Here is a 144,179-nt window from a genome sequence, read left to right as displayed (position 1 = left end):
TGTGGCAAAGATACCCCATTTTTTAGGGTTCGGAACCTGTGGCAAAGAGACCCCATTTTTCAGGCTTGGAACCCTGTAGCAAAGAGACCCCATTTTTCAGGCTTCGGACCCTGTAGCAAAGAGACCCCATTTTTTAGGCTTCGGACCCTGTGGCAAAGAGACAACCCATTTTTCAGGCTTGGGACCCTGTGGCAAAGAGACAACCCATTTTTCAGGCTTGGAACCCTGTGGCAAAGAGACCCCATTTTTCAGGCTTCGGACCCTGTAGCAAAGAGACACTATTTTTTAGGGTTCGGACCCTGTGGCGTAGACAACCCATTTTTCAGGCTTCAGACCCTGTAGCGAAGAGACCCCATTTTTCAGGGTTCGGACCCTGTGGCGTAGAGACCACATTTTTCAGGGTTCGGAACCTGTGGCGAAGATACCCAATTTTTCAGGCTTGGGACCCTGTGGCAAAGAGACCTAATTTTTCAGGGTTCGGAACCTGTGGCAAAGATACCCAATTTTTCAGGGTTCGGAACCTGTGGCAAAGAGACAACCCATTTTTCAGGCTTGGAACCCTGTAGCAAAGAGACCCCATTTTTCAGGCTTCGGACCCTGTAGCAAAGAGACCCCATTTTTTAGGGTTCGGACCCTGTGGTGTAGACAACCCATTTTTCAGGCTTGGGATCCTGTGCCAAAGAGACCCCATTTTTCAGGCTTGGGATCCTGTGCCAAAGAAACCCCATTTTTCAGGCTTGGGATCCTGTGCCAAAGAAACCCCATATGTCAGGCTTGGGATCCTGTGCCAAAGAAACCCCTTTTTTACCCGTGGCTGTTATTGCATGGCTATCGGGCATGGCCTCCAGGCGATGAGGTTACCGGTTCTTTGAGAACTGGTAGTGGCACAGCCACCATGGACCAACGCAATATTAATTTTATGTTGTAAGTTAGAAAATGTATCTTTTAGCCTTTAACAAGGTAAGCTTACAGCACTACTTCAGGCTTGGGATCCTGTAGCAAAGAAACCCCATTTTTTAGGCTTTGGAACCTGTGGCGAAGATACCCCATTTTTCAGGCTTTGTACCCTGTGACAAAGAGACTCCATTTTTCAGGCTTCAGACCCTGTAGCGAAGAGACCCCATTTTTCAGGGTTCGGACCCTGTGGCGTAGAGACCACATTTTTCAGGGTTCGGAACCTGTGGCGAAGATACCCCATTTTTCAGGCTTGGGACCCTGTGGCAAAGAGACCTAATTTTTCAGGGTTCGGAACCTGTGGCAAAGATACCCCATTTTTTAGGCTTCGGACCCTGTGGCAAAGAGACAACCCATTTTTCAGGCTTGGGACCCTGTGGCAAAGAGACAACCCATTTTTCAGGCTTGGAAGCCTGTAGCAAAGAGACCCCATTTTTCAGGCTTCGGACCCTGTAGCGAAGAGACACTATTTTTTAGGGTTCGGACCCTGTGGCGTAGACAACCCATTTTTCAGGCTTGGGATCCTGTGCCAAAGAGACCCTATTTTTCAGGCTTGGGATCCTGTGCCAAAGAAACCCCATTTTTCAGGCTTGGGATCCTGTGCCAAAGAAACCCCATATGTCAGGCTTGGGATCCTGTGCCAAAGAAACCCTTTTTTTACCCGTGGCTGTTATTGCATGGCTATCGGGCGTGGCCTCCAGGCGATGAGGTTACCGGTTCTTTGAGAACTGGTAGTGGCACAGCCACCATGGACCAACGCAATATTAATTTTATGTTGTAAGTTAGAAAATGTATCTTTTAGCCTTTAACAAGGTAAGCTTACAGCACTACTTCAGGCTTGGGATCCTGTAGCAAAGAAACCCCATTTTTTAGGCTTCGGAACCTGTGGCGAAGATACCCCATTTTTCAGGCTTGGGACCCTGTGACAAAGAGACCCCATTTTCAGGCTTCAGACCCTGTAGCGAAGAGACCCCATTTTTCAGGATTCGGACCCTGTGGCGTAGAGACCACATTTTTCAGGGTTCGGAACCTGTGGCGAAGATACCCCATTTTTCAGGCTTGGGACCCTGTGGCAAAGAGACCTAATTTTTCAGGGTTCGGAACCTGTGGCAAAGATACCCCATTTTTCAGGCTTCGGACCCTATGGCAAAGAGACAACCCATTTTTCAGGCTTGGGACCCTGTGGCAAAGAGACCCCAATTTTCGTACTTCGGACCCTGTAGCGAAGAGACCCCATTTTTCAGGGTTCGGACCCTATGGCGTAGACAACCCATTTTTCAGGCTTGGGATCCTGTGCCAAAGAGACCCCATTTTTCAGGCTTCGGACCCTGTAGCGAAGAGACCCCATTTTTTAGGGTTCGGACCCTGTGGCGTAGACAACCCATTTTTCAGGCTTGGGATCCTGTGCCAAAGAGACCCCATTTTTCAGGCTTGGGATCCTGTGCCAAAGAAACCCCATTTATCAGGCTTGGGATCCTGTGCCAAAGAAACCCCATATGTCAGGCTTGGGATCCTGTGCCAAAGAAACCCCTTTTTTACCCGTGGCTGTTATTGCATGGCTATCGGGCGTGGCCTCCAGGCGATGAGGTTACCGGTTCTTTGAGAACTGGTAGTGGCACAGCCACCATGGACCAACGCAATATTAATTTTATGTTGTAAGTTAGAAAATGTATCTTTTAGCCTTTAACAAGGTAAGCTTACAGCACTACTTCAGGCTTGGGATCCTGTAGCAAAGAAACCCCATTTTTTAGGCTTCGGAACCTGTGGCGAAGATACCCCATTTTTCAGGCTTGGGACCCTGTGACAAAGAGACCCCATTTTTCAGGCTTCAGACCCTGTAGCGAAGAGACCCCATTTTTCAGGATTCGGACCCTGTGGCGTAGAGACCACATTTTTCAAGGTTCGGAACCTGTGGAGAAGATACCCCATTTTTCAGGCTTGGGACCTTGTGGCAAAGAGACCTAATTTTTCAGGGTTCGGAATCTGTGGCAAAGATACCCCATTTTTTAGGCTTCGGACCCTGTGGCAAAGAGACAACCCATTTTTCAGGCTTGGGACCCTGTGGCAAAGAGACAACCCATTTTTCAGGCTTGGAACCCTGTGGCAAAGAGACTCCATTTTTCAGGCTTCGGACCCTGTAGCGAAGAGACCCCATTTTTTAGGGTTCGGACCCTGTGGCGTAGACAACCCATTTTTCAGGCTTGGGATCCTGTGCCAAAGAGACCCTATTTTTCAGGCTTGGGATCCTGTTCCAAAGAAACCCCATTTTTCAGGCTTGGGATCCTGTGCCAAAGAAACCCCATATGTCAGGCTTGGGATCCTGTGCCAAAGAAACCCTTTTTTTACCCGTGGCTGTTATTGCATGGCTATCGGGCGTGGCCTCCAGGCGATGAGGTTACCGGTTCTTTGAGAACTGGTAGCGGCACAGCCACCATGGACCAACGCAATATTAATTTTATGTTGTAAGTTTGAAAATTTATCTTTTAGCCTTTAACAAGGTAAGCTTACAGCACTACTTCAGGCTTGGGATCCTGTAGCAAAGAAACCCCATTTTTTAGGCTTCGGAACCTGTGGCGAAGATACCCCATTTTTCAGGCTTGGGACCCTGTGACAAAGAGACCCCATTTTTCAGGCTTCAGACCCTGTAGCGAAGAGACCCCATTTTTCAGGATTCGGACCCTGTGGCGTAGAGACCACATTTTTCAGGGTTCGGAACCTGTGGCGAAGATACCCCATTTTTCAGGCTTGGGACCCTGTGGCAAAGAGACCTAATTTTTCAGGGTTCGGAACCTGTGGCAAAGATACCCCATTTTTCAGGCTTCGGACCCTGTGGCAAAGAGACAACCCATTTTTCAGGCTTGGGACCCTGTGGCAAAGAGACCCCAATATTCGTACTTCGGACCCTGTAGCGAAGAGACCCCATTTTTCAGGGTTCGGACCCTATGGCGTAGACAACCCATTTTTCAGGCTTGGGATCCTGTGCCAAAGAGACCCCATTTTTCAGGCTTCGGACCCTGTAGCGAAGAGACCCCATTTTTTAGGGTTCGGACCCTGTGGCGTAGACAACCCATTTTTCAGGCTTGGGATCCTGTGCCAAAGAGACCCCATTTTTCAGGCTTCAGACCCTGTAGCGAAGAGACCCCATTTTTCAGGGTTCGGACCCTGTGGCGTAGAGACCACATTTTTCAGGGTTCGGAACCTGTGGCGAAGATACCCAATTTTTCAGGCTTGGGACCCTGTGGCAAAGAGACCTAATTTTTCAGGGTTCGGAACCTGTGGCAAAGATACCCAATTTTTCAGGCTTCGGACCCTGTAGCGAAGAGACCCCATTTTTTAGGGTTCGGACCCTGTGGCGTAGACAACCCATTTTTCAGGCTTGGGATCCTGTGCCAAAGAGACCCCATTTTTCAGGCTTGGGATCCTGTGCCAAAGAAACCCCATTTTTCAGGCTTGGGATCCTGTGCCAAAGAAACCCCATATGTCAGGCTTGGGATCCTGTGCCAAAGAAACCCCTTTTTACCCGTGGCTGTTATTGCATGGCTATTGGGCGTGGCCTCCAGGCGATGAGGTTACCGGTTCTTTGAGAACTGGTAGTGGCACAGCCACCATGGACCAACGCAATATTAATTTTATGTTGTAAGTTAGAAAATGTATCTTTTAGCCTTTAACAAGGTAAGCTTACAGCACTACATCAGGCTTGGGATCCTGTAGCAATGAAACCCCATTTTTCAGGCTTCGGAACCTGTGGCGAAGATACCCCATTTTTCAGGCTTCGGAACCTGTGGCAAAGAGACCCCCATTTTTCAGGCTTGGGACCCTGTGGCAAAGAGACCTAATTTTTCAGGGTTCGGAACCTGTGGCAAAGATACCCCATTTTTTAGGCTTCGGACCCTGTGGCAAAGAGACAACCCATTTTTCAGGCTTGGGACCCTGTGGCAAAGAGACAACCCATTTTTCAGGCTTGGAACCCTGTGGCAAAGAGACCCCATTTTTCAGGCTTCGGACCCTGTAGCAAAGAGACACTATTTTTTAGGGTTCGGACCCTGTGGCGTAGACAACCCATTTTTCAGGCTTCAGACCCTGTAGCGAAGAGACCCCATTTTTCAGGGTTCGGACCCTGTGGCGTAGAGACCACATTTTTCAGGGTTCGGAACCTGTGGCGAAGATACCCAATTTTTCAGGCTTGGGACCCTGTGGCAAAGAGACCTAATTTTTCAGGGTTCGGAACCTGTGGCAAAGATACCCAATTTTTCAGGGTTCGGAACCTGTGGCAAAGAGACAACCCATTTTTCAGGCTTGGAACCCTGTAGCAAAGAGACCCCATTTTTCAGGCTTCGGACCCTGTAGCAAAGAGACCCCATTTTTTAGGGTTCGGACCCTGTGGTGTAGACAACCCATTTTTCAGGCTTGGGATCCTGTGCCAAAGAGACCCCATTTTTCAGGCTTGGGATCCTGTGCCAAAGAAACCCAATTTTTCAGGCTTGGGATCCTGTGCCAAAGAAACCCCATATGTCAGGCTTGGGATCCTGTGCCAAAGAAACCCCTTTTTTACCCGTGGCTGTTATTGCATGGCTATCGGGCATGGCCTCCAGGCGATGAGGTTACCGGTTCTTTGAGAACTGGTAGTGGCACAGCCACCATGGACCAACGCAATATTAATTTTATGTTGTAAGTTAGAAAATGTATCTTTTAGCCTTTAACAAGGTAAGCTTACAGCACTACTTCAGGCTTGGGATCCTGTAGCAAAGAAACCCCATTTTTTAGGCTTTGGAACCTGTGGCGAAGATACCCCATTTTTCAGGCTTTGTACCCTGTGACAAAGAGACTCCATTTTTCAGGCTTCAGACCCTGTAGCGAAGAGACCCCATTTTTCAGGGTTCGGACCCTGTGGCGTAGAGACCACATTTTTCAGGGTTCGGAACCTGTGGCGAAGATACCCCATTTTTCAGGCTTGGGACCCTGTGGCAAAGAGACCTAATTTTTCAGGGTTCGGAACCTGTGGCAAAGATACCCCATTTTTCAGGCTTCGGACCCTGTGGCAAAGAGACAACCCATTTTTCAGGCTTGGGACCCTGTGGCAAAGAGACAACCCATTTTTCAGGCTTGGAAGCCTGTAGCAAAGAGACCCCATTTTTCAGGCTTCGGACCCTGTAGCGAAGAGACACTATTTTTTAGGGTTCGGACCCTGTGGCGTAGACAACCCATTTTTCAGGCTTGGGATCCTGTGCCAAAGAGACCCTATTTTTCAGGCTTGGGATCCTGTGCCAAAGAAACCCCATTTTTCAGGCTTGGGATCCTGTGCCAAAGAAACCCCATATGTCAGGCTTGGGATCCTGTGCCAAAGAAACCCTTTTTTTACCCGTGGCTGTTATTGCATGGCTATCGGGCGTGGCCTCCAGGCGATGAGGTTACCGGTTCTTTGAGAACTGGTAGTGGCACAGCCACCATGGACCAACGCAATATTAATTTTATGTTGTAAGTTAGAAAATGTATCTTTTAGCCTTTAACAAGGTAAGCTTACAGCACTACTTCAGGCTTGGGATCCTGTAGCAAAGAAACCCCATTTTTTAGGCTTCGGAACCTGTGGCGAAGATACCCCATTTTTCAGGCTTGGGACCCTGTGACAAAGAGACCCCATTTTCAGGCTTCAGACCCTGTAGCGAAGAGACCCCATTTTTCAGGATTCGGACCCTGTGGCGTAGAGACCACATTTTTCAGGGTTCGGAACCTGTGGCGAAGATACCCCATTTTTCAGGCTTGGGACCCTGTGGCAAAGAGACCTAATTTTTCAGGGTTCGGAACCTGTGGCAAAGATACCCCATTTTTCAGGCTTCGGACCCTGTGGCAAAGAGACAACCCATTTTTCAGGCTTGGGACCCTGTGGCAAAGAGACCCCAATTTTCGTACTTCGGACCCTGTAGCGAAGAGACCCCATTTTTCAGGGTTCGGACCCTATGGCGTAGACAACCCATTTTTCAGGCTTGGGATCCTGTGCCAAAGAGACCCCATTTTTCAGGCTTCGGACCCTGTAGCGAAGAGACCCCATTTTTTAGGGTTCGGACCCTGTGGCGTAGACAACCCATTTTTCAGGCTTGGGATCCTGTGCCAAAGAGACCCCATTTTTCAGGCTTGGGATCCTGTGCCAAAGAAACCCCATTTATCAGGCTTGGGATCCTGTGCCAAAGAAACCCCATATGTCAGGCTTGGGATCCTGTGCCAAAGAAACCCCTTTTTTACCCGTGGCTGTTATTGCATGGCTATCGGGCGTGGCCTCCAGGCGATGAGGTTACCGGTTCTTTGAGAACTGGTAGTGGCACAGCCACCATGGACCAACGCAATATTAATTTTATGTTGTAAGTTAGAAAATGTATCTTTTAGCCTTTAACAAGGTAAGCTTACAGCACTACTTCAGGCTTGGGATCCTGTAGCAAAGAAACCCCATTTTTTAGGCTTCGGAACCTGTGGCGAAGATACCCCATTTTTCAGGCTTGGGACCCTGTGACAAAGAGACCCCATTTTTCAGGCTTCAGACCCTGTAGCGAAGAGACCCCATTTTTCAGGATTCGGACCCTGTGGCGTAGAGACCACATTTTTCAAGGTTCGGAACCTGTGGAGAAGATACCCCATTTTTCAGGCTTGGGACCCTGTGGCAAAGAGACCTAATTTTTCAGGGTTCGGAATCTGTGGCAAAGATACCCCATTTTTTAGGCTTCGGACCCTGTGGCAAAGAGACAACCCATTTTTCAGGCTTGGGACCCTGTGGCAAAGAGACAACCCATTTTTCAGGCTTGGAACCCTGTGGCAAAGAGACTCCATTTTTCAGGCTTCGGACCCTGTAGCGAAGAGACCCCATTTTTTAGGGTTCGGACCCTGTGGCGTAGACAACCCATTTTTCAGGCTTGGGATCCTGTGCCAAAGAGACCCTATTTTTCAGGCTTGGGATCCTGTTCCAAAGAAACCCCATTTTTCAGGCTTGGGATCCTGTGCCAAAGAAACCCCATATGTCAGGCTTGGGATCCTGTGCCAAAGAAACCCTTTTTTTACCCGTGGCTGTTATTGCATGGCTATCGGGCGTGGCCTCCAGGCGATGAGGTTACCGGTTCTTTGAGAACTGGTAGCGGCACAGCCACCATGGACCAACGCAATATTAATTTTATGTTGTAAGTTTGAAAATTTATCTTTTAGCCTTTAACAAGGTAAGCTTACAGCACTACTTCAGGCTTGGGATCCTGTAGCAAAGAAACCCCATTTTTTAGGCTTCGGAACCTGTGGCGAAGATACCCCATTTTTCAGGCTTGGGACCCTGTGACAAAGAGACCCCATTTTTCAGGCTTCAGACCCTGTAGCGAAGAGACCCCATTTTTCAGGATTCGGACCCTGTGGCGTAGAGACCACATTTTTCAGGGTTCGGAACCTGTGGCGAAGATACCCCATTTTTCAGGCTTGGGACCCTGTGGCAAAGAGACCTAATTTTTCAGGGTTCGGAACCTGTGGCAAAGATACCCCATTTTTCAGGCTTCGGACCCTGTGGCAAAGAGACAACCCATTTTTCAGGCTTGGGACCCTGTGGCAAAGAGACCCCAATATTCGTACTTCGGACCCTGTAGCGAAGAGACCCCATTTTTCAGGGTTCGGACCCTATGGCGTAGACAACCCATTTTTCAGGCTTGGGATCCTGTGCCAAAGAGACCCCATTTTTCAGGCTTCGGACCCTGTAGCGAAGAGACCCCATTTTTTAGGGTTCGGACCCTGTGGCGTAGACAACCCATTTTTCAGGCTTGGGATCCTGTGCCAAAGAGACCCCATTTTTCAGGCTTCAGACCCTGTAGCGAAGAGACCCCATTTTTCAGGGTTCGGACCCTGTGGCGTAGAGACCACATTTTTCAGGGTTCGGAACCTGTGGCGAAGATACCCAATTTTTCAGGCTTGGGACCCTGTGGCAAAGAGACCTAATTTTTCAGGGTTCGGAACCTGTGGCAAAGATACCCAATTTTTCAGGGTTCGGAACCTGTGGCAAAGAGACAACCCATTTTTCAGGCTTGGAACCCTGTAGCAAAGAGACCCCATTTTTCAGGCTTCGGACCCTGTAGCAAAGAGACCCCATTTTTTAGGGTTCGGACCCTGTGGTGTAGACAACCCATTTTTCAGGCTTGGGATCCTGTGCCAAAGAGACCCCATTTTTCAGGCTTGGGATCCTGTGCCAAAGAAACCCCATTTTTCAGGCTTGGGATCCTGTGCCAAAGAAACCCCATATGTCAGGCTTGGGATCCTGTGCCAAAGAAACCCCTTTTTTACCCGTGGCTGTTATTGCATGGCTATCGGGCATGGCCTCCAGGCGATGAGGTTACCGGTTCTTTGAGAACTGGTAGTGGCACAGCCACCATGGACCAACGCAATATTAATTTTATGTTGTAAGTTAGAAAATGTATCTTTTAGCCTTTAACAAGGTAAGCTTACAGCACTACTTCAGGCTTGGGATCCTGTAGCAAAGAAACCCCATTTTTTAGGCTTTGGAACCTGTGGCGAAGATACCCCATTTTTCAGACTTGGGACCCTGTGACAAAGAGACTCCATTTTTCAGGCTTCAGACCCTGTAGCGAAGAGACCCCATTTTTCAGGGTTCGGACCCTGTGGCGTAGAGACCTCATTTTTCAGGGTTCGGAACCTGTGGCGAAGATACCCCATTTTTCAGGCTTGGGACCCTGTGGCAAAGAGACCTAATTTTTCAGGGTTCGGAACCTGTGGCAAAGATACCCCATTTTTCAGGCTTCGGACCCTGTGGCAAAGAGACAACCCATTTTTCAGGCTTGGGACCCTGTGGCAAAGAGACAACCCATTTTTCAGGCTTGGAACCCTGTAGCAAAGAGACCCCATTTTTCAGGCTTCGGACCCTGTAGCGAAGAGACACTATTTTTTAGGGTTCGGACCCTGTGGCGTAGACAACCCATTTTTCAGGCTTGGGATCCTGTGCCAAAGAGACCCTATTTTTCAGGCTTGGGATCCTGTGCCAAAGAAACCCCATTTTTCAGGCTTGGGACCCTGTGGCAAAGAGACCTAATTTTTCAGGGTTCGGAACCTGTGGCAAAGATACCCCATTTTTCAGGCTTCGGACCCTGTGGCAAAGAGACAACCCATTTTTCAGGCTTGGGACCCTGTGGCAAAGAGACAACCCATTTTTCAGGCTTGGAACCCTTTGGCAAAGAGACCCCATTTTTCAGGCTTCGGACCCTGTAGCGAAGAGACACTATTTTTTAGGGTTCGGACCCTGTGGCGTAGACAACCCATTTTTCAGGCTTGGGATCCTGTGCCAAAGAGACCCTATTTTTCAGGCTTGGGATCCTGTGCCAAAGAAACCCCATTTTTCAGGCTTGGGATCCTGTGCCAAAGAAACCCCATATGTCAGGCTTGGGATCCTGTGCCAAAGAAACCCTTTTTTTTACCCGTGGCTGTTATTGCATGGCTATCGGGCGTGGCCTCCAGGCGATGAGGTTACCGGTTCTTTGAGAACTGGTAGTGGCACAGACACCATGGACCAACGCAATATTAATTTTATGTTGTAAGTTAGAAAATGTATCTTTTAGCCTTTAACAAGGTAAGCTTACAGCACTACTTCAGGCTTGGGATCCTGTAGCAAAGAAACCCCATTTTTTAGGCCTCAGAACCTGTGGCGAAGATACCCCATTTTTCAGGCTTGGGACCCTGTGACAAAGAGACCCCATTTTTTAGGCTTCAGACCCTGTAGCGAAGAGACCCCATTTTTCAGGATTCGGACCCTGTGGCGTAGAGACCACATTTTTCAGGGTTCGGAACCTGTGGCGAAGATACCCCATTTTTCAGGCTTGGGACCCTGTGGCAAAGAGACCTAATTTTTCAGGGTTCGGAACCTGTGGCAAAGATACCCCATTTTTCAGGCTACTGACCCTGTGGCAAAGAGACAACCCATTTTTCAGGCTTGGGACCCTGTGGCAAAGAGACCCCAATTTTCAGGCTTCGGACCCTGTAGCGAAGAGAACCCATTTTTCAGGGTTCGGACCCTATGGCGTAGACAACCCAGTTTTCAGGCTTGGGATCCTGTGCCAAAGAGACCCCATTTTTCAGGCTTCGGACCCTGTAGCGAAGAGACCCCATTTTTTAGGGTTCGGACGCTGTGGCGTAGACAACCCATTTTTCAGGCTTGGGATCCTGTGCCAAAGAGACCCCATTTTTCAGGCTTGGGATCCTGTAGCAAAGAAACCCCATTTTTTAGGCTTCGGAACCTGTGGCGAAGATACCCCATTTTTCAGGCTTGGGACCCTGTGACAAAGAGACCCCATTTTTCAGGCTTCAGACCCTGTAGCGAAGAGATCCCATTTTTCAGGATTCGGACCCTGTGGCGTAGAGACCACATTTTTCAGGGTTCGGAACCTGTGGCGAAGATACCCCATTTTTCATGCTTGGGACCCTGTGGCAAAGAGACCTAATTTTTCAGTGTTCGGAACCTGTGGCAAAGATACCCCATTTTTCAGGCTTCGGACCCTGTGGCAAAGAGACAACCCATTTTTCAGGCTTGGGACCCTGTGGCAAAGAGACAACCCATTTTTCAGGCTTGGAACCCTGTGGCAAAGAGACCCCATTTTTCAGGCTTCGGACCCTGTAGCGAAGAGACCCCATTTTTTAGGGTTCGGACCCTGTGGCGTAGACAACCCATTTTTCAGGCTTGGGATCCTGTGCCAAAGAGACCCCATTTTTCAGGCTTGGGATCCTGTGCCAAAGAAACCCCATTTTTCAGGCTTGGGATCCTGTGCCAAAGAAACCCCATATGTCAGGCTTGGGATCCTGTGCCAAAGAAACCCCTTTTTTACCCGTGGCTGTTATTGCATAGCTATCGGGCCTGGCCTCCAGACGATGAGGTTACCGGTTCTTTGAGAACTGGTAGTGGCACAGCCACCATGGACCAACACAATATTAATTTTATGTTGTAAGTTAGAAAATGTATCTTTTAGCCTTTAACAAGGTAAGCTTACAGCACTACTTCAGGCTTGGGATCCTGTAGCAAAGAAACCCCATTTTTTAGGCTTTGGAACCTGTGGCGAAGATACCCCATTTTTCAGGCTTGGGACCCTGTGACAAAGAGACTCCATTTTTCAGGCTTCAGACCCTGTAGCGAAGAGACCCCATTTTTCAGGGTTCGGACTCTGTGGCGTAGAGACCACATTTTTCAGGGATCGGAACCTGTGGCGAAGATACCCCATTTTTCAGGCTTGGGACCCTGTGGCAAAGAGACCTAATTTTTCAGGGTTCGGAACCTGTGGCAAAGATACCCCATTTTTCAGGCTTCGGACCCTGTGGCAAAGAGACAACCCATTTTTCAGGCTTGGGACCCTGTGGCAAAGAGACAACCCATTTTTCAGGCTTGGAACCCTTTGGCAAAGAGACCCCATTTTTCAGGCTTTGGACCCTGTAGCGAAGAGACACTATTTTTTAGGGTTCGGACCCTGTGGCGTAGACAACCCATTTTTCAGGCTTGGGATCCTGTGCCAAAGAGACCCTATTTTTCAGGCTTGGGATCCTGTGCCAAAGAAACCCCATTTTTCAGGCTTTAGATCCTGTGCCAAAGAAACCCCATATGTCAGGCTTGGGATCCTGTGCCAAAGAAACCCTTTTTTTACCCGTGGCTGTTATTGCATGGCTATCGGGCGTGGCCTCCAGGCGATGAGGTTACCGGTTCTTTGAGAACTGGTAGTGGCACAGCCACCATGGACCAACGCAATATTAATTTTATGTTGTAAGTTAGAAAATGTATCTTTTATCCTTTAACAAGGTAAGCTTACAGCACTACTTCAGGCTTGGGATCCTGTAGCAAAGAAACCCCATTTTTTAGGCTTCGGAATCTGTGGCGAAGATACCCCATTTTTCAGGCTTGGGACCCTGTGACAAAAGAGACCCCATTTTTTAGGCTTCAGACCCTGTAGCGAAGAGACCCCATTTTTCAGGATTCGGACCCTGTGGCGTAGAGACCACATTTTTCAGAGTTCGGAACCTGTGGCGAAGAAACCCCATTTTTCAGGCTTGGGACCCTGTGGCAAAGAGACCTAATTTTTCAGGGTTCGGAACCTGTGGCAAAGATACCCCATTTTTCAGGCTACTGACCCTGTGGCAAAGAGACAACCCATTTTTCAGGCTTGGGACCCTGTGGCAAAGAGACCCCAATTTTCAGGCTTCGGACCCTGTAGCGAAGAGAACCCATTTTTCAGGGTTCGGACCCTATGGCGTAGACAACCCAGTTTTCAGGCTTGGGATCCTGTGCCAAAGAGACCCCATTTTTCAGGCTTGGGACCCTGTGACAAAGAGACCCCATTTTTCAGGCTTCAGACCCTGTAGCGAAGAGATCCCATTTTTCAGGATTCGGACCCTGTGGCGTAGAGACCACATTTTTCAGGGTTCGGAACCTGTGGCGAAGATACCCCATTTTTCATGCTTGGGACCCTGTGGCAAAGAGACCTAATTTTTCAGTGTTCGGAACCTGTGGCAAAGATACCCCATTTTTCAGGCTTCGGACCCTGTGGCAAAGAGACAACCCATTTTTCAGGCTTGGGACCCTGTGGCAAAGAGACAACCCATTTTTCAGGCTTGGAACCCTGTGGCAAAGAGACCCCATTTTTCAGGCTTCGGACCCTGTAGCGAAGAGACCCCATTTTTTAGGGTTCGGACCCTGTGGCGTAGACAACCCATTTTTCAGGCTTGGGATCCTGTGCCAAAGAGACCCCATTTTTCAGGCTTGGGATCCTGTGCCAAAGAAACCCCATTTTTCAGGCTTGGGATCCTGTGCCAAAGAAACCCCATATGTCAGGCTTGGGATCCTGTGCCAAAGAAACCCCTTTTTTACCCGTGGCTGTTATTGCATAGCTATCGGGCCTGGCCTCCAGACGATGAGGTTACCGGTTCTTTGAGAACTGGTAGTGGCACAGCCACCATGGACCAACACAATATTAATTTTATGTTGTAAGTTAGAAAATGTATCTTTTAGCCTTTAACAAGGTAAGCTTACAGCACTACTTCAGGCTTGGGATCCTGTAGCAAAGAAACCCCATTTTTTAGGCTTTGGAACCTGTGGCGAAGATACCCCATTTTTCAGGCTTGGGACCCTGTGACAAAGAGACTCCATTTTTCAGGCTTCAGACCCTGTAGCGAAGAGACCCCATTTTTCAGGGTTCGGACTCTGTGGCGTAGAGACCACATTTTTCAGGGATCGGAACCTGTGGCGAAGATACCCCATTTTTCAGGCTTGGGACCCTGTGGCAAAGAGACCTAATTTTTCAGGGTTCGGAACCTGTGGCAAAGATACCCCATTTTTCAGGCTTCGGACCCTGTGGCAAAGAGACAACCCATTTTTCAGGCTTGGGACCCTGTGGCAAAGAGACAACCCATTTTTCAGGCTTGGAACCCTTTGGCAAAGAGACCCCATTTTTCAGGCTTTGGACTCTGTAGCGAAGAGACACTATTTTTTAGGGTTCGGACCCTGTGGCGTAGACAACCCATTTTTCAGGCTTGGGATCCTGTGCCAAAGAGACCCTATTTTTCAGGCTTGGGATCCTGTGCCAAAGAAACCCCATTTTTCAGGCTTTAGATCCTGTGCCAAAGAAACCCCATATGTCAGGCTTGGGATCCTGTGCCAAAGAAACCCTTTTTTTACCCGTGGCTGTTATTGCATGGCTATCGGGCGTGGCCTCCAGGCGATGAGGTTACCGGTTCTTTGAGAACTGGTAGTGGCACAGCCACCATGGACCAACGCAATATTAATTTTATGTTGTAAGTTAGAAAATGTATCTTTTATCCTTTAACAAGGTAAGCTTACAGCACTACTTCAGGCTTGGGATCCTGTAGCAAAGAAACCCCATTTTTTAGGCTTCGGAATCTGTGGCGAAGATACCCCATTTTTCAGGCTTGGGACCCTGTGACAAAAGAGACCCCATTTTTTAGGCTTCAGACCCTGTAGCGAAGAGACCCCATTTTTCAGGATTCGGACCCTGTGGCGTAGAGACCACATTTTTCAGAGTTCGGAACCTGTGGCGAAGAAACCCCATTTTTCAGGCTTGGGACCCTGTGGCAAAGAGACCTAATTTTTCAGGGTTCGGAACCTGTGGCAAAGATACCCCATTTTTCAGGCTACGGACCCTGTGGCAAAGAGACAACCCATTTTTCAGGCTTGGGACCCTGTGGCAAAGAGACCCCAATTTTCAGGCTTCGGACCCTGTAGCGAAGAGAACACATTTTCAGGGTTCGGACCCTATGGCGTAGACAACCCATTTTTCAGGCTTGGGATCCTGTGCCAAAGAGACCCCATTTTTAAGGCTTCGGACCCTGTAGCGAAGAGACCCCATTTTTTAGGGTTCGGACCCTGTGGCGTAGACTACCCATTTTTCAGGCTTGGGATCCTGTGCCAAAGAGACCCCATTTTTCAGGCTTGGGATCCTGTGCCAAAGAAACCCCATTTTTCAGGCTTGGGATCCTGTGCCAAAGAAACCCCATATGTCAGGCTTGGGATCCTGTGCCAAAGAAACCCCTTTTTTACCCGTGGCTGTTATTGCATGGCTATCGGGCGTGGCCTCCAGGCGATGAGGTTACCGGTTCTTTGAGAACTGGTAGTGGCACAACCACCATGGACCAACGCAATATTAATTTTATGTTGTAAGTTAGAAAATGTATCTTTTAGCCTTTAACAAGGTAAGCTTACAGCACTACTTCAGGCTTGGGATCCTGTAGCAAAGAAACCCCATTTTTTAGGCTTCGGAACCTGTGGCGAAGATACCCCATTTTTCAGGCTTGGGACCCTGTGACAAAGAGACCCCATTTTTCAGGCTTCAGACCCTGTAGCGAAGAGACCCCATTTTTCAGGATTCGGACCCTGTGGCGTAGAGACCACATTTTTCAGGGTTCGGAACCTGTGGCGAAGATACCCCATTTTTCAGGCTTGGGACCCTGTGGCAAAGAGACCTAATTTTTCAGGGTTCGGAACCTGTGGCAAAGATACCCCATTTTTCAGGCTTCGGACCCTGTGGCAAAGAGACAACCCATTTTTCAGGCTTGGGACCCTGTGGCAAAGAGACAACCCATTTTTCAGGCTTGGAACCCTGTGGCAAAGAGACCCCATTTTTCAGGCTTCGGACCCTGTAGCGAAGAGACCCCATTTTTTAGGGTTCGGACCCTGTGGCGTAGACAACCCATTTTTCAGGCTTGGGATCCTGTGCCAAAGAGACCCAATTTTTCAGGCTTGGGATCCTGTGCCAAAGAAACCCCATTTTTCAGGCTTGGGATCCTGTGCCAAAGAAACCCCATATGTCAGGCTTGGGATCCTGTGCCAAAGAAACCCTTTTTTTACCCATGGCTGTTATTGCATGGCTATCGGGCGTGGCCTCCAGGCGATGAGGTTACCGGTTCTTTGAGAACTGGTAGTGGCACAGCCACCATGGACCAATGCAATATTAATTTTATGTTGTAAGTTAGAAAATGTATCTTTTAGCCTTTAACAAGGTAAGCTTACAGCACTACTTCAGGCTTGGGATCCTGTAGCAAAGAAACCCCATTTTTTAGGCTTCGGAATCTGTGGCGAAGATACCCCATTTTTCAGGCTTGGGACCCTGTGACAAAGAGACCCCATTTTTCAGGCTTCAGACCCTGTAGCGAAGAGACCCCATTTTTCAGGATTCGGACCCTGTGGCGTAGAGACCACATTTTTCAGGGTTCGGAACCTGTGGCGAAGATACCCCATTTTTCAGGCTTGGGACCCTGTGGCAAAGAGACCTAATTTTTCAGGGTTCGGAACCTGTGGCAAAGATACCCCATTTTTCAGGCTTCAGACCCTGTGGCAAAGAGACAACCCATTTTTCAGGCTTGGGACCCTGTGGCAAAGAGACAACCCATTTTTCAGGCTTGGAACCCTGTGGCAAAGAGACCCCATTTTTCAGGCTTCGGACCCTGTAGCGAAGAGACCCCATTTTTTAGGGTTCGGACCCTGTGGCGTAGACAACCCATTTTTCAGGCTTGGGATCCTGTGCCAAAGAGACCCAATTTTTCAGGCTTGGGATCCTGTGCCAAAGAATCCCCATTTTTCAGGCTTGGGATCCTGTGCCAAAGAAACCCCATATGTCAGGCTTGGGATCCTGTGCCAAAGAAACACCTTTTTTACCCGTGGCTGTTATTGCATGGCTATCGGGCGTGGCCTCCAGGCGATGAGGTTACCGGTTCTTTGAGAACTGGTAGTGGCACAGCCACCATGGACCAACGCAATATTAATTTTATGTTGTAAGTTAGAAAATGTATCTTTTAGCCTTTAACAAGGTAAGCTTACAGCACTACTTCAGGCTTGGGATCCTGTAGCAAAGAAACCCCATTTTTTAGGCTTCGGAACCTGTGGCGAAGATACCCCATTTTTCAGGCTTGGGACCCTGTGACAAAGAGACCCCATTTTCAGGCTTCAGACCCTGTAGCGAAGAGACCCCATTTTTCAGGATTCGGACCCTGTGGCGTAGAGACCACATTTTTCAGGGTTCGGAACCTGTGGCGAAGATACCCCATTTTTCAGGCTTGGGACCCTGTGGCAAAGAGACCTAATTTTTCAGGGTTCGGAACCTGTGGCAAAGATACCCCATTTTTCAGGCTTCGGACCCTGTGGCAAAGAGACAACCCATTTTTCAGGCTTGGGACCCTGTGGCAAAGAGACCCCAATTTTCGTACTTCGGACCCTGTAGCGAAGAGACCCCATATTTCAGGGTTCGGACCCTATGGCGTAGACAACCCATTTTTCAGGCTTGGGATCCTGTGCCAAAGAGACCCCATTTTTCAGGCTTCGGACCCTGTAGCGAAGAGACCCCATTTTTTAGGGTTCGGACCCTGTGGCGTAGACAACCCATTTTTCAGGCTTGGGATCCTGTGCCAAAGAGACCCCATTTTTCAGGCTTGGGATCCTGTGCCAAAGAAACCCCATTTTTCAGGCTTGGGATCCTGTGCCAAAGGAACCCCATATGTCAGGCTTGGGATCCTGTGCCAAAGAAACCCCTTTTTTACCCGTGGCTGTTATTGCATGGCTATCGGGCGTGGCCTCCAGGCGATGAGGTTACCGGTTCTTTGAGAACTAGTAGTGGCACAGCCACCATGGACCAACGCAATATTAATTTTATGTTGTAAGTTAGAAAATGTATCTTTTAGCCTTTAACAAGGTAAGCTTACAGCACTACTTCAGGCTTGGGATCCTGTAGCAATGAAACCCCATTTTTCAGGCTTCGGAACCTGTGGCGAAGATACCCCATTTTTCAGGCTTCGGAACCTGTGGCAAAGAGACCCCCATTTTTCAGGCTTGGGACCCTGTGGCAAAGAGACCTAATTTTTCAGGGTTCGGAACCTGTGGCAAAGATACCCCATTTTTTAGGCTTTGGACCCTGTGGCAAAGAGACAACCCATTTTTCAGGCTTGGGACCCTGTGGCAAAGAGACAACCCATTTTTCAGGCTTGGAACCCTGTGGCAAAGAGACCCCATTTTTCAGGCTTCGGACCCTGTAGCGAAGAGACACTATTTTTTAGGGTACGGACCCTGTGGCGTAGACAACCCATTTTTCAGGCTTCAGACCCTTTAGCGAAGAGACCCCATTTTTCAGGGTTCGGACCCTGTGGCGTAGAGACCACATTTTTCAGGGTTCGGAACCTGTGGCGAAGATACCCAATTTTTCAGGCTTGGGACCCTGTGGCAAAGAGACCTAATTTTTCAGGGTTCGGAACCTGTGGCAAAGATACCCAATTTTTCAGGGTTCGGAACCTGTGGCAAAGAGACAACCCATTTTTCAGGCTTGGAACCCTGTAGCAAAGAGACCCCATTTTTCAGGCTTCGGACCCTGTAGCAAAGAGACCCCATTTTTTAGGGTTCGGACCCTGTGGTGTAGACAACCCATTTTTCAGGCTTGGGATCCTGTGCCAAAGAGACCCCATTTTTCAGGCTTGGGATCCTGTGCCAAAGAAACCCCATTTTTCAGGCTTGGGATCCTGTGCCAAAGAAACCCCATATGTCAGGCTTGGGATCCTGTGCCAAAGAAACCCCTTTTTTACCCGTGGCTGTTATTGCATGGCTATCGGGCATGGCCTCCAGGCGATGAGGTTACCGGTTCTTTGAGAACTGGTAGTGGCACAGCCACCATGGACCAACGCAATATTAATTTTATGTTGTAAGTTAGAAAATGTATCTTTTAGCCTTTAACAAGGTAAGCTTACAGCACTACTTCAGGCTTGGGATCCTGTAGCAAAGAAACCCCATTTTTTAGGCTTTGGAACCTGTGGCGAAGATACCCCATTTTTCAGGCTTGGGACCCTGTGACAAAGAGACTCCATTTTTCAGGCTTCAGACCCTGTAGCGAAGAGACCCCATTTTTCAGGGTTCGGACCCTGTGGCGTAGAGACCACATTTTTCAGGGTTCGGAACCTGTGGCGAAGATACCCCATTTTTCAGGCTTGGGACCCTGTGGCAAAGAGACCTAATTTTTCAGGGTTCGGAACCTGTGGCAAAGATACCCCATTTTTCAGGCTTCGGACCCTGTGGCAAAGAGACAACCCATTTTTCAGGCTTGGGACCCTGTGGCAAAGAGACAACCCATTTTTCAGGCTTGGAACCCTGTAGCAAAGAGACCCCATTTTTCAGGCTTCGGACCCTGTAGCGAAGAGACACTATTTTTTAGGGTTCGGACCCTGTGGCGTAGACAACCCATTTTTCAGGCTTAGGATCCTGTGCCAAAGAGACCCTATTTTTCAGGCTTGGGATCCTGTGCCAAAGAAACCCAATTTTTCAGGCTTGGGATCCTGTGCCAAAGAAACCCCATATGTCAGGCTTGGGATCCTGTGCCAAAGAAACCCTTTTTTTACCCGTGGCTGTTATTGCATGGCTATCGGGCGTGGCCTCCAGGCGATGAGGTTACCGGTTCTTTGAGAACTGGTAGTGGCACAGCCACCATGGACCAACGCAATATTAATTTTATGTTGTAAGTTAGAAAATGTATCTTTTAGCCTTTAACAAGGTAAGCTTACAGCACTACTTCAGGCTTGGGATCCTGTAGCAAAGAAACCCCATTTTTTAGGCTTCGGAACCTGTGGCGAAGATACCCCATTTTTCAGGCTTGGGACCCTGTGACAAAGAGACCCCATTTTCAGGCTTCAGACCCTGTAGCGAAGAGACCCCATTTTTCAGGATTCGGACCCTGTGGCGTAGAGACCACATTTTTCAGGGTTCGGAACCTGTGGCGAAGATACCCCATTTTTAAGGCTTGGGACCCTGTGGCAAAGAGACCTAATTTTTCAGGGTTCGGAACCTGTGGCAAAGATACCCCATTTTTCAGGCTTCGGACCCTGTGGCAAAGAGACAACCCATTTTTCAGGCTTGGGACCCTGTGGCAAAGAGACCCCAATTTTCGTACTTCGGACCCTGTAGCGAAGAGACCCCATTTTTCAGGGTTCGGACCCTATGGCGTAGACAACCCATTTTTCAGGCTTTGGATCCTGTGCCAAAGAGACCCCATTTTTCAGGCTTCGGACCCTGTAGCGAAGAGACCCCATTTTTTAGGGTTCGGACCCTGTGGCGTAGACAACCCATTTTTCAGGCTTGGGATCCTGTGCCAAAGAGACCCCATTTTTCAGGCTTGGGATCCTGTGCCAAAGAAACCCCATTTTTCAGGCTTGGGATCCTGTGCCAAAGAAACCCCATATGTCAGGCTTGGGATCCTGTGCCAAAGAAACCCCTTTTTTACCCGTGGCTGTTATTGCATGGCTATCGGGCATGGCCTCCAGGCGATGAGGTTACCGGTTCTTTGAGAACTGGTAGTGGCACAGCCACCATGGACCAACGCAATATTAATTTTATGTTGTAAGTTAGAAAATGTATCTTTTAGCCTTTAACAAGGTAAGCTTACAGCACTACTTCAGGCTTGGGATCCTGTAGCAAAGAAACCCCATTTTTTAGGCTTCGGAACCTGTGGCGAAGATACCCCATTTTTCAGGCTTGGGACCCTGTGACAAAGAGACCCCATTTTTCAGGCTTCAGACCCTGTAGCGAAGAGACCCCATTTTTCAGGATTCATACCCTGTGGCGTAGAGACCACATTTTTCAAGGTTCGGAACCTGTGGCGAAGATACCCCATTTTTCAGGCTTGGGACCCTGTGGCAAAGAGACCTAATTTTTCAGGGTTCGGAACCTGTGGCAAAGATACCCCATTTTTCAGGCTTCGGACCCTGTGGCAAAGAGACAACCCATTTTTCAGGCTTGGGACCCTGTGGCAAAGAGACAACCCATTTTTCAGGCTTGGAACCCTGTGGCAAAGAGACCCCATTTTTCAGGCTTCGGACCCTGTAGCGAAGAGACCCCATTTTTTAGGGTTCGGACCCTGTGGCGTAGACAACCCATTTTTCAGGCTTGGGATCCTGTGCCAAAGAGACCCCATTTTTCAGGCTTTGGATCCTGTGCCAAAGAAACCCAATTTTTCAGGCTTGGGATCCTGTGCCAAAGAAACCCCATATGTCAGGCTTGGGATCCTGTGCCAAAGAAACCCCTTTTTTACCCGTGGCTGTTATTGCATGGCTATCGGGCATGGCCTCCAGGCGATGAGGTTACCGGTTCTTTGAGAACTGGTAGTGGCACAGCCACCATGGACCAACACAATATTAATTTTATGTTGTAAGTTAGAAAATGTATCTTTTAGCCTTTAACAAGGTAAGCTTACAGCACTACTTCAGGCTTGGGATCCTGTAGCAAAGAAACCCCATTTTTTAGGCTTTGGAACCTGTGGCGAAGATACCCCATTTTTCAGGCTTGGGACCCTGTGACAAAGAGACTCCATTTTTCAGGCTTCAGACCCTGTAGCGAAGAGACCTCATTTTTCAGGGTTCGGACCCTGTGGCGTAGAGACCACATTTTTCAGGGTTCGGAACCTGTGGCGAAGATACCCCATTTTTCAGGCTTGGGACCCTGTGGCAAAGAGACCTAATTTTTCAGGGTTCGGAACCTGTGGCAAAGATACCCCATTTTTCAGGCTTCGGACCCTGTGGCAAAGAGACAACCCATTTTTCAGGCTTGGGACCCTGTGGCAAAGAGACAACCCATTTTTCAGGCTTGGAACCCTTTGGCAAAGAGACCCCATTTTTCAGGCTTCGGACCCTGTAGCGAAGAGACACTATTTTTTAGGGTTCGGACCCTGTGGCGTAGACAACCCATTTTTCAGGCTTGGGATCCTGTGCCAAAGAGACCCTATTTTTCAGGCTTGGGATCCTGTGCCAAAGAAACCCCATTTTTCAGGCTTGGGATCCTGTGCCAAAGAAACCCCATATGTCAGGCTTGGGATCCTGTGCCAAAGAAACCCTTTTTTTACCCGTGGCTGTTATTGCATGGCTATCGGGCGTGGCCTCCAGGCGATGAGGTTACCGGTTCTCTGAGAACTGGTAGTGGCACAGCCACCATGGACCAACGCAATATTAATTTTATGTTGTAAGTTAGAAAATGTATCTTTTAGCCTTTAACAAGGTAAGCTTACAGCACTACTTCAGGCTTGGGATCCTGTAGCAAAGAAACCCCATTTTTTAGGCTTCAGAACCTGTGGCGAAGATACCCCATTTTTCAGGCTTGGGACCCTGTGACAAAGAGACCCCATTTTTTAGGCTTCAGACCCTGTAGCGAAGAGACCCCATTTTTCAGGATTCGGACCCTGTGGCGTAGAGACCACATTTTTCAGGGTTCGGAACCTGTGGCGAAGATACCCCATTTTTCAGGCTTGGGACCCTGTGGCAAAGAGACCTAATTTTTCAGGGTTCGGAACCTGTGGCAAAGATAAACCATTTTCAGGCTACTGACCCTGTGGCAAAGAGACAACCCATTTTTCAGGCTTGGGACCCTGTGGCAAAGAGACCCCAATTTTCAGGCTTCGGACCCTGTAGCGAAGAGAACCCATTTTTCAGGGTTCGGACCCTATGGCGTAGACAACCCATTTTTCAGGCTTGGGATCCTGTGCCAAAGAGACCCCATTTTTCAGGCTTCGGACCCTGTAGCGAAGAGACCCCATTTTTTAGGGTTCGGACGCTGTGGCGTAGACAACACATTTTTCAGGCTTGGGATCCTGTGCCAAAGAGACCCCATTTTTCAGGCTTGGGATCCTGTAGCAAAGAAACCCCATTTTTTAGGCTTCGGAACCTGTGGCGAAGATACCCCATTTTTCAGGCTTGGGACCCTGTGACAAAGAGACCCCATTTTTCAGGCTTCAGACCCTGTAGAGAAGAGATCCCATTTTTCAGGATTCGGACCCTGTGGCGTAGAGACCACATTTTTCAGGGTTCGGAACCTGTGGCAAAGATACCCCATTTTTTAGGCTTTGGACCCTGTGGCAAAGAGACAACCCATTTTTCAGGCTTGGGACCCTGTGGCAAAGAGACAACCCATTTTTCAGGCTTGGAACCCTGTGGCAAAGAGACCCCATTTTTCAGGCTTCGGACCCTGTAGCGAAGAGACACTATTTTTTAGGGTACGGACCCTGTGGCGTAGACAACCCATTTTTCAGGCTTCAGACCCTTTAGCGAAGAGACCCCATTTTTCAGGGTTCGGACCCTGTGGCGTAGAGACCACATTTTTCAGGGTTCGGAACCTGTGGCGAAGATACCCAATTTTTCAGGCTTGGGACCCTGTGGCAAAGAGACCTAATTTTTCAGGGTTCGGAACCTGTGGCAAAGATACCCAATTTTTCAGGGTTCGGAACCTGTGGCAAAGAGACAACCCATTTTTCAGGCTTGGAACCCTGTAGCAAAGAGACCCCATTTTTCAGGCTTCGGACCCTGTAGCAAAGAGACCCCATTTTTTAGGGTTCGGACCCTGTGGTGTAGACAACCCATTTTTCAGGCTTGGGATCCTGTGCCAAAGAGACCCCATTTTTCAGGCTTGGGATCCTGTGCCAAAGAAACCCCATTTTTCAGGCTTGGGATCCTGTGCCAAAGAAACCCCATATGTCAGGCTTGGGATCCTGTGCCAAAGAAACCCCTTTTTTACCCGTGGCTGTTATTGCATGGCTATCGGGCATGGCCTCCAGGCGATGAGGTTACCGGTTCTTTGAGAACTGGTAGTGGCACAGCCACCATGGACCAACGCAATATTAATTTTATGTTGTAAGTTAGAAAATGTATCTTTTAGCCTTTAACAAGGTAAGCTTACAGCACTACTTCAGGCTTGGGATCCTGTAGCAAAGAAACCCCATTTTTTAGGCTTTGGAACCTGTGGCGAAGATACCCCATTTTTCAGGCTTGGGACCCTGTGACAAAGAGACTCCATTTTTCAGGCTTCAGACCCTGTAGCGAAGAGACCCCATTTTTCAGGGTTCGGACCCTGTGGCGTAGAGACCACATTTTTCAGGGTTCGGAACCTGTGGCGAAGATACCCCATTTTTCAGGCTTGGGACCCTGTGGCAAAGAGACCTAATTTTTCAGGGTTCGGAACCTGTGGCAAAGATACCCCATTTTTCAGGCTTCGGACCCTGTGGCAAAGAGACAACCCATTTTTCAGGCTTGGGACCCTGTGGCAAAGAGACAACCCATTTTTCAGGCTTGGAACCCTGTAGCAAAGAGACCCCATTTTTCAGGCTTCGGACCCTGTAGCGAAGAGACACTATTTTTTAGGGTTCGGACCCTGTGGCGTAGACAACCCATTTTTCAGGCTTAGGATCCTGTGCCAAAGAGACCCTATTTTTCAGGCTTGGGATCCTGTGCCAAAGAAACCCAATTTTTCAGGCTTGGGATCCTGTGCCAAAGAAACCCCATATGTCAGGCTTGGGATCCTGTGCCAAAGAAACCCTTTTTTTACCCGTGGCTGTTATTGCATGGCTATCGGGCGTGGCCTCCAGGCGATGAGGTTACCGGTTCTTTGAGAACTGGTAGTGGCACAGCCACCATGGACCAACGCAATATTAATTTTATGTTGTAAGTTAGAAAATGTATCTTTTAGCCTTTAACAAGGTAAGCTTACAGCACTACTTCAGGCTTGGGATCCTGTAGCAAAGAAACCCCATTTTTTAGGCTTCGGAACCTGTGGCGAAGATACCCCATTTTTCAGGCTTGGGACCCTGTGACAAAGAGACCCCATTTTCAGGCTTCAGACCCTGTAGCGAAGAGACCCCATTTTTCAGGATTCGGACCCTGTGGCGTAGAGACCACATTTTTCAGGGTTCGGAACCTGTGGCGAAGATACCCCATTTTTAAGGCTTGGGACCCTGTGGCAAAGAGACCTAATTTTTCAGGGTTCGGAACCTGTGGCAAAGATACCCCATTTTTCAGGCTTCGGACCCTGTGGCAAAGAGACAACCCATTTTTCAGGCTTGGGACCCTGTGGCAAAGAGACCCCAATTTTCGTACTTCGGACCCTGTAGCGAAGAGACCCCATTTTTCAGGGTTCGGACCCTATGGCGTAGACAACCCATTTTTCAGGCTTTGGATCCTGTGCCAAAGAGACCCCATTTTTCAGGCTTCGGACCCTGTAGCGAAGAGACCCCATTTTTTAGGGTTCGGACCCTGTGGCGTAGACAACCCATTTTTCAGGCTTGGGATACTGTGCCAAAGAGACCCCATTTTTCAGGCTTGGGATCCTGTGCCAAAGAAACCCCATTTTTCAGGCTTGGGATCCTGTGCCAAAGAAACCCCATATGTCAGGCTTGGGATCCTGTGCCAAAGAAACCCCTTTTTTACCCGTGGCTGTTATTGCATGGCTATCGGGCGTGGCCTCCAGGCGATGAGGTTACCGGTTCTTTGAGAACTGGTAGTGGCACAGCCACCATGGACCAACGCAATATTAATTTTATGTTGTAAGTTAGAAAATGTATCTTTTAGCCTTTAACAAGGTAAGCTTACAGCACTACTTCAGGCTTGGGATCCTGTAGCAAAGAAACCCCATTTTTTAGGCTTCGGAACCTGTGGCGAAGATACCCCATTTTTCAGGCTTGGGACCCTGTGACAAAGAGACCCCATTTTTCAGGCTTCAGACCCTGTAGCGAAGAGACCCCATTTTTCAGGATTCATACCCTGTGGCGTAGAGACCACATTTTTCAAGGTTCGGAACCTGTGGCGAAGATACCCCATTTTTCAGGCTTGGGACCCTGTGGCAAAGAGACCTAATTTTTCAGGGTTCGGAACCTGTGGCAAAGATACCCCATTTTTCAGGCTTCGGACCCTGTGGCAAAGAGACAACCCATTTTTCAGGCTTGGGACCCTGTGGCAAAGAGACAACCCATTTTTCAGGCTTGGAACCCTGTGGCAAAGAGACCCCATTTTTCAGGCTTCGGACCCTGTAGCGAAGAGACCCCATTTTTTAGGGTTCGGACCCTGTGGCGTAGACAACCCATTTTTCAGGCTTGGGATCCTGTGCCAAAGAGACCCCATTTTTCAGGCTTTGGATCCTGTGCCAAAGAAACCCAATTTTTCAGGCTTGGGATCCTGTGCCAAAGAAACCCCATATGTCAGGCTTGGGATCCTGTGCCAAAGAAACCCCTTTTTTACCCGTGGCTGTTATTGCATGGCTATCGGGCATGGCCTCCAGGCGATGAGGTTACCGGTTCTTTGAGAACTGGTAGTGGCACAGCCACCATGGACCAACACAATATTAATTTTATGTTGTAAGTTAGAAAATGTATCTTTTAGCCTTTAACAAGGTAAGCTTACAGCACTACTTCAGGCTTGGGATCCTGTAGCAAAGAAACCCCATTTTTTAGGCTTTGGAACCTGTGGCGAAGATACCCCATTTTTCAGGCTTGGGACCCTGTGACAAAGAGACTCCATTTTTCAGGCTTCAGACCCTGTAGCGAAGAGACCTCATTTTTCAGGGTTCGGACCCTGTGGCGTAGAGACCACATTTTTCAGGGTTCGGAACCTGTGGCGAAGATACCCCATTTTTCAGGCTTGGGACCCTGTGGCAAAGAGACCTAATTTTTCAGGGTTCGGAACCTGTGGCAAAGATACCCCATTTTTCAGGCTTCGGACCCTGTGGCAAAGAGACAACCCATTTTTCAGGCTTGGGACCCTGTGGCAAAGAGACAACCCATTTTTCAGGCTTGGAACCCTTTGGCAAAGAGACCCCATTTTTCAGGCTTCGGACCCTGTAGCGAAGAGACACTATTTTTTAGGGTTCGGACCCTGTGGCGTAGACAACCCATTTTTCAGGCTTGGGATCCTGTGCCAAAGAGACCCTATTTTTCAGGCTTGGGATCCTGTGCCAAAGAAACCCCATTTTTCAGGCTTGGGACCCTGTGCCAAAGAAACCCCATATGTCAGGCTTGGGATCCTGTGCCAAAGAAACCCTTTTTTTACCCGTGGCTGTTATTGCATGGCTATCGGGCGTGGCCTCCAGGCGATGAGGTTACCGGTTCTCTGAGAACTGGTAGTGGCACAGCCACCATGGACCAACGCAATATTAATTTTATGTTGTAAGTTAGAAAATGTATCTTTTAGCCTTTAACAAGGTAAGCTTACAGCACTACTTCAGGCTTGGGATCCTGTAGCAAAGAAACCCCATTTTTTAGGCTTCAGAACCTGTGGCGAAGATACCCCATTTTTCAGGCTTGGGACCCTGTGACAAAGAGACCCCATTTTTTAGGCTTCAGACCCTGTAGCGAAGAGACCCCATTTTTCAGGATTCGGACCCTGTGGCGTAGAGACCACATTTTTCAGGGTTCGGAACCTGTGGCGAAGATACCCCATTTTTCAGGCTTGGGACCCTGTGGCAAAGAGACCTAATTTTTCAGGGTTCGGAACCTGTGGCAAAGATAAACCATTTTCAGGCTACTGACCCTGTGGCAAAGAGACAACCCATTTTTCAGGCTTGGGACCCTGTGGCAAAGAGACCCCAATTTTCAGGCTTCGGACCCTGTAGCGAAGAGAACCCATTTTTCAGGGTTCGGACCCTATGGCGTAGACAACCCATTTTTCAGGCTTGGGATCCTGTGCCAAAGAGACCCCATTTTTCAGGCTTCGGACCCTGTAGCGAAGAGACCCCATTTTTTAGGGTTCGGACGCTGTGGCGTAGACAACACATTTTTCAGGCTTGGGATCCTGTGCCAAAGAGACCCCATTTTTCAGGCTTGGGATCCTGTAGCAAAGAAACCCCATTTTTTAGGCTTCGGAACCTGTGGCGAAGATACCCCATTTTTCAGGCTTGGGACCCTGTGACAAAGAGACCCCATTTTTCAGGCTTCAGACCCTGTAGAGAAGAGATCCCATTTTTCAGGATTCGGACCCTGTGGCGTAGAGACCACATTTTTCAGGGTTCGGAACCTGTGGCGAAGATACCCCATTTCTCATGCTTGGGACCCTGTGGCAAAGAGACCTAATTTTTCAGGGTTCGGAACCTGTGGCAAAGATACCCCATTTTTCAGGCTTCGGACCCTGTGGCAAAGAGACAACCCATTTTTCAGGCTTGGGACCCTGTGGCAAAGAGACAACCCATTTTTCAGGCTTGGAACCCTGTAGCAAAGAGACCCCATTTTTCAGGCTTCGGACCCTGTAGCGAAGAGACCCCATTTTTTAGGGTTCGGACCCTGTGGCGTAGACAACCCATTTTTCAGGCTTGGGATCCTGTGCCAAAGAGACCCCATTTTTCAGGCTTGGGATCCTGTGCCAAAGAACCCCCATTTTTCAGGCTTGGGATCCTGTGCCAAAGAAACCCCATATGTCAGGCTTGGGATCCTGTGCCAAAGAAACCCCTTTTTTACCCGTGGCTGTTATTGCATGGCTATCGGGCCTGGCCTCCAGACGATGAGGTTACCGGTTCTTTGAGAACTGGTAGTGGCACAGCCACCATGGACCAACACAATATTAATTTTATGTTGTAAGTTAGAAAATGTATCTTTTAGCCTTTAACAAGGTAAGCTTACAGCACTACTTCAGGCTTGGGATCCTGTAGCAAAGAAACCCCATTTTTTAGGCTTTGGAACCTGTGGCGAAGATACCCCATTTTTCAGGCTTGGGACCCTGTGACAAAGAGACTCCATTTTTCAGGCTTCAGACCCTGTAGCGAAGAGACCCCATTTTTCAGGGTTCGGACTCTGTGGCGTAGAGACCACATTTTTCAGGGATCGGAACCTGTGGCGAAGATACCCCATTTTTCAGGCTTGGGACCCTGTGGCAAAGAGACCTAATTTTTCAGGGTTCGGAACCTGTGGCAAAGATTCCCCATTTTTCAGGCTTCGGACCCTGTGGCAAAGAGACAACCCATTTTTCAGGCTTGGGACCCTGTGGCAAAGAGACAACCCATTTTTCAGGCTTGGAACCCTGTGGCAAAGAGACCCCATTTTTCAGGCTTCGGACCCTGTAGCGAAGAGACCCCATTTTTTAGGGTTCGGACCCTGTGGCGTAGACAACCCATTTTTCAGGCTTGGGATCCTGTGCCAAAGAGACCCCATTTTTCAGGCTTGGGATCCTGTGCCAAAGAAACCCCATTTTTCAGGCTTGGGATCCTGTGCCAAAGAAACCCCATATGTCAGGCTTGGGATCCTGTGCCAAAGAAACCCCTTTTTTACCCGTGGCTGTTATTGCATGGCTATCGGGCCTGGCCTCCAGACGATGAGGTTACCGGTTCTTTGAGAACTGGTAGTGGCACAGCCACCATGGACCAACACAATATTAATTTTATGTTGTAAGTTAGAAAATGTATCTTTTAACCTTTAACAAGGTAAGCTTACAGCACTACTTCAGGCTTGGGATCCTGTAGCAAAGAAACCCCATTTTTTAGGCTTTGGAACCTGTGGCGAAGATACCCCATTTTTCAGGCTTCAGACCCTGTAGCGAAGAGACCCCATTTTTCAGGGTTCGGACCCTGTGGCGTAGAGACCACATTTTTCAGGGATCGGAACCTGTGGCGAAGATACCCCATGTTTCAGGCTTGGGACTCTGTGGCAAAGAGACCTAATTTTTCAGGGTTCGGAACCTGTGGCAAAGATACCCCATTTTTCAGGCTTCGGACCCTGTGGCAAAGAGACAACCCATTTTTCAGGCTTGGGACCCTGTGGCAAAGAGACAACCCATTTTTCAGGCTTGGAACCCTTTGGCAAAGAGACACCATTTTTCAGGCTTTGGACCCTGTAGCGAAGAGACACTATTTTTTAGGGTTCGGACCCTGTGGCGTAGACAACCCATTTTTCAGGCTTGGGATCCTGTGCCAAAGAGACCCTATTTTTCAGGCTTGGGATCCTGTGCCAAAGAAACCCCATTTTTCAGGCTTTAGATCCTGTGCCAAAGAAACCCCATATGTCAGGCTTGGGATCCTGTGCCAAAGAAACCCTTTTTTTACCCGTGGCTGTTATTGCATGGTTATCGGGCGTGGCCTCCAGGCGATGAGGTTACCGGTTCTTTGAGAACTGGTAGTGGCACAGCCACCATGGACCAACGCAATATTAATTTTATGTTGTAAGTTAGAAAATGTATCTTTTAGCCTTTAACAAGGTAAGCTTACAGCACTACTTCAGGCTTGGGATCCTGTAGCAAAGAAACCCCATTTTTTAGGCTTCGGAACCTGTGGCGAAGATACCCCATTTTTCAGGCTTGGGACCCTGTGACAAAGAGACCCCATTTTTTAGGCTTCAGACCCTGTAGCGAAGAGACCCCATTTTTCAGGATTCGGACCCTGTGGCGTAGAGACCACATTTTTCAGAGTTCGGAACCTGTGGCGAAGATACCCCATTTTTCAGGCTTGGGACCCTGTGGCAAAGAGACCTAATTTTTCAGGGTTCGGAACCTGTGGCAAAGATACCCCATTTTTCAGGCTACGGACCCTGTGGCAAAGAGACAACCCATTTTTCAGGCTTGGGACCCTGTGGCAAAGAGACCCCAATTTTCAGGCTTCGGACCCTGTAGCGAAGAGAACACATTTTCAGGGTTCGGACCCTATGGCGTAGACAACCCATTTTTCAGGCTTGGAATCCTGTGCCAAAGAGACCCCATTTTTAAGGCTTCGGACCCTGTAGCGAAGAGACCCCATTTTTTAGGGTTCGGACCCTGTGGCGTAGACAACCCATTTTTCAGGCTTGGGATCCTGTGCCAAAGAGACCCCATTTTTCAGGCTTGGGATCCTGTGCCAAAGAAACCCCATTTTTCAGGCTTGGGATCCTGTGCCAAAGAAACCCCATATGTCAGGCTTGGGATCCTGTGCCAAAGAAACCCCTTTTTTACCTGTGGCTGTTATTGCATGGCTATCGGGCGTGGCCTCCAGGCGATGAGGTTACCGGTTCTTTGAGAACTGGTAGTGGCACAACCACCATGGACCAACGCAATATTAATTTTATGTTGTAAGTTAGAAAATGTATCTTTTAGCCTTTAACAAGGTAAGCTTACAGCACTACTTCAGGCTTGGGATCCTGTAGCAAAGAAACACCATTTTTTAGGCTTTGGAACCTGTGGCGAAGATACCCCATTTTTCAGGCTTGGGAACCTGTGACAAAGAGACTCCATTTTTCAGGCTTCAGACCCTGTAGCGAAGAGACCCCATTTTTTAGGGTTTGGACCCTGTGGCGTAGAGACCACATTTTTCAGGGTTCGGAACCTGTGGCGAAGATACCCCATTTTTCAGGCTTGGGACGCTGTGGCAAAGAGACCTAATTTTTCAGGGTTCGGAACCTGTGGCAAAGATACCCCATTTTTCAGGCTTCGGACCCTGTGGCAAAGAGATAACCCATTTTTCAGGCTTGGGACCCTGTGGCAAAGAGACAACCCATTTTTCAGGCTTGGAACCCTGTGGCAAAGAGATCCCATTTTTCAGGCTTCGGACCCTGTAGCGAAGAGACCCCATTTTTTAGGGTTCGGACCCTGTGGCGTAGACAACCCATTTTTCAGGCTTGGTATCCTGTGCCAAAGAGACCCAATTTTTCAGGCTTGGGATCCTCTGCCAAAGAAACCCCATTTTTCAGGCTTGGGATCCTGTGCCAAAGAAACCCCATATGTCAGGCTTGGGATCCTGTGCCAAAGAAACCCTTTTTTTACCCATGGCTGTTATTGCATGGCTATCGGGCGTGGCCTCCAGGCGATGAGGTTACCGGTTCTTTGAGAACTGGTAGTGGCACAGCCACCATGGACCAACGCAATATTAATTTTATGTTGTAAGTTAGAAAATGTATCTTTTAGCCTTTAACAAGGTAAGCTTACAGCACTACTTCAGGCTTGGGATCCTGTAGCAAAGAAACCCCATTTTTTAGGCTTCGGAACCTGTGGCGAAGATACCCCATTTTTCAGGCTTGGGACCCTGTGACAAAGAGACCCCATTTTTCAGGCTTCAGACCCTGTAGCGAAGAGACCCCATTTTTCAGGATTCGGACCCTGTGGCGTAGAGACCACATTTTTCAGGGTTCGGAACCTGTGGCGAAGATACCCCATTTTTCAGGCTTGGGACCCTGTGGCAAAGAGACCTAATTTTTCAGGGTTCGGAACCTGTGGCAAAGATACCCCATTTTTCAGGCTTCGGACTCTGTGGCAAAGAGACAACCCATTTTTCAGGCTTGGGACCCTGTGGCAAAGAGACAACCCATTTTTCAGGCTTGGAACCCTGTGGCAAAGAGACCCCATTTTTCAGGCTTCGGACCCTGTAGCGAAGAGACCCCATTTTTTAGGGTTCGGTCCCTGTGGCGTAGACAACCCATTTTTCAGGCTTGGGATCCTGTGTCAAAGAGACCCCATTTTTCAGGCTTGGGATCCTGTGCCAAAGAAACCCCATTTTTTCAGGCTTGGGATCCTGTGCCAAAGAAACCCCATATGTCAGGCTTGGGATCCTGTGCCAAAGAAACCCCTTTTTTACCCGTGGCTGTTATTGCATGGCTATCGGGCGTGGCCTCCAGGCGATGAGGTTACCGGTTCTTTGAGAACTGGTAGTGGCACAGCCACCATGGACCAACGCAATATTAATTTTATGTTGTAAGTTAGAAAATGTATCTTTTAGCCTTTAACAAGGTAAGCTTACAGCACTACTTCAGGCTTGGGATCCTGTAGCAAAGAAACCCCATTTTTTAGGCTTCGGAACCTGTGGCGAAGATACCCCATTTTTCAGGCTTGGGACCCTGTGACAAAGAGACCCCATTTTTCAGGCTTCAGACCCTGTAGCGAAGAGACCCCATTTTTCAGGATTCGGACCCTGTGGCGTAGAGACCACATTTTTCAGGGTTCGGAACCTGTGGCGAAGATACCCAATTTTTCAGGCTTGGGACCCTGTGGCAAAGAGACCTAATTTTTCAGGGTTCGGAACCTGTGGCAAAGATACCCCATTTTTCAGGCTTCAGACCCTGTGGCAAAGAGACCCCATTTTTCAGGCTTCAGACCCTGTAGCGAAGAGACCCCATTTTTCAGGATTCGGACCCTGTGGCGTAGAGACCACATTTTTCAGGGTTCGGAACCTGTGGCGAAGATACCCCATTTTTCAGGCTTGGGACCCTGTGGCAAAGAGACCTAATTTTTCAGGGTTCGGAACCTGTGGCAAAGATACCCCATTTTTCAGGCTTCGGACCCTGTGGCAAAGAGACAACCCATTTTTCAGGCTTGGGACCCTGTGGCAAAGAGACAACCCATTTTTCAGGCTTGGAACCCTGTGGCAAAGAGACCCCATTTTTCAGGCTTCGGACCCTGTAGCGAAGAGACCCCATTTTTTAGGGTTCGGACCCTGTGGCGTAGACAACCCATTTTTCAGGCTTGGGATCCTGTGCCAAAGAGACCCCATTATTCAGGCTTGGGATCCTGTGCCAAAGAAACCCCATTTTTCAGGCTTGGGATCCTGTGCCAAAGAAACCCCATATGTCAGGCTTGGGATCCTGTGCCAAAGAAACCCCTTTTTTTACCCGTGGCTGTTATTGCATGGCTATCGGGTATGGCCTTCAGGCGATGAGGTTACCGGTTCTTTGAGAACTGGTAGTGGCACAGCCACCATGGACCAACACAATATTAATTTTATGTTGTAAGTTAGAAAATGTATCTTTTAGCCTTTAACAAGGTAAGCTTACAGCACTACTTCAGGCTTGGGATCCTGTAGCAAAGAAACCCCATTTTTTAGGCTTTGGAACCTGTGGCGAAGATACCCCATTTTTCAGGCTTGGGACCCTGTGACAAAGAGACTCCATTTTTCAGGCTTCAGACCCTGTAGCGAAGAGACCCCATTTTTTAGGGTTCGGACCCTGTGGCGTAGAGACCACATTTTTCAGGGTTCGGAACCTGTGGCGAAGATACCCCATTTTTCAGGCTTGGGACCCTGTGGCAAAGAGACCTAATTTTTCATGGTTCGGAACCTGTGGCAAAGATACCCCATTTTTCAGGCTTCGGTCCCTGTGGCAAAGAGATAACCCATTTTTCAGGCTTGGGACCCTGTGGCAAAGAGACAACCCATTTTTCAGGCTTGGAACCCTGTGGCAAAGAGACCCCATTTTTCAGGCTTCGGACCCTGTAGCGAAGAGACCCCATTTTTTAGGGTTCGGACCCTGTGGCGTAGACAACCCATTTTTCAGGCTTGGTATCCTGTGCCAAAGAGACCCAATTTTTCAGGCTTGGGATCCTGTGCCAAAGAAACCCCATTTTTCAGGCTTGGGATCCTGTGCCAAAGAAACCCCATATGTCAGGCTTGGGATCCTGTGCCAAAGAAACCCTTTTTTTACCCATGGCTGTTATTGCATGGCTATCGGGCGTGGCCTCCAGGCGATGAGGTTACCGGTTCTTTGAGAACTGGTAGTGGCACAGCCACCATGGACCAACGCAATATTAATTTTATGTTGTAAGTTAGAAAATGTATCTTTTAGCCTTTAACAAGGTAAGCTTACAGCACTACTTCAGGCTTGGGATCCTGTAGCAAAGAAACCCCATTTTTTAGGCTTCGGAACCTGTGGCGAAGATACCCCATTTTTCAGGCTTGGGACCCTGTGACAAAGAGACCCCATTTTTCAGGCTTCAGACCCTGTAGCGAAGAGACCCCATTTTTCAGGATTCGGACCCTGTGGCGTAGAGACCACATTTTTCAGGGTTCGGAACCTGTGGCGAAGATACCCCATTTTTCAGGCTTGGGACCCTGTGGCAAAGAGACCTAATTTTTCAGGGTTCGGAACCTGTGGCAAAGATACCCCATTTTTCAGGCTTCGGACTCTGTGGCAAAGAGACAACCCATTTTTCAGGCTTGGGACCCTGTGGCAAAGAGACAACCCATTTTTCAGGCTTGGAACCCTGTGGCAAAGAGACTCCATTTTTCAGGCTTCGGACCCTGTAGCGAAGAGACCCCATTTTTTAGGGTTCGGTCCCTGTGGCGTAGACAACCCATTTTTCAGGCTTGGGATCCTGTGTCAAAGAGACCCCATTTTTCAGGCTTGGGATCCTGTGCCAAAGAAACCCCATTTTTTCAGGCTTGGGATCCTGTGCCAAAGAAACCCCATATGTCAGGCTTGGGATCCTGTGCCAAAGAAACACCTTTTTTACCCGTGGCTGTTATTGCATGGCTATCGGGCGTGGCCTCCAGGCGATGAGGTTACCGGTTCTTTGAGAACTGGTAGTGGCACAGCCACCATGGACCAATGCAATATTAATTTTATGTTGTAAGTTAGAAAATTTATCTTTTAGCCTTTAACAAGGTAAGCTTACAGCACTACTTCAGGCTTGGGATCCTGTAGCAAAGAAACCCCATTTTTTAGGCTTCGGAACCTGTGGCGAAGATACCCCATTTTTCAGGCTTGGGACCCTGTGACAAAGAGACCCCATTTTTCAGGCTTCAGACCCTGTAGCGAAGAGACCCCATTTTTCAGGATTCGGACCCTGTGGCGTAGAGACCACATTTTTCAGGGTTCGGAACCTGTGGCGAAGATACCCCATTTTTCAGGCTTGGGACCCTGTGGCAAAGAGACCTAATTTTTCAGGGTTCGGAACCTGTGGCAAAGATACCCCATTTTTCAGGCTTCAGACCCTGTGGCAAAGAGACAACCCATTTTTCAGGCTTGGGACCCTGTGGCAAAGAGACAACCCATTTTTCAGGCTTGGAACCCTGTGGCAAAGAGACCCCATTTTTCAGGCTTTGGACCCTGTAGCGAAGAGACCCCATTTTTTAGGGTTCGGACCCTGTGGCGTAGACAACCCATTTTTCAGGCTTGGGATCCTGTGCCAAAGAGATCCAATTTTTCAGGCCTGGGATCCTGTGCCAAAGAAACCCCATTTTTCAGGCTTGGGATCCTGTGCCAAAGAAACCCCATATGTCAGGCTTGGGATCCTGTGCCAAAGAAACCCCTTTTTTACCCGTGGCTGTTATTGCATGGCTATCGGGCGTGGCCTCCAGGCGATGAGGTTACCGGTTCTTTGAGAACTGGTAGTGGCACAGCCACCATGGACCAACGCAATATTAATTTTATGTTGTAAGTTAGAAAATGTATCTTTTAGCCTTTAACAAGGTAAGCTTACAGCACTACTTCAGGCTTGGGATCCTGTAGCAAAGAAACCCCATTTTTTAGGCTTCGGAACCTGTGGCGAAGATACCCCATTTTTCAGGCTTGGGACCCTGTGACAAAGAGACCCCATTTTTCAGGCTTCAGACCCTGTAGCGAAGAGACCCCATTTTTCAGGATTCGGACCCTGTGGCGTAGAGACCACATTTTTCAGGGTTCGGAACCTGTGGCGAAGATACCCCATTTTTCAGGCTTGGGACCCTGTGGCAAAGAGACCTAATTTTTCAGGGTTCGGAACCTGTGGCAAAGATACCCCATTTTTCAGGCTTCAGACCCTGTGGCAAAGAGACAACCCATTTTTCAGGCTTGGGACCCTGTGGCAAAGAGACAACCCATTTTTCAGGCTTGGAACCCTGTGGCAAAGAGACCCCATTTTTCAGGCTTTGGACCCTGTAGCGAAGAGACCCCATTTTTTAGGGTTCGGACCCTGTGGCGTAGACAACCCATTTTTCAGGCTTGGGATCCTGTGCCAAAGAGATCCAATTTTTCAGGCCTGGGATCCTGTGCCAAAGAAACCCCATTTTTCAGGCTTGGGATCCTGTGCCAAAGAAACCCCATATGTCAGGCTTGGGATCCTGTGCCAAAGAAACCCCTTTTTTACCCGTGGCTGTTATTGCATGGCTATCGGGCGTGGCCTCCAGGCGATGAGGTTACCGGTTCTTTGAGAACTGGTAGTGGCACAGCCACCATGGACCAACGCAATATTAATTTTATGTTGTAAGTTAGAAAATGTATCTTTTAGCCTTTAACAAGGTAAGCTTACAGCACTACTTCAGGCTTGGGATCCTGTAGCAAAGAAACACCATTTTTTAGGCTTCGGAACCTGTGGCAAAGATACCCCATTTTTCAGGCTTCGGACCCTGTGGCAAAGAGACAACCCATTTTTCAGGCTTGGGACCCTGTGGCAAAGAGACAACCCATTTTTCAGGCTTGGAACCCTGTGGCAAAGAGACCCCATTTTTCAGGCTTCGGACCCTGTAGCGAAGAGACCCCATTTTTTAGGGTTCGGACCCTGTGGCGTAGACAACCCATTTTTCAGGCTTGGGATCCTGTGCCAAAGAGACCCCATTATTCAGGCTTGGGATCCTGTGCCAAAGAAACCCCATTTTTCAGGCTTGGGATCCTGTGCCAAAGAAACCCCATATGTCAGGCTTGGGATCCTGTGCCAAAGAAACCCCTTTTTTTACCCGTGGCTGTTATTGCATGGCTATCGGGTATGGCCTTCAGGCGATGAGGTTACCGGTTCTTTGAGAACTGGTAGTGGCACAGCCACCATGGACCAACACAATATTAATTTTATGTTGTAAGTTAGAAAATGTATCTTTTAGCCTTTAACAAGGTAAGCTTACAGCACTACTTCAGGCTTGGGATCCTGTAGCAAAGAAACCCCATTTTTTAGGCTTTGGAACCTGTGGCGAAGATACCCCATTTTTCAGGCTTGGGACCCTGTGACAAAGAGACTCCATTTTTCAGGCTTCAGACCCTGTAGCGAAGAGACCCCATTTTTTAGGGTTCGGACCCTGTGGCGTAGAGACCACATTTTTCAGGGTTCGGAACCTGTGGCGAAGATACCCCATTTTTCAGGCTTGGGACCCTGTGGCAAAGAGACCTAATTTTTCATGGTTCGGAACCTGTGGCAAAGATACCCCATTTTTCAGGCTTCGGTCCCTGTGGCAAAGAGATAACCCATTTTTCAGGCTTGGGACCCTGTGGCAAAGAGACAACCCATTTTTCAGGCTTGGAACCCTGTGGCAAAGAGACCCCATTTTTCAGGCTTCGGACCCTGTAGCGAAGAGACCCCATTTTTTAGGGTTCGGACCCTGTGGCGTAGACAACCCATTTTTCAGGCTTGGGATCCTGTGCCAAAGAGACCCAATTTTTCAGGCTTGGGATCCTGTGCCAAAGAAACCCCATTTTTCAGGCTTGGGATCCTGTGCCAAAGAAACCCCATATGTCAGGCTTGGGATCCTGTGCCAAAGAAACCCTTTTTTTACCCATGGCTGTTATTGCATGGCTATCGGGCGTGGCCTCCAGGCGATGAGGTTACCGGTTCTTTGAGAACTGGTAGTGGCACAGCCACCATGGACCAACGCAATATTAATTTTATGTTGTAAGTTAGAAAATGTATCTTTTAGCCTTTAACAAGGTAAGCTTACAGCACTACTTCAGGCTTGGGATCCTGTAGCAAAGAAACCCCATTTTTTAGGCTTCGGAACCTGTGGCGAAGATACCCCATTTTTCAGGCTTGGGACCCTGTGACAAAGAGACCCCATTTTTCAGGCTTCAGACCCTGTAGCGAAGAGACCCCATTTTTCAGGACTCGGACCCTGTGGCGTAGAGACCACATTTTTCAGGGTTCGGAACCTGTGGCGAAGATACCCCATTTTTCAGGCTTGGGACCCTGTGGCAAAGAGACCTAATTTTTCAGGGTTCGGAACCTGTGGCAAAGATACCCCATTTTTCAGGCTTCGGACTCTGTGGCAAAGAGACAACCCATTTTTCAGGCTTGGGACCCTGTGGCAAAGAGACAACCCATTTTTCAGGCTTGGAACCCTGTGGCAAAGAGACTCCATTTTTCAGGCTTCGGACCCTGTAGCGAAGAGACCCCATTTTTTAGGGTTCGGTCCCTGTGGCGTAGACAACCCATTTTTCAGGCTTGGGATCCTGTGTCAAAGAGACCCCATTTTTCAGGCTTGGGATCCTGTGCCAAAGAAACCCCATTTTTTCAGGCTTGGGATCCTGTGCCAAAGAAACCCCATATGTCAGGCTTGGGATCCTGTGCCAAAGAAACCCCTTTTTTACCCGTGGCTGTTATTGCATGGCTATCGGGCGTGGCCTCCAGGCGATGAGGTTACCGGTTCTTTGAGAACTGGTAGTGGCACAGCCACCATGGGCCAATGCAATATTAATTTTATGTTGTAAGTTAGAAAATGTATCTTTTAGCCTTTAACAAGGTAAGCTTACAGCACTACTTCAGGCTTGGGATCCTGTAGCAAAGAAACCCCATTTTTTAGGCTTCGGAACCTGTGGCGAAGATACCCCATTTTTCAGGCTTGGGACCCTGTGACAAAGAGACCCCATTTTTCAGGCTTCAGACCCTGTAGCGAAGAGACCCCATTTTTCAGGATTCGGACCCTGTGGCGTAGAGACCACATTTTTCAGGGTTCGGAACCTGTGGCGAAGATACCCCATTTTTCAGGCTTGGGACCCTGTGGCAAAGAGACCTAATTTTTCAGGGTTCGGAACCTGTGGCAAAGATACCCCATTTTTCAGGCTTCAGACCCTGTGGCAAAGAGACAACCCATTTTTCAGGCTTGGGACCCTGTGGCAAAGAGACAACCCATTTTTCAGGCTTGGAACCCTGTGGCAAAGAGACCCCATTTTTCAGGCTTTGGACCCTGTAGCGAAGAGACCCCATTTTTTAGGGTTCGGACCCTGTGGCGTAGACAACCCATTTTTCAGGCTTGGGATCCTGTGCCAAAGAGATCCAATTTTTCAGGCCTGGGATCCTGTGCCAAAGAAACCCCATTTTTCAGGCTTGGGATCCTGTGCCAAAGAAACCCCATATGTCAGGCTTGGGATCCTGTGCCAAAGAAACCCCTTTTTTACCCGTGGCTGTTATTGCATGGCTATCGGGCGTGGCCTCCAGGCGATGAGGTTACCGGTTCTTTGAGAACTGGTAGTGGCACAGCCACCATGGACCAACGCAATATTAATTTTATGTTGTAAGTTAGAAAATGTATCTTTTAGCCTTTAACAAGGTAAGCTTACAGCACTACTTCAGGCTTGGGATCCTGTAGCAAAGAAACACCATTTTTTAGGCTTCGGAACCTGTGGCAAAGATACCCCATTTTTCAGGCTTCGGACCCTGTGGCAAAGAGACAACCCATTTTTCAGGCTTGGGACCCTGTGGCAAAGAGACAACCCATTTTTCAGGCTTGGAACCCTGTGGCAAAGAGACCCCATTTTTCAGGCTTCGGACCCTGTAGCGAAGAGACCCCATTTTTTAGGGTTCGGACCCTGTGGCGTAGACAACCCATTTTTCAGGCTTGGGATCCTGTGCCAAAGAGACCCCATTATTCAGGCTTGGGATCCTGTGCCAAAGAAACCCCATTTTTCAGGCTTGGGATCCTGTGCCAAAGAAACCCCATATGTCAGGCTTGGGATCCTGTGCCAAAGAAACCCCTTTTTTTACCCGTGGCTGTTATTGCATGGCTATCGGGTATGGCCTTCAGGCGATGAGGTTACCGGTTCTTTGAGAACTGGTAGTGGCACAGCCACCATGGACCAACACAATATTAATTTTATGTTGTAAGTTAGAAAATGTATCTTTTAGCCTTTAACAAGGTAAGCTTACAGCACTACTTCAGGCTTGGGATCCTGTAGCAAAGAAACCCCATTTTTTAGGCTTTGGAACCTGTGGCGAAGATACCCCATTTTTCAGGCTTGGGACCCTGTGACAAAGAGACTCCATTTTTCAGGCTTCAGACCCTGTAGCGAAGAGACCCCATTTTTTAGGGTTCGGACCCTGTGGCGTAGAGACCACATTTTTCAGGGTTCGGAACCTGTGGCGAAGATACCCCATTTTTCAGGCTTGGGACCCTGTGGCAAAGAGACCTAATTTTTCAGGGTTCGGAACCTGTGGCAAAGATACCCCATTTTTCAGGCTTCAGACCCTGTGGCAAAGAGACAACCCATTTTTCAGGCTTGGGACCCTGTGGCAAAGAGACAACCCATTTTTCAGGCTTGGAACCCTGTGGCAAAGAGACCCCATTTTTCAGGCTTCGGACCCTGTAGCGAAGAGACCCCATTTTTTAGGGTTCGGACCCTGTGGCGTAGACAACCCATTTTTCAGGCTTGGGATCCTGTGCCAAAGAGACCCAATTTTTCAGGCTTGGGATCCTGTGCCAAAGAAACCCCATTTTTCAGGCTTGGGATCCTGTGCCAAAGAAACCCCATATGTCAGGCTTGGGATCCTGTGCCAAAGAAACCCCTTTTTTACCCGTGGCTGTTATTGCATGGCTATCGGGCGTGGCCTCCAGGCGATGAGGTTACCGGTTCTTTGAGAACTGGTAGTGGCACAGCCACCATGGACCAACGCAATATTAATTTTATGTTGTAAGTTAGAAAATGTATCTTTTAGCCTTTAACAAGGTAAGCTTACAGCACTACTTCAGGCTTGGGATCCTGTAGCAAAGAAACACCATTTTTTAGGCTTCGGAACCTGTGGCGAAGATACCCCATTTTTCAGGCTTGGGACCCTGTGACAAAGAGACCCCATTTTTCAGGCTTCAGACCCTGTAGCGAAGAGACCCCATTTTTTAGGATTCGGACCCTGTGGCGTAGAGACCACATTTTTCAGGGTTCGGAACCTGTGGCGAAGATACCCCATTTTTCAGGCTTGGGACCCTGTGGCAAAGAGACCTAATTTTTCAGGGTTCGGAACCTGTGGCAAAGATACCCCATTTTTCATTCTTCGGACCCTGTGGCAAAGAGACAACCCATTTTTAGGCTTGGGACCCTGTGGCAAAGAGACAACCCATTTTTCAGGCTTGGAACCCTGTGGCAAAGAGACCCCATTTTTCAGGCTTCGGACCCTGTAGCGAAGAGACCCCATTTTTTAGGGTTCGGACCCTGTGGTGTAGACAACCCATTTTTCAGGCTTGGGATCCTGTGCCAAAGAGACCCCATTTTTCAGGCTTGGGATCCTGTGCCAAAGAAACCCCATTTTTCAGGCTTGGGATCCTGTGCCAAAGAAACCCCATATGTCAGGCTTGGGATCCTGTGCCAAAGAAACCCCTTTTTTACCCGTGGCTGTTATTGCATGGCTATCGGGCGTGGCCTCCAGGCGATGAGGTTACCGGTTCTTTGAGAACTGGTAGTGGCACAGCCACCATGGACCAACGCAATATTAATTTTATGTTGTAAGTTAGAAAATGTATCTTTTAGCCTTTAACAAGGTAAGCTTACAGCACTACTTCAGGCTTGGGATCCTGTAGCAAAGCAACCCAATTTTTTAGGCTTCGAAACCTGTGGCGAAGATACCCCATTTTTCAGGCTTGGGACCCTGTGACAAAGAGACCCCATTTTTCAGGCTTCAGACCCTGTAGCGAAGAGACCCCATTTTTCAGGATTCGGACCCTGTGGCGTAGAGACCACATTTTTCAGGGTTCGGAACCTGTGGCGAAGATACCCCATTTTTCAGGCTTGGGACCCTGTGGCAAAGAGACCTAATTTTTCAGGGTTCGGAACCTGTGGCAAAGATACCCCATTTTTCAGGCTTTGGACCCTGTGGCAAAGAGACAACCCATTTTTCAGGCTTGGGACCCTGTGGCAAAGAGACAACCCATTTTTCAGGCTTGGAACCCTGTGGCAAAGAGACCCCATTTTTCAGGCTTCGGACCCTGTAGCGAAGAGACCCCATTTTTTAGGGTTCGGACCCTGTGGCGTAGACAACCCATTTTTCAGGCTTGGGATCTTGTGCCAAAGAGACCCCATTTTTCAGGCTTGGGATCCTGTGCCAAAGAAACCCCATTTTTCAGGCTTGGGATCCTGTGCCAAAGAAACCCCTTTTTTTACCCGTGGCTGTTATTGCATGGCTATCGGGTATGGCCTTCAGGCGATGAGGTTACCGGTTCTTTGAGAACTGGTAGTGGCACAGCCACCATGGACCAACACAATATTAATTTTATGTTGTAAGTTAGAAAATGTATCTTTTAGCCTTTAACAAGGTAAGCTTACAGCACTACTTCAGGCTTGGGATCCTGTAGCAAAGAAACCCCATTTTTTAGGCTTTGGAACCTGTGGCGAAGATACCCCATTTTTCAGGCTTGGGACCCTGTGGCAAAGAGACCTAATTTTTCAGGGTTCGGAACCTGTGGCAAAGATACCCCATTTTTCAGGCTTCGGACCCTGTGGCAAAGAGATAACCCATTTTTCAGGCTTGGGACCCTGTGGCACAGAGACAACCCATTTTTCAGGCTTGGAACCCTGTGGCAAAGAGACCCCATTTTTCAGGCTTCGGACCCTGTAGCGAAGAGACCCCATTTTTTAGGGTTCGGACCCTGTGGCGTAGACAACCCATTTTTCAGGCTTGGGATCCTGTGCCAAAGAGACCCAATTTTTCAGGCTTGGGATCCTGTGCCAAAGAAACCCCATTTTTCAGGCTTGGGATCCTGTGCCAAAGAAACCCCATATGTCAGGCTTGGGATCCTGTGCCAAAGAAACCCTTTTTTTACCCATGGCTGTTATTGCATGGCTATCGGGCGTGGCCTCCAGGCGATGAGGTTACCGGTTCTTTGAGAACTGGTAGTGGCACAGCCACCATGGACCAACGCAATATTAATTTTATGTTGTAAGTTAGAAAATGTATCTTTTAGCCTTTAACAAGGTAAGCTTACAGCACTACTTCAGGCTTGGGATCCTGTAGCAAAGAAACCCCATTTTTTAGGCTTCGGAACCTGTGGCGAAGAAACCCCATTTTTCAGGCTTGGGACCCTGTGACAAAGAGACCCCATTTTTCAGGCTTCAGACCCTGTAGCGAAGAGACCCCATTTTTCAGGATTCGGACCCTGTGGCGTAGAGACCACATTTTTCAGGGTTCGGAACCTGTGGCGAAGATACCCCATTTTTCAGGCTTGGGACCCTGTGGCAAAGAGACCTAATTTTTCAGGGTTCGGAACCTGTGGCAAAGATACCCCATTTTTCAGGCTTCAGACCCTGTGGCAAAGAGAAAACCCATTTTTCAGGCTTGGGACCCTGTGGCAAAGAGACAACCCATTTTTCAGGCTTGGAACCCTGTGGCAAAGAGACCCCATTTTTCAGGCTTCGGACCCTGTAGCGAAGAGACCCCATTTTTTAGGGTTCGGACCCTGTGGCGTAGACAACCCATTTTTCAGGCTTGGGATCCTGTGCCAAAGAGACCCAATTTTTCAGGCTTGGGATCCTGTGCCAAAGAAACCCCATTTTTCAGGCTTGGGATCCTGTGCCAAAGAAACCCCATATGTCAGGCTTGGGATCCTGTGCCAAAGAAACCCCTTTTTTACCCGTGGCTGTTATTGCATGGCTATCGGGCGTGGCCTCCAGGCGATGAGGTTACCGGTTCTTTGAGAACTGGTAGTGGCACAGCCACCATGGACCAACGCAATATTAATTTTATGTTGTAAGTTAGAAAATGTATCTTTTAGCCTTTAACAAGGTAAGCTTACAGCACTACTTCAGGCTTGGGATCCTGTAGCAAAGAAACACCATTTTTTAGGCTTCGGAACCTGTGGCGAAGATACCCCATTTTTCAGGCTTGGGACCCTGTGACAAAGAGACCCCATTTTTCAGGCTTCAGACCCTGTAGCGAAGAGACCCCATTTTTCAGGATTCGGACCCTGTGGCGTAGAGACCACATTTTTCAGGGTTCGGAACCTGTGGCGAAGATACCCCATTTTTCAGGCTTGGGACCCTGTGGCAAAGAGACCTAATTTTTCAGGGTTCGGAACCTGTGGCAAAGATACCCCATTTTTCATTCTTCGGACCCTGTGGCAAAGAGACAACCCATTTTTCAGGCTTGGGACCCTGTGGCAAAGAGACAACCCATTTTTCAGGCTTGGAACCCTGTGGCAAAGAGACCCCATTTTTCAGGCTTCGGACCCTGTAGCGAAGAGTCCCCATTTTTTAGGGTTCGGACCCTGTGGTGTAGACAACCCATTTTTCAGGCTTGGGATCCTGTGCCAAAGAAACCCCATTTTTCAGGCTTGGGATCCTGTGCCAAAGAAACCCCATATGTCAGGCTTGGGATCCTGTGCCAAAGAAACCCCTTTTTTACCCGTGGCTGTTATTGCATGGCTATCGGGCGTGGCCTCCAGGCGATGAGGTTACCGGTTCTTTGAGAACTGGTAGTGGCACAGCCACCATGGACCAACGCAATATTAATTTTATGTTGTAAGTTAGAAAATGTATCTTTTAGCCTTTAACAAGGTAAGCTTACAGCACTACTTCAGGCTTGGGATCCTGTAGCAAAGAAACCCCATTTTTTAGGCTTCGGAACCTGTGGCGAAGATACCCCATTTTTCAGGCTTGGGACCCTGTGACAAAGAGACCCCATTTTTCAGGCTTCAGACCCTGTAGCGAAGAGACCCCATTTTTCAGGATTCGGACCCTGTGGCGTAGAGACCACATTTTTCAGGGTTCGGAACCTGTGGCGAAGATACCCCATTTTTCAGGCTTGGGACCCTGTGGCAAAGAGACCTAATTTTTCAGGGTTCGGAACCTGTGGCAAAGATACCCCATTTTTCAGGCTTTGGACCCTGTGGCAAAGAGACAACCCATTTTTCAGGCTTGGGACCCTGTGGCAAAGAGACAACCCATTTTTCAGGCTTGGAACCCTGTGGCAAAGAGACCCCATTTTTCAGGCTTCGGACCCTGTAGCGAAGAGACCCCATTTTTTAGGGTTCGGACCCTGTGGCGTAGACAACCCATTTTTCAGGCTTGGGATCCTGTGCCAAAGAGACCCAATTTTTCAGGCTTGGGATCCTGTGCCAAAGAAACCCCATTTTTCAGGCTTGGGATCCTGTGCCAAAGAAACCCCATATGTCAGGCTTGGGATCCTGTGCCAAAGAAACCCCTTTTTTACCCGTGGCTGTTATTGCATGGCTATCGGGCGTGGCCTCCAGGCGATGAGGTTACCGGTTCTTTGAGAACTGGTAGTGGCACAGCCACCATGGACCAACGCAATATTAATTTTATGTTGTAAGTTAGAAAATGTATCTTTTAGCCTTTAACAAGGTAAGCTTACAGCACTACTTCAGGCTTGGGATCCTGTAGCAAAGAAACACCATTTTTTAGGCTTCGGAACCTGTGGCGAAGATACCCCATTTTTCAGGCTTGGGACCCTGTGACAAAGAGACCCCATTTTTCAGGCTTCAGACCCTGTAGCGAAGAGACCCCATTTTTCAGGATTCGGACCCTGTGGCGTAGAGACCACATTTTTCAGGGTTCGGAACCTGTGGCGAAGATACCCCATTTTTCAGGCTTGGGACCCTGTGGCAAAGAGACCTAATTTTTCAGGGTTCGGAACCTGTGGCAAAGATACCCCATTTTTCATTCTTCGGACCCTGTGGCAAAGAGACAACCCATTTTTCAGGCTTGGGACCCTGTGGCAAAGAGACAACCCATTTTTCAGGCTTGGAACCCTGTGGCAAAGAGACCCCATTTTTCAGGCTTCGGACCCTGTAGCGAAGAGTCCCCATTTTTTAGGGTTCGGACCCTGTGGTGTAGACAACCCATTTTTCAGGCTTGGGATCCTGTGCCAAAGAAACCCCATTTTTCAGGCTTGGGATCCTGTGCCAAAGAAACCCCATATGTCAGGCTTGGGATCCTGTGCCAAAGAAACCCCTTTTTTACCCGTGGCTGTTATTGCATGGCTATCGGGCGTGGCCTCCAGGCGATGAGGTTACCGGTTCTTTGAGAACTGGTAGTGGCACAGCCACCATGGACCAACGCAATATTAATTTTATGTTGTAAGTTAGAAAATGTATCTTTTAGCCTTTAACAAGGTAAGCTTACAGCACTACTTCAGGCTTGGGATCCTGTAGCAAAGAAACCCCATTTTTTAGGCTTCGGAACCTGTGGCGAAGATACCCCATTTTTCAGGCTTGGGACCCTGTGACAAAGAGACCCCATTTTTCAGGCTTCAGACCCTGTAGCGAAGAGACCCCATTTTTCAGGATTCGGACCCTGTGGCGTAGAGACCACATTTTTCAGGGTTCGGAACCTGTGGCGAAGATACCCCATTTTTCAGGCTTGGGACCCTGTGGCAAAGAGACCTAATTTTTCAGGGTTCGGAACCTGTGGCAAAGATACCCCATTTTTCAGGCTTTGGACCCTGTGGCAAAGAGACAACCCATTTTTCAGGCTTGGGACCCTGTGGCAAAGAGACAACCCATTTTTCAGGCTTGGAACCCTGTGGCAAAGAGACCCCATTTTTCAGGCTTCGGACCCTGTAGCGAAGAGACCCCATTTTTTAGGGTTCGGACCCTGTGGCGTAGACAACCCATTTTTCAGGCTTGGGATCCTGTGCCAAAGAGACCCAATTTTTCAGGCTTGGGATCCTGTGCCAAAGAAACCCCATTTTTCAGGCTTGGGATCCTGTGCCAAAGAAACCCCATATGTCAGGCTTGGGATCCTGTGCCAAAGAAACCCCTTTTTTACCCGTGGCTGTTATTGCATGGCTATCGGGCGTGGCCTCCAGGCGATGAGGTTACCGGTTCTTTGAGAACTGGTAGTGGCACAGCCACCATGGACCAACGCAATATTAATTTTATGTTGTAAGTTAGAAAATGTATCTTTTAGCCTTTAACAAGGTAAGCTTACAGCACTACTTCAGGCTTGGGATCCTGTAGCAAAGCAACCCAATTTTTTAGGCTTCGAAACCTGTGGCGAAGATACCCCATTTTTCAGGCTTGGGACCCTGTGACAAAGAGACCCCATTTTTCAGGCTTCAGACCCTGTAGCGAAGAGACCCCATTTTTCAGGATTCGGACCCTGTGGCGTAGAGACCACATTTTTCAGGGTTCGGAACCTGTGGCGAAGATACCCCATTTTTCAGGCTTGGGACCCTGTGGCAAAGAGACCTAATTTTTCAGGGTTCGGAACCTGTGGCAAAGATACCCCATTTTTCAGGCTTTGGACCCTGTGGCAAAGAGACAACCCATTTTTCAGGCTTGGGACCCTGTGGCAAAGAGACAACCCATTTTTCAGGCTTGGAACCCTGTGGCAAAGAGACCCCATTTTTCAGGCTTCGGACCCTGTAGCAAAGAGACCCCATTTTTTAGGGTTCGGACCCTGTGGCGTAGACAACCCATTTTTCAGGCTTGGGATCTTGTGCCAAAGAGACCCCATTTTTCAGGCTTGGGATCCTGTGCCAAAGAAACCCCATTTTTCAGGCTTGGGATCCTGTGCCAAAGAAACCCCTTTTTTTACCCGTGGCTGTTATTGCATGGCTATCGGGTATGGCCTTCAGGCGATGAGGTTACCGGTTCTTTGAGAACTGGTAGTGGCACAGCCACCATGGACCAACACAATATTAATTTTATGTTGTAAGTTAGAAAATGTATCTTTTAGCCTTTAACAAGGTAAGCTTACAGCACTACTTCAGGCTTGGGATCCTGTAGCAAAGAAACCCCATTTTTTAGGCTTTGGAACCTGTGGCGAAGATACCCCATTTTTCAGGCTTGGGACCCTGTGGCAAAGAGACCTAATTTTTCAGGGTTCGGAACCTGTGGCAAAGATACCCCATTTTTCAGGCTTCGGACCCTGTGGCAAAGAGATAACCCATTTTTCAGGCTTGGGACCCTGTGGCACAGAGACAACCCATTTTTCAGGCTTGGAACCCTGTGGCAAAGAGACCCCATTTTTCAGGCTTCGGACCCTGTAGCGAAGAGACCCCATTTTTTAGGGTTCGGACCCTGTGGCGTAGACAACCCATTTTTCAGGCTTGGGATCCTGTGCCAAAGAGACCCAATTTTTCAGGCTTGGGATCCTGTGCCAAAGAAACCCCATTTTTCAGGCTTGGGATCCTGTGCCAAAGAAACCCCATATGTCAGGCTTGGGATCCTGTGCCAAAGAAACCCTTTTTTTACCCATGGCTGTTATTGCATGGCTATCGGGCGTGGCCTCCAGGCGATGAGGTTACCGGTTCTTTGAGAACTGGTAGTGGCACAGCCACCATGGACCAACGCAATATTAATTTTATGTTGTAAGTTAGAAAATGTATCTTTTAGCCTTTAACAAGGTAAGCTTACAGCACTACTTCAGGCTTGGGATCCTGTAGCAAAGAAACCCCATTTTTTAGGCTTCGGAACCTGTGGCGAAGATACCCCATTTTTCAGGCTTGGGACCCTGTGACAAAGAGACCCCATTTTTCAGGCTTCAGACCCTGTAGCGAAGAGACCCCATTTTTCAGGATTCGGACCCTGTGGCGTAGAGACCACATTTTTCAGGGTTCGGAACCTGTGGCGAAGATACCCCATTTTTCAGGCTTGGGACCCTGTGGCAAAGAGACCTAATTTTTCAGGGTTCGGAACCTGTGGCAAAGATACCCCATTTTTCAGGCTTCGGACTCTGTGGCAAAGAGACAACCCATTTTTCAGGCTTGGGACCCTGTGGCAAAGAGACAACCCATTTTTCAGGCTTGGAACCCTGTGGCAAAGAGACCCCATTTTTCAGGCTTCGGACCCTGTAGCGAAGAGACCCCATTTTTTAGGGTTCGGTCCCTGTGGCGTAGACAACCCATTTTTCAGGCTTGGGATCCTGTGTCAAAGAGACCCCATTTTTCAGGCTTGGGATCCTGTGCCAAAGAAACCCCATTTTTTCAGGCTTGGGATCCTGTGCCAAAGAAACCCCATATGTCAGGCTTGGGATCCTGTGCCAAAGAAACCCCTTTTTTACCCGTGGCTGTTATTGCATGGCTATCGGGCGTGGCCTCCAGGCGATGAGGTTACCGGTTCTTTGAGAACTGGTAGTGGCACAGCCACCATGGACCAACGCAATATTAATTTTATGTTGTAAGTTAGAAAATGTATCTTTTAGCCTTTAACAAGGTAAGCTTACAGCACTACTTCAGGCTTGGGATCCTGTAGCAAAGAAACCCCATTTTTTAGGCTTCGGAACCTGTGGCGAAGAAACCCCATTTTTCAGGCTTGGGACCCTGTGACAAAGAGACCCCATTTTTCAGGCTTCAGACCCTGTAGCGAAGAGACCCCATTTTTCAGGATTCGGACCCTGTGGCGTAGAGACCACATTTTTCAGGGTTCGGAACCTGTGGCGAAGATACCCCATTTTTCAGGCTTGGGACCCTGTGGCAAAGAGACCTAATTTTTCAGGGTTCGGAACCTGTGGCAAAGATACCCCATTTTTCAGGCTTCAGACCCTGTGGCAAAGAGAAAACCCATTTTTCAGGCTTGTGACCCTGTGGCAAAGAGACAACCCATTTTTCAGGCTTGGAACCCTGTGGCAAAGAGACCCCATTTTTCAGGCTTCGGACCCTGTAGCGAAGAGACCCCATTTTTTAGGGTTCGGACCCTGTGGCGTAGACAACCCATTTTTCAGGCTTGGGATCCTGTGCCAAAGAGACCCAATTTTTCAGGCTTGGGATCCTGTGCCAAAGAAACCCCATTTTTCAGGCTTGGGATCCTGTGCCAAAGAAACCCCATATGTCAGGCTTGGGATCCTGTGCCAAAGAAACCCCTTTTTTACCCGTGGCTGTTATTGCATGGCTATCGGGCGTGGCCTCCAGGCGATGAGGTTACCGGTTCTTTGAGAACTGGTAGTGGCACAGCCACCATGGACCAACGCAATATTAATTTTATGTTGTAAGTTAGAAAATGTATCTTTTAGCCTTTAACAAGGTAAGCTTACAGCACTACTTCAGGCTTGGGATCCTGTAGCAAAGAAACACCATTTTTTAGGCTTCGGAACCTGTGGCGAAGATACCCCATTTTTCAGGCTTGGGACCCTGTGACAAAGAGACCCCATTTTTCAGGCTTCAGACCCTGTAGCGAAGAGACCCCATTTTTCAGGATTCGGACCCTGTGGCGTAGAGACCACATTTTTCAGGGTTCGGAACCTGTGGCGAAGATACCCCATTTTTCAGGCTTGGGACCCTGTGGCAAAGAGACCTAATTTTTCAGGGTTCGGAACCTGTGGCAAAGATACCCCATTTTTCATTCTTCGGACCCTGTGGCAAAGAGACAACCCATTTTTCAGGCTTGGGACCCTGTGGCAAAGAGACAACCCATTTTTCAGGCTTGGAACCCTGTGGCAAAGAGACCCCATTTTTCAGGCTTCGGACCCTGTAGCGAAGAGACCCCATTTTTTAGGGTTCGGACCCTGTGGTGTAGACAACCCATTTTTCAGGCTTGGGATCCTGTGCCAAAGAGACCCCATTTTTCAGGCTTGGGATCCTGTGCCAAAGAAACCCCATTTTTCAGGCTTGGGATCCTGTGCCAAAGAAACCCCATATGTCAGGCTTGGGATCCTGTGCCAAAGAAACCCCTTTTTTACCCGTGGCTGTTATTGCATGGCTATCGGGCGTGGCCTCCAGGCGATGAGGTTACCGGTTCTTTGAGAACTGGTAGTGGCACAGCCACCATGGACCAACGCAATATTAATTTTATGTTGTAAGTTAGAAAATGTATCTTTTAGCCTTTAACAAGGTAAGCTTACAGCACTACTTCAGGCTTGGGATCCTGTAGCAAAGAAACCCCATTTTTTAGGCTTCGGAACCTGTGGCGAAGATACCCCATTTTTCAGGCTTGGGACCCTGTGACAAAGAGACCCCATTTTTCAGGCTTCAGACCCTGTAGCGAAGAGACCCCATTTTTCAGGATTCGGACCCTGTGGCGTAGAGACCACATTTTTCAGGGTTCGGAACCTGTGGCGAAGATACCCCATTTTTCAGGCTTGGGACCCTGTAACAAAGAGACCTAATTTTTCAGGGTTCGGAACCTGTGGCAAAGATACCCCATTTTTCAGGCTTTGGACCCTGTGGCAAAGAGACAACCCATTTTTCAGGCTTGGGACCCTGTGGCAAAGAGACAACCCATTTTTCAGGCTTGGAACCCTGTGGCAAAGAGACCCCATTTTTCAGGCTTCGGACCCTGTAGCGAAGAGACCCCATTTTTTAGGGTTCGGACCCTGTGGTGTAGACAACCCATTTTTCAGGCTTGGGATCCTGTGCCAAAGAGACCCAATTTTTCAGGCTTGGGATCCTGTGCCAAAGAAACCCCATTTTTCAGGCTTGGGATCCTGTGCCAAAGAAACCCCATATGTCAGGCTTGGGATCCTGTGCCAAAGAAACCCCTTTTTTACCCGTGGCTGTTATTGCATGGCTATCGGGCGTGGCCTCCAGGCGATGAGGTTACCGGTTCTTTGAGAACTGGTAGTGGCACAGCCACCATGGACCAACGCAATATTAATTTTATGTTGTAAGTTAGAAAATGTATCTTTTAGCCTTTAACAAGGTAAGCTTACAGCACTACTTCAGGCTTTGGATCCTGTAGCAAAGAAACCCCATTTTTTAGGCTTCGGAACCTGTGGCGAAGATACCCCATTTTTCAGGCTTGGCACCCTGTGACAAAGAGACCCCATTTTTCAGGCTTCAGACCCTGTAGCGAAGAGACCCCATTTTTCAGGATTCGGACCCTGTGGCGTAGAGACCACATTTTTCAGGGTTCGGAACCTGTGGCGAAGATACCCCATTTTTCAGTCTTGGGACCCTGTGGCAAAGAGACCTAATTTTTCAGGGTTCGGAACCTGTGGCAAAGATACCCCATTTTTCAGGCTTCGGACCCTGTGGCAAAGAGACAACCCATTTTTCAGGCTTGGGACCCTGTGGCAAAGAGACAACCCATTTTTCAGGCTTGGAACCCTGTGGCAAAGAGACCCCATTTTTCAGGCTTCGGACCCTGTAGCGAAGAGAACCCATTTTTTAGGGTTCGGACCCTGTGGCGTAGACAACCCATTTTTCAGGCTTGGGATCCTGTGCCAAAGAGACCCAATTTTTCAGGCTTGGGATCCTGTGCCAAAGAAACCCCATTTTTCAGGCTTGGGATCCTGTGCCAAAGAAACCCCATATGTCAGGCTTGGGATCCTGTGCCAAAGAAACCCCTTTTTTACCCGTGGCTGTTATTGCATGGCTATCGGGCGTGGCCTCCAGGCGATGAGGTTACCGGTTCTTTGAGAACTGGTAGTGGCACAGCCACCATGGACCAACGCAATATTAATTTTATGTTGTAAGTTAGAAAATGTATCTTTTAGCCTTTAACAAGCTAAGCTTACAGCACTACTTCAGGCTTGGGATCCTGTAGCAAAGAAACCCCATTTTTTAGGCTTCGGAACCTGTGGCGAAGATACCCCATTTTTCAGACTTGGGACCCTGTGACAAAGAGACCCCATTTTCAGGCTTCAGACCCTGTAGCGAAGAGACCCCATTTTTCAGGATTCGGACCCTGTGGCGTAGAGACCACATTTTCAGGGTTCGGAACCTGTGGCGAAGATACCCCATTTTTCAGGCTTGGGACCCTGTGGCAAAGAGACCTAATTTTTCAGGGTTCGGAACCTGTGGCAAAGATACCCCATTTTTCATTCTTCGGACCCTGTGGCAAAGAGACAACCCATTTTTCAGGCTTGGGACCCTGTGGCAAAGAGACAACCCATTTTTCAGGCTTGGAACCCTGTGGCAAAGAGACCCCATTTTTCAGGCTTCGGACCCTGTAGCAAAGAGACCCCATTTTTTAGGGTTCGGACCCTGTGGTGTAGACAACCCATTTTTCAGGCTTGGGATCCTGTGCCAAAGAGACCCCATTTTTCAGGCTTGGGATCCTGTGCCAAAGAAACCCGATTTTTCAGGCTTGGGATCCTGTGCCAAAGAAACCCCATATGTCAGGCTTGGGATCCTGTGCCAAAGAAACCCCTTTTTTACCCGTGGCTGTTATTGCATGGCTATCGGGCGTGGCCTCCAGCCGATGAGGTTACCGGTTCTTTGAGAACTGGTAGTGGCACAGCCACCATGGACCAACGCAATATTAATTTTATGTTGTAAGTTAGAAAATGTATCTTTTAGCCTTTAACAAGCTAAGCTTACAGCACTACTTCAGGCTTGGGATCCTGTAGCAAAGAAACCCCATTTTTTAGGCTTCGGAACCTGTGGCGAAGATACCCCATTTTTCAGACTTGGGACCCTGTGACAAAGAGACCCCATTTTCAGGCTTCAGACCCTGTAGCGAAGAGACCCCATTTTTCAGGATTCGGACCCTGTGGCGTAGAGACCACATTTTCAGGGTTCGGAACCTGTGGCGAAGATACCCCATTTTTCAGGCTTGGGACCCTGTGGCAAAGAGACCTAATTTTTCAGGGTTCGGAACCTGTGGCAAAGATACCCCATTTTTCATTCTTCGGACCCTGTGGCAAAGAGACAACCCATTTTTCAGGCTTGGGACCCTGTGGCAAAGAGACAACCCATTTTTCAGGCTTGGAACCCTGTGGCAAAGAGACCCCATTTTTCAGGCTTCGGACCCTGTAGCGAAGAGACCCCATTTTTTAGGGTTCGGACCCTGTGGTGTAGACAACCCATTTTTCAGGCTTGGGATCTTGTGCCAAAGAGACCCCATTTTTCAGGCTTGGGATCCTGTGCCAAAGAAACCCCATTTTTCAGGCTTGGGATCCTGTGCCAAAGAAACCCCTTTTTTTACCCGTGGCTGTTATTGCATGGCTATCGGGTATGGCCTTCAGGCGATGAGGTTACCGGTTCTTTGAGAACTGGTAGTGGCACAGCCACCATGGACCAACACAATATTAATTTTATGTTGTAAGTTAGAAAATGTATCTTTTAGCCTTTAACAAGGTAAGCTTACAGCACTACTTCAGGCTTGGGATCCTGTAGCAAAGAAACCCCATTTTTTAGGCTTTGGAACCTGTGGCGAAGATACCCCATTTTTCAGGCTTGGGACCCTGTGGCAAAGAGACCTAATTTTTCAGGGTTCGGAACCTGTGGCAAAGATACCCCATTTTTCAGGCTTCGGACCCTGTGGCAAATAGATAACCCATTTTTCAGGCTTGGGACCCTGTGGCACAGAGACAACCCATTTTTCAGGCTTGGAACCCTGTGGCAAAGAGACCCCATTTTTCAGGCTTCGGACCCTGTAGCGAAGAGACACCATTTTTTAGGGTTCGGACCCTGTGGCGTAGACAACCCATTTTTCAGGCTTGGGATCCTGTGCCAAAGAGACCCAATTTTTCAGGCTTGGGATCCTGTGCCAAAGAAACCCCATTTTTCAGGCTTGGGATCCTGTGCCAAAGAAACCCCATATGTCAGGCTTGGGATCCTGTGCCAAAGAAACCCTTTTTTTACCCATGGCTGTTATTGCATGGCTATCGGGCGTGGCCTCCAGGCGATGAGGTTACCGGTTCTTTGAGAACTGGTAGTGGCACAGCCACCATGGACCAACGCAATATTAATTTTATGTTGTAAGTTAGAAAATGTATCTTTTAGCCTTTAACAAGGTAAGCTTACAGCACTACTTCAGGCTTGGGATCCTGTAGCAAAGAAACCCCATTTTTTAGGCTTCGGAACCTGTGGCGAAGATACCCCATTTTTCAGGCTTGGGACCCTGTGACAAAGAGACCCCATTTTTCAGGCTTCAGACCCTGTAGCGAAGAGACCCCATTTTTCAGGATTCGGACCCTGTGGCGTAGAGACCACATTTTTCAGGGTTCGGAACCTGTGGCGAAGATACCCCATTTTTCAGGCTTGGGACCCTGTGGCAAAGAGACCTAATTTTTCAGGGTTCGGAACCTGTGGCAAAGATACCCCATTTTTCAGGCTTCGGACTCTGTGGCAAAGAGACAACCCATTTTTCAGGCTTGGGACCCTGTGGCAAAGAGACAACCCATTTTTCAGGCTTGGAACCCTGTGGCAAAGAGACCCCATTTTTCAGGCTTCGGACCCTGTAGCGAAGAGACCCCATTTTTTAGGGTTCGGTCCCTGTGGCGTAGACAACCCATTTTTCAGGCTTGGGATCCTGTGTCAAAGAGACCCCATTTTTCAGGCTTGGGATCCTGTGCCAAAGAAACCCCATTTTTTTCAGGCTTGGGATCCTGTGCCAAAGAAACCCCATATGTCAGGCTTGGGATCCTGTGCCAAAGAAACCCCTTTTTTACCCGTGGCTGTTATTGCATGGCTATCGGGCGTGGCCTCCAGGCGATGAGGTTACCGGTTCTTTGAGAACTGGTAGTGGCACAGCCACCATGGACCAACGCAATATTAATTTTATGTTGTAAGTTAGAAAATGTATCTTTTAGCCTTTAACAAGGTAAGCTTACAGCACTACTTCAGGCTTGGGATCCTGTAGCAAAGAAACCCCATTTTTTAGGCTTCGGAACCTGTGGCGAAGAAACCCCATTTTTCAGGCTTGGGACCCTGTGACAAAGAGACCCCATTTTTCAGGCTTCAGACCCTGTAGCGAAGAGACCCCATTTTTCAGGATTCGGACCCTGTGGCGTAGAGACCACATTTTTCAGGGTTCGGAACCTGTGGCGAAGATACCCCATTTTTCAGGCCTGGGACCCTGTGGCAAAGAGACCTAATTTTTCAGGGTTCGGAACCTGTGGCAAAGATACCCCATTTTTCAGGCTTCAGACCCTGTGGCAAAGAGAAAACCCATTTTTCAGGCTTGGGACCCTGTGGCAAAGAGACAACCCATTTTTCAGGCTTGGAACCCTGTGGCAAAGAGACCCCATTTTTCAGGCTTCGGACCCTGTAGCGAAGAGACCCCATTTTTTAGGGTTCGGACCCTGTGGCGTAGACAACCCATTTTTCAGGCTTGGGATCCTGTGCCAAAGAGACCCAATTTTTCAGGCTTGGGATCCTGTGCCAAAGAAACCCCATTTTTCAGGCTTGGGATCCTGTGCCAAAGAAACCCCATATGTCAGGCTTGGGATCCTGTGCCAAATAAACCCCTTTTTTACCCGTGGCTGTTATTGCATGGCTATCGGGCGTGGCCTCCAGGCGATGAGGTTACCGGTTCTTTGAGAACTGGTAGTGGCACAGCCACCATGGACCAACGCAATATTAATTTTATGTTGTAAGTTAGAAAATGTATCTTTTAGCCTTTAACAAGGTAAGCTTACAGCACTACTTCAGGCTTGGGATCCTGTAGCAAAGAAACCCCATTTTTTAGGCTTCGGAACCTGTGGCGAAGATACCCCATTTTTCAGGCTTGGGACCCTGTGACAAAGAGACCCCATTTTTCAGGCTTCAGACCCTGTAGCGAAGAGACCCCATTTTTCAGGATTCGGACCCTGTGGCGTAGAGACCACATTTTTCAGGGTTCGGAACCTGTGGCGAAGATACCCCATTTTTCAGGCTTGGGACCCTGTGGCAAAGAGACCTAATTTTTCAGGGTTCGGAACCTGTGGCAAAGATACCCCATTTTTCAGGCTTTGGACCCTGTGGCAAAGAGACAACCCATTTTTCAGGCTTGGGACCCTGTGGCAAAGAGACAACCCATTTTTCAGGCTTGGAACCCTGTGGCAAAGAGACCCCATTTTTCAGGCTTCGGACCCTGTAGCGAAGAGACCCCATTTTTTAGGGTTCGGACCCTGTGGCGTAGACAACCCATTTTTCAGGCTTGGGATCCTGTGCCAAAGAGACCCAATTTTTCAGGCTTGGGATCCTGTGCCAAAGAAACCCCATTTTTCAGGCTTGGGATCCTGTGCCAAAGAAACCCCATATGTCAGGCTTGGGATCCTGTGCCAAAGAAACCCCTTTTTTACCCGTGGCTGTTATTGCATGGCTATCGGGCGTGGCCTCCAGGCGATGAGGTTACCGGTTCTTTGAGAACTGGTAGTGGCACAGCCACCATGGACCAACGCAATATTAATTTTATGTTGTAAGTTAGAAAATGTATCTTTTAGCCTTTAACAAGGTAAGCTTACAGCACTACTTCAGGCTTTGGATCCTGTAGCAAAGAAACCCCATTTTTTAGGCTTCGGAACCTGTGGCGAAGATACCCCATTTTTCAGGCTTGGGACCCTGTGACAAAGAGACCCCATTTTTCAGGCTTCAGACCCTGTAGCGAAGAGACCCCATTTTTCAGGATTCGGACCCTGTGGCGTAGAGACCACATTTTTCAGGGTTCGGAACCTGTGGCGAAGATACCCCATTTTTCAGTCTTGGGACCCTGTGGCAAAGAGACCTAATTTTTCAGGGTTCGGAACCTGTGGCAAAGATACCCCATTTTTCAGGCTTCGGACCCTGTGGCAAAGAGACAACCCATTTTTCAGGCTTGGGACCCTGTGGCAAAGAGACAACCCATTTTTCAGGCTTGGAACCCTGTGGCAAAGAGACCCCATTTTTCAGGCTTCGGACCCTGTAGCGAAGAGAACCCATTTTTTAGGGTTCGGACCCTGTGGCGTAGACAACCCATTTTTCAGGCTTGGGATCCTGTGCCAAAGAGACCCAATTTTTCAGGCTTGGGATCCTGTGCCAAAGAAACCCCATTTTTCAGGCTTGGGATCCTGTGCCAAAGAAACCCCATATGTCAGGCTTGGGATCCTGTGCCAAAGAAACCCCTTTTTTACCCGTGGCTGTTATTGCATGGCTATCGGGCGTGGCCTCCAGGCGATGAGGTTACCGGTTCTTTGAGAACTGGTAGTGGCACAGCCACCATGGACCAACGCAATATTAATTTTATGTTGTAAGTTAGAAAATGTATCTTTTAGCCTTTAACAAGCTAAGCTTACAGCACTACTTCAGGCTTGGGATCCTGTAGCAAAGAAACCCCATTTTTTAGGCTTCAGAACCTGTGGCGAAGATACCCCATTTTTCAGACTTGGGACCCTGTGACAAAGAGACCCCATTTTCAGGCTTCAGACCCTGTAGCGAAGAGACCCCATTTTTCAGGATTCGGACCCTGTGGCGTAGAGACCACATTTTCAGGGTTCGGAACCTGTGGCGAAGATACCCCATTTTTCAGGCTTGGGACCCTGTGGCAAAGAGACCTAATTTTTCAGGACCCTGTGGCAAAGAGACAACCCATTTTTCAGGCTTGGAACCCTGTGGCAAAGAGACCCCATTTTTCAGGCTTCGGACCCTGTAGCGAAGAGACCCCATTTTTTAGGGTTCGGACCCTGTGGTGTAGACAACCCATTTTTCAGGCTTGGGATCCTGTGCCAAAGAGACCCCATTTTTCAGGCTTGGGATCCTGTGCCAAAGAAACCCGATTTTTCAGGCTTGGGATCCTGTGCCAAAGAAACCCCATATGTCAGGCTTGGGATCCTGTGCCAAAGAAACCCCTTTTTTACCCGTGGCTGTTATTGCATGGCTATCGGGCGTGGCCTCCAGCCGATGAGGTTACCGGTTCTTTGAGAACTGGTAGTGGCACAGCCACCATGGACCAACGCAATATTAATTTTATGTTGTAAGTTAGAAAATGTATCTTTTAGCCTTTAACAAGCTAAGCTTACAGCACTACTTCAGGCTTGGGATCCTGTAGCAAAGAAACCCCATTTTTTAGGCTTCGGAACCTGTGGCGAAGATACCCCATTTTTCAGACTTGGGACCCTGTGACAAAGAGACCCCATTTTCAGGCTTCAGACCCTGTAGCGAAGAGACCCCATTTTTCAGGATTCGGACCCTGTGGCGTAGAGACCACATTTTCAGGGTTCGGAACCTGTGGCGAAGATACCCCATTTTTCAGGCTTGGGACCCTGTGGCAAAGAGACCTAATTTTTCAGGGTTCGGAACCTGTGGCAAAGATACCCCATTTTTCATTCTTCGGACCCTGTGGCAAAGAGACAACCCATTTTTCAGGCTTGGGACCCTGTGGCAAAGAGACAACCCATTTTTCAGGCTTGGAACCCTGTGGCAAAGAGACCCCATTTTTCAGGCTTCGGACCCTGTAGCGAAGAGACCCCATTTTTTAGGGTTCGGACCCTGTGGTGTAGACAACCCATTTTTCATGCTTGGGATCCTGTGCCAAAGAGACCCCATTTTTCAGGCTTGGGATCCTGTGCCAAAGAAACCCGATTTTTCAGGCTTGGGATCCTGTGCCAAAGAAACCCCATATGTCAGGCTTGGGATCCTGTGCCAAAGAAACCCCTTTTTTACCCGTGGCTGTTATTGCATGGCTATCGGGCGTGGCCTCCAGCCGATGAGGATACCGGTTCTTTGAGAACTGGTAGTGGCACAGCCACCATGGACCAACGCAATATTAATTTTATGTTGTAAGTTAGAAAATGTATCTTTTAGCCTTTAACAAGGTAAGCTTACAGCACTACTTCAGGCTTGGGATCCTGTAGCAAAGAAACCCCATTTTTTAGGCTTCGGAACCTGTGGCGAAGATACCCCATTTTTCAGGCTTGGGACCCTGTGACAAAGAGACCCCATTTTTCAGGCTTCAGACCCTGTAGCGAAGAGACCCCATTTTTCAGGATTCGGACCCTGTGGCGTAGAGACCACATTTTTCAGGGTTCGGAACCTGTGGCGAAGATACCCCATTTTTCAGGCTTGGGACCCTGTGGCAAAGAGACCTAATTTTTCAGGGTTCGGAACCTGTGGCAAAGATACCCCATTTTTCAGGCTTTGGACCCTGTGGCAAAGAGACAACCCATTTTTCAGGCTTGGGACCCTGTGGCAAAGAGACAACCCATTTTTCAGGCTTGGAACCCTGTGGCAAAGAGACCCTATTTTTCAGGCTTCGGACCCTGTAGCGAAGAGACCCCATTTTTTAGGGTTCGGACCCTGTGGCGTAGACAACCCATTTTTCAGGCTTGGGATCCTGTGCCAAAGAGACCCAATTTTTCAGGCTTGGGATCCTGTGCCAAAGAAACCCCATTTTTCAGGCTTGGGATCCTGTGCCAAAGAAACCCCATATGTCAGGCTTGGGATCCTGTGCCAAAGAAACCCCTTTTTTACCCGTGGCTGTTATTGCATGGCTATCGGGCGTGGCCTCTAGGCGATGAGGTTACCGGTTCTTTGAGAACTGGTAGTGGCACAGCCACCATGGACCAACGCAATATTAATTTTATGTTGTAAGTTAGAAAATGTATCTTTTAGCCTTTAACAAGGTAAGCTTACAGCACTACTTCAGGCTTGGGATCCTGTAGCAAAGAAACCCCATTTTTTAGGCTTCAGAACCTGTGGCGAAGATACCCCATTTTTCAGGCTTGGGACCCTGTGACAAAGAGACCCCATTTTTCAGGCTTCAGACCCTGTAGCGAAGAGACCCCATTTTTCAGGATTCGGACCCTGTGGCGTAGAGACCACATTTTCAGGGTTCGGAACCTGTGGCGAAGATACCCCATTTTTCAGGCTTGGGACCCTGTGGCAAAGAGACCTAATTTTTCAGGGTTCGGAACCTGTGGCAAAGATACCCCATTTTTCATTCTTCGGACCCTGTGGCAAAGAGACAACCCATTTTTAAGGCTTGGGACCCTGTGGCAAAGAGACAACCCATTTTTCAGGCTTGGAACCCTGTGGCAAAGAGACCCCATTTTTCAGGCTTCGGACCCTGTAGCGAAGAGACCCCATCTTTTAGGGTTCGGACCCTGTGGTGTAGACAACCCATTTTTCAGGCTTGGGATCCTGTGCCAAAGAGACCCCATTTTTCAGGCTTGGGATCCTGTGCCAAAGAAACCTCATTTTTCAGGCTTGGGATCCTGTGCCAAAGAAACCCCATATGTCAGGCTTGGGATCCTGTGCCAAAGAAACCCCTTTTTTACCCGTGGCTGTTATTGCATGGCTATCGGGCGTGGCCTCCAGGCGATGAGGTTACCGGTTCTTTGAGAACTGGTAGTGGCACAGCCACCATGGACCAACGCAATATTAATTTTATGTTGTAAGTTAGAAAATGTATCTTTTAGCCTTTAACAAGGTAAGCTTACAGCACTACTTCAGGCTTGGGATCCTGTAGCAAAGAAACCCCATTTTTTAGGCTTCGGAACCTGTGGCGAAGATACCCCATTTTTCAGGCTTGGGACCCTGTGACAAAGAGACCCCATTTTTCAGGCTTCAGACCCTGTAGCGAAGAGACCCCATTTTTCAGGATTCGGACCCTGTGGCGTAGAGACCACATTTTTCAGGGTTCGGAACCTGTGGCGAAGATACCCCATTTTTCAGGCTTGGGACCCTGTGGCAAAGAGACCTAATTTTTCAGGGTTCGGAACCTGTGGCAAAGATACCCCATTTTTCAGGCTTCAGACCCTGTGGCAAAGAGACAACCCATTTTTCAGGCTTGGGACCCTGTGGCAAAGAGACAACCCATTTTCAGGCTTGGAACCCTGTGGCAAAGAGACCCCATTTTTCAGGCTTTGGACCCTGTAGCGAAGAGACCCCATTTTTTAGGGTTCGGACCCTGTGGCGTAGACAACCCATTTTTCAGGCTTGGGATCCTGTGCCAAAGAGATCCAATTTTTCAGGCCTGGGATCCTGTGCCAAAGAAACCCCATTTTTCAGGCTTGGGATCCTGTGCCAAAGAAACCCCATATGTCAGGCTTGGGATCCTGTGCCAAAGAAACCCCTTTTTTACCCGTGGCTGTTATTGCATGGCTATCGGGCGTGGCCTCCAGGCGATGAGGTTACCGGTTCTTTGAGAACTGGTAGTGGCACAGCCACCATGGACCAACGGAATATTAATTTTATGTTGTAAGTTAGAAAATGTATCTTTTAGCCTTTAACAAGGTAAGCTTACAGCACTACTTCAGGCTTGGGATCCTGTAGCAAAGAAACACCATTTTTTAGGCTTCGGAACCTGTGGCAAAGATACCCCATTTTTCAGGCTTCGGACCCTGTGGCAAAGAGACAACCCATTTTTCAGGCTTGGGACCCTGTGGCAAAGAGACAACCCATTTTTCAGGCTTGGAACCCTGTGGCAAAGAGACCCCATTTTTCAGGCTTCGGACCCTGTAGCGAAGAGACCCCATTTTTTAGGGTTCGGACCCTGTGGCGTAGACAACCCATTTTTCAGGCTTGGGATCCTGTGCCAAAGAGACCCCATTATTCAGGCTTGGGATCCTGTGCCAAAGAAACCCCATTTTTCAGGCTTGGGATCCTGTGCCAAAGAAACCCCATATGTCAGGCTTGGGATCCTGTGCCAAAGAAACCCCTTTTTTTACCCGTGGCTGTTATTGCATGGCTATCGGGTATGGCCTTCAGGCGATGAGGTTACCGGTTCTTTGAGAACTGGTAGTGGCACAGCCACCATGGACCAACACAATATTAATTTTATGTTGTAAGTTAGAAAATGTATCTTTTAGCCTTTAACAAGGTAAGCTTACAGCACTACTTCAGGCTTGGGATCCTGTAGCAAAGAAACCCCATTTTTTAGGCTTTGGAACCTGTGGCGAAGATACCCCATTTTTCAGGCTTGGGACCCTGTGACAAAGAGACTCCATTTTTCAGGCTTCAGACCCTGTAGCGAAGAGACCCCATTTTTTAGGGTTCGGACCCTGTGGCGTAGAGACCACATTTTTCAGGGTTCGGAACCTGTGGCGAAGATACCCCATTTTTCAGGCTTGGGACCCTGTGGCAAAGAGACCTAATTTTTCAGGGTTCGGAACCTGTGGCAAAGATACCCCATTTTTCAGGCTTCAGATCCTGTGGCAAAGAGACAACCCATTTTTCAGGCTTGGGACCCTGTGGCAAAGAGACAACCCATTTTTCAGGCTTGGAACCCTGTGGCAAAGAGACCCCATTTTTCAGGCTTCGGACCCTGTAGCGAAGAGACCCCATTTTTTAGGGTTCGGACCCTGTGGCGTAGACAACCCATTTTTCAGGCTTGGGATCCTGTGCCAAAGAGACCCAATTTTTCAGGCTTGGGATCCTGTGCCAAAGAAACCCCATTTTTCAGGCTTGGGATCCTGTGCCAAAGAAACCCGATTTTTCAGGCTTGGGATCCTGTGCCAAAGAAACCCCATATGTCAGGCTTGGGATCCTGTGCCAAAGAAACCCCTTTTTTACCCGTGGCTGTTATTGCATGGCTATCGGGCGTGGCCTCCAGCCGATGAGGTTACCGGTTCTTTGAGAACTGGTAGTGGCACAGCCACCATGGACCAACGCAATATTAATTTTATGTTGTAAGTTAGAAAATGTATCTTTTAGCCTTTAACAAGCTAAGCTTACAGCACTACTTCAGGCTTGGGATCCTGTAGCAAAGAAACCCCATTTTTTAGGCTTCGGAACCTGTGGCGAAGATACCCCATTTTTCAGACTTGGGACCCTGTGACAAAGAGACCCCATTTTCAGGCTTCAGACCCTGTAGCGAAGAGACCCCATTTTTCAGGATTCGGACCCTGTGGCGTAGAGACCACATTTTCAGGGTTCGGAACCTGTGGCGAAGATACCCCATTTTTCAGGCTTGGGACCCTGTGGCAAAGAGACCTAATTTTTCAGGGTTCGGAACCTGTGGCAAAGATACCCCATTTTTCATTCTTCGGACCCTGTGGCAAAGAGACAACCCATTTTTCAGGCTTGGGACCCTGTGGCAAAGAGACAACCCATTTTTCAGGCTTGGAACCCTGTGGCAAAGAGACCCCATTTTTCAGGCTTCGGACCCTGTAGCGAAGAGACCCCATTTTTTAGGGTTCGGACCCTGTGGTGTAGACAACCCATTTTTCATGCTTGGGATCCTGTGCCAAAGAGACCCCATTTTTCAGGCTTGGGATCCTGTGCCAAAGAAACCCGATTTTTCAGGCTTGGGATCCTGTGCCAAAGAAACCCCATATGTCAGGCTTGGGATCCTGTGCCAAAGAAACCCCTTTTTTACCCGTGGCTGTTATTGCATGGCTATCGGGCGTGGCCTCCAGCCGATGAGGATACCGGTTCTTTGAGAACTGGTAGTGGCACAGCCACCATGGACCAACGCAATATTAATTTTATGTTGTAAGTTAGAAAATGTATCTTTTAGCCTTTAACAAGGTAAGCTTACAGCACTACTTCAGGCTTGGGATCCTGTAGCAAAGAAACCCCATTTTTTAGGCTTCGGAACCTGTGGCGAAGATACCCCATTTTTCAGGCTTGGGACCCTGTGACAAAGAGACCCCATTTTTCAGGCTTCAGACCCTGTAGCGAAGAGACCCCATTTTTCAGGATTCGGACCCTGTGGCGTAGAGACCACATTTTTCAGGGTTCGGAACCTGTGGCGAAGATACCCCATTTTTCAGGCTTGGGACCCTGTGGCAAAGAGACCTAATTTTTCAGGGTTCGGAACCTGTGGCAAAGATACCCCATTTTTCAGGCTTTGGACCCTGTGGCAAAGAGACAACCCATTTTTCAGGCTTGGGACCCTGTGGCAAAGAGACAACCCATTTTTCAGGCTTGGAACCCTGTGGCAAAGAGACCCTATTTTTCAGGCTTCGGACCCTGTAGCGAAGAGACCCCATTTTTTAGGGTTCGGACCCTGTGGCGTAGACAACCCATTTTTCAGGCTTGGGATCCTGTGCCAAAGAGACCCAATTTTTCAGGCTTGGGATCCTGTGCCAAAGAAACCCCATTTTTCAGGCTTGGGATCCTGTGCCAAAGAAACCCCATATGTCAGGCTTGGGATCCTGTGCCAAAGAAACCCCTTTTTTACCCGTGGCTGTTATTGCATGGCTATCGGGCGTGGCCTCTAGGCGATGAGGTTACCGGTTCTTTGAGAACTGGTAGTGGCACAGCCACCATGGACCAACGCAATATTAATTTTATGTTGTAAGTTAGAAAATGTATCTTTTAGCCTTTAACAAGGTAAGCTTACAGCACTACTTCAGGCTTGGGATCCTGTAGCAAAGAAACCCCATTTTTTAGGCTTCAGAACCTGTGGCGAAGATACCCCATTTTTCAGGCTTGGGACCCTGTGACAAAGAGACCCCATTTTTCAGGCTTCAGACCCTGTAGCGAAGAGACCCCATTTTTCAGGATTCGGACCCTGTGGCGTAGAGACCACATTTTCAGGGTTCGGAACCTGTGGCGAAGATACCCCATTTTTCAGGCTTGGGACCCTGTGGCAAAGAGACCTAATTTTTCAGGGTTCGGAACCTGTGGCAAAGATACCCCATTTTTCATTCTTCGGACCCTGTGGCAAAGAGACAACCCATTTTTAAGGCTTGGGACCCTGTGGCAAAGAGACAACCCATTTTTCAGGCTTGGAACCCTGTGGCAAAGAGACCCCATTTTTCAGGCTTCGGACCCTGTAGCGAAGAGACCCCATCTTTTAGGGTTCGGACCCTGTGGTGTAGACAACCCATTTTTCAGGCTTGGGATCCTGTGCCAAAGAGACCCCATTTTTCAGGCTTGGGATCCTGTGCCAAAGAAACCTCATTTTTCAGGCTTGGGATCCTGTGCCAAAGAAACCCCATATGTCAGGCTTGGGATCCTGTGCCAAAGAAACCCCTTTTTTACCCGTGGCTGTTATTGCATGGCTATCGGGCGTGGCCTCCAGGCGATGAGGTTACCGGTTCTTTGAGAACTGGTAGTGGCACAGCCACCATGGACCAACGCAATATTAATTTTATGTTGTAAGTTAGAAAATGTATCTTTTAGCCTTTAACAAGGTAAGCTTACAGCACTACTTCAGGCTTGGGATCCTGTAGCAAAGAAACCCCATTTTTTAGGCTTCGGAACCTGTGGCGAAGATACCCCATTTTTCAGGCTTGGGACCCTGTGACAAAGAGACCCCATTTTTCAGGCTTCAGACCCTGTAGCGAAGAGACCCCATTTTTCAGGATTCGGACCCTGTGGCGTAGAGACCACATTTTTCAGGGTTCGGAACCTGTGGCGAAGATACCCCATTTTTCAGGCTTGGGACCCTGTGGCAAAGAGACCTAATTTTTCAGGGTTCGGAACCTGTGGCAAAGATACCCCATTTTTCAGGCTTCAGACCCTGTGGCAAAGAGACAACCCATTTTTCAGGCTTGGGACCCTGTGGCAAAGAGACAACCCATTTTTCAGGCTTGGAACCCTGTGGCAAAGAGACCCCATTTTTCAGGCTTTGGACCCTGTAGCGAAGAGACCCCATTTTTTAGGGTTCGGACCCTGTGGCGTAGACAACCCATTTTTCAGGCTTGGGATCCTGTGCCAAAGAGATCCAATTTTTCAGGCCTGGGATCCTGTGCCAAAGAAACCCCATTTTTCAGGCTTGGGATCCTGTGCCAAAGAAACCCCATATGTCAGGCTTGGGATCCTGTGCCAAAGAAACCCCTTTTTTACCCGTGGCTGTTATTGCATGGCTATCGGGCGTGGCCTCCAGGCGATGAGGTTACCGGTTCTTTGAGAACTGGTAGTGGCACAGCCACCATGGACCAACGGAATATTAATTTTATGTTGTAAGTTAGAAAATGTATCTTTTAGCCTTTAACAAGGTAAGCTTACAGCACTACTTCAGGCTTGGGATCCTGTAGCAAAGAAACACCATTTTTTAGGCTTCGGAACCTGTGGCAAAGATACCCCATTTTTCAGGCTTCGGACCCTGTGGCAAAGAGACAACCCATTTTTCAGGCTTGGGACCCTGTGGCAAAGAGACAACCCATTTTTCAGGCTTGGAACCCTGTGGCAAAGAGACCCCATTTTTCAGGCTTCGGACCCTGTAGCGAAGAGACCCCATTTTTTAGGGTTCGGACCCTGTGGCGTAGACAACCCATTTTTCAGGCTTGGGATCCTGTGCCAAAGAGACCCCATTATTCAGGCTTGGGATCCTGTGCCAAAGAAACCCCATTTTTCAGGCTTGGGATCCTGTGCCAAAGAAACCCCATATGTCAGGCTTGGGATCCTGTGCCAAAGAAACCCCTTTTTTTACCCGTGGCTGTTATTGCATGGCTATCGGGTATGGCCTTCAGGCGATGAGGTTACCGGTTCTTTGAGAACTGGTAGTGGCACAGCCACCATGGACCAACACAATATTAATTTTATGTTGTAAGTTAGAAAATGTATCTTTTAGCCTTTAACAAGGTAAGCTTACAGCACTACTTCAGGCTTGGGATCCTGTAGCAAAGAAACCCCATTTTTTAGGCTTTGGAACCTGTGGCGAAGATACCCCATTTTTCAGGCTTGGGACCCTGTGACAAAGAGACTCCATTTTTCAGGCTTCAGACCCTGTAGCGAAGAGACCCCATTTTTTAGGGTTCGGACCCTGTGGCGTAGAGACCACATTTTTCAGGGTTCGGAACCTGTGGCGAAGATACCCCATTTTTCAGGCTTGGGACCCTGTGGCAAAGAGACCTAATTTTTCAGGGTTCGGAACCTGTGGCAAAGATACCCCATTTTTCAGGCTTCAGATCCTGTGGCAAAGAGACAACCCATTTTTCAGGCTTGGGACCCTGTGGCAAAGAGACAACCCATTTTTCAGGCTTGGAACCCTGTGGCAAAGAGACCCCATTTTTCAGGCTTCGGACCCTGTAGCGAAGAGACCCCATTTTTTAGGGTTCGGACCCTGTGGCGTAGACAACCCATTTTTCAGGCTTGGGATCCTGTGCCAAAGAGACCCAATTTTTCAGGCTTGGGATCCTGTGCCAAAGAAACCCCATTTTTCAGGCTTGGGATCCTGTGCCAAAGAAACCCCATATGTCAGGCTTGGGATCCTGTGCCAAAGAAACCCCTTTTTTACCCGTGGCTGTTATTGCATGGCTATCGGGCGTGGCCTCCAGGCGATGAGGTTACCGGTTCTTTGAGAACTGGTAGTGGCACAGCCACCATGGACCAACGCAATATTAATTTTATGTTGTAAGTTAGAAAATGTATCTTTTAGCCTTTAACAAGGTAAGCTTACAGCACTACTTCAGGCTTGGGATCCTGTAGCAAAGAAACACCATTTTTTAGGCTTCGGAACCTGTGGCGAAGATACCCCATTTTTCAGGCTTGGGACCCTGTGACAAAGAGACCCCATTTTTCAGGCTTCAGACCCTGTAGCGAAGAGACCCCATTTTTTAGGATTCGGACCCTGTGGCGTAGAGACCACATTTTTCAGGGTTCGGAACCTGTGGCGAAGATACCCCATTTTTCAGGCTTGGGACCCTGTGGCAAAGAGACCTAATTTTTCAGGGTTCGGAACCTGTGGCAAAGATACCCCATTTTTCATTCTTCGGACCCTGTGGCAAAGAGACAACCCATTTTTAGGCTTGGGACCCTGTGGCAAAGAGACAACCCATTTTTCAGGCTTGGAACCCTGTGGCAAAGAGACCCCATTTTTCAGGCTTCGGACCCTGTAGCGAAGAGACCCCATTTTTTAGGGTTCGGACCCTGTGGTGTAGACAACCCATTTTTCAGGCTTGGGATCCTGTGCCAAAGAGACCCCATTTTTCAGGCTTGGGATCCTGTGCCAAAGAAACCCCATTTTTCAGGCTTGGGATCCTGTGCCAAAGAAACCCCATATGTCAGGCTTGGGATCCTGTGCCAAAGAAACCCCTTTTTTACCCGTGGCTGTTATTGCATGGCTATCGGGCGTGGCCTCCAGGCGATGAGGTTACCGGTTCTTTGAGAACTGGTAGTGGCACAGCCACCATGGACCAACGCAATATTAATTTTATGTTGTAAGTTAGAAAATGTATCTTTTAGCCTTTAACAAGGTAAGCTTACAGCACTACTTCAGGCTTGGGATCCTGTAGCAAAGCAACCCAATTTTTTAGGCTTCGAAACCTGTGGCGAAGATACCCCATTTTTCAGGCTTGGGACCCTGTGACAAAGAGACCCCATTTTTCAGGCTTCAGACCCTGTAGCGAAGAGACCCCATTTTTCAGGATTCGGACCCTGTGGCGTAGAGACCACATTTTTCAGGGTTCGGAACCTGTGGCGAAGATACCCCATTTTTCAGGCTTGGGACCCTGTGGCAAAGAGACCTAATTTTTCAGGGTTCGGAACCTGTGGCAAAGATACCCCATTTTTCAGGCTTTGGACCCTGTGGCAAAGAGACAACCCATTTTTCAGGCTTGGGACCCTGTGGCAAAGAGACAACCCATTTTTCAGGCTTGGAACCCTGTGGCAAAGAGACCCCATTTTTCAGGCTTCGGACCCTGTAGCGAAGAGACCCCATTTTTTAGGGTTCGGACCCTGTGGCGTAGACAACCCATTTTTCAGGCTTGGGATCTTGTGCCAAAGAGACCCCATTTTTCAGGCTTGGGATCCTGTGCCAAAGAAACCCCATTTTTCAGGCTTGGGATCCTGTGCCAAAGAAACCCCTTTTTTTACCCGTGGCTGTTATTGCATGGCTATCGGGTATGGCCTTCAGGCGATGAGGTTACCGGTTCTTTGAGAACTGGTAGTGGCACAGCCACCATGGACCAACACAATATTAATTTTATGTTGTAAGTTAGAAAATGTATCTTTTAGCCTTTAACAAGGTAAGCTTACAGCACTACTTCAGGCTTGGGATCCTGTAGCAAAGAAACCCCATTTTTTAGGCTTTGGAACCTGTGGCGAAGATACCCCATTTTTCAGGCTTGGGACCCTGTGGCAAAGAGACCTAATTTTTCAGGGTTCGGAACCTGTGGCAAAGATACCCCATTTTTCAGGCTTCGGACCCTGTGGCAAAGAGATAACCCATTTTTCAGGCTTGGGACCCTGTGGCACAGAGACAACCCATTTTTCAGGCTTGGAACCCTGTGGCAAAGAGACCCCATTTTTCAGGCTTCGGACCCTGTAGCGAAGAGACCCCATTTTTTAGGGTTCGGACCCTGTGGCGTAGACAACCCATTTTTCAGGCTTGGGATCCTGTGCCAAAGAGACCCAATTTTTCAGGCTTGGGATCCTGTGCCAAAGAAACCCCATTTTTCAGGCTTGGGATCCTGTGCCAAAGAAACCCCATATGTCAGGCTTGGGATCCTGTGCCAAAGAAACCCTTTTTTTACCCATGGCTGTTATTGCATGGCTATCGGGCGTGGCCTCCAGGCGATGAGGTTACCGGTTCTTTGAGAACTGGTAGTGGCACAGCCACCATGGACCAACGCAATATTAATTTTATGTTGTAAGTTAGAAAATGTATCTTTTAGCCTTTAACAAGGTAAGCTTACAGCACTACTTCAGGCTTGGGATCCTGTAGCAAAGAAACCCCATTTTTTAGGCTTCGGAACCTGTGGCGAAGATACCCCATTTTTCAGGCTTGGGACCCTGTGACAAAGAGACCCCATTTTTCAGGCTTCAGACCCTGTAGCGAAGAGACCCCATTTTTCAGGATTCGGACCCTGTGGCGTAGAGACCACATTTTTCAGGGTTCGGAACCTGTGGCGAAGATACCCCATTTTTCAGGCTTGGGACCCTGTGGCAAAGAGACCTAATTTTTCAGGGTTCGGAACCTGTGGCAAAGATACCCCATTTTTCAGGCTTCGGACTCTGTGGCAAAGAGACAACCCATTTTTCAGGCTTGGGACCCTGTGGCAAAGAGACAACCCATTTTTCAGGCTTGGAACCCTGTGGCAAAGAGACCCCATTTTTCAGGCTTCGGACCCTGTAGCGAAGAGACCCCATTTTTTAGGGTTCGGTCCCTGTGGCGTAGACAACCCATTTTTCAGGCTTGGGATCCTGTGTCAAAGAGACCCCATTTTTCAGGCTTGGGATCCTGTGCCAAAGAAACCCCATTTTTTCAGGCTTGGGATCCTGTGCCAAAGAAACCCCATATGTCAGGCTTGGGATCCTGTGCCAAAGAAACCCCTTTTTTACCCGTGGCTGTTATTGCATGGCTATCGGGCGTGGCCTCCAGGCGATGAGGTTACCGGTTCTTTGAGAACTGGTAGTGGCACAGCCACCATGGACCAACGCAATATTAATTTTATGTTGTAAGTTAGAAAATGTATCTTTTAGCCTTTAACAAGGTAAGCTTACAGCACTACTTCAGGCTTGGGATCCTGTAGCAAAGAAACCCCATTTTTTAGGCTTCGGAACCTGTGGCGAAGAAACCCCATTTTTCAGGCTTGGGACCCTGTGACAAAGAGACCCCAATTTTCAGGCTTCAGACCCTGTAGCGAAGAGACCCCATTTTTCAGGATTCGGACCCTGTGGCGTAGAGACCACATTTTTCAGGGTTCGGAACCTGTGGCGAAGATACCCCATTTTTCAGGCTTGGGACCCTGTGGCAAAGAGACCTAATTTTTTAGGGTTCGGAACCTGTGGCAAAGATACCCCATTTTTCAGGCTTCAGACCCTGTGGCAAAGAGAAAACCCATTTTTCAGGCTTGGGACCCTGTGGCAAAGAGACAACCCATTTTTCAGGCTTGGAACCCTGTGGCAAAGAGACCCCATTTTTCAGGCTTCGGACCCTGTAGCGAAGAGACCCCATTTTTTAGGGTTCGGACCCTGTGGCGTAGACAACCCATTTTTCAGGCTTGGGATCCTGTGCCAAAGAGACCCAATTTTTCAGGCTTGGGATCCTGTGCCAAAGAAACCCCATTTTTCAGGCTTGGGATCCTGTGCCAAAGAAACCCCATATGTCAGGCTTGGGATCCTGTGCCAAAGAAACCCCTTTTTTACCCGTGGCTGTTATTGCATGGCTATCGGGCGTGGCCTCCAGGCGATGAGGTTACCGGTTCTTTGAGAACTGGTAGTGGCACAGCCACCATGGACCAACGCAATATTAATTTTATGTTGTAAGTTAGAAAATGTATCTTTTAGCCTTTAACAAGGTAAGCTTACAGCACTACTTCAGGCTTGGGATCCTGTAGCAAAGAAACACCATTTTTTAGGCTTCGGAACCTGTGGCGAAGATACCCCATTTTTCAGGCTTGGGACCCTGTGACAAAGAGACCCCATTTTTCAGGCTTCAGACCCTGTAGCGAAGAGACCCCATTTTTCAGGATTCGGACCCTGTGGCGTAGAGACCACATTTTTCAGGGTTCGGAACCTGTGGCGAAGATACCCCATTTTTCAGGCTTGGGACCCTGTGGCAAAGAGACCTAATTTTTCAGGGTTCGGAACCTGTGGCAAAGATACCCCATTTTTCATTCTTCGGACCCTGTGGCAAAGAGACAACCCATTTTTCAGGCTTGGAACCCTGTGGCAAAGAGACCCCATTTTTCAGGCTTCGGACCCTGTAGCGAAGAGACCCCATTTTTTAGGGTTCGGACCCTGTGGTGTAGACAACCCATTTTTCAGGCTTGGGATCCTGTGCCAAAGAGACCCCATTTTTCAGGCTTGGGATCCTGTGCCAAAGAAACCCCATTTTTCAGGCTTGGGATCCTGTGCCAAAGAAACCCCATATGTCAGGCTTGGGATCCTGTGCCAAAGAAACCCCTTTTTTACCCGTGGCTGTTATTGCATGGCTATCGGGCGTGGCCTCCAGGCGATGAGGTTACCGGTTCTTTGAGAACTGGTAGTGGCACAGCCACCATGGACCAACGCAATATTAATTTTATGTTGTAAGTTAGAAAATGTATCTTTTAGCCTTTAACAAGGTAAGCTTACAGCACTACTTCAGGCTTGGGATCCTGTAGCAAAGAAACCCCATTTTTTAGGCTTCGGAACCTGTGGCGAAGATACCCCATTTTTCAGGCTTGGGACCCTGTGACAAAGAGACCCCATTTTTCAGGCTTCAGACCCTGTAGCGAAGAGACCCCATTTTTCAGGATTCGGACCCTGTGGCGTAGAGACCACATTTTTCAGGGTTCGGAACCTGTGGCGAAGATACCCCATTTTTCAGGCTTGGGACCCTGTGGCAAAGAGACCTAATTTTTCAGGGTTCGGAACCTGTGGCAAAGATACCCCATTTTTCAGGCTTTGGACCCTGTGGCAAAGAGACAACCCATTTTTCAGGCTTGGGACCCTGTGGCAAAGAGACAACCCATTTTTCAGGCTTGGAACCCTGTGGCAAAGAGACCCCATTTTTCAGGCTTCGGACCCTGTAGCGAAGAGACCCCATTTTTTAGGGTTCGGACCCTGTGGCGTAGACAACCCATTTTTCAGGCTTGGGATCCTGTGCCAAAGAGACCCAATTTTTCAGGCTTGGGATCCTGTGCCAAAGAAACCCCATTTTTCAGGCTTGGGATCCTGTGCCAAAGAAACCCCATATGTCAGGCTTGGGATCCTGTGCCAAAGAAACCCCTTTTTTACCCGTGGCTGTTATTGCATGGCTATCGGGCGTGGCCTCCAGGCGATGAGGTTACCGGTTCTTTGAGAACTGGTAGTGGCACAGCCACCATGGACCAACGCAATATTAATTTTATGTTGTAAGTTAGAAAATGTATCTTTTAGCCTTTAACAAGGTAAGCTTACAGCACTACTTCAGGCTTTGGATCCTGTAGCAAAGAAACCCCATTTTTTAGGCTTCGGAACCTGTGGCGAAGATACCCCATTTTTCAGGCTTGGCACCCTGTGACAAAGAGACCCCATTTTTCAGGCTTCAGACCCTGTAGCGAAGAGACCCCATTTTTCAGGATTCGGACCCTGTGGCGTAGAGACCACATTTTTCAGGGTTCGGAACCTGTGGCGAAGATACCCCATTTTTCAGGCTTGGGACCCTGTGGCAAAGAGACCTAATTTTTCAGGGTTCGGAACCTGTGGCAAAGATACCCCATTTTTCAGGCTTTGGACCCTGTGGCAAAGAGACAACCCATTTTTCAGGCTTGGGACCCTGTGGCAAAGAGACAACCCATTTTTCAGGCTTGGAACCCTGTGGCAAAGAGACCCCATTTTTCAGGCTTCGGACCCTGTAGCAAAGAGACCCCATTTTTTAGGGTTCGGACCCTGTGGCGTAGACAACCCATTTTTCAGGCTTGGGATCTTGTGCCAAAGAGACCCCATTTTTCAGGCTTGGGATCCTGTGCCAAAGAAACCCCATTTTTCAGGCTTGGGATCCTGTGCCAAAGAAACCCCTTTTTTTACCCGTGGCTGTTATTGCATGGCTATCGGGTATGGCCTTCAGGCGATGAGGTTACCGGTTCTTTGAGAACTGGTAGTGGCACAGCCACCATGGACCAACACAATATTAATTTTATGTTGTAAGTTAGAAAATGTATCTTTTAGCCTTTAACAAGGTAAGCTTACAGCACTACTTCAGGCTTGGGATCCTGTAGCAAAGAAACCCCATTTTTTAGGCTTTGGAACCTGTGGCGAAGATACCCCATTTTTCAGGCTTGGGACCCTGTGGCAAAGAGACCTAATTTTTCAGGGTTCGGAACCTGTGGCAAAGATACCCCATTTTTCAGGCTTCGGACCCTGTGGCAAAGAGATAACCCATTTTTCAGGCTTGGGACCCTGTGGCACAGAGACAACCCATTTTTCAGGCTTGGAACCCTGTGGCAAAGAGACCCCATTTTTCAGGCTTCGGACCCTGTAGCGAAGAGACCCCATTTTTTAGGGTTCGGACCCTGTGGCGTAGACAACCCATTTTTCAGGCTTGGGATCCTGTGCCAAAGAGACCCAATTTTTCAGGCTTGGGATCCTGTGCCAAAGAAACCCCATTTTTCAGGCTTGGGATCCTGTGCCAAAGAAACCCCATATGTCAGGCTTGGGATCCTGTGCCAAAGAAACCCTTTTTTTACCCATGGCTGTTATTGCATGGCTATCGGGCGTGGCCTCCAGGCGATGAGGTTACCGGTTCTTTGAGAACTGGTAGTGGCACAGCCACCATGGACCAACGCAATATTAATTTTATGTTGTAAGTTAGAAAATGTATCTTTTAGCCTTTAACAAGGTAAGCTTACAGCACTACTTCAGGCTTGGGATCCTGTAGCAAAGAAACCCCATTTTTTAGGCTTCGGAACCTGTGGCGAAGATACCCCATTTTTCAGGCTTGGGACCCTGTGACAAAGAGACCCCATTTTTCAGGCTTCAGACCCTGTAGCGAAGAGACCCCATTTTTCAGGATTCGGACCCTGTGGCGTAGAGACCACATTTTTCAGGGTTCGGAACCTGTGGCGAAGATACCCCATTTTTCAGGCTTGGGACCCTGTGGCAAAGAGACCTAATTTTTCAGGGTTCGGAACCTGTGGCAAAGATACCCCATTTTTCAGGCTTCGGACTCTGTGGCAAAGAGACAACCCATTTTTCAGGCTTGGGACCCTGTGGCAAAGAGACAACCCATTTTTCAGGCTTGGAACCCTGTGGCAAAGAGACCCCATTTTTCAGGCTTCGGACCCTGTAGCGAAGAGACCCCATTTTTTAGGGTTCGGTCCCTGTGGCGTAGACAACCCATTTTTCAGGCTTGGGATCCTGTGTCAAAGAGACCCCATTTTTCAGGCTTGGGATCCTGTGCCAAAGAAACCCCATTTTTTCAGGCTTGGGATCCTGTGCCAAAGAAACCCCATATGTCAGGCTTGGGATCCTGTGCCAAAGAAACCCCTTTTTTACCCGTGGCTGTTATTGCATGGCTATCGGGCGTGGCCTCCAGGCGATGAGGTTACCGGTTCTTTGAGAACTGGTAGTGGCACAGCCACCATGGACCAACGCAATATTAATTTTATGTTGTAAGTTAGAAAATGTATCTTTTAGCCTTTAACAAGGTAAGCTTACAGCACTACTTCAGGCTTGGGATCCTGTAGCAAAGAAACCCCATTTTTTAGGCTTCGGAACCTGTGGCGAAGAAACCCCATTTTTCAGGCTTGGGACCCTGTGACAAAGAGACCCCATTTTTCAGGCTTCAGACCCTGTAGCGAAGAGACCCCATTTTTCAGGATTCGGACCCTGTGGCGTAGAGACCACATTTTTCAGGGTTCGGAACCTGTGGCGAAGATACCCCATTTTTCAGGCTTGGGACCCTGTGGCAAAGAGACCTAATTTTTCAGGGTTCGGAACCTGTGGCAAAGATACCCCATTTTTCAGGCTTCAGACCCTGTGGCAAAGAGAAAACCCATTTTTCAGGCTTGGGACCCTGTGGCAAAGAGACAACCCATTTTTCAGGCTTGGAACCCTGTGGCAAAGAGACCCCATTTTTCAGGCTTCGGACCCTGTAGCGAAGAGACCCCATTTTTTAGGGTTCGGACCCTGTGGCGTAGACAACCCATTTTTCAGGCTTGGGATCCTGTGCCAAAGAGACCCAATTTTTCAGGCTTGGGATCCTGTGCCAAAGAAACCCCATTTTTCAGGCTTGGGATCCTGTGCCAAAGAAACCCCATATGTCAGGCTTGGGATCCTGTGCCAAAGAAACCCCTTTTTTACCCGTGGCTGTTATTGCATGGCTATCGGGCGTGGCCTCCAGGCGATGAGGTTACCGGTTCTTTGAGAACTGGTAGTGGCACAGCCACCATGGACCAACGCAATATTAATTTTATGTTGTAAGTTAGAAAATGTATCTTTTAGCCTTTAACAAGGTAAGCTTACAGCACTACTTCAGGCTTGGGATCCTGTAGCAAAGAAACACCATTTTTTAGGCTTCGGAACCTGTGGCGAAGATACCCCATTTTTCAGGCTTGGGACCCTGTGACAAAGAGACCCCATTTTTCAGGCTTCAGACCCTGTAGCGAAGAGACCCCATTTTTCAGGATTCGGACCCTGTGGCGTAGAGACCACATTTTTCAGGGTTCGGAACCTGTGGCGAAGATACCCCATTTTTCAGGCTTGGGACCCTGTGGCAAAGAGACCTAATTTTTCAGGGTTCGGAACCTGTGGCAAAGATACCCCATTTTTCATTCTTCGGACCCTGTGGCAAAGAGACAACCCATTTTTCAGGCTTGGGACCCTGTGGCAAAGAGACAACCCATTTTTCAGGCTTGGAACCCTGTGGCAAAGAGACCCCATTTTTCAGGCTTCGGACCCTGTAGCGAAGAGACCCCATTTTTTAGGGTTCGGACCCTGTGGTGTAGACAACCCATTTTTCAGGCTTGGGATCCTGTGCCAAAGAGACCCCATTTTTCAGGCTTGGGATCCTGTGCCAAAGAAACCCCATTTTCCAGGCTTGGGATCCTGTGCCAAAGAAACCCCATATGTCAGGCTTGGGATCCTGTGCCAAAGAAACCCCTTTTTTACCCGTGGCTGTTATTGCATGGCTATCGGGCGTGGCCTCCAGGCGATGAGGTTACCGGTTCTTTGAGAACTGGTAGTGGCACAGCCACCATGGACCAACGCAATATTAATTTTATGTTGTAAGTTAGAAAATGTATCTTTTAGCCTTTAACAAGGTAAGCTTACAGCACTACTTCAGGCTTGGGATCCTGTAGCAAAGAAACCCCATTTTTTAGGCTTCGGAACCTGTGGCGAAGATACCCCATTTTTCAGGCTTGGGACCCTGTGACAAAGAGACCCCATTTTTCAGGCTTCAGACCCTGTAGCGAAGAGACCCCATTTTTCAGGATTCGGACCCTGTGGCGTAGAGACCACATTTTTCAGGGTTCGGAACCTGTGGCGAAGATACCCCATTTTTCAGGCTTGGGACCCTGTGGCAAAGAGACCTAATTTTTCAGGGTTCGGAACCTGTGGCAAAGATACCCCATTTTTCAGGCTTTGGACCCTGTGGCAAAGAGACAACCCATTTTTCAGGCTTGGGACCCTGTGGCAAAGAGACAACCCATTTTTCAGGCTTGGAACCCTGTGGCAAAGAGACCCCATTTTTCAGGCTTCGGACCCTGTAGCGAAGAGACCCCATTTTTTAGGGTTCGGACCCTGTGGCGTAGACAACCCATTTTTCAGGCTTGGGATCCTGTGCCAAAGAGACCCAATTTTTCAGGCTTGGGATCCTGTGCCAAAGAAACCCCATTTTTCAGGCTTGGGATCCTGTGCCAAAGAAACCCCATATGTCAGGCTTGGGATCCTGTGCCAAAGAAACCCCTTTTTTACCCGTGGCTGTTATTGCATGGCTATCGGGCGTGGCCTCCAGGCGATGAGGTTACCGGTTCTTTGAGAACTGGTAGTGGCACAGCCACCATGGACCAACGCAATATTAATTTTATGTTGTAAGTTAGAAAATGTATCTTTTAGCCTTTAACAAGGTAAGCTTACAGCACTACTTCAGGCTTTGGATCCTGTAGCAAAGAAACCCCATTTTTTAGGCTTCGGAACCTGTGGCGAAGATACCCCATTTTTCAGGCTTGGCACCCTGTGACAAAGAGACCCCATTTTTCAGGCTTCAGACCCTGTAGCGAAGAGACCCCATTTTTCAGGATTCGGACCCTGTGGCGTAGAGACCACATTTTTCAGGGTTCGGAACCTGTGGCGAAGATACCCCATTTTTCAGTCTTGGGACCCTGTGGCAAAGAGACCTAATTTTTCAGGGTTCGGAACCTGTGGCAAAGATACCCCATTTTTCAGGCTTCGGACCCTGTGGCAAAGAGACAACCCATTTTTCAGGCTTGGGACCCTGTGGCAAAGAGACAACCCATTTTTCAGGCTTGGAACCCTGTGGCAAAGAGACCCCATTTTTCAGGCTTCGGACCCTGTAGCGAAGAGAACCCATTTTTTAGGGTTCGGACCCTGTGGCGTAGACAACCCATTTTTCAGGCTTGGGATCCTGTGCCAAAGAGACCCAATTTTTCAGGCTTGGGATCCTGTGCCAAAGAAACCCCATTTTTCAGGCTTGGGATCCTGTGCCAAAGAAACCCCATATGTCAGGCTTGGGATCCTGTGCCAAAGAAACCCCTTTTTTACCCGTGGCTGTTATTGCATGGCTATCGGGCGTGGCCTCCAGGCGATGAGGTTACCGGTTCTTTGAGAACTGGTAGTGGCACAGCCACCATGGACCAACGCAATATTAATTTTATGTTGTAAGTTAGAAAATGTATCTTTTAGCCTTTAACAAGCTAAGCTTACAGCACTACTTCAGGCTTGGGATCCTGTAGCAAAGAAACCCCATTTTTTAGGCTTCGGAACCTGTGGCGAAGATACCCCATTTTTCAGACTTGGGACCCTGTGACAAAGAGACCCCATTTTCAGGCTTCAGACCCTGTAGCGAAGAGACCCCATTTTTCAGGATTCGGACCCTGTGGCGTAGAGACCACATTTTCAGGGTTCGGAACCTGTGGCGAAGATACCCCATTTTTCAGGCTTGGGACCCTGTGGCAAAGAGACCTAATTTTTCAGGGTTCGGAACCTGTGGCAAAGATACCCCATTTTTCATTCTTCGGACCCTGTGGCAAAGAGACAACCCATTTTTCAGGCTTGGGACCCTGTGGCAAAGAGACAACCCATTTTTCAGGCTTGGAACCCTGTGGCAAAGAGACCCCATTTTTCAGGCTTCGGACCCTGTAGCAAAGAGACCCCATTTTTTAGGGTTTGGACCCTGTGGTGTAGACAACCCATTTTTCAGGCTTGGGATCCTGTGCCAAAGAGACCCCATTTTTCAGGCTTGGGATCCTGTGCCAAAGAAACCCGATTTTTCAGGCTTGGGATCCTGTGCCAAAGAAACCCCATATGTCAGGCTTGGGATCCTGTGCCAAAGAAACCCCTTTTTTACCCGTGGCTGTTATTGCATGGCTATCGGGCGTGGCCTCCAGCCGATGAGGTTACCGGTTCTTTGAGAACTGGTAGTGGCACAGCCACCATGGACCAACGCAATATTAATTTTATGTTGTAAGTTAGAAAATGTATCTTTTAGCCTTTAACAAGCTAAGCTTACAGCACTACTTCAGGCTTGGGATCCTGTAGCAAAGAAACCCCATTTTTTAGGCTTCGGAACCTGTGGCGAAGATACCCCATTTTTCATGCTTGGGACCCTGTGACAAAGAGACCCCATTTTTCAGGCTTCAGACCCTGTAGCGAAGAGACCCCATTTTTCAGGATTCGGACCCTGTGGCGTAGAGACCACATTTTTCAGGGTTCGGAACCTGTGGCGAAGATACCCCATTTTTCAGGCTTGGGACCCTGTGGCAAAGAGACCTAATTTTTCAGGGTTCGGAACCTGTGGCAAAGATACCCCATTTTTCAGGCTTTGGACCCTGTGGCAAAGAGACAACCCATTTTTCTGGCTTGGGACCCTGTGGCAAAGAGACAACCCATTTTTCAGGCTTGGAACTCTGTGGCAAAGAGACCCCATTTTTCAGGCTTCGGACCCTGTAGCGAAGAGACCCCATTTTTTAGGGTTCGGACCCTGTGGTGTAGACAACCCATTTTTCAGGCTTGGGATCCTGTGCCAAAGAGACCCCATTTTTCAGGCTTGGGATCCTGTGCCAAAGAAACCCCATTTTTCAGGCTTGGGATCCTGTGCCAAAGAAACCCCTTTTTTACCCGTGGCTGTTATTGCATGGCTATCGGGCGTGGCCTCCAGGCGATGAGGTTACCGGTTCTTTGAGAACTGGTAGTGGCACAGCCACCATGGACCAACGCAATATTAATTTTATGTTGTAAGTTAGAAAATGTATCTTTTAGCCTTTATCAAGGTAAGCTTACAGCACTACTTCAGGCTTGGGATCCTGTAGCAAAGAAACCCCATTTTTTAGGCTTCGGAACCTGTGGCGAAGATACCCCATTTTTCAGGCTTGGGACCCTGTGACAAAGAGACCCCATTTTTCAGGCTTCAGACCCTGTAGCGAAGAGACCCCATTTTTCAGGATTCGGACCCTGTGGCGTAGAGACCACATTTTTCAGGGTTCGGAACCTGTGGCGAAGATACCCCATTTTTCAGGCTTGGGACCCTGTGGCAAAGAGACCTAATTTTTCAGGGTTCGGAACCTGTGGCAAAGATACCCCATTTTTCAGGCTTTGGACCCTGTGGCAAAGAGACAACCCATTTTTCAGGCTTGGGACCCTGTGGCAAAGACACAACCCATTTTTCATGCTTGGAACCCTGTGGCAAAGAGACCCCATTTTTCAGGCTTCGGACCCTGTAGCGAAGAGACCCCATTTTTTAGGGTTCGGACCCTGTGGCGTAGACAACCCATTTTTCAGACTTGGGATCCTGTGCCAAAGAGACCCAATTTTTCAGGCTTGGGATCCTGTGCCAAAGAAACCCCATTTTTCAGGCTTGGGATCCTGCGCCAAAGAAACCCCATATGTCAGGCTTGGGATCCTGTGCCAAAGAAACCCCTTTTTTACCCGTTGCTGTTATTGCATGGCTATCGGGCATGGCCTCCAGGCGATGAGGTTACCGGTTCTTTGAGAACTGGTAGTGGCACAGCCACCATGGACCAACGCAATATTAATTTTATGTTGTAAGTTAGAAAATGTATCTTTTAGCCTTTAACAAGGTAAGCTTACAGCACTACTCAGGCTTGGGATCCTGTAGCAAAGAAACCCCATTTTTTAGGCTTCGGAACCTGTGGCGAAGATACCCCATTTTTCAGGCTTGGGACCCTGTGACAAAGAGACTCAATTTTTCAGGCTTCAGACCCTGTAGCGAAGAGACCCCATTTTTCAGGGTTCGGACCCTGTGGCGTAGAGACCACATTTTTCAGGGTTCGGAACCTGTGGCGAAGATACCCCATTTTTCAGGCTTGGGACCCTGTGGCAAAGAGACCTAATTTTTCAGGGTTCGGAACCTGTGGCAAAGATACCCCATTTTTCAGGCTTCGGACCCTGTGGCAAAGAGACAACCCATTTTTCAGGCTTGGGACCCTGTGGCAAAGAGACAACCCATTTTTCAGGCTTGGGATCCTGTGCCAAAGAGACCCTATTTTTCAGGCTTGGGATCCTGTGCCAAAGAAACCCCATTTTTCAGGCTTGGGATCCTGTGCCAAAGAAACCCCATATGTCAGGCTTGGGATCCTGTGCCAAAGAAACCCCTTTTTTACCCGTGGCTGTTATTGCATGGCTATCGGGCGTGGCCTCCAGGCGATGAGGTTACCGGTTCTTTGAGAACTGGTAGTGGCACAGCCACCATGGACCAACGCAATATTAATTTTATGTTGTAAGTTAGAAAATGTATCTTTTAGCCTTTAACAAGGTAAGCTTACAGCACTACTTCAGGCTTGGGATCCTGTAGCAAAGAAACCCCATTTTTTAGGCTTCGGAACCTGTGGCGAAGATACCCCATTTTTCAGGCTTGGGACCCTGTGACAAAGAGACCCCATTTTTCAGGCTTCAGACCCTGTAGCGAAGAGACCCCATTTTTCAGGATTCGGACCCTGTGGCGTAGAGACCACATTTTTCAGGGTTCGGAACCTGTGGCGAAGATACCCCATTTTTCAGGCTTGGGACCCTGTGGCAAAGAGACCTAATTTTTCAGGGTTCGGAACCTGTGGCAAAGATACCCCATTTTTAATTCTTCGGACCCTGTGGCAAAGAGACAACCCATTTTTCAGGCTTGGGACCCTGTGGCAAAGAGACAACCCATTTTTCAGGCTTGGAACCCTGTGGCAAAGAGACCCCATTTTTGAGGCTTCGGACCCTGTAGCGAAGAGACCCCATTTTTAAGGGTTCGGACCCTGTGGTGTAGACAACCCATTTTTCAGGCTTGGGATCCTGTGCCAAAGAGACCCCATTTTTCAGGATTCGGACCCTGTGGCGTAGAGACCACATTTTTCAGGGTTCGGAACCTGTGGCGAAGATACCCCATTTTTCAGGCTTGGGACCCTGTGGCAAAGAGACCTAATTTTTCAGGGTTCGGAACCTTTGGCAAAGATACCCCATTTTTCAGACTTTGGACCCTGTGGCAAAGAGACAACCCATTTTTCAGGCTTGGGACCCTGTGGCAAAGAGACAACCCATTTTTCAGGCTTGGAACCCTGTGGCAAAGAGACCCCATTTTTCAGGCTTCGGACCCTGTAGCGAAGAGACCCCATTTTTTAGGGTTCGGACCCTGTGGCGTAGACAACCCATTTTTCAGGCTTGGGATCCTGTGCCAAAGAGACCCAATTTTTCAGGCTTGGGATCCTGTGCCAAAGAAACCCCATTTTTCAGGCTTGGGATCCTGTGCCAAAGAAACCCCATATGTCAGGCTTGGGATCCTGTGCCAAAGAAACCCCTTTTTTACCCGTGGCTGTTATTGCATGGCTATCGGGCGTGGCCTCCAGGCGATGAGGTTACCGGTTCTTTGAGAACTGGTAGTGGCACAGCCACCATGGACCAACGCAATATTAATTTTATGTTGTAAGTTAGAAAATGTATCTTTTAGCCTTTAACAAGCTAAGCTTACAGCACTACTTCAGGCTTGGGATCCTGTAGCAAAGAAACCCCATTTTTTAGGCTTCGGAACCTGTGGCGAAGATACCCCATTTTTCAGACTTGGGACCCTGTGACAAAGAGACCCCATTTTCAGGCTTCAGACCCTGTAGCGAAGAGACCCCATTTTTCAGGATTCGGACCCTGTGGCGTAGAGACCACATTTTCAGGGTTCGGAACCTGTGGCGAAGATACCCCATTTTTCAGGCTTGGGACCCTGTGGCAAAGAGACCTAATTTTTCAGGGTTCGGAACCTGTGGCAAAGATACCCCATTTTTCATTCTTCGGACCCTGTGGCAAAGAGACAACCCATTTTTCAGGCTTGGGACCCTGTGGCAAAGAGACAACCCATTTTTCAGGCTTGGAACCCTGTGGCAAAGAGACCCCATTTTTCAGGCTTCGGACCCTGTAGCAAAGAGACCCCATTTTTTAGGGTTTGGACCCTGTGGTGTAGACAACCCATTTTTCAGGCTTGGGATCCTGTGCCAAAGAGACCCCATTTTTCAGGCTTGGGATCCTGTGCCAAAGAAACCCGATTTTTCAGGCTTGGGATCCTGTGCCAAAGAAACCCCATATGTCAGGCTTGGGATCCTGTGCCAAAGAAACCCCTTTTTTACCCGTGGCTGTTATTGCATGGCTATCGGGCGTGGCCTCCAGCCGATGAGGTTACCGGTTCTTTGAGAACTGGTAGTGGCACAGCCACCATGGACCAACGCAATATTAATTTTATGTTGTAAGTTAGAAAATGTATCTTTTAGCCTTTAACAAGCTAAGCTTACAGCACTACTTCAGGCTTGGGATCCTGTAGCAAAGAAACCCCATTTTTTAGGCTTCGGAACCTGTGGCGAAGATACCCCATTTTTCATGCTTGGGACCCTGTGACAAAGAGACCCCATTTTTCAGGCTTCAGACCCTGTAGCGAAGAGACCCCATTTTTCAGGATTCGGACCCTGTGGCGTAGAGACCACATTTTTCAGGGTTCGGAACCTGTGGCGAAGATACCCCATTTTTCAGGCTTGGGACCCTGTGGCAAAGAGACCTAATTTTTCAGGGTTCGGAACCTGTGGCAAAGATACCCCATTTTTCAGGCTTTGGACCCTGTGGCAAAGAGACAACCCATTTTTCTGGCTTGGGACCCTGTGGCAAAGAGACAACCCATTTTTCAGGCTTGGAACTCTGTGGCAAAGAGACCCCATTTTTCAGGCTTCGGACCCTGTAGCGAAGAGACCCCATTTTTTAGGGTTCGGACCCTGTGGTGTAGACAACCCATTTTTCAGGCTTGGGATCCTGTGCCAAAGAGACCCCATTTTTCAGGCTTGGGATCCTGTGCCAAAGAAACCCCATTTTTCAGGCTTGGGATCCTGTGCCAAAGAAACCCCTTTTTTACCCGTGGCTGTTATTGCATGGCTATCGGGCGTGGCCTCCAGGCGATGAGGTTACCGGTTCTTTGAGAACTGGTAGTGGCACAGCCACCATGGACCAACGCAATATTAATTTTATGTTGTAAGTTAGAAAATGTATCTTTTAGCCTTTATCAAGGTAAGCTTACAGCACTACTTCAGGCTTGGGATCCTGTAGCAAAGAAACCCCATTTTTTAGGCTTCGGAACCTGTGGCGAAGATACCCCATTTTTCAGGCTTGGGACCCTGTGACAAAGAGACCCCATTTTTCAGGCTTCAGACCCTGTAGCGAAGAGACCCCATTTTTCAGGATTCGGACCCTGTGGCGTAGAGACCACATTTTTCAGGGTTCGGAACCTGTGGCGAAGATACCCCATTTTTCAGGCTTGGGACCCTGTGGCAAAGAGACCTAATTTTTCAGGGTTCGGAACCTGTGGCAAAGATACCCCATTTTTCAGGCTTTGGACCCTGTGGCAAAGAGACAACCCATTTTTCAGGCTTGGGACCCTGTGGCAAAGACACAACCCATTTTTCATGCTTGGAACCCTGTGGCAAAGAGACCCCATTTTTCAGGCTTCGGACCCTGTAGCGAAGAGACCCCATTTTTTAGGGTTCGGACCCTGTGGCGTAGACAACCCATTTTTCAGACTTGGGATCCTGTGCCAAAGAGACCCAATTTTTCAGGCTTGGGATCCTGTGCCAAAGAAACCCCATTTTTCAGGCTTGGGATCCTGCGCCAAAGAAACCCCATATGTCAGGCTTGGGATCCTGTGCCAAAGAAACCCCTTTTTTACCCGTTGCTGTTATTGCATGGCTATCGGGCATGGCCTCCAGGCGATGAGGTTACCGGTTCTTTGAGAACTGGTAGTGGCACAGCCACCATGGACCAACGCAATATTAATTTTATGTTGTAAGTTAGAAAATGTATCTTTTAGCCTTTAACAAGGTAAGCTTACAGCACTACTCAGGCTTGGGATCCTGTAGCAAAGAAACCCCATTTTTTAGGCTTCGGAACCTGTGGCGAAGATACCCCATTTTTCAGGCTTGGGACCCTGTGACAAAGAGACTCCATTTTTCAGGCTTCAGACCCTGTAGCGAAGAGACCCCATTTTTCAGGGTTCGGACCCTGTGGCGTAGAGACCACATTTTTCAGGGTTCGGAACCTGTGGCGAAGATACCCCATTTTTCAGGCTTGGGACCCTGTGGCAAAGAGACCTAATTTTTCAGGGTTCGGAACCTGTGGCAAAGATACCCCATTTTTCAGGCTTCGGACCCTGTGGCAAAGAGACAACCCATTTTTCAGGCTTGGGACCCTGTGGCAAAGAGACAACCCATTTTTCAGGCTTGGGATCCTGTGCCAAAGAGACCCTATTTTTCAGGCTTGGGATCCTGTGCCAAAGAAACCCCATTTTTCAGGCTTGGGATCCTGTGCCAAAGAAACCCCATATGTCAGGCTTGGGATCCTGTGCCAAAGAAACCCCTTTTTTACCCGTGGCTGTTATTGCATGGCTATCGGGCGTGGCCTCCAGGCGATGAGGTTACCGGTTCTTTGAGAACTGGTAGTGGCACAGCCACCATGGACCAACGCAATATTAATTTTATGTTGTAAGTTAGAAAATGTATCTTTTAGCCTTTAACAAGGTAAGCTTACAGCACTACTTCAGGCTTGGGATCCTGTAGCAAAGAAACCCCATTTTTTAGGCTTCGGAACCTGTGGCGAAGATACCCCATTTTTCAGGCTTGGGACCCTGTGACAAAGAGACCCCATTTTTCAGGCTTCAGACCCTGTAGCGAAGAGACCCCATTTTTCAGGATTCGGACCCTGTGGCGTAGAGACCACATTTTTCAGGGTTCGGAACCTGTGGCGAAGATACCCCATTTTTCAGGCTTGGGACCCTGTGGCAAAGAGACCTAATTTTTCAGGGTTCGGAACCTGTGGCAAAGATACCCCATTTTTAATTCTTCGGACCCTGTGGCAAAGAGACAACCCATTTTTCAGGCTTGGGACCCTGTGGCAAAGAGACAACCCATTTTTCAGGCTTGGAACCCTGTGGCAAAGAGACCCCATTTTTGAGGCTTCGGACCCTGTAGCGAAGAGACCCCATTTTTAAGGGTTCGGACCCTGTGGTGTAGACAACCCATTTTTCAGGCTTGGGATCCTGTGCCAAAGAGACCCCATTTTTCAGGATTCGGACCCTGTGGCGTAGAGACCACATTTTTCAGGGTTCGGAACCTGTGGCGAAGATACCCCATTTTTCAGGCTTGGGACCCTGTGGCAAAGAGACCTAATTTTTCAGGGTTCGGAACCTTTGGCAAAGATACCCCATTTTTCAGACTTTGGACCCTGTGGCAAAGAGACAACCCATTTTTCAGGCTTGGGACCCTGTGGCAAAGAGACAACCCATTTTTCAGGCTTGGAACCCTGTGGCAAAGAGACCCCATTTTTCAGGCTTCGGACCCTGTAGCGAAGAGACCCCATTTTTTAGGGTTCGGACCCTGTGGCGTAGACAACCCATTTTTCAGGCTTGGGATCCTGTGCCAAAGAGACCCAATTTTTCAGGCTTGGGATCCTGTGCCAAAGAAACCCCATTTTTCAGGCTTGGGATCCTGTGCCAAAGAAACCCCATATGTCAGGCTTGGGATCCTGTGCCAAAGAAACCCCTTTTTTACCCATGGCTGTTATTGCATGGCTATCGGGCGTGGCCTCCAGGCGATGAGGTTACCGGTTCTTTGAGAACTGGTAGTGGCACAGCCACCATGGACCAACGCAATATTAATTTTATGTTGTAAGTTAGAAAATGTATCTTTTAGCCTTTAACAAGGTAAGCTTACAGCACTACTTCAGGCTTGGGATCCTGTAGCAAAGAAACCCCATTTTTTAGGCTTCAGAACCTGTGGCGAAGATACCCCATTTTTCAGGCTTGGGACCCTGTGACAAAGAGACCCCATTTTTCAGGCTTCAGACCCTGTAGCGAAGAGACCCCATTTTTCAGGATTCGGACCCTGTGGCGTAGAGACCACATTTTCAGGGTTCGGAACCTGTGGCGAAGATACCCCATTTTTCAGGCTTGGGACCCTGTGGCAAAGAGACCTAATTTTTCAGGGTTCGGAACCTGTGGCAAAGATACCCCATTTTTCATTCTTCGGACCCTGTGGCAAAGAGACAACCCATTTTTAAGGCTTGGGACCCTGTGGCAAAGAGACAACCCATTTTTCAGGCTAGGAACCCTGTGGCAAAGAGACCCCATTTTTCAGGCTTCGGACCCTGTAGCGAAGAGACCCCATCTTTTAGGGTTCGGACCCTGTGGTGTAGACAACCCATTTTTCAGGCTTGGGATCCTGTGCCAAAGAGACCCCATTTTTCAGGCTTGGGATCCTGTGCCAAAGAAACCTCATTTTTCAGGCTTGGGATCCTGTGCCAAAGAAACCCCATATGTCAGGCTTGGGATCCTGTGCCAAAGAAACCCCTTTTTTACCCGTGGCTGTTATTGCATGGCTATCGGGCGTGGCCTCCAGGCGATGAGGTTACCGGTTCTTTGAGAACTGGTAGTGGCACAGCCACCATGGACCAACGCAATATTAATTTTATGTTGTAAGTTAGAAAATGTATCTTTTAGCCTTTAACAAGGTAAGCTTACAGCACTACTTCAGGCTTGGGATCCTGTAGCAAAGAAACCCCATTTTTTAGGCTTCGGAACCTGTGGCGAAGATACCCCATTTTTCATGCTTGGGACCCTGTGACAAAGAGACCCCATTTTTCAGGCTTCAGACCCTGTAGCGAAGAGACCCCATTTTTCAGGATTCGGACCCTGTGGCGTAGAGACCACATTTTTCAGGGTTCGGAACCTGTGGCGAAGATACCCCATTTTTCAGGCTTGGGACCCTGTGGCAAAGAGACCTAATTTTTCAGGGTTCGGAACCTGTGGCAAAGATACCCCATTTTTCAGGCTTTGGACCCTGTGGCAAAGAGACAACCCATTTTTCAGGCTTGGGACCCTGTGGCAAAGAGACAACCCATTTTTCAGGCTTGGAACTCTGTGGCAAAGAGACCCCATTTTTCAGGCTTCGGACCCTGTAGCGAAGAGACCCCATTTTTTAGGGTTCGGACCCTGTGGTGTAGACAACCCATTTTTCAGGCTTGGGATCCTGTGCCAAAGAGACCCCATTTTTCAGGCTTGGGATCCTGTGCCAAAGAAACCCCATTTTTCAGGCTTGGGATCCTGTGCCAAAGAAACCCCTTTTTTACCCGTGGCTGTTATTGCATGGCTATCGGGCGTGGCCTCCAGGCGATGAGGTTACCGGTTCTTTGAGAACTGGTAGTGGCACAGCCACCATGGACCAACGCAATATTAATTTTATGTTGTAAGTTAGAAAATGTATCTTTTAGCCTTTATCAAGGTAAGCTTACAGCACTATTTCAGGCTTGGGATCCTGTAGCAAAGAAACCCCATTTTTTAGGCTTCGGAACCTGTGGCGAAGATACCCCATTTTTCAGGCTTGGGACCCTGTGACAAAGAGACCCCATTTTTCAGGCTTCAGACCCTGTAGCGAAGAGACCCCATTTTTCAGGATTCGGACCCTGTGGCGTAGAGACCACATTTTTCAGGGTTCGGAACCTGTGGCGAAGATACCCCATTTTTCAGGCTTGGGACCCTGTGGCAAAGAGACCTAATTTTTCAGGGTTCGGAACCTGTGGCAAAGATACCCCATTTTTCAGGCTTTGGACCTTGTGGCAAAGAGACAACCCATTTTTCAGGCTTGGGACCCTGTGGCAAAGACACAACCCATTTTTCATGCTTGGAACCCTGTGGCAAAGAGACCCCATTTTTCAGGCTTCGGACCCTGTAGCGAAGAGACCCCATTTTTTAGGGTTCGGACCCTGTGGCGTAGACAACCCATTTTTCAGACTTGGGATCCTGTGCCAAAGAGACCCAATTTTTCAGGCTTGGGATCCTGTGCCAAAGAAACCCCATTTTTCAGGCTTGGGATCCTGCGCCAAAGAAACCCCATATGTCAGGCTTGGGATCCTGTGCCAAAGAAACCCCTTTTTTTTACCCGTGGCTGTTATTGCATGGCTATCGGGCATGGCCTCCAGGCGATGAGGTTACCGGTTCTTTGAGAACTGGTAGTGGCACAGCCACCATGGACCAACGCAATATTAATTTTATGTTGTAAGTTAGAAAATGTATCTTTTAGCCTTTAACAAGGTAAGCTTACAGCACTACTCAGGCTTGGGATCCTGTAGCAAAGAAACCCCATTTTTTAGGCTTTGGAACCTGTGGCGAAGATACCCCATTTTTCAGGCTTGGGACCCTGTGACAAAGAGACTCCATTTTTCAGGCTTCAGACCCTGTAGCGAAGAGACCCCATTTTTCAGGGTTCGGACCCTGTGGCGTAGAGACCACATTTTTCAGGGTTCGGAACCTGTGGCGAAGATACCCCATTTTTCAGGCTTGGGACCCTGTGGCAAAGAGACCTAATTTTTCAGGGTTCGGAACCTGTGGCAAAGATACCCCATTTTTCAGGCTTCGGACCCTGTGGCAAAGAGACAACCCATTTTTCAGGCTTGGGACCCTGTGGCAAAGAGACAACCCATTTTTCAGGCTTGGGATCCTGTGCCAAAGAGACCCTATTTTTCAGGCTTGGGATCCTGTGCCAAAGAAACCCCATTTTTCAGGCTTGGGATCCTGTGCCAAAGAAACCCCATATGTCAGGCTTGGGATCCTGTGCCAAAGAAACCCCTTTTTACCCGTGGCTGTTATTGCATGGCTATCGGGCGTGGCCTCCAGGCGATGAGGTTACCGGTTCTTTGAGAACTGGTAGTGGCACAGCCACCATGGACCAACGCAATATTAATTTTATGTTGTAAGTTAGAAAATGTATCTTTTAGCCTTTAACAAGGTAAGCTTACAGCACTACTTCAGGCTTGGGATCCTGTAGCAAAGAAACCCCATTTTTTAGGCTTCGGAACCTGTGGCGAAGATACCCCATTTTTCAGGCTTGGGACCCTGTGACAAAGAGACCCCATTTTTCAGGCTTCAGACCCTGTAGCGAAGAGACCCCATTTTTCAGGATTCGGACCCTGTGGCGTAGAGACCACATTTTTCAGGGTTCGGAACCTGTGGCGAAGATACCCCATTTTTCAGGCTTGGGACCCTGTGGCAAAGAGACCTAATTTTTCAGGGTTCGGAACCTGTGGCAAAGATACCCCATTTTTAATTCTTCGGACCCTGTGGCAAAGAGACAACCCATTTTTCAGGCTTGGGACCCTGTGGCAAAGAGACAACCCATTTTTCAGGCTTGGAACCCTGTGGCAAAGAGACCCCATTTTTGAGGCTTCGGACCCTGTAGCGAAGAGACCCCATTTTTAAGGGTTCGGACCCTGTGGTGTAGACAACCCATTTTTCAGGCTTGGGATCCTGTGCCAAAGAGACCCCATTTTTCAGGATTCGGACCCTGTGGCGTAGAGACCACATTTTTCAGGGTTCGGAACCTGTGGCGAAGATACCCCATTTTTCAGGCTTGGGACCCTGTGGCAAAGAGACCTAATTTTTCAGGGTTCGGAACCTTTGGCAAAGATACCCCATTTTTCAGACTTTGGACCCTGTGGCAAAGAGACAACCCATTTTTCAGGCTTGGGACCCTGTGGCAAAGAGACAACCCATTTTTCAGGCTTGGAACCCTGTGGCAAAGAGACCCCATTTTTCAGGCTTCGGACCCTGTAGCGAAGAGACCCCATTTTTTAGGGTTCGGACCCTGTGGCGTAGACAACCCATTTTTCAGGCTTGGGATCCTGTGCCAAAGAGACCCAATTTTTCAGGCTTGGGATCCTGTGCCAAAGAAACCCCATTTTTCAGGCTTGGGATCCTGTGCCAAAGAAACCCCATATGTCAGGCTTGGGATCCTGTGCCAAAGAAACCCCTTTTTTACCCATGGCTGTTATTGCATGGCTATCGGGCGTGGCCTCCAGGCGATGAGGTTACCGGTTCTTTGAGAACTGGTAGTGGCACAGCCACCATGGACCAACGCAATATTAATTTTATGTTGTAAGTTAGAAAATGTATCTTTTAGCCTTTAACAAGGTAAGCTTACAGCACTACTTCAGGCTTGGGATCCTGTAGCAAAGAAACCCCATTTTTTAGGCTTCGGAACCTGTGGCGAAGATACCCCATTTTTCAGGCTTGGGACCCTGTGACAAAGAGACCCCATTTTTCAGGCTTCAGACCCTGTAGCGAAGAGACCCCATTTTTCAGGATTCGGACCCTGTGGCGTAGAGACCACATTTTTCAGGGTTCGGAACCTGTGGCGAAGATACCCCATTTTTCAGGCTTGGGACCCTGTGGCAAAGAGACCTAATTTTTCAGGGTTCGGAACCTGTGGCAAAGATACACCATTTTTCAGGCTTCGGACCCTGTGGCAAAGAGACAACCCATTTTTCAGGCTTGGGACCCTGTGGCAAAGAGACAACCCATTTTTCAGGCTTGGAACCCTGTGGCAAAGAGACCCCATTTTTCAGGCTTCGGACCCTGTAGCGAAGAGACCCCATTTTTTAGGGTTCAGACCCTGTGGCGTAGACAACCCATTTTTCAGGCTTGGGATCCTGTGCCAAAGAGACCCCATTTTTCAGGCTTGGGATCCTGTGCCAAAGAAACCCCATTTTTCAGGCTTGGGATCCTGTGCCAAAGAAACCCCATATGTCAGGCTTGGGATCCTGTGCCAAAGAAACCCCTTTTTTACCTGTGGCTGTTATTGCATGGCTATCGGGCGTGGCCTCCAGGCGATGAGGTTACCGGTTCTTTGAGAACTGGTAGTGGCACAGCCACCATGGACCAACGCAATATTAATTTTATGTTGTAAGTTAGAAAATTTATCTTTTAGCCTTTAACAAGGTAAGCTTACAGCACTATTTCAGGCTTGGGATCCTGTAGCAAAGAAACCCCATTTTTTAGGCTTCGGAACCTGTGGCGAAGATACCCCATTTTTCCGGCTTGGGACCCTGTGACAAAGAGACCCCATTTTTCAGGCTTCAGACCCTGTAGCGAAGAGACCCCATTTTTCAGGATTCGGACCCTGTGGCGTAGAGACCACATTTTTCAGGGTTCGGAACCTGTGGCGAAGATACCCCATTTTTCAGGCTTGGGACCCTGTGGCAAAGAGACCTAATTTTTCAGGGTTCGGAACCTGTGGCAAAGATACCCCATTTTTCAGGCTTTGGACCCTGTGGCAAAGAGACAACCCATTTTTCAGGCTTGGGACCCTGTGGCAAAGAGACAACCCATTTTTCAGGCTTGGAACCCTGTAGCAAAGAGACCCCATTTTTCAGGATTCGGACCCTGTGGCGTAGAGACCACATTTTTCAGGGTTCGGAACCTGTGGCGAAGATACCCCATTTTTCAGGCTTGGGACCCTGTGGCAAAGAGACCTAATTTTTCAGGGTTCGGAACCTGTGGCAAAGATACCCCATTTTTCAGGCTTCGGACCCTGTGGCAAAGAGACAACCCATTTTTCAGGCTTGGGACCCTGTGGCAAAGAGACAACCCATTTTTCAGGCTTGGGACCCTGTGGCAAAGAGACAACCCATTTTTCAGGCTTGGAACCCTGTGGCAAAGAGACCCCATTTTTCAGGCTTCGGACCCTGTAGCGAAGAGACCCCATTTTTTGGGGTTCGGACCCTGTGGCGTAGACAACCCATTTTTCAGGCTTGGGATCCTGTGCTAAAGAGACCCCATTTTTCAGGCTTGGGATCCTGCGCCAAAGAAACCCCATATGTCAGGCTTGGGATCCTGTGCCAAAGAAAACCCTTTTTTACCCGTGGCTGTTATTGCATGGCTATCGGGCATGGCCTCCAGGCGATGAGGTTACCGGTTCTTTGAGAACTGGTAGTGGCACAGCCACCATGGACCAACGCAATATTAATTTTATGTTGTAAGTTAGAAAATGTATATTTTAGCCTTTAACAAGGTAAGCTTACAGCACTACTTCAGGCTTGGGATCCTGTAGCAATGAAACCCCATTTTTTAGGCTTCGGAACCTGTGGTGAAGATACCCCATTTTTCAGGCTTGGGACCCTGTGACAAAGAGACCCCATTTTTCAGACTTCAGACCCTGTAGCGAAGAGACCCCATTTTTCAGGATTCGGACCCTGTGGCGTAGAGACCACATTTTTCAGGGTTCGGAACCTGTGGCGAAGATACCCCATTTTTCAGGCTTGGGACCCTGTGGCAAAGAGACCTAATTTTTCAGGGTTCGGAACCTGTGGCAAAGATACACCATTTTTCAGGCTTCGGACCCTGTGGCAAAGAGACAACCCATTTTTCAGGCTTGGGACCCTGTGGCAAAGAGACAACCCATTTTTCAGGCTTGGAACCCTGTGGCAAAGAGACCCCATTTTTCAGGCTTCGGACCCTGTAGCGAAGAGACACTATTTTTTAGGGTTCGGACCCTGTGGCGTAGACAACCCATTTTTCAGGCTTGGGATCCTGTGCCAAAGAGACCCTATTTTTCAGGCTTGGGATCCTGTGCCAAAGAAACCCCATTTTTCAGGCTTGGGATCCTGTGCCAAAGAAACCCCATATGTCAGGCTTGGGATCCTGTGCCAAAGAAACCCCTTTTTTACCCGTGGCTGTTATTGCATGGCTATCGGGCGTGGCCTCCAGGCGATGAGGTTACCGGTTCTTTGAGAACTGGTAGTGGCACAGCCACCATGGACCAACGCAATATTAATTTTATGTTGTAAGTTAGAAAATGTATCTTTTAGCCTTTAACAAGGTAAGCTTACAGCACTACTTCAGGCTTGGGATCCTGTAGCAAAGAAACCCCATTTTTTAGGCTTCGGAACCTGTGGCGAAGATACCCCATTTTTCAGGCTTGGGACCCTGTGACAAAGAGACCCCATTTTTCAGGCTTCAGACCCTGTAGCGAAGAGACCCCATTTTTCAGGATTCGGACCCTGTGGCGTAGAGACCACATTTTTCAGGGTTCGGAACCTGTGGCAAAGATACCCCATTTTTCAGGCTTGGGACCCTGTGGCAAAGAGACATAATTTTTCAGGGTTTGGAACCTGTGGCAAAGATACCCCATTTTTCAGGCTTCGGACCCTGTGGCAAAGAGACAACCCATTTTTCAGGCTTGGGACCCTGTGGGAAAGAGACAACCCATTTTTCAGGCTTGGAACTCTGTGGCAAAGAGACCCCATTTTTCAGGCTTCGGACCCTGTGGTGTAGACAACCCATTTTTCAGGCTTGGGATCCTGTGCCAAAGAGACCCCATTTTTCATGCTTGGGATCCTGTGCCAAAGAAACCCCATTTTTCAGGCTTGGGATCCTGTGCCAAAGAAACCCCATATGTCAGGCTTGGGATCCTGTGCCAAAGAAACCCCTTTTTTACCCGTGGCTGTTATTGCATGGCTATCGGGCGTGGCCTCCAGGCGATGAGGTTACCGGTTCTTTGAGAACTGGTAGTGGCACAGCCACCATGGACCAACGCAATATTAATTTTATGTTGTAAGTTAGAAAATGTATCTTTTAGCCTTTAACAAGGTAAGCTTACAGCACTACTTCAGGCTTGGGATCCTGTAGCAATGAAACCCCATTTTTTAGGCTTCGGAACCTGTGGTGAAGATACCCCATTTTTCAGGCTTGGGACCCTGTGACAAAGAGACCCCATTTTTCAGACTTCAGACCCTGTAGCGAAGAGACCCCATTTTTCAGGATTCGGACCCTGTGGCGTAGAGACCACATTTTTCAGGGTTCGGAACCTGTGGCGAAGATACCCCATTTTTCAGGCTTGGGACCCTGTGGCAAAGAGACCTAATTTTTCAGGGTTCGGAACCTGTGGCAAAGATACCCCATTTTTCAGGCTTTGGACCCTGTGGCAAAGAGACAACCCATTTTTCAGGCTTGGGACCCTGTGGCAAAGAGACAACCCATTTTTCAGGCTTGGAACCCTGTGGCAAAGAGACCCCATTTTTCAGGCTTCGGACCCTGTAGCGAAGAGACCCCATTTTTTAGGGTTCGGACCCTGTGGCGTAGACAACCCATTTTTCAGGCTTGGGATCCTGTGCTAAAGAGACCCAATTTTTCAGGCTTGGGATCCTGTGCCAAAGAAACCCCATTTTTCAGGCTTGGGATCCTGTGCCAAAGAAACCCCTTTTTTACCCGTGGCTGTTATTGCATGGCTATCGGGCATGGCCTCCAGGCGATGAGGTTACCGGTTCTTTGAGAACTGGTAGTGGCACAGCCACCATGGACCAACGCAATATTAATTTTATGTTGTAAGTTAGAAAATGTATCTTTTAGCCTTTAACAAGGTAAGCTTACAGCACTACTCAGGCTTGGGATCCTGTAGCAAAGAAACCCCATTTTTTAGGCTTTGGAACCTGTGGCGAAGATACCCCATTTTTCAGGCTTGGGACCCTGTGACAAAGAGACTCCATTTTTCAGGCTTCAGACCCTGTAGCGAAGAGACCCCATTTTTCAGGGTTCGGACCCTGTGGCGTAGAGACCACATTTTTCAGGGTTCGGAACCTGTGGCGAAGATACCCCATTTTTCAGGCTTGGGACCCTGTGGCAAAGAGACCTAATTTTTCAGGGTTCGGAACCTGTGGCAAAGATACCCCATTTTTCAGGCTAGGGACCCTGTGGCAAAGAGACAACCCATTTTTCAGGCTTGGGACCCTGTGGCAAAGAGACAACCCATTTTTCAGGCTTGGAACCCTGTGGCAAAGAGACCCCATTTTTCAGGCTTCGGACCCTGTAGCGAAGAGACACTATTTTTTAGGGTTCGGACCCTGTGGCGTAGACAACCCATTTTTCAGGCTTGGGATCCTGTGCCAAAGAGACCCTATTTTTCAGGCTTGGGATCCTGTGCCAAAGAAACCCCATTTTTCAGGCTTGGGATCCTGTGCCAAAGAAACCCCATATGTCAGGCTTGGGATCCTGTGCCAAAGAAACCCCTTTTTTACCCGTGGCTGTTATTGCATGGCTATCGGGCGTGGCCTCCAGGCGATGAGGTTACCGGTTCTTTGAGAACTGGTAGTGGCACAGCCACCATGGACCAACGCAATATTAATTTTATGTTGTAAGTTAGAAAATGTATCTTTTAGCCTTTAACAAGGTAAGCTTACAGCACTACTTCAGGCTTGGGATCCTGTAGCAAAGAAACCCCATTTTTTAGGCTTCGGAACCTGTGGCGAAGATACCCCATTTTTCAGGCTTGGGACCCTGTGACAAAGAGACCCCATTTTTCAGGCTTCAGACCCTGTAGCGAAGAGACCCCATTTTTTTAGGATTCGGACCCTGTGGCGTAGAGACCACATTTTTCAGGGTTCGGAACCTGTGGCGAAGATACCCCATTTTTCAGGCTTGGGACCCTGTGGCAAAGAGACCTAATTTTTCAGGGTTCGGAACCTGTGGCAAAGATACCCCATTTTTCAGGCTTCGGACCCTGTGGCAAAGAGACAACCCATTTTTCAGGCTTGGGACCCTGTGGCAAAGAGACAACCCATTTTTCAGGCTTGGAACTCTGTGGCAAAGAGACCCCATTTTTCAGGCTTCGGACCCTGTAGCGAAGAGACCCCATTTTTTAGGGTTCGGACCCTGTGGTGTAGACAACCCATTTTTCAGGCTTGGGATCCTGTGCCAAAGAGACCCCATTTTTCAGGCTTGGGATCCTGTGCCAAAGAAACCCCATTTTTCAGGCTTGGGATCCTGTGCCAAAGAAACCCCATATGTCAGGCTTGGGATCCTGTGCCAAAGAAACCCCTTTTTTTACCCGTGGCTGTTATTGCATGGCTATCGGGCGTGGCCTCCAGGCGATGAGGTTACCGGTTCTTTGAGAACTGGTAGTGGCACAGCCACCATGGACCAACGCAATATTAATTTTATGTTGTAAGTTAGAAAATGTATCTTTTAGCCTTTAACAAGGTAAGCTTACAGCACTACTTCAGGCTTGGGATCCTGTAGCAAAGAAACCCCATTTTTTAGGCTTCGGAACCTGTGGCGAAGATACCCCATTTTTCAGGCTTGGGACCCTGTGACAAAGAGACCCCATTTTTCAGGCTTCAGACCCTGTAGTGAAGAGACCCCATTTTTCAGGATTTGGACCCTGTGGCGTAGAGACCACATTTTTCAGGGTTCGGAACCTGTGGCGAAGATACCCCATTTTTCAGGCTTGGGACCCTGTGGCAAAGAGACCTAATTTTTCAGGGTTCGGAACCTGTGGCAAAGATACCCCATTTTTCAGGCTTCGGACCCTGTGGCAAAGAGACAACCCATTTTTCAGGCTTGGGACCCTGTGGCAAAGAGACAACCCATTTTTCAGGCTTGGAACCCTGTGGCAAAGAGACCCCATTTTTCAGGCTTCGGACCCTGTAGCGAAGAGACCCCATTTTTTAGGGTTCGGACCCTGTGGCGTAGACAACCCATTTTTCAGGCTTGGGATCCTGTGCCAAAGAGACCCAATTTTTCTGGCTTGGGATCCTGTGCCAAAGAAACACAATTTTTCAGGCTTGGGATCCTGCGCCAAAGAAACCCCATATGTCAGGCTTGGGATCCTGTGCCAAAGAAACCCCTTTTTTACCCGTGGCTGTTATTGCATGGCTATCGGGCATGGCATCCAGGCGATGAGGTTACCGGTTCTTTGAGAACTGGTAGTGGCACAGCCACCATGGACCAACGCAATATTAATTTTATGTTGTAAGTTAGAAAATGTATCTTTTAGCCTTTAACAAGGTAAGCTTACAGCACTACTTCAGGCTTGGGATCCTGTAGCAAAGAAACCCCATTTTTTAGGCTTCGGAACCTGTGGCGAAGATACCCCATTTTTCAGGCTTGGGACCCTGTGACAAAGAGACCCCATTTTTCAGGCTTCAGACCCTGTAGCGAAGAGACCCAATTTTTCAGGATTCGGACCCTGTGGCGTAGAGACCACATTTTTCAGGGTTCGGAACCTGTGGCAAAGATACCCCATTTTTCAGGCTTGGGACCCTGTGGCAAAGAGACCTAATTTTTCAGGGTTTGGAACCTGTGGCAAAGATACCCCATTTTTCAGGCTTCGGACCCTGTGGCAAAGAGACAACCCATTTTTCAGGCTTGGGACCCTGTGGCAAAGAGACAACCCATTTTTCAGGCTTGGAACTCTGTGGCAAAGAGACCCCATTTTTCAGGCTTCGGACCCTGTAGCGAAGAGACCCCATTTTTTAGGGTTCGGACCCTGTGATGTAGACAACCCATTTTTCAGGCTTGGGATCCTGTGCCAAAGAGACCCCATTTTTCAGGCTTGGGATCCTGTGCCAAAGAAACCCCATTTTTCAGGCTTGGGATCCTGTGCCAAAGAAACCCCATATGTTAGGCTTGGGATCCTGTGCCAAAGAAACCCCTTTTTTACCCGTGGCTGTTATTGCATGGCTATCGGGCGTGGCCTCCAGGCGATGAGGTTACCGGTTCTTTGAGAACTGGTAGTGGCACAGCCACCATGGACCAACGCAATATTAATTTTATGTTGTAAGTTAGAAAATGTATCTTTTAGCCTTTAACAAGGTAAGCTTACAGCACTACTTCAGGCTTGGGATCCTGTAGCAAAGAAACCCCATTTTTTAGGCTTCGGAACCTGTGGCGAAGATACCCCATTTTTCAGGCTTGGGACCCTGTGACAAAGAGACCCCATTTTTCAGACTTCAGACCCTGTAGCGAAGAGACCCCATTTTTCAGGATTCGGACCCTGTGGCGTAGAGACCACATTTTTCAGGGTTCGGAACCTGTGGCGAAGATACCCCATTTTTCAGGCTTGGGACCCTGTGGCAAAGAGACCTAATTTTTCAGGGTTCGGAACCTGTGGCAAAGATACCCCATTTTTCAGGCTTCGGACCCTGTGGCAAAGAGACAACCCATTTTTCAGGCTTGGGACCCTGTGGCAAAGAGACAACCCATTTTTCAGGCTTGGAACCCTGTGGCAAAGAGACCCCATTTTTCAGGCTTCGGACCCTGTAGCGAAGAGACCCCATTTTTTAGGGTTCGGAACCTGTGGCGTAGACAACCCATTTTTCAGGCTTGGGATCCTGTGCCAAAGAGACCCAATTTTTCAGGCTTGGGATCCTGTGCCAAAGAAACCCCATTTTTCAGGCTTGGGATCCTGTGCCAAAGAAACCCCATATGTCAGGCTTGGGATCCTGTGCCAAAGAAACCCCTTTTTTACCCGTGGCTGTTATTGCATGGCTATCGGGCATGGCCTCCAGGCGATGAGGTTACCGGTTCTTTGAGAACTGGTAGTGGCACAGCCACCATGGACCAACGCAATATTAATTTTATGTTGTAAGTTAGAAAATGTATCTTTTAGCCTTTAACAAGGTAAGCTTACAGCACTACTTCAGGCTTGGGATCCTGTAGCAAAGAAACCCCATTTTTTAGGCTTCGGAACCTGTGGCGAAGATACCCCATTTTTCAGGCTTGGGACCCTGTGACAAAGAGACCCCATTTTTCAGGCTTCAGACCCTGTAGCGAAGAGACCCCATTTTTTTAGGATTCGGACCCTGTGGCGTAGAGACCACATTTTTCAGGGTTCGGAACCTGTGGCGAAGATACCCCATTTTTCAGGCTTGGGACCCTGTGGCAAAGAGACCTAATTTTTCAGGGTTCGGAACCTGTGGCAAAGATACCCCATTTTTCAGGCTTCGGACCCTGTGGCAAAGAGACAACCCATTTTTCAGGCTTGGGACCCTGTGGCAAAGAGACAACCCATTTTTCAGGCTTGGGACCCTGTGGCAAAGAGACAACCCATTTTTCAGGCTTGGAACCCTGTGGCAAAGAGACCCCATTTTTCAGGCTTCGGACCCTGTAGCGAAGAGCCCCCATTTTTTAGGGTTCGGACCCTGTGGCGTAGACAACCCATTTTTCAGGCTTGGGATCCTGTGCCAAAGAGACCCAATTTTTCTGGCTTGGGATCCTGTGCCAAAGAAACACAATTTTTCAGGCTTGGGATCCTGCGCCAAAGAAACCCCATATGTCAGGCTTGGGATCCTGTGCCAAAGAAACCCCTTTTTTACCCGTGGCTGTTATTGCATGGCTATCGGGCATGGCATCCAGGCGATGAGGTTACCGGTTCTTTGAGAACTGGTAGTGGCACAGCCACCATGGACCAACGCAATATTAATTTTATGTTGTAAGTTAGAAAATGTATCTTTTAGCCTTTAACAAGGTAAGCTTACAGCACTACTTCAGGCTTGGGATCCTGTAGCAAAGAAACCCCATTTTTTAGGCTTCGGAACCTGTGGCGAAGATACCCCATTTTTCAGGCTTGGGACCCTGTGACAAAGAGACCCCATTTTTCAGGCTTCAGACCCTGTAGCGAAGAGACCCAATTTTTCAGGATTCGGACCCTGTGGCGTAGAGACCACATTTTTCAGGGTTCGGAACCTGTGGCAAAGATACCCCATTTTTCAGGCTTGGGACCCTGTGGCAAAGAGACCTAATTTTTCAGGGTTTGGAACCTGTGGCAAAGATACCCCATTTTTCAGGCTTCGGACCCTGTGGCAAAGAGACAACCCATTTTTCAGGCTTGGGACCCTGTGGCAAAGAGACAACCCATTTTTCAGGCTTGGAACTCTGTGGCAAAGAGACCCCATTTTTCAGGCTTCGGACCCTGTAGCGAAGAGACCCCATTTTTTAGGGTTCGGACCCTGTGATGTAGACAACCCATTTTTCAGGCTTGGGATCCTGTGCCAAAGAGACCCCATTTTTCAGGCTTGGGATCCTGTGCCAAAGAAACCCCATTTTTCAGGCTTGGGATCCTGTGCCAAAGAAACCCCATATGTTAGGCTTGGGATCCTGTGCCAAAGAAACCCCTTTTTTACCCGTGGCTGTTATTGCATGGCTATCGGGCGTGGCCTCCAGGCGATGAGGTTACCGGTTCTTTGAGAACTGGTAGTGGCACAGCCACCATGGACCAACGCAATATTAATTTTATGTTGTAAGTTAGAAAATGTATCTTTTAGCCTTTAACAAGGTAAGCTTACAGCACTACTTCAGGCTTGGGATCCTGTAGCAAAGAAACCCCATTTTTTAGGCTTCGGAACCTGTGGCGAAGATACCCCATTTTTCAGGCTTGGGACCCTGTGACAAAGAGACCCCATTTTTCAGACTTCAGACCCTGTAGCGAAGAGACCCCATTTTTCAGGATTCGGACCCTGTGGCGTAGAGACCACATTTTTCAGGGTTCGGAACCTGTGGCGAAGATACCCCATTTTTCAGGCTTGGGACCCTGTGGCAAAGAGACCTAATTTTTCAGGGTTCGGAACCTGTGGCAAAGATACCCCATTTTTCAGGCTTCGGACCCTGTGGCAAAGAGACAACCCATTTTTCAGGCTTGGGACCCTGTGGCAAAGAGACAACCCATTTTTCAGGCTTGGAACCCTGTGGCAATGAGACCCCATTTTTCAGGCTTCGGACCCTGTAGCGAAGAGACCCCATTTTTTAGGGTTCGGAACCTGTGGCGTAGACAACCCATTTTTCAGGCTTGGGATCCTGTGCCAAAGAGACCCAATTTTTCAGGCTTGGGATCCTGTGCCAAAGAAACCCCATTTTTCAGGCTTGGGATCCTGTGCCAAAGAAACCCCATATGTCAGGCTTGGGATCCTGTGCCAAAGAAACCCCTTTTTTACCCGTGGCTGTTATTGCATGGCTATCGGGCATGGCCTCCAGGCGATGAGGTTACCGGTTCTTTGAGAACTGGTAGTGGCACAGCCACCATGGACCAACGCAATATTAATTTTATGTTGTAAGTTAGAAAATGTATCTTTTAGCCTTTAACAAGGTAAGCTTACAGCACTACTTCAGGCTTGGGATCCTGTAGCAAAGAAACCCCATTTTTTAGGCTTCGGAACCTGTGGCGAAGATACCCCATTTTTCAGGCTTGGGACCCTGTGACAAAGAGACCCCATTTTTCAGGCTTCAGACCCTGTAGCGAAGAGACCCCATTTTTTTAGGATTCGGACCCTGTGGCGTAGAGACCACATTTTTCAGGGTTCGGAACCTGTGGCGAAGATACCCCATTTTTCAGGCTTGGGACCCTGTGGCAAAGAGACCTAATTTTTCAGGGTTCGGAACCTGTGGCAAAGATACCCCATTTTTCAGGCTTCGGACCCTGTGGCAAAGAGACAACCCATTTTTCAGGCTTGGGACCCTGTGGCAAAGAGACAACCCATTTTTCAGGCTTGGAACTCTGTGGCAAAGAGACCCCATTTTTCAGGCTTCGGACCCTGTAGCGAAGAGACCCCATTTTTTAGGGTTCGGACCCTGTGGTGTAGACAACCCATTTTTCAGGCTTGGGATCCTGTGCCAAAGAGACCCCATTTTTCAGGCTTGGGATCCTGTGCCAAAGAAACCCCATTTTTCAGGCTTGGGATCCTGTGCCAAAGAAACCCCATATGTCAGGCTTGGGATCCTGTGCCAAAGAAACCCCTTTTTTTACCCGTGGCTGTTATTGCATGGCTATCGGGCGTGGCCTCCAGGCGATGAGGTTACCGGTTCTTTGAGAACTGGTAGTGGCACAGCCACCATGGACCAACGCAATATTAATTTTATGTTGTAAGTTAGAAAATGTATCTTTTAGCCTTTAACAAGGTAAGCTTACAGCACTACTTCAGGCTTGGGATCCTGTAGCAAAGAAACCCCATTTTTTGGGCTTCGGAACCTGTGGCGAAGATACTCCATTTTTCAGGCTTGGGACCCTGTGACAAAGAGACCCCATTTTTCAGGCTTCAGACCCTGTAGTGAAGAGACCCCATTTTTCAGGATTTGGACCCTGTGGCGTAGAGACCACATTTTTCAGGGTTCGGAACCTGTGGCGAAGATACCCCATTTTTCAGGCTTGGGACCCTGTGGCAAAGAGACCTAATTTTTCAGGGTTCGGAACCTGTGGCAAAGATACCCCATTTTTCAGGCTTCGGACCCTGTGGCAAAGAGACAACCCATTTTTCAGGCTTGGGACCCTGTGGCAAAGAGACAACCCATTTTTCAGGCTTGGAACCCTGTGGCAAAGAGACCCCATTTTTCAGGCTTCGGACCCTGTAGCGAAGAGACCCCATTTTTTAGGGTTCGGACCCTGTGGCGTAGACAACCCATTTTTCAGGCTTGGGATCCTGTGCCAAAGAGACCCAATTTTTCTGGCTTGGGATCCTGTGCCAAAGAAACCCAATTTTTCAGGCTTGGGATCCTGCGCCAAAGAAACCCCATATGTCAGGCTTGGGATCCTGTGCCAAAGAAACCCCTTTTTTACCCGTGGCTGTTATTGCATGGCTATCGGGCATGGCATCCAGGCGATGAGGTTACCGGTTCTTTGAGAACTGGTAGTGGCACAGCCACCATGGACCAACGCAATATTAATTTTATGTTGTAAGTTAGAAAATGTATCTTTTAGCCTTTAACAAGGTAAGCTTACAGCACTACTTCAGGCTTGGGATCCTGTAGCAAAGAAACCCCATTTTTTAGGCTTCGGAACCTGTGGCGAAGATACCCCATTTTTCAGGCTTGGGACCCTGTGACAAAGAGACCCCATTTTTCAGGCTTCAGACCCTGTAGCGAAGAGACCCAATTTTTCAGGATTCGGACCCTGTGGCGTAGAGACCACATTTTTCAGGGTTCGTAACCTGTGGCAAAGATACCCCATTTTTCAGGCTTGGGACCCTGTGGCAAAGAGACCTAATTTTTCAGGGTTTGGAACCTGTGGCAAAGATACCCCATTTTTCAGGCTTCGGACCCTGTGGCAAAGAGACAACCCATTTTTCAGGCTTGGGACCCTGTGGCAAAGAGACAACCCATTTTTCAGGCTTGGAACTCTGTGGCAAAGAGACCCCATTTTTCAGGCTTCGGACCCTGTAGCGAAGAGACCCCATTTTTTAGGGTTCGGACCCTGTGATGTAGACAACCCATTTTTCAGGCTTGGGATCCTGTGCCAAAGAGACCCCATTTTTCAGGCTTGGGATCCTGTGCCAAAGAAACCCCATTTTTCAGGCTTGGGATCCTGTGCCAAAGAAACCCCATATGTTAGGCTTGGGATCCTGTGCCAAAGAAACCCCTTTTTTACCCGTGGCTGTTATTGCATGGCTATCGGGCGTGGCCTCCAGGCGATGAGGTTACCGGTTCTTTGAGAACTGGTAGTGGCACAGCCACCACGGACCAACGCAATATTAATTTTATGTTGTAAGTTAGAAATTGTATCTTTTAGCCTTTAACAAGGTAAGCTTACAGCACTACTTCAGGCTTGGGATCCTGTAGCAAAGAAACCCCATTTTTTAGGCTTCGGAACCTGTGGCGAAGATACCCCATTTTTCAGGCTTGGGACCCTGTGACAAAGAGACCCCATTTTTCAGACTTCAGACCCTGTAGCGAAGAGACCCCATTTTTCAGGATTCGGACCCTGTGGCGTAGAGACCACATTTTTCAGGGTTCGGAACCTGTGGCGAAGATACCCCATTTTTCAGGCTTGGGACCCTGTGGCAAAGAGACCTAATTTTTCAGGGTTCGGAACCTGTGGCAAAGATACCCCATTTTTCAGGCTTCGGACCCTGTGGCAAAGAGACAACCCATTTTTCAGGCTTGGGACCCTGTGGCAAAGAGACAACCCATTTTTCAGGCTTGGAACCCTGTGGCAAAGAGACCCCATTTTTCAGGCTTCGGACCCTGTAGCGAAGAGACCCCATTTTTTAGGGTTCGGAACCTGTGGCGTAGACAACCCATTTTTCAGGCTTGGGATCCTGTGCCAAAGAGACCCAATTTTTCAGGCTTGGGATCCTGTGCCAAAGAAACCCCATTTTTCAGGCTTGGGATCCTGTGCCAAAGAAACCCCATATGTCAGGCTTGGGATCCTGTGCCAAAGAAACCCCTTTTTTACCCGTGGCTGTTATTGCATGGCTATCGGGCATGGCCTCCAGGCGATGAGGTTACCGGTTCTTTGAGAACTGGTAGTGGCACAGCCACCATGGACCAACGCAATATTAATTTTATGTTGTAAGTTAGAAAATGTATCTTTTAGCCTTTAACAAGGTAAGCTTACAGCACTACTCAGGCTTGGGATCCTGTAGCAAAGAAACCCCATTTTTTAGGCTTTGGAACCTGTGGCGAAGATACCCCATTTTTCAGGCTTGGGACCCTGTGACAAAGAGACTCCATTTTTCAGGCTTCAGACCCTGTAGCGAAGAGACCCCATTTTTCAGGATTCGGACCCTGTGGCGTAGAGACCACATTTTCAGGGTTTGGAACCTGTGGCGAAGATACCCCATTTTTCAGGCTTGGGACCCTGTGGCAAAGAGACCTAATTTTTCAGGGTTCGGAACCTGTTGCAAAGATACCCCATTTTTCATCCTTCGGACCCTGTGGCAAAGAGACAACCCATTTTTCAGGCTTGGGACCCTGTGGCAAAGAGACAACCCATTTTTCAGGCTTGGAACCCTGTAGCAAAGAGACCCCATTTTTCAGGCTTCGGACCCTGTAGCGAAGAGACCCCATTTTTTAGGGTTCGGACCCTGTGGTGTAGACAACCCATTTTTCAGGCTTGGGATCCTGTGCCAAAGAGACCCCATTTTTCAGGCTTGGGATCCTGTTCAAAGAAACCCCATTTTTCAGGCTTGGGATCCTGTGCCAAAGAAACCCCATATGTCAGGCTTGGGATCCTGTGCCAAAGAAACCCCTTTTTTACCCGTGGCTGTTATTGCATGGCTATCGGGCGTGGCCTCCAGGCGATGAGGTTACCGGTTCTTTGAGAACTGGTAGTGGCACAGCCACCATGGACCAACGCAATATTAATTTTATGTTGTAAGTTAGAAAATGTATCTTTTAGCCTTTAACAAGGTAAGCTTACAGCACTACTTCAGGCTTGGGATCCTGTAGCAAAGAAACCCCATTTTTTAGGCTTCGGAACCTGTGGCGAAGATACCCCATTTTTCAGGCTTGGGACCCTGTGACAAAGAGACCCCATTTTTCAGGCTTCAGACCCTGTAGCGAACAGACCCCATTTTTCAGGATTCGGACCCTGTGGCGTAGATACCACATTTTTCAGGGTTCGGAACCTGTGGCGAAGATACCCCATTTTTCAGGCTTGGGACCCTGTGCAAAGAGACCTAATTTTTCAGGGTTCGGAACCTGTGGCAAAGATACCCCATTTTTCAGGCTTTGGACCCTGTGGCAAAGAGACAACCCATTTTTCAGGCTTGGGACCCTGTGGCAAAGAGACAACCCATTTTTCAGGCTTGGAACCCTGTGGCAAAGAGAACCCATTTTTCAGGCTTCGGACCCTGTAGCGAAGAGACCCCATTTTTTAGGGTTCGGACCCTGTGGCGTAGACAACCCATTTTTCAGGCTTGGGATCCTGTGCCAAAGAGACCCAATTTTTCAGGCTTGGGATCCTGTGCCAAAGAAACCCCATTTTTCAGGCTTGGGATCCTGTGCCAAAGAAACCCCATATGTCAGGCTTGGGATCCTGTGCCAAAGAAACCCCTTTTTTACCCGTGGCTGTTATTGCATGGCTATCGGGCGTGGCCTCCAGGCGATGAGGTTACCGGTTCTTTGAGAACTGGTAGTGGCACAGCCACCATGGACCAACGCAATATTAATTTTATGTTGTAAGTTAGAAAATGTATATTTTAGCCTTTAACAAGGTAAGCTTACAGCACTACTTCAGGCTTGGGATCCTGTAGCAAAGAAACCCCATTTTTTAGGCTTCGGAACCTGTGGCGAAGATACCCCATTTTTCAGGCTTGGGACCCTGTGACAAAGAGACCCCATTTTTCATGCTTCAGACCCTGTAGCGAAGAGACCCCATTTTTCAGGATTCGGACCCTGTGGCGTAGAGACCACATTTTTCAGGGTTCGGAACCTGTGGCGAAGATACCCCATTTTTCAGGCTTGGGACCCTGTGGCAAAGAGACCTAATTTTTCAGGGTTCGGAACCTGTGGCAAAGATACCCCATTTTTCAGGCTTCGGACCCTGTGGCAAAGAGACAACCCATTTTTCAGGCTTGGGACCCTGTGGCAAAGAGACAACCCATTTTTCAGGCTTGGAACCCTGTGGCAAAGAGACCCCATTTTTCAGGCTTCGGACCCTGTAGCGAAGAGACCCCATTTTTTAGGGTTCGGAACCTGTGGCGTAGACAACCCATTTTTCAGGCTTGGGATCCTGTGCCAAAGAGACCCAATTTTTCAGGCTTGGGATCCTGTGCCAAAGAAACCCCATTTTTCAGGCTTGGGATCCTGTGCCAAAGAAACCCCATATGTCAGGCTTGGGATCCTGTGCCAAAGAAACCCCTTTTTTACCCGTGGCTGTTATTGCATGGCTATCGGGCATGGCCTCCAGGCGATGAGGTTACCGGTTCTTTGAGAACTGGTAGTGGCACAGCCACCATGGACCAACGCAATATTAATTTTATGTTGTAAGTTAGAAAATGTATCTTTTAGCCTTTAACAAGGTAAGCTTACAGCACTACTCAGGCTTGGGATCCTGTAGCAAAGAAACCCCATTTTTTAGGCTTTGGAACCTGTGGCGAAGATACCCCATTTTTCAGGCTTGGGACCCTGTGACAAAGAGACTCCATTTTTCAGGCTTCAGACCCTGTAGCGAAGAGACCCCATTTTTCAGGATTCGGACCCTGTGGCGTAGAGACCACATTTTCAGGGTTTGGAACCTGTGGCGAAGATACCCCATTTTTCAGGCTTGGGACCCTGTGGCAAAGAGACCTAATTTTTCAGGGTTCGGAACCTGTTGCAAAGATACCCCATTTTTCATCCTTCGGACCCTGTGGCAAAGAGACAACCCATTTTTCAGGCTTGGGACCCTGTGGCAAAGAGACAACCCATTTTTCAGGCTTGGAACCCTGTAGCAAAGAGACCCCATTTTTCAGGCTTCGGACCCTGTAGCGAAGAGACCCCATTTTTTAGGGTTCGGACCCTGTGGTGTAGACAACCCATTTTTCAGGCTTGGGATCCTGTGCCAAAGAGACCCCATTTTTCAGGCTTGGGATCCTGTTCAAAGAAACCCCATTTTTCAGGCTTGGGATCCTGTGCCAAAGAAACCCCATATGTCAGGCTTGGGATCCTGTGCCAAAGAAACCCCTTTTTTACCCGTGGCTGTTATTGCATGGCTATCGGGCGTGGCCTCCAGGCGATGAGGTTACCGGTTCTTTGAGAACTGGTAGTGGCACAGCCACCATGGACCAACGCAATATTAATTTTATGTTGTAAGTTAGAAAATGTATCTTTTAGCCTTTAACAAGGTAAGCTTACAGCACTACTTCAGGCTTGGGATCCTGTAGCAAAGAAACCCCATTTTTTAGGCTTCGGAACCTGTGGCGAAGATACCCCATTTTTCAGGCTTGGGACCCTGTGACAAAGAGACCCCATTTTTCAGGCTTCAGACCCTGTAGCGAACAGACCCCATTTTTCAGGATTCGGACCCTGTGGCGTAGATACCACATTTTTCAGGGTTCGGAACCTGTGGCGAAGATACCCCATTTTTCAGGCTTGGGACCCTGTGCAAAGAGACCTAATTTTTCAGGGTTCGGAACCTGTGGCAAAGATACCCCATTTTTCAGGCTTTGGACCCTGTGGCAAAGAGACAACCCATTTTTCAGGCTTGGAACCCTGTAGCAAAGAGACCCCATTTTTCAGGCTTCGGACCCTGTAGCGAAGAGACCCCATTTTTTAGGGTTCGGACCCTGTGGTGTAGACAACCCATTTTTCAGGCTTGGGATCCTGTGCCAAAGAGACCCCATTTTTCAGGCTTGGGATCCTGTTCAAAGAAACCCCATTTTTCAGGCTTGGGATCCTGTGCCAAAGAAACCCCATATGTCAGGCTTGGGATCCTGTGCCAAAGAAACCCCTTTTTTACCCGTGGCTGTTATTGCATGGCTATCGGGCGTGGCCTCCAGGCGATGAGGTTACCGGTTCTTTGAGAACTGGTAGTGGCACAGCCACCATGGACCAACGCAATATTAATTTTATGTTGTAAGTTAGAAAATGTATCTTTTAGCCTTTAACAAGGTAAGCTTACAGCACTACTTCAGGCTTGGGATCCTGTAGCAAAGAAACCCCATTTTTTAGGCTTCGGAACCTGTGGCGAAGATACCCCATTTTTCAGGCTTGGGACCCTGTGACAAAGAGACCCCATTTTTCAGGCTTCAGACCCTGTAGCGAACAGACCCCATTTTTCAGGATTCGGACCCTGTGGCGTAGATACCACATTTTTCAGGGTTCGGAACCTGTGGCGAAGATACCCCATTTTTCAGGCTTGGGACCCTGTGCAAAGAGACCTAATTTTTCAGGGTTCGGAACCTGTGGCAAAGATACCCCATTTTTCAGGCTTTGGACCCTGTGGCAAAGAGACAACCCATTTTTCAGGCTTGGGACCCTGTGGCAAAGAGACAACCCATTTTTCAGGCTTGGAACCCTGTGGCAAAGAGAACCCATTTTTCAGGCTTCGGACCCTGTAGCGAAGAGACCCCATTTTTTAGGGTTCGGACCCTGTGGCGTAGACAACCCATTTTTCAGGCTTGGGATCCTGTGCCAAAGAGACCCAATTTTTCAGGCTTGGGATCCTGTGCCAAAGAAACCCCATTTTTCAGGCTTGGGATCCTGTGCCAAAGAAACCCCATATGTCAGGCTTGGGATCCTGTGCCAAAGAAACCCCTTTTTTACCCGTGGCTGTTATTGCATGGCTATCGGGCGTGGCCTCCAGGCGATGAGGTTACCGGTTCTTTGAGAACTGGTAGTGGCACAGCCACCATGGACCAACGCAATATTAATTTTATGTTGTAAGTTAGAAAATGTATATTTTAGCCTTTAACAAGGTAAGCTTACAGCACTACTTCAGGCTTGGGATCCTGTAGCAAAGAAACCCCATTTTTTAGGCTTCGGAACCTGTGGCGAAGATACCCCATTTTTCAGGCTTGGGACCCTGTGACAAAGAGACCCCATTTTTCATGCTTCAGACCCTGTAGCGAAGAGACCCCATTTTTCAGGATTCGGACCCTGTGGCGTAGAGACCACATTTTTCAGGGTTCGGAACCTGTGGCGAAGATACCCCATTTTTCAGGCTTGGGACCCTGTGGCAAAGAGACCTAATTTTTCAGGGTTCGGAACCTGTGGCAAAGATACCCCATTTTTCAGGCTTCGGACCCTGTGGCAAAGAGACAACCCATTTTTCAGGCTTGGGACCCTGTGGCAAAGAGACAACCCATTTTTCAGGCTTGGAACCCTGTGGCAAAGAGACCCCATTTTTCAGGCTTCGGACCCTGTAGCGAAGAGACCCCATTTTTTAGGGTTCGGAACCTGTGGCGTAGACAACCCATTTTTCAGGCTTGGGATCCTGTGCCAAAGAGACCCAATTTTTCAGGCTTGGGATCCTGTGCCAAAGAAACCCCATTTTTCAGGCTTGGGATCCTGTGCCAAAGAAACCCCATATGTCAGGCTTGGGATCCTGTGCCAAAGAAACCCCTTTTTTACCCGTGGCTGTTATTGCATGGCTATCGGGCATGGCCTCCAGGCGATGAGGTTACCGGTTCTTTGAGAACTGGTAGTGGCACAGCCACCATGGACCAACGCAATATTAATTTTATGTTGTAAGTTAGAAAATGTATCTTTTAGCCTTTAACAAGGTAAGCTTACAGCACTACTCAGGCTTGGGATCCTGTAGCAAAGAAACCCCATTTTTTAGGCTTTGGAACCTGTGGCGAAGATACCCCATTTTTCAGGCTTGGGACCCTGTGACAAAGAGACTCCATTTTTCAGGCTTCAGACCCTGTAGCGAAGAGACCCCATTTTTCAGGATTCGGACCCTGTGGCGTAGAGACCACATTTTCAGGGTTTGGAACCTGTGGCGAAGATACCCCATTTTTCAGGCTTGGGACCCTGTGGCAAAGAGACCTAATTTTTCAGGGTTCGGAACCTGTTGCAAAGATACCCCATTTTTCATCCTTCGGACCCTGTGGCAAAGAGACAACCCATTTTTCAGGCTTGGGACCCTGTGGCAAAGAGACAACCCATTTTTCAGGCTTGGAACCCTGTAGCAAAGAGACCCCATTTTTCAGGCTTCGGACCCTGTAGCGAAGAGACCCCATTTTTTAGGGTTCGGACCCTGTGGTGTAGACAACCCATTTTTCAGGCTTGGGATCCTGTGCCAAAGAGACCCCATTTTTCAGGCTTGGGATCCTGTTCAAAGAAACCCCATTTTTCAGGCTTGGGATCCTGTGCCAAAGAAACCCCATATGTCAGGCTTGGGATCCTGTGCCAAAGAAACCCCTTTTTTACCCGTGGCTGTTATTGCATGGCTATCGGGCGTGGCCTCCAGGCGATGAGGTTACCGGTTCTTTGAGAACTGGTAGTGGCACAGCCACCATGGACCAACGCAATATTAATTTTATGTTGTAAGTTAGAAAATGTATCTTTTAGCCTTTAACAAGGTAAGCTTACAGCACTACTTCAGGCTTGGGATCCTGTAGCAAAGAAACCCCATTTTTTAGGCTTCGGAACCTGTGGCGAAGATACCCCATTTTTCAGGCTTGGGACCCTGTGACAAAGAGACCCCATTTTTCAGGCTTCAGACCCTGTAGCGAACAGACCCCATTTTTCAGGATTCGGACCCTGTGGCGTAGATACCACATTTTTCAGGGTTCGGAACCTGTGGCGAAGATACCCCATTTTTCAGGCTTGGGACCCTGTGCAAAGAGACCTAATTTTTCAGGGTTCGGAACCTGTGGCAAAGATACCCCATTTTTCAGGCTTTGGACCCTGTGGCAAAGAGACAACCCATTTTTCAGGCTTGGGACCCTGTGGCAAAGAGACAACCCATTTTTCAGGCTTGGAACCCTGTGGCAAAGAGAACCCATTTTTCAGGCTTCGGACCCTGTAGCGAAGAGACCCCATTTTTTAGGGTTCGGACCCTGTGGCGTAGACAACCCATTTTTCAGGCTTGGGATCCTGTGCCAAAGAGACCCAATTTTTCAGGCTTGGGATCCTGTGCCAAAGAAACCCCATTTTTCAGGCTTGGGATCCTGTGCCAAAGAAACCCCATATGTCAGGCTTGGGATCCTGTGCCAAAGAAACCCCTTTTTTACCCGTGGCTGTTATTGCATGGCTATCGGGCGTGGCCTCCAGGCGATGAGGTTACCGGTTCTTTGAGAACTGGTAGTGGCACAGCCACCATGGACCAACGCAATATTAATTTTATGTTGTAAGTTAGAAAATGTATATTTTAGCCTTTAACAAGGTAAGCTTACAGCACTACTTCAGGCTTGGGATCCTGTAGCAAAGAAACCCCATTTTTTAGGCTTCGGAACCTGTGGCGAAGATACCCCATTTTTCAGGCTTGGGACCCTGTGACAAAGAGACCCCATTTTTCATGCTTCAGACCCTGTAGCGAAGAGACCCCATTTTTCAGGATTCGGACCCTGTGGCGTAGAGACCACATTTTTCAGGGTTCGGAACCTGTGGCGAAGATACCCCATTTTTCAGGCTTGGGACCCTGTGGCAAAGAGACCTAATTTTTCAGGGTTCGGAACCTGTGGCAAAGATACCCCATTTTTCAGGCTTCGGACCCTGTGGCAAAGAGACAACCCATTTTTAAGGCTTGGGACCCTGTGGCAAAGAGACAACCCATTTTTCAGGCTTGGAACTCTGTGGCAAAGAGACCCCATTTTTCAGGCTTCGGACCCTGTAGCGAAGAGACCCCATTTTTTAGGGTTCGGACCCTGTGGTGTAGACAACCCATTTTTCAGGCTTTGGATCCTGTGCCAAAGAGACCCAATTTTTCAGGCTTGGGATCCTGTGCCAAAGAAACCCCATATGTCAGGCTTGGGATCCTGTGCCAAAGAAACCCCTTTTTTACCCGTGGCTGTTATTGCATGGCTATCGGGCGTGGCCTCCAGGCGATGAGGTTACCGGTTCTTTGAGAACTGGTAGTGGCACAGCCACCATGGACCAACGCAATATTAATTTTATGTTGTAAGTTAGAAAATGTATCTTTTAGCCTTTAACAAGGTAAGCTTACAGCACTACTTCAGGCTTGGGATCCTGTAGCAAAGAAACCCCATTTTTTAGGCTTCGGAACCTGTGGCGAAGATACCCCATTTTTCAGGCTTGGGACCCTGTGACAAAGAGACCCCATTTTTCAGGCTTCAGACCCTGTAGCGAAGAGACCCCATTTTTCAGGATTCGGACCCTGTGGCGTAGAGACCACATTTTTCAGGGTTCGGAACCTGTGGCGAAGATACCCCATTTTTCAGGCTTGGGACCCTGTGGCAAAGAGACCTAATTTTTCAGGGTTCGGAACCTGTGGCAAAGATACCCCATTTTTCAGGCTTCGGACCCTGTGGCAAAGAGACAACCCATTTTTCAGGCTTGGGACCCTGTGGCAAAGAGACAACCCATTTTTCAGGCTTGGAACCCTGTGGCAAAGAGACCCCATTTTTCAGGCTTCGGACCCTGTAGCGAAGAGACCCCATTTTTTAGGGTTCGGACCCTGTGGCGTAGACAACCCATTTTTCAGGCTTGGGATCCTGTGCCAAAGAGACCCAATTTTTCAGGCTTGGGATCCTGTGCCAAAGAAACCCCATTTTTCAGGCTTGGGATCCTGCGCCAAAGAAACCCCATATGTCAGGCTTGGGATCCTGTGCCAAAGAACCCCCTTTTTTACCCGTGGCTGTTATTGCATGGCTATCGGGCATGGCCTCCAGGCGATGAGGTTACCGGTTCTTTGAGAACTGGTAGTGGCACGGCCACCATGGACCAACGCAATATTAATTTTATGTTGTTAGTTAGAAAATGTATCTTTTAGCCTTTAACAAGGTAAGCTTACAGCACTACTCAGGCTTGGGATCCTGTAGCAAAGAAACCCAATTTTTTAGGCTTTGGAACCTGTGGCGAAGATACCCCATTTTTCAGGCTTGGGACCCTGTGACAAAGAGACTACATTTTTCAGGCTTCAGACCCTGTAGCGAAGAGACCCCGTTTTTCAGGGTTCGGACCCTGTGGCGTAGAGACCACATTTTTCAGGGTTCGGAACCTGTGGCGAAGATACCCCATTTTTCAGGCTTGGGACCCTGTGGCAAAGAGACCTAATTTTTCAGGGTTCAGAACCTGTGGCAAAGATACCCCATTTTTCAGGCTTCGGACCCTGTGGCAAAGAGACAACCCATTTTTCAGGCTTGGGACCCTGTGGCAAAGAGACAACCCATTTTTCAGGCTTGGAACTCTGTGGCAAAGAGACCCCATTTTTCAGGCTTCGGACCCTGTAGCGAAGAGACCCCATTTTTTAGGGTTCGGACCCTGTGGTGTAGACAACCCATTTTTCAGGCTTGGGATCCTGTGCCAAAGAGACCCCATTTTTCAGGCTTGGGATCCTGTGCCAAAGAAACCCCATTTTTCAGGCTTGGGATCCTGTGCCAAAGAAACCCCATATGTCAGGCTTGGGATCCTGTGCCAAAGAAACCCCTTTTTTACCCGTGGCTGTTATTGCATGGCTATCGGGCGTGGCCTCCAGGCGATGAGGTTACCGGTTCTTTGAGAACTGGTAGTGGCACAGCCACCATGGACCAACGCAATATTAATTTTATGTTGTAAGTTAGAAAATGTATCTTTTAGCCTTTAACAAGGTAAGCTTACAGCACTACTTCAGGCTTGGGATCCTGTAGCAAAGAAACCCCATTTTTTAGGCTTTGGAACCTGTGGCGAAGATACCCCATTTTTCAGGCTTGGGACCCTGTGACAAAGAGACTCCATTTTTCAGGCTTCAGACCCTGTAGCGAAGAGACCCCATTTTTCAGGGTTCGGACCCTGTGGCGTAGAGACCACATTTTTCAGGGTTCGGAACCTGTGGCGAAGATACCCCATTTTTCAGGCTTGGGACCCTGTGGCAAAGAGACCTAATTTTTCAGGGTTCGGAACCTGTGGCAAAGATACCCCATTTTTCAGGCTTCGGACCCTGTGGCAAAGAGACAACCCATTTTTCAGGCTTGGGACCCTGTGGCAAAGAGACAACCCATTTTTCAGGCTTGGAACCCTGTGGCAAAGAGACCCCATTTTTCAGGCTTCGGACCCTGTAGCGAAGAGACACTATTTTTTAGGGTTCGGACCCTGTGGCGTAGACAACCCATTTTTCAGGCTTGGGATCCTGTGCCAAAGAGACCCTATTTTTCAGGCTTGGGATCCTGTGCCAAAGAAACCCCATTTTTCAGGCTTGGGATCCTGTGCCAAAGAAACCCCATATGTCAGGCTTGGGATCCTGTGCCAAAGAAACCCCTTTTTTACCCGTGGCTGTTATTGCATGGCTATCGGGCGTGGCCTCCAGGCGATGAGGTTACCGGTTCTTTGAGAACTGGTAGTGGCACAGCCACCATGGACCAACGCAATATTAATTTTATGTTGTAAGTTAGAAAATGTATCTTTTAGCCTTTAACAAGGTAAGCTTACAGCACTACTTCAGGCTTGGGATCCTGTAGCAAAGAAACCCCATTTTTTAGGCTTCGGAACCTGTGGCGAAGATACCCCATTTTTCAGGCTTGGGACCCTGTGACAAAGAGACCCCATTTTTCAGGCTTCAGACCCTGTAGCGAAGAGACCCCATTTTTCAGGATTCGGACCCTGTGGCGTAGAGACCACATTTTTCAGGGTTCGGAACCTGTGGCGAAGATACCCCATTTTTCAGGCTTGGGACCCTGTGGCAAAGAGACCTAATTTTTCAGCGTCTGGAACCTGTGGCAAAGATACCCCATTTTTCAGGCTTCGGACCCTGTGGCAAAGAGACAACCCATTTTTCAGGCTTGGGACCCTGTGGCAAAGAGACAACCCATTTTTCAGGCTTGGAACTCTGTGGCAAAGAGACCCCATTTTTCAGGCTTCGGACCCTGTAGCGAAGAGACCCCATTTTTTAGGGTTCGGACCCTGTGGTGTAGACAACCCATTTTTCAGGCTTGGGATCCTGTGCCAAAGAGACCCCATTTTTCAGGCTTGGGATCCTGTGCCAAAGAAACCCCATTTTTCAGGCTTGGGATCCTGTGCCAAAGAAACCCCATATGTCAGGCTTGGGATCCTGTGCCAAAGAAACCCCTTTTTTACCCGTGGCTGTTATTGCATGGCTATCGGGCGTGGCCTCCAGGCGATGAGGTTACCGGTTCTTTGAGAACTGGTAGTGGCACAGCCACCATGGACCAACGCAATATTAATTTTATGTTGTAAGTTAGAAAATGTATCATTTAGCCTTTAACAAGCACTACTTCAGGCTTGGGATCCTGTAGCAAAGAAACCCCATTTTTTAGGCTTCGGAACCTGTGGCGAAGATACCCCATTTTTCAGGCTTGGGACCCTGTGACAAAGAGACCCCATTTTTCAGACTTCAGACCCTGTAGCGAAGAGACCCCATTTTTCAGGATTCGGACCCTGTGGCGTAGAGACCACATTTTTCAGGGTTCGGAACCTGTGGCGAAGATACCCATTTTTCAGGCTTGGGACCCTGTGGCAAAGAGACCTAATTTTTCAGGGTTCGGAACCTGTGGCAAAGATACCCCATTTTTCAGGCTTCGGACCCTGTGGCAAAGAGACAACCCATTTTTCAGGCTTGTGACCCTGTGGCAAAGAGACAACCCATTTTTCAGGCTTGGAACCCTGTCGCAAAGAGACCCCATTTTTCAGGCTTCGGACCCTGTAGCGAAGAGACCCCATTTTTTAGGGTTCGGACCCTGTGGCGTAGACAACCCATTTTTCAGGCTTGGGATCCTGTGCCAAAGAGACCCCATTTTTCAGGCTTGGGATCCTGCGCCAAAGAAACCCCATATGTCAGGCTTGGGATCCTGTGCCAAAGAAACCCCTTTTTTACCCGTTGCTGTTATTGCATGGCTATCGGGCATGGCCTCCAGGCGATGAGGTTACCGGTTCTTTGAGAACTGGTAGTGGCACAGCCACCATGGACCAACGCAATATTAATTTTATGTTGTAAGTTAGAAAATGTATCTTTTAGCCTTTAACAAGGTAAGCTTACAGCACTACTCAGGCTTGGGATCCTGTAGCAAAGAAACCCCATTTTTTAGGCTTTGGAACCTGTGGCGAAGATACCCCATTTTTCAGGCTTGGGACCCTGTGACAAAGAGACTCCATTTTTCAGGCTTCAGACCCTGTAGCGAAGAGACCCCATTTTTCAGGGTTCGGACCCTGTGGCGTAGAGACCACATTTTTCAGGGTTCGGAACCTGTGGCGAAGATACCCCATTTTTCAGGCTTGGGACCCTGTGGCAAAGAGACCTAATTTTTCAGGGTTCGGAACCTGTGGCAAAGATACCCCATTTTTCAGGCTTCGGACCCTGTGGCAAAGTGACAACCCATTTTTCAGGCTTGGGACCCTGAGGCAAAGAGACAACCCATTTTTCAGGCTTGGAACCCTGTGGCAAAGAGACCCCATTTTTCAGGCTTCGGACCCTGTAGCGAAGAGACACTATTTTTTAGGGTTCGGACCCTGTGGCGTAGACAACCCATTTTTCAGGCTTGGGATCCTGTGCCAAAGAGACCCTATTTTTCAGGCTTGGGATACTGTGCCAAAGAAACCCCATTTTTCAGGCTTGGGATCCTGTGCCAAAGAAACCCCATATGTCAGGCTTGGGATCCTGTGCCAAAGAAACCCCTTTTTTACCCGTGGCTGTTATTGCATGGCTATCGGGCGTGGCCTCCAGGCGATGAGGTTACCGGTTCTTTGAGAACTGGTAGTGGCACAGCCACCATGGACCAACGCAATATTAATTTTATGTTGTAAGTTAGAAAATGTATCTTTTAGCCTTTAACAAGGTAAGCTTACAGCACTACTTCAGGCTTGGGATCCTGTAGCAAAGAAACCCCATTTTTTAGGCTTCGGAACCTGTGGCGAAGATACCCCATTTTTCAGGCTTGGGACCCTGTGACAAAGAGACCCCGTTTTTCAGGCTTCAGACCCTGTAGCGAAGAGACCCCATTTTTCAGGATTCGGACCCTGTGGCGTAGAGACCACATTTTTCAGGGTTCGGAACCTGTGGCAAAGATACCCCATTTTTCAGGCTTGGGACCCTGTGGCAAAGAGACCTAATTTTTCAGGGTTTGGAACCTGTGGCAAAGATACCCCATTTTTCAGGCTTCGGACCCTGTGGCAAAGAGACAACCCATTTTTCAGGCTTGGGACCCTGTGGGAAAGAGACAACCCATTTTTCAGGCTTGGAACTCTGTGGCAAAGAGACCCCATTTTTCAGGCTTCGGACCCTGTAGCGAAGAGACCCCATTTTTTAGGGTTCGGACCCTGTGGTGTAGACAACCCATTTTTCAGGCTTGGGATCCTGTGCCAAAGAGACCCCATTTTTCAGGCTTGGGATCCTGTGCCAAAGAAACCCCATTTTTCAGGCTTGGGATCCTGTGCCAAAGAAACCCCATATGTCAGGCTTGGGATCCTGTGCCAAAGAAACCCCTTTTTTACCCGTGGCTGTTATTGCATGGCTATCGGGCGTGGCCTCCAGGCGATGAGGTTACCGGTTCTTTGAGAACTGGTAGTGGCACAGCCACCATGGACCAACGCAATATTAATTTTATGTTGTAAGTTAGAAAATGTATCTTTTAGCCTTTAACAAGGTAAGCTTACAGCACTACTTCAGGCTTGGGATCCTGTAGCAATGAAACCCCATTTTTTAGGCTTCGGAACCTGTGGTGAAGATACCCCATTTTTCAGGCTTGGGACCCTGTGACAAAGAGACCCCATTTTTCAGACTTCAGACCCTGTAGCGAAGAGACCCCATTTTTCAGGATTCGGACCCTGTGGCGTAGAGACCACATTTTTCAGGGTTCGGAACCTGTGGCGAAGATACCCCATTTTTCAGGCTTGGGACCCTGTGGCAAAGAGACCTAATTTTTCAGGGTTCGGAACCTGTGGCAAAGATACCCCATTTTTCAGGCTTCGGACCCTGTGGCAAAGAGACAACCCATTTTTCAGGCTTGGAACCCTGTGGCAAAGAGACCCCATTTTTCAGGCTTCGGACCCTGTAGCGAAGAGACCCCATTTTTTAGGGTTCGGACCCTGTGGCGTAGACAACCCATTTTTCAGGCTTGGGATCCTGTGCCAAAGAGACCCAATTTTTCAGGCTTGGGATCCTGTGCCAAAGAAACCCCATTTTTCAGGCTTGGGATCCTGTGCCAAAGAAACCCCTTTTTTACCCGTGGCTGTTATTGCATGGCTATCGGGCATGGCCTCCAGGCGATGAGGTTACCGGTTCTTTGAGAACTGGTAGTGGCACAGCCACCATGGACCAACGCAATATTAATTTTATGTTGTAAGTTAGAAAATGTATCTTTTAGCCTTTAACAAGGTAAGCTTACAGCACTACTCAGGCTTGGGATCCTGTAGCAAAGAAACCCCATTTTTTAGGCTTTGGAACCTGTGGCGAAGATACCCCATTTTTCAGGCTTGGGACCCTGTGACAAAGAGACTCCATTTTTCAGGCTTCAGACCCTGTAGCGAAGAGACCCCATTTTTCAGGGTTCGGACCCTGTGGCGTAGAGACCACATTTTTCAGGGTTCGGAACCTGTGGCGAAGATACCCCATTTTTCAGGCTTGGGACCCTGTGGCAAAGAGACCTAATTTTTCAGGGTTCGGAACCTGTGGCAAAGATACCCCATTTTTCAGGCTTCGGACCCTGTGGCAAAGAGACAACCCATTTTTCAGGCTTGGGACCCTGTGGCAAAGAGACAACCCATTTTTCAGGCTTGGAACCCTGTGGCAAAGAGACCCCATTTTTCAGGCTTCGGACCCTGTAGCGAAGAGACCCCATTTTTTAGGGTTCGGACCCTGTGGCGTAGACAACCCATTTTTCAGGCTTGGGATCCTGTGCCAAAGAGACCCAATTTTTCAGGCTTGGGATCCTGTGCCAAAGAAACCCAATTTTTCAGGCTTGGGATCCTGCGCCAAAGAAACCCCATATGTCAGGCTTGGGATCCTGTGCCAAAGAAACCCCTTTTTTACCCGTGGCTGTTATTGCATGGCTATCGGGCATGGCATCCAGGCGATGAGGTTACCGGTTCTTTGAGAACTGGTAGTGGCACAGCCACCATGGACCAACGCAATATTAATTTTATGTTGTAAGTTAGAAAATGTATCTTTTAGCCTTTAACAAGGTAAGCTTACAGCACTACTCAGGCTTGGGATCCTGTAGCAAAGAAACCCCATTTTTTAGGCTTTGGAACCTGTGGCGAAGATACCCCATTTTTCAGGCTTGGGACCCTGTGACAAAGAGACTCCATTTTTCAGGCTTCAGACCCTGTAGCGAAGAGACCCCATTTTTCAGGGTTCGGACCCTGTGGCGTAGAGACCACATTTTTCAGGGTTCGGAACCTGTGGTGAAGATACCCCATTTTTCAGGCTTGGGACCCTGTGGCAAAGAGACCTAATTTTTCAGGGTTCGGAACCTGTGGCAAAGATACCCCATTTTTCAGGCTTCGGACCCTGTGGCAAAGAGACAACCCATTTTTCAGGCTTGGGACCCTGTGGCAAAGAGACAACCCATTTTTCAGGCTTGGAACCCAGTGGCAAAGAGACCCTATTTTTCAGGCTTCGGACCCTGTAGCGAAGAGACACTATTTTTTAGGGTTCGGACCCTGTGGCATAGACAACCCATTTTTCAGGCTTGGGATCCTGTGCCAAAGAGACCCCATTTTTCAGGCTTGGGATCCTGTGCCAAAGAAACCCCATTTTTCAGGCTTGGGATCCTGTGCCAAAGAAACCCCATATGTCAGGCTTGGGATCCTGTGCCAAAGAAACCCCTTTTTTACCCATGGCTGTTATTGCATGGCTATCGGGCGTGGCCTCCAGGCGATGAGGTTACCGGTTCTTTGAGAACTGGTAGTGGCACAGCCACCATGGACCAACGCAATATTAATTTTATGTTGTAAGTTAGAAAATGTATCTTTTAGCCTTTAACAAGGTAAGCTTACAGCACTACTTCAGGCTTGGGATCCTGTAGCAAAGAAACCCCATTTTTTAGGCTTCGGAACCTGTGGCGAAGATACCCCATTTTTCAGGCTTGGGACCCTGTGACAAAGAGACCCCATTTTTCAGGCTTCAGACCCTGTAGCGAAGAGACCCCATTTTTCAGGATTTGGACCCTGTGGCGTAGAGACCACATTTTTCAGGGTTCGGAACCTGTGGCGAAGATACCCCATTTTTCAGGCTTGGGACCCTGTGGCAAAGAGACCTAATTTTTCAGGGTTCGGAACCTGTGGCAAAGATACCCCATTTTTCAGGCTTCGGACCCTGTGGCAAAGAGACAACCCATTTTTCAGGCTTGGGACCCTGTGGCAAAGAGACAACCCATTTTTCAGGCTTGGAACCCTGTGGCAAAGAGACCCCATTTTTCAGGCTTCGGACCCTGTAGCGAAGAGACACTATTTTTTAGGGTTCGGACCCTGTGGCGTAGACAACCCATTTTTCAGGCTTGGGATCCTGTGCCAAAGAGACCCCATTTTTCAGGCTTGGGATCCTGTGCCAAAGAAACCCCATTTTTCAGGCTTGGGATCCTGTGCCAAAGAAACCCCATATGTCAGGCTTGGGATCCTGTGCCAAAGAAACCCCTTTTTTACCCATGGCTGTTATTGCATGGCTATCGGGCGCGGCCTCCAGGCGATGAGGTTACCGGTTCTTTGAGAACTGGTAGTGGCACAGCGACCATGGACCAACGCAATATTAATTTTATGTTGTAAGTTAGAAAATGTATCTTTTAGCCTTTAACAAGGTAAGCTTACAGCACTACTTCAGGCTTGGGATCCTGTAGCAAAGAAACCCCATTTTTTAGGCTTCGGAACCTGTGGCGAAGATACCCCATTTTTCAGGCTTGGGACCCTGTGACAAAGAGACCCCATTTTTCAGGCTTCAGGCCCTGTAGCGAAGAGACCCAATTTTTCAGGATTCGGACCCTGTGGCGTAGAGACCACATTTTTCAGGGTTCGGAACCTGTGGCAAAGATACCCCATTTTTCAGGCTTGGGACCCTGTGGCAAAGAGACCTAATTTTTCAGGGTTTGGTACCTGTGGCAAAGATACCCCATTTTTCAGGCTTCGGACCCTGTGGCAAAGAGACAACCCATTTTTCAGGCTTGGGACCCTGTGGCAAAGAGACAACCCATTTTTCAGGCTTGGAACTCTGTGGCAAAGAGACCCCATTTTTCAGGCTTCGGACCCTGTAGCGAAGAGACCCCATTTTTTAGGGTTCGGACCCTGTGATGTAGACAACCCATTTTTCAGGCTTGGGATCCTGTGCCAAAGAGACCCCATTTTTCAGGCTTGGGATCCTGTGCCAAAGAAACCCCATTTTTCAGGCTTGGGATCCTGTGCCAAAGAAACCCCATATGTCAGGCTTGGGATCCTGTGCCAAAGAAACCCCTTTTTTACCCGTGGCTGTTATTGCATGGCTATCGGGCGTGGCCTCCAGGCGATGAGGTTACCGGTTCTTTGAGAACTGGTAGTGGCACAGCCACCATGGACCAACGCAATATTAATTTTATGTTGTAAGTTAGAAAATGTATCTTTTAGCCTTTAACAAGGTAAGCTTACAGCACTACTTCAGGCTTGGGATCCTGTAGCAAAGAAACCCCATTTTTTAGGCTTCGGAACCTGTGGCGAAGATACCCCATTTTTCAGGCTTGGGACCCTGTGACAAAGAGACCCCATTTTTCAGACTTCAGACCCTGTAGCGAAGAGACCCCATTTTTCAGGATTCGGACCCTGTGGCGTAGAGACCACATTTTTCAGGGTTCGGAACCTGTGGCGAAGATACCCCATTTTTCAGGCTTGGGACCCTGTGGCAAAGAGACCTAATTTTTCAGGGTTCGGAACCTGTGGCAAAGATACCCCATTTTTCAGGCTTCGGACCCTGTGGCAAAGAGACAACCCATTTTTCAGGCTTGGGACCCTGTGGCAAAGAGACAACCCATTTTTCAGGCTTGGAACCCTGTGGCAAAGAGACCCCATTTTTCAGGCTTCGGACCCTGTAGCGAAGAGACCCCATTTTTTAGGGTTCGGAACCTGTGGCGTAGACAACCCATTTTTCAGGCTTGGGATCCTGTGCCAAAGAGACCCAATTTTTCAGGCTTGGGATCCTGTGCCAAAGAAACCCCATTTTTCAGGCTTGGGATCCTGTGCCAAAGAAACCCCATATGTCAGGCTTGGGATCCTGTGCCAAAGAAACCCCTTTTTTTTACCCGTGGCTGTTATTGCATGGCTATCGGGCATGGCCTCCAGGCGATGAGGTTACCGGTTCTTTGAGAACTGGTAGTGGCACAGCCACCATGGACCAACGCAATATTAATTTTATGTTGTAAGTTAGAAAATGTATCTTTTAGCCTTTAACAAGGTAAGCTTACAGCACTACTCAGGCTTGGGATCCTGTAGCAAAGAAACCCCATTTTTTAGGCTTTGGAACCTGTGGCGAAGATACCCCATTTTTCAGGCTTGGGACCCTGTGACAAAGAGACTCCATTTTTCAGGCTTCAGACCCTGTAGCGAAGAGACCCCATTTTTCAGGATTCGGACCCTGTGGCGTAGAGACCACATTTTCAGGGTTCGGAACCTGTGGCGAAGATACCCCATTTTTCAGGCTTGGGACCCTGTGGCAAAGAGACCTAATTTTTCAGGGTTCGGAACCTGTTGCAAAGATACCCCATTTTTCATTCTTCGGACCCTGTGGCAAAGAGACAACCCATTTTTCAGGCTTGGGACCCTGTGGCAAAGAGACAACCCATTTTTCAGGCTTGGAACCCTGTAGCAAAGAGACCCCATTTTTCAGGCTTCGGACCCTGTAGCAAAGAGACCCCATTTTTTAGGGTTCGGACCCTGTGGTGTAGACAACCCATTTTTCAGGCTTGGGATCCTGTGCCAAAGAGACCCCATTTTTCAGGCTTGGGATCCTGTTCAAAGAAACCCCATTTTTCAGGCTTGGGATCCTGTGCCAAAGAAACCCCATATGTCAGGCTTGGGATCCTGTGCCAAAGAAACCCCTTTTTTACCCGTGGCTGTTATTGCATGGCTATCGGGCGTGGCCTCCAGGCGATGAGGTTACCGGTTCTTTGAGAACTGGTAGTGGCACAGCCACCATGGACCAACGCAATATTAATTTTATGTTGTAAGTTAGAAAATGTATCTTTTAGCCTTTAACAAGGTAAGCTTACAGCACTACTTCAGGCTTGGGATCCTGTAGCAAAGAAACACCATTTTTTAGGCTTCGGAACCTGTGGCGAAGATACCCCATTTTTCAGGCTTGGGACCCTGTGACAAAGAGACCCCATTTTTCAGGCTTCAGACCCTGTAGCGAACAGACCCCATTTTTCAGGATTCGGACCCTGTGGCGTAGATACCACATTTTTCAGGGTTCGGAACCTGTGGCGAAGATACCCCATTTTTCAGGCTTGGGACCCTGTGCAAAGAGACCTAATTTTTCAGGGTTCGGAACCTGTGGCAAAGATACCCCATTTTTCAGGCTTTGGACCCTGTGGCAAAGAGACAACCCATTTTTCAGGCTAGGGACCCTGTGGCAAAGAGACAACCCATTTTTCAGGCTTGGAACCCTGTGGCAAAGAGACCCCATTTTTCAGGCTTCGGACCCTGTAGCGAAGAGACCCCATTTTTTAGGGTTCGGACCCTGTGGCGTAGACAACCCATTTTTCAGGCTTGGGATCCTGTGCCAAAGAGACCCAATTTTTCAGGCTTGGGATCCTGTGCCAAAGAAACCCCATTTTTCAGGCTTGGGATCCTGTGCCAAAGAAACCCCATATGTCAGGCTTGGGATCCTGTGCCAAAGAAACCCCTTTTTTTACCCGTGGCTGTTATTGCATGGCTATCGGGCGTGGCCTCCAGGCGATGAGGTTACCGGTTCTTTGAGAACTGGTAGTGGCACAGCCACCATGGACCAACGCAATATTAATTTTATGTTGTAAGTTAGAAAATGTATATTTTAGCCTTTAACAAGGTAAGCTTACAGCACTACTTCAGGCTTGGGATCCTGTAGCAAAGAAACCCCATTTTTTAGGCTTCGGAACCTGTGGCGAAGATACCCCATTTTTCAGGCTTGGGACCCTGTGACAAAGAGACCCCATTTTTCAGGCTTCAGACCCTGTAGCGAAGAGACCCCATTTTTCAGGATTCGTACCCTGTGGCGTAGAGACCACATTTTTCAGGGTTCGGAACCTGTGGCGAAGATACCCCATTTTTCAGGCTTGGGACCCTGTGGCAAAGAGACCTAATTTTTCAGGGTTCGGAACCTGTGGCAAAGATACCCCATTTTTCAGGCTTCGGACCCTGTGGCAAAGAGACAACCCATTTTTCAGGCTTGGGACCCTGTGGCAAAGAGACAACCCATTTTTCAGGCTTGGAACTCTGTGGCAAAGAGACCCCATTTTTCAGGCTTCGGACCCTGTAGCGAAGAGACCCCCTTTTTTAGGGTTCGGACCCTGTGGTGTAGACAACCCATTTTTCAGGCTTTGGATCCTGTGCCAAAGAGACCCAATTTTTCAGGCTTGGGATCCTGTGCCAAAGAAACCCAATTTTTCAGGCTTGGGATCCTGTGCCAAAGAAACCCCATATGTCAGGCTTGGGATCCTGTGCCAAAGAAACCCCTTTTTTACCCGTGGCTGTTATTGCATGGCTATCGGGCGTGGCCTCCAGGCGATGAGGTTACCGGTTCTTTGAGAACTGGTAGTGGCACAGCCACCATGGACCAACGCAATATTAATTTTATGTTGTAAGTTAGAAAATGTATCTTTTAGCCTTTAACAAGGTAAGCTTACAGCACTACTTCAGGCTTGGGATCCTGTAGCAAAGAAACCCCATTTTTTAGGCTTCGGAACCTGTGGCGAAGATACCCCATTTTTCAGGCTTGGGACCCTGTGACAAAGAGACCCCATTTTTCAGGCTTCAGACCCTGTAGCGAAGAGACCCCATTTTTCAGGATTCGGACCCTGTGGCGTAGAGACCACATTTTTCAGGGTTCGGAACCTGTGGCGAAGATACCCCATTTTTCAGGCTTGGGACCCTGTGGCAAAGAGACCTAATTTTTCAGGGTTCGGAACCTGTGGCAAAGATACCCCATTTTTCAGGCTTCGGACCCTGTGGCAAAGAGACAACCCATTTTTCAGGCTTGGGACCCTGTGGCAAAGAGACAACCCATTTTTCAGGCTTGGAACCCTGTGGCAAAGAGACCCCATTTTTCAGGCTTCGGACCCTGTAGCGAAGAGACCCCATTTTTTAGGGTTCGGAACCTGTGGCGTAGACAACCCATTTTTCAGGCTTGGGATCCTGTGCCAAAGAGACCCAATTTTTCAGGCTTGGGATCCTGTGCCAAAGAAACCCCATTTTTCAGGCTTGGGATCCTGTGCCAAAGAAACCCCATATGTCAGGCTTGGGATCCTGTGCCAAAGAAACCCCTTTTTTTTACCCGTGGCTGTTATTGCATGGCTATCGGGCATGGCCTCCAGGCGATGAGGTTACCGGTTCTTTGAGAACTGGTAGTGGCACAGCCACCATGGACCAACGCAATATTAATTTTATGTTGTAAGTTAGAAAATGTATCTTTTAGCCTTTAACAAGGTAAGCTTACAGCACTACTCAGGCTTGGGATCCTGTAGCAAAGAAACCCCATTTTTTAGGCTTTGGAACCTGTGGCGAAGATACCCCATTTTTCAGGCTTGGGACCCTGTGACAAAGAGACTCCATTTTTCAGGCTTCAGACCCTGTAGCGAAGAGACCCCATTTTTCAGGATTCGGACCCTGTGGTGTAGAGACCACATTTTCAGGGTTCGGAACCTGTGGCGAAGATACCCCATTTTTCAGGCTTGGGACCCTGTGGCAAAGAGACCTAATTTTTCAGGGTTCGGAACCTGTTGCAAAGATACCCCATTTTTCATTCTTCGGACCCTGTGGCAAAGAGACAACCCATTTTTCAGGCTTGGGACCCTGTGGCAAAGAGACAACCCATTTTTCAGGCTTGGAACCCTGTAGCAAAGAGACCCCATTTTTCAGGCTTCGGACCCTGTAGCAAAGAGACCCCATTTTTTAGGGTTCGGACCCTGTGGTGTAGACAACCCATTTTTCAGGCTTGGGATCCTGTGCCAAAGAGACCCCATTTTTCAGGCTTGGGATCCTGTTCAAAGAAACCCCATTTTTCAGGCTTGGGATCCTGTGCCAAAGAAACCCCATATGTCAGGCTTGGGATCCTGTGCCAAAGAAACCCCTTTTTTACCCGTGGCTGTTATTGCATGGCTATCGGGCGTGGCCTCCAGGCGATGAGGTTACCGGTTCTTTGAGAACTGGTAGTGGCACAGCCACCATGGACCAACGCAATATTAATTTTATGTTGTAAGTTAGAAAATGTATCTTTTAGCCTTTAACAAGGTAAGCTTACAGCACTACTTCAGGCTTGGGATCCTGTAGCAAAGAAACACCATTTTTTAGGCTTCGGAACCTGTGGCGAAGATACCCCATTTTTCAGGCTTGGGACCCTGTGACAAAGAGACCCCATTTTTCAGGCTTCAGACCCTGTAGCGAACAGACCCCATTTTTCAGGATTTGGACCCTGTGGCGTAGATACCACATTTTTCAGGGTTCGGAACCTGTGGCGAAGATACCCCATTTTTCAGGCTTGGGACCCTGTGCAAAGAGACCTAATTTTTCAGGGTTCGGAACCTGTGGCAAAGATACCCCATTTTTCAGGCTTTGGACCCTGTGGCAAAGAGACAACCCATTTTTCAGGCTTGGGACCCTGTGGCAAAGAGACAACCCATTTTTCAGGCTTGGAACCCTGTGGCAAAGAGACCCCATTTTTCAGGCTTCGGACCCTGTAGCGAAGAGACCCCATTTTTTAGGGTTCGGACCCTGTGGCGTAGACAACCCATTTTTCAGGCTTGGGATCCTGTGCCAAAGAGACCCAATTTTTCAGGCTTGGGATCCTGTGCCAAAGAAACCCCATTTTTCAGGCTTGGGATCCTGTGCCAAAGAAACCCCATATGTCAGGCTTGGGATCCTGTGCCAAAGAAACCCCTTTTTTTACCCGTGGCTGTTATTGCATGGCTATCGGGCGTGGCCTCCAGGCGATGAGGTTACCGGTTCTTTGAGAACTGGTAGTGGCACAGCCACCATGGACCAACGCAATATTAATTTTATGTTGTAAGTTAGAAAATGTATATTTTAGCCTTTAACAAGGTAAGCTTACAGCACTACTTCAGGCTTGGGATCCTGTAGCAAAGAAACCCCATTTTTTAGGCTTCGGAACCTGTGGCGAAGATACCCCATTTTTCAGGCTTGGGACCCTGTGACAAAGAGACCCCATTTTTCAGGCTTCAGACCCTGTAGCGAAGAGACCCCATTTTTCAGGATTCGGACCCTGTGGCGTAGAGACCACATTTTTCAGGGTTCGGAACCTGTGGCGAAGATACCCCATTTTTCAGGCTTGGGACCCTGTGGCAAAGAGACCTAATTTTTCAGGGTTCGGAACCTGTGGCAAAGATACCCCATTTTTCAGGCTTCGGACCCTGTGGCAAAGAGACAACCCATTTTTCAGGCTTGGGACCCTGTGGCAAAGAGACAACCCATTTTTCAGGCTTGGAACTCTGTGGCAAAGAGACCCCATTTTTCAGGCTTCGGACCCTGTAGCGAAGAGACCCCATTTTTTAGGGTTCGGACCCTGTGGTGTAGACAACCCATTTTTCAGGCTTTGGATCCTGTGCCAAAGAGACCCAATTTTTCAGGCTTGGGATCCTGTGCCAAAGAAACCCAATTTTTCAGGCTTGGGATCCTGTGCCAAAGAAACCCCATATGTCAGGCTTGGGATCCTGTGCCAAAGAAACCCCTTTTTTACCCGTGGCTGTTATTGCATGGCTATCGGGCGTGGCCTCCAGGCGATGAGGTTACCGGTTCTTTGAGAACTGGTAGTGGCACAGCCACCATGGACCAACGCAATATTAATTTTATGTTGTAAGTTAGAAAATGTATCTTTTAGCCTTTAACAAGGTAAGCTTACAGCACTACTTCAGGCTTGGGATCCTGTAGCAAAGAAACCCCATTTTTTAGGCTTCGGAACCTGTGGCGAAGATACCCCATTTTTCAGGCTTGGGACCCTGTGACAAAGAGACCCCATTTTTCAGGCTTCAGACCCTGTAGCGAAGAGACCCCATTTTTCAGGATTCGGACCCTGTGGCGTAGAGACCACATTTTTCAGGGTTCGGAACCTGTGGCGAAGATACCCCATTTTTCAGGCTTGGGACCCTGTGGCAAAGAGACCTAATTTTTCAGGGTTCGGAACCTGTGGCAAAGATACCCCATTTTTCAGGCTTCGGACCCTGTGGCAAAGAGACAACCCATTTTTCAGGCTTGGGACCCTGTGGCAAAGAGACAACCCATTTTTCAGGCTTGGAACCCTGTGGCAAAGAGACCCCATTTTTCAGGCTTCGGACCCTGTAGCGAAGAGACCCCATTTTTTAGGGTTCGGACCCTGTGGCGTAGACAACCCATTTTTCAGGCTTGGGATCCTGTGCCAAAGAGACCCAATTTTTCAGGCTTGGGATCCTGTGCCAAAGAAACCCCATTTTTCAGGCTTGGGATCCTGCGCCAAAGAAACCCCATATGTCAGGCTTGGGATCCTGTGCCAAAGAACCCCCTTTTTTACCCGTGGCTGTTATTGCATGGCTATCGGGCATGGCCTCCAGGCGATGAGGTTACCGGTTCTTTGAGAACTGGTAGTGGCACAGCCACCATGGACCAACGCAATATTAATTTTATGTTGTAAGTTAGAAAATGTATCTTTTAGCCTTTAACAAGGTAAGCTTACAGCACTACTCAGGCTTGGGATCCTGTAGCAAAGAAACCCAATTTTTTAGGCTTTGGAACCTGTGGCGAAGATACCCCATTTTTCAGGCTTGGGACCCTGTGACAAAGAGACTACATTTTTCAGGCTTCAGACCCTGTAGCGAAGAGACCCCATTTTTCAGGGTTCGGACCCTGTGGCGTAGAGACCACATTTTTCAGGGTTCGGAACCTGTGGCGAAGATACCCAATTTTTCAGGGTTCGGACCCTGTGGCAAAGAGACAACCCATTTTTCAAGCTTGGGACCCTGTGGCAAAGAGACAACCCATTTTTCAGGCTTGGAACTCTGTGGCAAAGAGACCCCATTTTTCAGGCTTCGGACCCTGTAGCGAAGAGACCCCATTTTTTAGGGTTCGGACCCTGTGGTGCAGACAACCCATTTTTCAGGCTTGGGATCCTGTGCCAAAGAGACCCCATTTTTCAGGCTTGGGATCCTGTGCCAAAGAAACCCCATTTTTCAGGCTTCGGACCCTGTGGCAAAGAGACAACCCATTTTTCAGGCTTGGGACCCTGTGGCAAAGAGACAACCCATTTTTCAGGCTTGGAACCCTGTGGCAAAGAGACCCCATTTTTCAGGCTTCGGACCCTGTAGCGAAGAGACACTATTTTTTAGGGTTCGGACCCTGTGGCGTAGACAACCCATTTTTCAGGCTTGGGATCCTGTGCCAAAGAGACCCTATTTTTCAGGCTTGGGATCCTGTGCCAAAGAAACCCCATTTTTCAGGCTTGGGATCCTGTGCCAAAGAAACCCCATATGTCAGGCTTGGGATCCTGTGCCAAAGAAACCCCTTTTTTACCCGTGGCTGTTATTGCATGGCTATCGGGCGTGGCCTCCAGGCGATGAGGTTACCGGTTCTTTGAGAACTGGTAGTGGCACAGCCACCATGGACCAACGCAATATTAATTTTATGTTGTAAGTTAGAAAATGTATCTTTTAGCCTTTAACAAGGTAAGCTTACAGCACTACTTCAGGCTTGGGATCCTGTAGCAAAGAAACCCCATTTTTTAGGCTTCGGAACCTGTGGCGAAGATACCCCATTTTTCAGGCTTGGGACCCTGTGACAAAGAGACCCCATTTTTCAGGCTTCAGACCCTGTAGCGAAGAGACCCCATTTTTCAGGATTCGGACCCTGTGGCGTAGAGACCACATTTTTCAGGGTTCGGAACCTGTGGCAAAGATACCCCATTTTTCAGGCTTGGGACCCTGTGGCAAAGAGACCTAATTTTTCAGGGTCTGGAACCTGTGGCAAAGATACCCCATTTTTCAGGCTTGGAACTCTGTGGCAAAGAGACCCCATTTTTCAGGCTTCGGACCCTGTAGCGAAGAGACCCCATTTTTTAGGGTTCGGACCCTGTGGTGTAGACAACCCATTTTTCAGGCTTGGGATCCTGTGCCAAAGAGACCCCATTTTTCAGGCTTGGGATCCTGTGCCAAAGAAACCCCATTTTTCAGGCTTGGGATCCTGTGCCAAAGAAACCCCATATGTCAGGCTTAGGATCCTGTGCCAAAGAAACCCCTTTTTTACCCGTGGCTGTTATTGCATGGCTATCGGGCGTGGCCTCCAGGCGATGAGGTTACCGGTTCTTTGAGAACTGGTAGTGGCACAGCCACCATGGACCAACGCAATATTAATTTTATGTTGTAAGTTAGAAAATGTATCATTTAGCCTTTAACAAGCACTACTTCAGGCTTGGGATCCTGTAGCAAAGAAACCCCATTTTTTAGGCTTCGGAACCTGTGGCGAAGATACCCCATTTTTCAGGCTTGGGACCCTGTGACAAAGAGACCCCATTTTTCAGACTTCAGACCCTGTAGCGAAGAGACCCCATTTTTCAGGATTCGGACCCTGTGGCGTAGAGACCACATTTTCAGGGTTCGGAACCTGTGGCGAAGATACCCCATTTTTCAGGCTTGGGACCCTGTGGCAAAGAGACCTAATTTTTCAGGGTTCGGAACCTGTGGCAAAGATACCCCATTTTTCAGGCTTCGGACCCTGTGGCAAAGAGACAACCCATTTTTCAGGCTTGGGACCCTGTGGCAAAGAGACAACCCATTTTTCAGGCTTGGAACCCTGAGGCAAAGAGAACCCATTTTTCAGGCTTCGGACCCTGTAGCGAAGAGACCCCATTTTTTAGGGTTCGGACCCTGTGGCGTAGACAACCCATTTTTCAGGCTTGGGATCCTGTGCCAAAGAGACCCCATTTTTCAGGCTTGGGATCCTGCGCCAAAGAAACCCCATATGTCAGGCTTGGGATCCTGTGCCAAAGAAACCCCTTTTTTACCCGTTGCTGTTATTGCATGGCTATCGGGCATGGCCTCCAGGCGATGAGGTTACCGGTTCTTTGAGAACTGGTAGTGGCACAGCCACCATGGACCAACGCAATATTAATTTTATGTTGTAAGTTAGAAAATGTATCTTTTAGCCTTTAACAAGGTAAGCTTACAGCACTACTCAGGCTTGGGATCCTGTAGCAAAGAAACCCCATTTTTTAGGCTTTGGAACCTGTGGCGAAGATACCCCATTTTTCAGGCTTGGGACCCTGTGACAAAGAGACTCCATTTTTCAGGCTTCAGACCCTGTAGCGAAGAGACCCCATTTTTCAGGGTTCGGACCCTGTGGCGTAGAGACCACATTTTTCAGGGTTCGGAACCTGTGGCGAAGATACCCCATTTTTCAGGCTTGGGACCCTGTGGCAAAGAGACCTAATTTTTCAGGGTTCGGAACCTGTGGCAAAGATACCCCATTTTTCAGGCTTCGGACCCTGTGGCAAAGTGACAACCCATTTTTCAGGCTTGGGACCCTGAGGCAAAGAGACAACCCATTTTTCAGGCTTGGAACCCTGTGGCAAAGAGACCCCATTTTTCAGGCTTCGGACCCTGTAGCGAAGAGACACTATTTTTTAGGGTTCGGACCCTGTGGCGTAGACAACCCATTTTTCAGGCTTGGGATCCTGTGCCAAAGAGACCCCATTTTTCAGGCTTGGGATCCTGTGCCAAAGAAACCCCATTTTTCAGGCTTGGGATCCTGTGCCAAAGAAACCCCATATGTCAGGCTTGGGATCCTGTGCCAAAGAAACCCCTTTTTTACCCGTGGCTGTTATTGCATGGCTATCGGGCGTGGCCTCCAGGCGATGGGGTTACCGGTTCTTTGAGAACTGGTAGTGGCACAGCCACCATGGACCAACGCAATATTAATTTTATGTTGTAAGTTAGAAAATGTATCTTTTAGCCTTTAACAAGGTAAGCTTACAGCACTACTTAAGGCTTGGGATCCTGTAGCAAAGAAACCCCATTTTTTAGGCTTCGGAACCTGTGGCGAAGATACCCCATTTTTCAGGCTTGGGACCCTGTGACAAAGAGACCCCATTTTTCAGGCTTCAGACCCTGTAGCGAAGAGACCCCATTTTTCAGGATTCGGACCCTGTGGCGTAGAGACCACATTTTCAGGGTTCGGAACCTGTGGCGAAGATACCCCATTTTTCAGGCTTGGGACCCTGTGGCAAAGAGACCTAATTTTTCAGGGTTCGGAACCTGTGGCAAAGATACCCCATTTTTCAGGCTTCGGACCCTGTGGCAAAGAGACAACCCATTTTTCAGGCTTGGGACCCTGTGGCAAAGAGACAACCCATTTTTCAGGCATGGGACCCTGTGGCAAAGAGACCTAATTTTTCAGGGTTCGGAACCTGTGGCAAAGATACCCCATTTTTCAGGCTTCGGACCCTGTGGCAAAGAGACAACCCATTTTTCAGGCTTGGGACCCTGTGGCAAAGAGACCCCATTTTTCAGGCTTCGGACCCTGTAGCGAAGAGACCCCATTTTTTAGGGTTCGGACCCTGTGGTGTAGACAACCCATTTTTCAGGCTTGGGATCCTGTGCCAAAGAGACCCCATTTTTCAGGCTTGGGATCCTGTGCCAAAGAAACCCCATTTTTCAGGCATGGGATCCTGTGCCAAAGAAACCCCATATGTCAGGCTTGGGATCCTGTGCCAAAGAAACCCCTTTTTTACCCGTGGCTGTTATTGCATGGCTATCGGGCGTGGCCTCCAGGCGATGAGGTTACCGGTTCTTTGAGAACTGGTAGTGGCACAGCCACCATGGACCAACGCAATATTAATTTTATGTTGTAAGTTAGAAAATGTATCTTTTAGCCTTTAACAAGGTAAGCTTACAGCACTACTTCAGGCTTGGGATCCTGTAGCAAAGAAACCCCATTTTTTAGGCTTCGGAACCTGTGGCGAAGATACCCCATTTTTCAGGCTTGGGACCCTGTGACAAAGAGACCCCATTTTTCAGGCTTCAGACCCTGTAGCGAAGAGACCCCATTTTTCAGGATTCGGACCCTGTGGCGTAGAGACCACATTTTTCAGGGTTCGGAACCTGTGGCGAAGATACCCCATTTTTGAGGCTTGGGACCCTGTGGCAAAGAGACCTAATTTTTCAGGGTTCGGAACCTGTGGCAAAGATACCCCATTTTTCAGGCTTTGGACCCTGTGGCAAAGAGACAAACCATTTTTCAAGCTTGGGACCCTGTGGCAAAGAGACAACCCATTTTTCAGGCTTGGAACCCTGTGGCAAAGAGACCCCATTTTTCAGGCTTCGGACCCTGTAGCGAAGAGACCCCATTTTTTAGGGTTCGGACCCTGTGGCGTAGACAACCCATTTTTCAGGCTTGGGATCCTGTGCCAAAGAGACCCTATTTTTCAGGCTTGGGATCCTGTGCCAAAGAAACCCCATTTTTCAGGCTTGGGATCCTGTGCCAAAGAAACCCCATATGTCAGGCTTGGGATCCTGTGCCAAAGAAACCCCTTTTTTACCCGTGGCTGTTATTGCATGGCTATCGGGCGTGGCCTCCAGGCGATGAGGTTACCGGTTCTTTGAGAACTGGTAGTGGCACAGCCACCATGGACCAACGCAATATTAATTTTATGTTGTAAGTTAGAAAATGTATCTTTTAGCCTTTAACAAGGTAAGCTTACAGCACTACTTCAGGCTTGGGATCCTGTAGCAAAGAAACACCATTTTTTAGGCTTCGGAACCTGTGGCGAAGATACCCCATTTTTTAGGCTTGGGACCCTGTGACAAAGAGACCCCATTTTTCAGGCTTCAGACCCTGTAGCGAAGAGACCCCATTTTTTTAGGATTCGGACCCTGTGGCGTAGAGACCACATTTTTCAGGGTTCGGAACCTGTGGCGAAGATACCCCATTTTTCAGGCTTGGGACCCTGTGGCAAAGAGACCTAATTTTTCAGGGTTCGGAACCTGTGGCAAAGATACCCCATTTTTCAGGCTTCGGACCCTGTGGCAAAGAGACAACCCATTTTTCAGGCTTGGGACCCTGTGGCAAAGAGACAACCCATTTTTCAGGCTTGGAACTCTGTGGCAAAGAGACCCCATTTTTCAGGCTTCGGACCCTGTAGCGAAGAGACCCCATTTTTTAGGGTTCGGACCCTGTGGTGTAGACAACCCATTTTTCAGGCTTGGGATCCTGTGCCAAAGAGACCCCATTTTTCAGGCTTGGGATCCTGTGCCAAAGAAACCCCATTTTTCAGGCTTGGGATCCTGTGCCAAAGAAACCCCATATGTCAGGCTTGGGATCCTGTGCCAAAGAAACCCCTTTTTTTACCCGTGGCTGTTATTGCATGGCTATCGGGCGTGGCCTCCAGGCGATGAGGTTACCGGTTCTTTGAGAACTGGTAGTGGCACAGCCACCATGGACCAACGCAATATTAATTTTATGTTGTAAGTTAGAAAATGTATCTTTTAGCCTTTAACAAGGTAAGCTTACAGCACTACTTCAGGCTTGGGATCCTGTAGCAAAGAAACCCCATTTTTTAGGCTTCGGAACCTGTGGCGAAGATACCCCATTTTTCAGGCTTGGGACCCTGTGACAAAGAGACCCCATTTTCCAGGCTTCAGACCCTGTAGCGAAGAGACCCCATTTTTCAGGATTTGGACCCTGTGGCGTAGAGACCACATTTTTCAGGGTTTGGAACCTGTGGCGAAGATACCCCATTTTTCAGGCTTGGGACCCTGTGGCAAAGAGACCTAATTTTTCAGGGTTCGGAACCTGTGGCAAAGATACCCCATTTTTCAGGCTTCGGACCCTGTGGCAAAGAGACAACCCATTTTTCTGGCTTGGGACCCTGTGGCAAAGAGACAACCCATTTTTCAGGCTTGGAACCCTGTGGCAAAGAGACCCCATTTTTCAGGCTTCGGACCCTGTAGCGAAGAGACCCCATTTTTTAGGGTTCGGACCCTGTGGCGTAGACAACCCATTTTTCAGGCTTGGGATCCTGTGCCAAAGAGACCCAATTTTTCAGGCTTGGGATCCTGTGCCAAAGAAACCCAATTTTTCAGGCTTGGGATCCTGCGCCAAAGAAACCCCATATGTCAGGCTTGGGATCCTGTGCCAAAGAAACCCCTTTTTTACCCGTGGCTGTTATTGCATGGCTATCGGGCATGGCATCCAGGCGATGAGGTTACCGGTTCTTTGAGAACTGGTAGTGGCACAGCCACCATGGACCAACGCAATATTAATTTTATGTTGTAAGTTAGAAAATGTATCTTTTAGCCTTTAACAAGGTAAGCTTACAGCACTACTCAGGTTTGGGATCCTGTAGCAAAGAAACCCCATTTTTTAGGCTTTGGAACCTGTGGCGAAGATACCCCATTTTTCAGGCTTGGGACCCTGTGACAAAGAGACTCCATTTTTCAGGCTTCAGACCCTGTAGCGAAGAGACCCCATTTTTCAGGGTTCGGACCCTGTGGCGTAGAGACCACATTTTTCAGGGTTCGGAACCTGTGGCGAAGATACCCCATTTTTCAGGCTTGGGACCCTGTGGCAAAGAGACCTAATTTTTCAGGGTTCGGAACCTGTGGCAAAGATACCCCATTTTTCAGGCTTCGGACCCTGTGGCAAAGAGACAACCCATTTTTCAGGCTTGGGACCCTGTGGCAAAGAGACAACCCAATTTTCAGGCTTGGAACCCTGTGGCAAAGAGACCCCATTTTTCAGGCTTCGGACCCTGTAGCGAAGAGACACTATTTTTTAGGGTTCGGACCCTGTGGCGTAGACAACCCATTTTTCAGGCTTGGGATCCTGTGCCAAAGAGACCCCATTTTTCAGGCTTGGGATCCTGTGCCAAAGAAACCCCATTTTTCAGGCTTGGGATCCTGTGCCAAAGAAACCCCATATGTCAGGCTTGGGATCCTGTGCCAAAGAAACCCCTTTTTTACCCGTGGCTGTTATTGCATGGCTATCGGGCGTGGCCTCCAGGCGATGAGGTTACCGGTTCTTTGAGAACTGGTAGTGGCACAGCCACCATGGACCAACGCAATATTAATTTTATGTTGTAAGTTAGAAAATGTATCTTTTAGCCTTTAACAAGGTAAGCTTACAGCACTACTTCAGGCTTGGGATCCTGTAGCAAAGAAACCCCATTTTTTAGGCTTCGGAACCTGTGGCGAAGATACCCCATTTTTCAGGCTTGGGACCCTGTGACAAAGAGACCCCATTTTTCAGGCTTCAGACCCTGTAGCGAAGAGACCCAATTTTTCAGGATTCGGACCCTGTGGCGTAGAGACCACATTTTTCAGGGTTCGGAACCTGTGGCAAAGATACCCCATTTTTCAGGCTTGGGACCCTGTGGCAAAGAGACCTAATTTTTCAGGGTTTGGAACCTGTGGCAAAGATACCCCATTTTTCAGGCTTCGGACCCTGTGGCAAAGAGACAACCCATTTTTCAGGCTTGGGACCCTGTGGCAAAGAGACAACCCATTTTTCAGGCTTGGAACTCTGTGGGAAAGAGACCCCATTTTTCAGGCTTCGGACCCTGTAGCGAAGAGACCCCATTTTTTAGGGTTCGGACCCTGTGATGTAGACAACCCATTTTTCAGGCTTGGGATCCTGTGCCAAAGAGACCCCATTTTTCAGGCTTGGGATCCTGTGCCAAAGAAACCCCATTTTTCAGGCTTGGGATCCTGTGCCAAAGAAACCCCATATGTCAGGCTTGGGATCCTGTGCCAAAGAAACCCCTTTTTTACCCGTGGCTGTTATTGCATGGCTATCGGGCGTGGCCTCCAGGTGATGAGGTTACCGGTTCTTTGAGAACTGGTAGTGGCACAGCCACCATGGACCAACGCAATATTAATTTTATGTTGTAAGTTAGAAAATGTATCTTTTAGCCTTTAACAAGGTAAGCTTACAGCACTACTTCAGGCTTGGGATCCTGTAGCAAAGAAACCCCATTTTTTAGGCTTCGGAACCTGTGGCGAAGATACCCCATTTTTCAGGCTTGGGACCCTGTGACAAAGAGACCCCATTTTTCAGACTTCAGACCCTGTAGCGAAGAGACCCCATTTTTCAGGATTCGGACCCTGTGGCGTAGAGACCACATTTTTCAGGGTTCGGAACCTGTGGCGAAGATACCCCATTTTTCAGGCTTGGGACCCTGTGGCAAAGAGACCTAATTTTTCAGGGTTCGGAACCTGTGGCAAAGATACCCCATTTTTCAGGCTTCGGACCCTGTGGCAAAGAGACAACCCATTTTTCAGGCTTGGGACCCTGTGGCAAAGAGACAACCCATTTTTCAGGCTTGGAACCCTGTGGCAAAGAGACCCCATTTTTCAGGCTTCGGACCCTGTAGCGAAGAGACCCCATTTTTTTAGGGTTCGGAACCTGTGGCGTAGACAACCCATTTTTCAGGCTTGGGATCCTGTGCCAAAGAGACCCAATTTTTCAGGCTTGGGATCCTGTGCCAAAGAAACCCCATTTTTCAGGCTTGGGATCCTGTGCCAAAGAAACCCCATATGTCAGGCTTGGGATCCTGTGCCAAAGAAACCCCTTTTTTACCCGTGGCTGTTATTGCATGGCTATCGGGCATGGCCTCCAGGCGATGAGGTTACCGGTTCTTTGAGAACTGGTAGTGGCACAGCCACCATGGACCAACGCAATATTAATTTTATGTTGTAAGTTAGAAAATGTATCTTTTAGCCTTTAACAAGGTAAGCTTACAGCACTACTCAGGGTTGGGATCCTGTAGCAAAGAAACCCCATTTTTTAGGCTTTGGAACCTGTGGCGAAGATACCCCATTTTTCAGGCTTGGGACCCTGTGACAAAGAGACTCCATTTTTCAGGCTTCAGACCCTGTAGCGAAGAGACCCCATTTTTCAGGATTCGGACCCTGTGGCGTAGAGACCACATTTTCAGGGTTCGGAACCTGTGGCGAAGATACCCCATTTTTCAGGCTTGGGACCCTGTGGCAAAGAGACCTAATTTTTCAGGGTTCGGAACCTGTTGCAAAGATACCCCATTTTTCATTCTTCGGACCCTGTGGCAAAGAGACAACCCATTTTTCATGCTTGGGACCCTGTGGCAAAGAGACAACCCATTTTTCAGGCTTGGAACCCTGTAGCAAAGAGACCCCATTTTTCAGGCTTCGGACCCTGTAGCGAAGAGACCCCATATTTTAGGGTTCGGACCCTGTGGTGTAGACAACCCATTTTTCAGGCTTGGGATCCTGTGCCAAAGAGACCCCATTTTTCAGGCTTGGGATCCTGTTCAAAGAAACCCCATTTTTCAGGCTTGGGATCCTGTGCCAAAGAAACCCCATATGTCAGGCTTGGGATCCTGTGCCAAAGAAACCCCTTTTTTACCCGTGGCTGTTATTGCATGGCTATCGGGCGTGGCCTCCAGGCGATGAGGTTACCGGTTCTTTGAGAACTGGTAGTGGCACAGCCACCATGGACCAACGCAATATTAATTTTATGTTGTAAGTTAGAAAATGTATCTTTTAGCCTTTAACAAGGTAAGCTTACAGCACTACTTCAGGCTTGGGATCCTGTAGCAAAGAAACCCCATTTTTTAGGCTTCGGAACCTGTGGCGAAGATACCCCATTTTTCAGGCTTGGGACCCTGTGACAAAGAGACCCCATTTTTCAGGCTTCAGACCCTGTAGCGAAGAGACCCAATTTTTCAGGATTCGGACCCTGTGGCGTAGAGACCACATTTTTCAGGGTTCGGAACCTGTGGCAAAGATACCCCATTTTTCAGGCTTGGGACCCTGTGGCAAAGAGACCTAATTTTTCAGGGTTTGGAACCTGTGGCAAAGATACCCCATTTTTCAGGCTTCGGACCCTGTGGCAAAGAGACAACCCATTTTTCAGGCTTGGGACCCTGTGGCAAAGAGACAACCCATTTTTCAGGCTTGGAACTCTGTGGGAAAGAGACCCCATTTTTCAGGCTTCGGACCCTGTAGCGAAGAGACCCCATTTTTTAGGGTTCGGACCCTGTGATGTAGACAACCCATTTTTCAGGCTTGGGATCCTGTGCCAAAGAGACCCCATTTTTCAGGCTTGGGATCCTGTGCCAAAGAAACCCCATTTTTCAGGCTTGGGATCCTGTGCCAAAGAAACCCCATATGTCAGGCTTGGGATCCTGTGCCAAAGAAACCCCTTTTTTACCCGTGGCTGTTATTGCATGGCTATCGGACGTGGCCTCCAGGCGATGAGGTTACCGGTTCTTTGAGAACTGGTAGTGGCACAGCCACCATGGACCAACGCAATATTAATTTTATGTTGTAAGTTAGAAAATGTATCTTTTAGCCTTTAACAAGGTAAGCTTACAGCACTACTTCAGGCTTGGGATCCTGTAGCAAAGAAACCCCATTTTTTAGGCTTCGGAACCTGTGGCGAAGATACCCCATTTTTCAGGCTTGGGACCCTGTGACAAAGAGACCCCATTTTTCAGACTTCAGACCCTGTAGCGAAGAGACCCCATTTTTCAGGATTCGGACCCTGTGGCGTAGAGACCACATTTTTCAGGGTTCGGAACCTGTGGCAAAGATACCCCATTTTTCAGGCTTGGGACCCTGTGGCAAAGAGACCTAATTTTTCAGGGTTCGGAACCTGTGGCAAAGATACCCCATTTTTCAGGCTTCGGACCCTGTGGCAAAGAGACAACCCATTTTTCAGGCTTGGGACCCTGTGGCAAAGAGACAACCCATTTTTCAGGCTTGGAACCCTGTGGCAAAGAGACCCCATTTTTCAGGCTTCGGACCCTGTAGCGAAGAGACCCCATTTTTTAGGGTTCGGAACCTGTGGCGTAGACAACCCATTTTTCAGGCTTGGGATCCTGTGCCAAAGAGACCCAATTTTTCAGGCTTGGGATCCTGTGCCAAAGAAACCCCATTTTTCAGGCTTGGGATCCTGTGCCAAAGAAACCCCATATGTCAGGCTTGGGATCCTGTGCCAAAGAAACCCCTTTTTTACCCGTGGCTGTTATTGCATGGCTATCGGGCATGGCCTCCAGGCGATGAGGTTACCGGTTCTTTGAGAACTGGTAGTGGCACAGCCACCATGGACCAACGCAATATTAATTTTATGTTGTAAGTTAGAAAATGTATCTTTTAGCCTTTAACAAGGTAAGCTTACAGCACTACTCAGGCTTGGGATCCTGTAGCAAAGAAACCCCATTTTTTAGGCTTTGGAACCTGTGGCGAAGATACCCCATTTTTCAGGCTTGGGACCCTGTGACAAAGAGACTCCATTTTTCAGGCTTCAGACCCTGTAGCGAAGAGACCCCATTTTTCAGGATTCGGACCCTGTGGCGTAGAGACCACATTTTCAGGGTTCGGAACCTGTGGCGAAGATACCCCATTTTTCAGGCTTGGGACCCTGTGGCAAAGAGACCTAATTTTTCAGGGTTCGGAACCTGTTGCAAAGATACCCCATTTTTCATTCTTCGGACCCTGTGGCAAAGAGACAACCCATTTTTCATGCTTGGGACCCTGTGGCAAAGAGACAACCCATTTTTCAGGCTTGGAACCCTGTAGCAAAGAGACCCCATTTTTCAGGCTTCGGACCCTGTAGCGAAGAGACCCCATTTTTTAGGGTTCGGACCCTGTGGTGTAGACAACCCATTTTTCAGGCTTGGGATCCTGTGCCAAAGAGACCCCATTTTTCAGGCTTGGGATCCTGTTCAAAGAAACCCCATTTTTCAGGCTTGGGATCCTGTGCCAAAGAAACCCCATATGTCAGGCTTGGGATCCTGTGCCAAAGAAACCCCTTTTTTACCCGTGGCTGTTATTGCATGGCTATCGGGCGTGGCCTCCAGGCGATGAGGTTACCGGTTCTTTGAGAACTGGTAGTGGCACAGCCACCATGGACCAACGCAATATTAATTTTATGTTGTAAGTTAGAAAATGTATCTTTTAGCCTTTAACAAGGTAAGCTTACAGCACTACTTCAGGCTTGGGATCCTGTAGCAAAGAAACCCCATTTTTTAGGCTTCGGAACCTGTGGCGAAGATACCCCATTTTTCAGGCTTGGGACCCTGTGACAAAGAGACCCCATTTTTCAGGCTTCAGACCCTGTAGCGAAGAGACCCCATTTTTCAGGATTCGGACCCTGTGGCGTAGATACCACATTTTTCAGGGTTCGGAACCTGTGGCGAAGATACCCCATTTTTCAGGCTTGGGACCCTGTGCAAAGAGACCTAATTTTTCAGGGTTCGGAACCTGTGGCAAAGATACCCCATTTTTCAGGCTTTGGACCCTGTGGCAAAGAGACAACCCATTTTTCAGGCTTGGGACCCTGTGGCAAAGAGACAACCCATTTTTCAGGCTTGGAACCCTGTGGCAAAGAGACCCCATTTTTCAGGCTTCGGACCCTGTAGCGAAGAGACCCCATTTTTTAGGGTTCGGACCCTGTGGCGTAGACAACCCATTTTTCAGGCTTGGGATCCTGTGCCAAAGAGACCCAATTTTTCAGGCTTGGGATCCTGTGCCAAAGAAACCCCATTTTTCAGGCTTGGGATCCTGTGCCAAAGAAACCCCATATGTCAGGCTTGGGATCCTGTGCCAAAGAAACCCCTTTTTTTACCCGTGGCTGTTATTGCATGGCTATCGGGCGTGGCCTCCAGGCGATGAGGTTACCGGTTCTTTGAGAACTGGTAGTGGCACAGCCACCATGGACCAACGCAATATTAATTTTATGTTGTAAGTTAGAAAATGTATATTTTAGCCTT

Source organism: Pseudophryne corroboree, chromosome 5, assembly GCF_028390025.1.
Source record: "Pseudophryne corroboree isolate aPseCor3 chromosome 5, aPseCor3.hap2, whole genome shotgun sequence".
NCBI classification, from domain to species: Eukaryota; Metazoa; Chordata; class Amphibia; order Anura; family Myobatrachidae; genus Pseudophryne; species Pseudophryne corroboree.
Note: the sequence above shows the minus strand (reverse complement) of the source record.